At 40.7% G+C, this 143,174-nt stretch overlaps 1 protein-coding gene across 4 annotated transcripts; it reads right to left on the reverse strand.

The window, feature by feature from the left end:
- Positions 1-8,704: 8,704 nt before the first annotated feature.
- On the reverse strand, positions 8,705-86,346 carry jup (junction plakoglobin). 4 transcript variants are annotated; one of them, XM_062983886.1, is made up of 15 exons: positions 86,190-86,346; positions 24,568-24,803; positions 22,707-22,957; positions 21,912-22,150; positions 19,310-19,511; positions 18,343-18,487; positions 16,785-16,888; positions 16,081-16,419; positions 15,187-15,342; positions 14,900-15,019; positions 14,120-14,270; positions 13,457-13,578; positions 11,501-11,540; positions 10,790-10,962; positions 8,705-9,678 (listed from the first exon to the last, which is right to left on the reverse strand). In XM_062983886.1, exons 2-14 carry the CDS (start codon positions 24,794-24,796, stop codon positions 10,814-10,816), a joined length of 2,247 nt encoding a protein of 748 aa, XP_062839956.1. In that variant the 5' UTR covers positions 24,797-24,803; positions 86,190-86,346; the 3' UTR covers positions 8,705-9,678; positions 10,790-10,813. The 4 variants fall into 4 exon arrangements, with proteins under 4 accessions (XP_062839956.1, XP_062839955.1, XP_062839953.1 ...); XM_062983885.1 differs by having other exon boundaries at positions 10,790-10,959; positions 22,707-22,960; XM_062983883.1 differs by having other exon boundaries at positions 22,707-22,960.
- Positions 86,347-143,174: the final 56,828 nt, after the last annotated feature.

Below are 143,174 nucleotides of genomic sequence, written 5' to 3' on the forward strand. Positions count from 1 at the left end.
CCAATCAACGGCACTATAAAATGTGCAATTGATTCAGATCTGAGGATTTTAAAAAATAAACTGTAATTCTCAGAATCCCCCATCCACTAGCTATAATGGGTACCTCCCCCTCCCCACCAGTAACTTTCCCCATCTCTGTTTGATCATGGTTCAACCAAGGGCTTTCAGCAGGTGAGTGAATACCAAGTCTTGCAGCAAGTGGATCTGAAACAAGTACCATAGGCATGATCATGTTTGTAAATTCATTATTGCCTTATTTTCATTTTCCCATTCTTGTTTATTTACGTTTGCTTGGGAGAAATATGGAGAAATACAAGACACCCAAGATGCTTGGCTGAAACCTTCCCTCCCACTCTAAGTCTGACTGAACAAATTGTCCAGCATCTGACATTTCATTTCATGCACATCTTTACAGTCATACCGCCAGAAGCTTGTTGTATGTCAAAGTTGAAATGAAAACTAAACAACTAATATGACAGTGTGATTTTTTTCTGTGGTCTAACAGAATCGCAAGATACATTACCTCTTTCATTTGAGCTTGCAGACATGATTATATTTAAGTTACTCATCCTGAATATAAGGTATACAAATTAAGAACCTAAGCTCACAGTGTTAATTTTCCATAACTGGAAAAGGAACACAGGAGCATTGTCTACTTTTCCTCTGTTCAAGTTACTCAGTCTTGCCAGTCTCTTTCTGTATGCCTTTACACCATGTCCAATCTCCAGTAAATAAGATTCAGTTCACATCAGAAAGCTAGCAGGGCAGAGGGAAAGCAGCTTGATACTGGAAGGAAAGGCATAAAAGGGAGGCAGATTTGCTCCCAAACTCCCTTTGATCTTGGCTCCATCCTTTTGCTATGCTGCAGGGATTAGCAGTTCACAGGCCTACATGAAAAAAGAGCCTTTCTCTAATAGGCCTGAGGAATAATGCACATGGAGAGAGAAAGGGAGAAAATAGGACTCTCCACTTCCAAGCTCAGATTCCTTGGAAATCAAATAATTCAAAATAAAATGCATATAGCACCAGTCACTAAATGGTTTGCTTAGGTTAATGTTTGCTGGATTACCCAATTCCCTTCTATTTACTCTGTGTAATATTCTTCGTATGAAGGAAGCTCAACAGCCAGCAGAGTCTTGTAGGAAAGAGTTTATTCCAAACATTAGGAAGGCTACTGAGGCTTTGGGTGCACAAAAGCTATATATCCCAGCAATCAGTAGTTCTTACATTACAGCTGTAACAACCAGAGAGTGTGGCTTAAAGGCACAGTATACCACATCTCCCCTTCATACATAATAACTACACATCTGACAAGACAAAACAAAATACATTTTATGAAAGTGTTAAAAAAATCATACATCAAAATTACAAAATTCTCTCATTAAAACTTGGCAGCTTCATTACATCACTAGACAGGTAAGAAAATATGTCTTCTATGGGGCCAGAGGTCACTAGTACTTAGCCCACCGTTGAGGATGGTCTTCAGCACCATCCTTCTAAGGAGTGTACCTTACAGGTTCAAACACAGGCCTGCCATGCGATGTCACATACGTTGGCTTTCTATCTGCTATTACATGTGCGTCACTTTTGTTCATAAACATCCCTTTAGAACCATTATATGTTGTATTTCCTTGAATTGTAGTTTCGGGTGTTTGGTTCCGTTGTTTTAATTGACGCCTATTACGCCGATATACGCGACCGTCCTGATTCTTTATTAGATATGACCGAGGCTGTTTACATTTTTCTATCACAACGGCAGGAAGCCATCTTTCTTTGCAATTATTGGATTGCATCCATACCAAATCTCCCTCTCTTAGTGGTTTGAGGGGTCTTGCTGTTCGATCATAAAAATGTTTCTGTCTTTCCTGAGCTCTTTGTAGATCTTGACGCACGTAAATAGGAATCCTAGGACATAATAAGTCAGTTGTTATGGGAAGTTTACTTCTCAGCATTCTGCCCATCAATATTTGTGCAGGTGAATATGATAGTCCTGTCACAGGTGTATTCCGGTACTCCAACAATGCTGCATACAGATCACCCCTTGCCTTTCCTACTTTATGTGTAAGTTGTTTTATAGACTGGATGGCTCGTTCTACCATACCATTAGATTGTGGATACCCCGGACTACTAAAGCATTGTTCAAATCCCCATTCTTTCGCAAATACTTTGAATTCTTGACTCGCAAATGGCATATTATCACTCACCACAATTAATGGAGTTCCATGTCTTGCAAACACAGATTTCATCTTGACAATTACTGTTCTTGCAGTTTTATCAGGTAAACTTACTACTTCTGGGTATTTTGAGAAATAGTCAATTACCAACAGAAAAGAGCGATTGTCCTGTTCAAATATATCCACTCCCACCTTCTGCCATGGCCCTTCTGGGATCTCATGGGGTTTAAGTGGTTCCTTTTGATTATTTGGGGCAAAACAAGCACACACAAAACAACTGCCAACAGCTGACTCAATATCTTTGGACATACCAGGCCAGTACATCAATTGTCTTGCTCTTTCTTTGGTTCTTTGAATCCCTTGATGGGACTCATGCAGCTGTGCAAGAACATTTTGTCTTTGGCTTGCCGGAATGATTATTCTTTCTCCCATGAAAAGAGCCCCATCCCTATACCTTAGGTGATCTTTAACCGGCCAAAAAGATTTTGCTATTGGAGCCACCTTTCTCATGTACTTTGGCCAGCCTTGGTTTAGGTATGTTTGAATCATCCTAAGCTGGGGATCACGTTTTGTTGCTTCTTGTATTAAACCCATTTTATCTGGGTGCATGGCTAATGTATTCACTTCGTATATCACTTTCTCATCTCCTATTGGATTTTCCTGACTTCCAGGGTGATCAACAGTAGCTCTTGACAAGGTATCAGCCAGATACATAAGTTTACCTGGAGTATATACAAAGTTAAGTTGATACTTCTGAAGCTGCAACAACATTCTTTGCAGACGAGCCGGGGCACTGCCTATTGGTTTTTTATAAATTGATTCTAAGGGCTTGTGATCAGTTTGAACTAGAACCATTTTACCAAACACATACTGATGGAACTTTTGTACTGCATATACAACAGCAAGCAATTCTTTCTCTATTTGAGCATAATTTTTCTCTGCAGAACTGAGTGCCCTTGAAGCATAAGACACTGGCTTATTATCCTGTAGGAGACATGCTCCTAAGCCATCTTTTGAAGCATCTGCTTGGATAACAACTGGTTTTGTCACATCAAAATACTGCAGTACAGGTGCATCGCACAACTTTTGCTTGATCGCCTCAAAAGCTTTCTGATGTTCTGGCATCCATTGAAAACTCATATTTTTCTTTAACAGACTTCTCAATGGCGCTGTCAACTCTGCCTCTTTTGGGATGTATTTTGCCAAATACTGTACTGACCCTAGAAATCTAAGCACTCCCTGCCTGTCATTGGGAGGTTTCATTTCTTGAATTGCCTTTACTTTCTCAGTGTCTGGCCTGACTCCCTCTGCAGTCACAATATGGCCCATATATCTAACAGAGTTTACCCTGAACTGGATCTTTTCTTTGTTAAACTTGATGTTTTTGACACGTGCTGTTTCCATTACCTGATGTAAAATCTCATCATGTTGTTTACTTGTCTCAGCTGCTATAATCATATCATCAGCAATCATATATACACCTTTTATATGCCCAAATTTTTCTTGATTTTTCTGTTGAAAAACCTCACTTGAGGATTTAAGCCCAAATGGTAAACGATTAAAACAATACCTTCCCCACGACGTATTGAATGTACATAATCTGGAAGATGCTTTATCTAGTTTTACCTGCCAATAGCCATCTTTCTCATCTATTATTGTGAAGATTTTCTTTCCAGCTAGGTGACTTAAAACTTCCTCAACTGTTGGGATGGTATAATGTTGTCTCCGCACTGCCTTATTTAGATCTCGCGGATCAAGACATATACGCAGAGACCCATTCTTTTTTTCAGTGATAACAAGACTGCTCACCCAATCTGTGGGTCCTACAACTTTTGTTATAACTCCCATATTTTCCATCTGATCAAGGGTATCCTTTAGCCTATCATGTATGGCAAAGGGCACTCTCCTACATCCTTGGATCACGGGAACCACTGTTGGATCAGTGTGAATGTGGTGATGTCCTTGAAACTCACCGAGACCCTGGAATACTTCTGGATATAAGCTGAGCAATTTTTCTTGTGTTAATAACCCCTCTGCCTGTATCAGATCTACCCTATAAATTAAACCCAAATTCTCACAAGCTGGTCTGCCTAATAATGGGGTTGTCGAGCAATCTGTCACATAAAACAACAGATTATAAACTCCTTTTGCTGTTATACAATCAAACTCAACTGCTCCCATTGGTTGTATTTTTGTTCCCCCATATGCAACCAGCACTACTTTACTCTTAGACATTTGTTTTGCACCAGGTATTCTAGAAAATATACTAAATGGTAACACATTTGCTTCAGCTCCAGTATCTAATTTAAACTTAATTATACAGTCTCTTATGGAAATATCAGCATACCATCCTGCTTTGTTTGTTATCTGTGTATCCTTCATTTCTTCATCCAGCTTTCCTATCATTAAATTACTTACATTCAACTCATGAATGTGTTGTCTGGCTTGTATATTCACAGGATTGGTCACCCTTGACCTGCATAACCTGGCATAATGATTTTTCTTGCCACACTTTTGCAGGTCTTTCCAAATGCTGGACATCTCCGAGGTTCATGAGCTGTACCACAATAACCACACTTATTCTGATTTTTCCAATTGTCTCTGTGTCTTGACTCCCTGGTTCCCAGAGCTTGAGTTATAATCTCTTTGTTTTCTCCATGGCTGTCTTGTAATTCAAACACTCCTTCTTCCGATGTTATTGCCATGGTTCTCAGCTGAGCTCTCGTTGTCTCATCAACCCGGCATATCTCCACGGCCTTCTCAAGTGTAAGATCTTGTAACAACTTTTGTTTCAGTTTCTCTTGCTGTAAACTAAAAACAACTTTATCTCTTATCATCTCATTAACTGCCATTCCAAATTCACAGCTGGCTGCTTTCAGTTTTAGCTCAGCAATAAATTGCACATTTGTAACTCCAGGACTCTGCATATGGTTCCAGAAACAAAACCTTTCAAACACAATGTTCTTCCGAGGTAAAAAATAAGTCCTAAACTGTTCCAGAACCTCTGCAATATCTTTCGGGTTCTCCTCGGCAAAAACAAATGTATTATATAAAGAAACTCCTTCCTCTCCCACACAATGTAGCAGGATAGCTATCTGCCGCTTCTTTGACACATTCTCAAGTCCCGCTGCAGCAAGATACAACTGAAAGGCCTGTTCCCACCGTCTCCAGTTCTCAGCCAAATTACCTTGCATAGCAAGGGGAGGAGGAGGACGAAATGACTCCATGTCTAAACACTCCTTTTTCGGGGGACGCTAGCTTCCAGGTTGTAGCACAGGAGAGGTTTGTATCCCACTTCTGACACCATGTAATGTTCTTCGTATGAAGGAAGCTCAACAGCCAGCAGAGTCTTGTAGGAAAGAGTTTATTCCAAACATTAGGAAGGCTACTGAGGCTTTGGGTGCACAAAAGCTATATATCCCAGCAATCAGTAGTTCTTACATTACAGCTGTAACAACCAGAGAGTGTGGCTTAAAGGCACAGTATACCACACTCTGCTTGTAGACTTGCCAAGATTATAATGTTTAAGACTATAATGGATGTGTTTCACTACATGTTGATGAACTTCAACTCTCATGATCCTTTACCCCTGGATTTTCTGGTTGGGGGCTGATGGGAACTCCACTCCCACAACAGTGAGAGCAGTGTTTCTCAAACTCTGCTCCTCCAGATGTTTTGGACTTTGGTTCCCACCATTCCTAACAGCTAGTAAGATGACTGAGATTTCTGGAAGCTGAAGTCCAAAACATCTGGAGGAGCAGAGTTTGAGAAACACTGGGTTAGAGGGTCATATCTTCCCCATTCCTTGGACTAAATGGAATGACTGAATCAGCATGAGTAAATTTTCAAATGTGTCTGTGGTTGAAGATATTTATCTTCAAAACCTTTCACCCCACCATTACATTAGAGAGCTACAGCTTTAAAATAAGTATTACCTTGGTAGGTCACAGAATCAGGTATTCTGCAGGCAACTGATATTGAGTAATTTCCAACAGCAAATAGCATAATTCAGGACAAAGCAAGCCAACGCCTTCCAAATATTTTGGGTCATGACCTTCATAGTCTCCAACCATGTCCCATGTTGGTTTGAGTTAATTATAACTGTAGTCCAAGACATATGGAAGGCACCAGTTTGCAACACACAACCTCCACCTTTTTAATGTGTGTCTTTCCCCAATGGATATATTTGCCTTCTTCATATTCACCATCAGTAGGTTTAAATTTCTCCTAACGAACGCAATTGCTGTGTAAAACATGATACCACTGGTACTAGGAGACAGATTCCCGGGTGTTAGGAGGCAGGGGAAATATCCAGCCCAATTTCAGTGAGTTAAAGAACAAAGTATTGCAGATTTGAGCATGAGTAGCAGCAAAAATGAGATAAGAATATATGACCTACTGACAGACTCCACATGAACATGGAAAGCGCCTTAAATGTATATTTAAATGTATAATTATGTATATTTTAATGGATATTCTTAATTTTATTGTAATTTTTAATCTTGATTGATTTTTAAATTTGATGACAACTGTTTTTAATGTGTATGTTTATATTGTAAGCCGCCCTGAGTCCCCTGATGGGTGAGAAGGGCGGGGTAGAAGTGATGTAATAAATAAATAAATAAATTCAGATTTCAGTTGAGATTATAGAGCTTGGAAAAGTTACTTCCTGAAACTATAACTCCCAGAATGTCCCTTCTGTAGCAGTATAGTTTCTAGCCATTCTGGCTAAGGATTCTTAGAATTGTACTCTAGACCCAAATCCAATTACAAGTTCAGACAAAAGTAAACTCATTGACATGACTGCTGCATGATAAATCAGTCATTCTTTAAATCCCACTAATTCAATAGATCTACTATAGTTGGGACTTTTAGTTGGAATGAGGTCCTCAAGGTACTTTTCCAAAATTGTACCTTTTGGTTAGAGAAGAGGCAAAGAGTTTTGCAAAGTCAATCAGGCAGCCAAACCATGAATTTACAATTACATTATTTAGACTGGTAGAATCCAGCTTTTAAAGCACCGAGTTTAGCCTTTGTTGAAGTTATGGGATGTGGCTTACATAGAGGACAGCTGCAAGAAACTGAACGCACAAGTCAGCTTCATATATAAGGTGGGTAAATAAAAGTAATAATGCCTTTTAAGGCCAGGAAAAATGAAAAAAAGCAAGTGACCTTTATTCAAAATTGGTTTCGGTACGTAATTTCAAGAGCAAAGCCCAGCAACATGCAGTGCACTAGTTAATGTTCAACCAAACTGCTCTAAGAAACAGATTGGTGTAGTCATTCTGTTATTCACACAGTGGTAAAAGAGCCTGCTTCTGTTTCTTCAGTTTATGCTAGGACTTCAAGCTCTTAAGCCTTCTTCTCACTGTTCAGAACTGTCCTGAATGATGGAGATAATGCTTGAGAACAATCTTATATGTGTTTTTCCATAGCTTAGAGACATTATTTTTGGAATGTACTTCCCAGAAGCCCTTGCTAGCATGTTCATGGCAGCTGGAATCCAAAGAGAGAGAAGAAAACCCACCCTTAACTTCTCCAAACTCTAAATTCTTCTCCCAGGCAAGCATGACTGTGTGTAAGCATGACCTTGGCACATTTAAAAGTGAACTCCTGTACTCCATTTCAGACTAGGAATTGCAAAACATGTTTTCTTTTCCCCTTGGGAAGACAGCTTATATGGGCTGATATAAAATATAAAAATTGTGCAGTTTCTTGAGTTTAAATAATCAAGAGACTCATCATGTTTCAGTGGATATGAAGTCCTTTCTCTGCAGGACAAATCCCCCCCCCCCCCCACCCAGGTTAAACACAACTATGTGAGTAGGATTCAAATGAATCCAGAACTACTTCAGATTCTGAAAGCTCCACTCTTATTCACCCACTGGTGTGCTGAGTTATCCAACAGTTCTTTAATCTTCATTTGAATCATCTGATCATATGAAAAATAAATTTATTCAAAAGCAAAACATCGGTGTTTTTCTTTCAGATATTAAAGTGTAAGGAAGCAGACAAAGTTCTTGTTTTTACAGTTTAGCACACACACACAAAAATCTTTTTAAATCTTAAAAATGATCTTTCTCCCTACCCCATTCCTGTCTCAAAGACAGACTGAAGAAATAGAATGCCCTGAACATGCTGTCCTTCTGATTAAAATTCAGCCACACCTAACCAAGCAACTAAATGTTTTACGTAATAGAAAATAATAGTGTTGATCTGGGATTTGGAAGATCCAAAATTCAATTTCTCCAAGTCGTGAAACTCAGCAGGTGACTTTGGGCCAGTTTCTCTAGACTATTTACTTATCTATAAAGTCAAGAGAGAGAGATCCAGGAAAACCTGCAAAGCTAATTTGAAAGTTGTAAGTGTAACTAAGAATAAACCCTAGATTTATATACCGAATTGGATGAAAACTAAATTAGGGTGCGTTCTTCCAATCCTGCCATCTTTTCCTTCAGCAGTTATCCCCGATTGCTGACCCAAAGTCAATGGTAAACATACAAAATAAGTAAGTTCTTGTGCGTTGCAAGTTTGGGTTTAAATTTTTATTTGTTTTTTAGCTTTGGTCTATACAAAAAAAAATCCCTTAGAGAAATAATAATAAAATCTTCTGAAGTACATCTGCAGCTACATTGATCCCTTTTCCAGTGGAAGCCTCAAGCCATCACATTGAGAGAGCCGTTTTAAAAAATGCATTAGGAGGAGCAAGAGTAGGAAGGAAGGAGAGAACACGCCAATCACCAGGAAAGGTTTCGGGGAGGGAAGAGAAAAGAGGGCTTGGATTAAAAAAATGTGCAAGAGGTGGTCAGTAGAAGGAGAGTTTTGCTTCAATGGTTAGTCATTCCTCTTCTTTGGAGGATTTATGAGATTCCTTGACAGGGCCACTAAAATCCACAGACACATCTCTTGAAGGCTATAAAAAAAGTTAATTAAAAGCAGAAAAATGCAAAGCTGCTCATTTCTTGGTAAATTCACACCCTTTGGTTGCTCTTAAAAAAAATCCAACCCCCTCAATGTTGTTGTATTTTTTCACTTCCCGACTGACAAGCATTAGAAGCAAGGCAGTAAGGATTGGTAAAATGAGGAACGGGGAAGTGGTTTTACACCATGCACAGAAAATGTGTATGTGTGTGTTGATTTTTTAAAAAATTCTCTTATGAGGACCCAATGGCAGTTTGACAATGTTGTTCAAAGCTACAAAGAAGTTGTCAGGGAGAGAGACAGAAGAGGGAGAAGTTAGTTGAAGTTGAGACACAGTGCGCTTGGGACAGAAAAGAGTGGACTGCTGTTAGAAAATTATTACAAGGGTGTCAGAAGCCTGGAATAAAGAGTGGGATGGGGTCTTTCCTGTAGTCCCATAGAAGGGAAAATTGGTTTCGTTTTAGAAAATAAAACCTCCTCGCAGGGAAAAGAAGAGCTTGTCATCATCTTTCTCAGGCACTTCTGTCTCTATAGTGTCCCGGATTTAAGCACTGGGCTGCCCTCTTCTGCGTTAAGAAAATGTCTGTGGAGTAAGAAAATAAATGGAGAATGTGTTTAGGATACAAGAAACACAGGTGGTACCCTCAAGAGAGATTTCCCTTTTGGAAACAATAAGATGCTTTAGATCAGATCATACCATTTCTCCCCAAACCAATTCTCATTTATTTGGACTATATTATCTGTTCCCAAATGCTTACCGTCATTTTCAAAGGAACAACAATCTCTCGGCTGACAAGGTATTGCTGTGACTACAAACATTACAATTCTTTTAAGAGCAGATACATGTTTGTTTTAGCCAGGGGGATACAGTTATGCAGTCAGCCTGTATATTTGCCAATGCTAGAATTTCCCTTTCTTTCTTTGTACACACTGGCAAGTTTCTAGACTGTGTGTACAAAGAGTTCATCTTCTCATCTGAAACAACAGTTTCATCAGAAAGTGTAAAAAAAGCACATATTAAAAAGGAATGGGGATCTGTGGAGTAATTAAGAAAATGATGCAGTGTTCATGGGAACTGATGGACAATTGATTTAGCCAAACACAGCAGTTGAAGTTCTTCTTGTGAAAATAAACACACAAAAGCTTTATTTTGTTTACATCAGGAATAAGAGAAGATGGATATAAAACTATTTACTGGTATTACTTTCGCTGCTTTGTGGTAACATCAGCCAGGATTCCAACTTGCTATAGTTTAACAATAGCGGCAGTAAGTTACATTGCTGAAATGAATAAAGTCTGGGTAACTAGGAATGGATCTGGAGTACAAGGACTGTACGTTCTACTTATTTCTGGCACTCAGAACAAATTGCCTGTGCTCAGAATTTCAAGTGTATATTTTCTGCATCAAGCTTTGCCTCGTAGTACATGGGATTACAGCACAAACAAAACGAGATCGCACTATCCTGAAATCTGCTCATCTCTAGTCTAGGCAATAAAAACACACCACCATCACACTAAAAATTAACCTACTTGTGCCTGTTAGCTTTAGTTCCAAATTAATTCTGAATTTTAATAATTCTCTAGAAAAACAGCTGTAGATATCTGTTCTTATTTAGTATGAAAAACGCCTCTTTCATTTTCCTTGTGTTTCAATGAACTGGATAACTCCCAAACATGCTAAAATATGGTCTTACCTCAAGCCCTGCCCAAGGGGCAACTTAGGCAAGCATATGGTCTGTGTATGGTGCCCGGATACCATCACTGTACCCATCAATGGGATAGTCACCATCCAGGTCCACATGCATATCCATTGCGTCCATGGGCATTTCGGCAGAGTACATGCCCCGGTACCCTGGATCCAGTTCTACTGCAACATGAAAGGGGAAAATAATACATAGTTAATGTTAAGTAGAATGGAGGCAAGTAGGGGTAACTACTAACCTAGGGATGGATTCCTGCAGGGGACCACACACAGACTCTAGAAAATTGACTTAGATGTGGTTACTGCAATTTATTCCACCTCGTGCTGTAGAGAAATCATAATACAATAGTCTACAGATTATGATGATAGCAATACTAATATATAAAAATAGCACCTTTTAAAAGCACCTGAAATGTAACTAGAGATGTGAACCCCCTGAAAAATCCAAGAATTAAATCTCTAACCTGAATGATAAAATGAGCTGCCAGTAAAAAATTGAAACACGCATATTTTCCTAAAATGTTTTCAAGGCCATTTCTCTTCTAATCCTGTGTTTCTGGATCTTCCCGTCTTTACATGCCATTTAAAATTGTTTACCTGCTCTGCATATCTTTCTGCAAATATATTCTAGAACAGACAATTTGACTTGTTCTCACTCATTAGAATAACACCTCAAGAGAAAGGTTGGCAGCTTCATACTTACCATCCCCATATGGCTCATGAATTGGTATCATGCTTTGGGCCTGTAGAGAGAAGACAGATGGTTGTTCACACAACATGGTGACAGATGCCTCACTGAGGTCATGAGCTAACCCTACACTTTCTACAAGGGGTCACTACAGAAGGATGCTGTGGAGTCCTTCCAAACTCAGGTTTCCCATGGCAACCTCAGGACAACCATTTTGTGCACTAATGCAATAATGATCCGGTTTTAGACTGCTGGTATCCAGAAAGCAGGGTGACAATGGTCATAAGGCGCCTGAAAGCAAACTCAAATGCTTGAATTTTGGGAATCAATCATCTGTTATTCCTAAAACTGTCTGGTCCTGGCAAACTACCATTTCTATCTATTGAGCTGATGGCATAGGTTTTAAGCCTCTGCTTGATAAAAAATTTAAAAGGTGAAGTTCTGACACTACTTTGAAACATAATTACACCCTTTCCCACTTCCCATTTCACACTTCCCTTTGCTTGTCGTTACCCTTCTTTCATTCCTGAGGGAAAAGACACACCCTAACATAGGCGCCAGTCATGAAATGGAAGATTGCGATTGGACTTTGAAACAACTTTAGGAGATGGTAGAATGCTGAAACAGTTTCTAGGGGAGGAGAATTAGTCACTAGAGGACAATGACATTGGGTTAGGCAAACATCTAACTAGATTGCTTTCGTTTTCAGGCAGTTGGGCACACCCAAGTTCATACTGAGTGCTGGCCAGGTACTGTATACCTTGACTCTATCAAAACAAAGTAAGAAACTCAGATGACATCCCATCACTGTGTTCTTTAGTGAAACACAGTAGCTGGCAGCTGCTAATGTGACTGAGGCCATGATGTTACGGTAGGGGATAGAGGAATGGAAGAGAGGTAACATAGTGTCAACTTTTTAACTGGTGCAATTTTTCTGATCAGATTTCCCTGATCTGCCATGTTCCACAGCTGGCAAACAAGATGGGAAAGGGGCCTCTCCTCCTGAGTGATGCAGTTAGCTACATTTAATTAAAAGCAGAAGTTACTGGAAATTAATCCAACCACATGTACATTGGTTCTCAATGGGAAATGCTGAATAGAGGAAAGTTTACCTAGAACAGAGCTAGGAAATCGCTTTTGAAGCACCCCCGACAGATGGCCGTCCAGCCTCTGCTTAAAAGCCTCCAAAGAAGGAGCCTCCACCACAGCCCGGGGGAGAGAGTTCCACTGTGAGAGCTGTTCGACAGTGGAACTCTCTCCCCCGGGCTGTGGTGGAGGCTCCTTCTTTGGAGGCTTTTAAGCAGAGGCTGGGCGGCCATCTGTCGGGGGTGATTTGAAAGCGATTTCCTGCTTCTTAGCGGGGGGTTGGACTGGATGACCCATGAGGTCTCTTCCAACTCTACTATTCTATGATTCTATGATTCTATGAGCTGAACATAAACAGTGGTCCTCCAGATGTTACAACTCCCAGCAGCCTTAGTCAAATAAGCCAATAGTGACGATAAAAAGAAATTGCAGTCCAACAACACCTGAGCACCCTCAATTCCACTCTTTTGAACACTAGTAGAAAAATCACTTCTTTAAAGGAAGCCACAAGGCAGAACAAAAGCCTTGAGATATGTTTCACACCCTACTCAAGGAAGTTTTCCCCCTACAGATACACAGATGGGGCAATTTTCTATGATAAAAAAGTTTTGAGAAGAGTTTTGGCTAGGCCAGAAGGTTTGAGCTAGGCCAGAAGTTTATCATAATGCCCCTTTCAAATTCTTTCTCTCTCTCTCTCTCCAAGCTCAGTCTTAATCTGGAGTTCAAGAAGACCCAGCTCTGGAGCACCACAACCCCATGTTTGGTTCTTGGGTAAAGCTATCTATAAATTTCATTCCAATTCTAAGTTGAATATTAATTTTCTAAGCACCTGATACAGGCAAAAAGACATAGACTATGAATATGCTCCCATTTCTAGACACTCACAGCTTCCCAAGCAGCAGGGTCATGTTTGAAGAGCGAGTTGGTAAGTTCCACAGAGACGCGTTTCCGATAGTCAGGGTTCTTGTCTTCAGAAATGCGGAATAGAACAGCTGCTGCATATGTAGCTGGAAACAGAGCAAAATACCATTTAGGCAGAGAAAAACCCCTCTCACGTTGTCATCCTCTATACATTGGCAACTGTCCATGTTTTCCACTTTCAGGTATCTGTATAGCATTCAATTGTCTTGGATTCCTAATCTATAAAAGAGCAGAGCCCATAACATTCTGCTCATTATTTCTGATCTCTATTCCTGCAATAATTTTCTGAGCCAGTTTACATCATGGTAAAGCTTTCCTGGGCTGGACCGTTTTAGGGAACTGGGGAGGAGCTGCATGTTTGAATGCTCTCCCCAAAGGAGTATGTGTTTGTATGTGTATGTGTGTGTGTGTGTGTGTGTGTAGAGAGAGGGGGGGGGAGGGAGGGACCCTCTGCATAGATGAAACGAATACAGTATACAAGTCTGACAAAATACACCCAGTATAAGCAATGGTGACAGCTGAAGAGTCAAAGGTTCCCAGTCTCTGTACTATGATAATGTAGTTCGTTGAAACAGTCGAAGACAGTTGCACATGGAATAAGCATTCATATGCATTCACAAGCTTTACCTGTGCCTTCATTTCTGGAGTGTAGAAGTTCCATCAGTGGGGCTGATGCACCTTCTGCGTCAATGGCATCAGCAGCCTCTTTATCCTGGGCCAGTTCACACAGCACACCGGCAGCCACACGCTGGATATTTTCCACTGGTGAATACAGAAGCTGAGATTGGGGAAAAACAAGTAAGGAGGAGAATAAGACAGGAGACATTTCCATTTCATTCCTTTCCCTTGTCTCCCCCCCCCCCCCCCGGGTCTTGTGCCGCCCCATTTCTTCCTCACAGAATGTTTACTCTTAATATTAAGCCTACTGGCAGAGACTACAAAAGCTTGTTCCATGTACTGCTGCTGGTGCTTGATAAATATTACATGACTACAACATGGCAGGACCTATCAAGAATGAACACAAACCAAGACATAGAAGACATAATGTGGACCCGAAACAAGTAAAGTCAGTGGCCATGCTGACTAAGGGATTTTAGGTGCTACAATTCCAACCCCCTTAACTTTTCGAGGCTCTGGCTTTGCTTCCCACTGTGATATCCATCATGCTTATAACTCCTTGCAATAGTGGATGGAAGAGGAGTAACATTTTAAAATCACAATTGTTAAGCTGGGTTGAAGAGGAGATTGATCGGGTTATCAAGCAGACTTCACAGTCAAAAGCAGGTTTTACTCAAGATCTCTCGGCTCCAAGTCCAGTCCTGTACACCCCATTAGCTCCATAAGAACACAAGCACCAGTTTCTAATCACTTTCCCTTCTCAGTCCCCTTCTGTTAGGAGGCTCCTACCTGCACGAAGAGTGGAATGGTGTTTAGGCGGAAGATTTCCATTCGGTTCATGGGGTCACGAGCCAAAATGTGCAGTGCACCCGTACAGCCTTCCACAATCTCTTCCATCTTTACGCCATCCTAAATTAGCAAGAGAGCCATTAGACACTGGATTGGCAGTTTTGCTTGGATCCCACATCTTGTAAGTCATCAAATGTAAAGTTACACCTAGGATGGCTAGTTGTCAAGAGTTCTTAGTAAGCCATTTCTCAAAATAGGGATCATCCAATATTCTCCTGCTCTCTTACCGTGTATGGTTGCTGTGTGCCAGCTGCTGCGTGGCGCTGGGCGTCTTGGTGAGCTTTCACCAACAGTTGGACCAAGCGTGGGATGACAGCGGCTTCCTGCAAGGGGGCGTGGTTGGCAGGACACAGGGCCAGGTTACGAATAAGGCCAATGGTAGCCTATGAGCAAGGAGGAGAAGAAAGGAGCAAGTTGAAAACACTACCTCTAATCCAACCACATGAAGATGGTGGTAGGTTTATTGCCACTTGGTTGCGGCATGGAAATATCAACGGACCAATGTGATCTTTGCACTGAATCAGTGTCAAAATAGAAGAGCTCCCCAGAAACCTCCCCCCATTTGCTCCTGTGCTTTCTTACACTCTTTCAATTAAAAATCCTATTCTGAAATGTCCACCTGCACCTAGGCAATTCCCATCTCTTGTCAGTACCGTTTTTGTAAACATGTTACCACCTTTATTTTATCCAAGATGGGAAACCTTTGGCTTTTCACTGAAATGTAATTCTCATAATCCCATCATGCTGGGTATGTTGAATAAAGGGAATTGTAGGCTGAAATCTCAGGAAAGTCTACTGTTCTACATCCCTCGTCTAAGTAGTTTTTGCAAAATGAATATAAGGTATTTTAATTCACCCCCATGTTATGGGGGCAGAGTTAGGAAGCTATTTTTAAAGAATAAAAAGAGAATGGTTTGCTTAAATCTATTCCGCTTCCCCAGTAATGTGCTGCCTTGTAGCTCATGCAAAGAGCAACAACATGACATTACAACACAGATGCCAAGTATCTATGTCAACTGCCTCCATGGCTGCTATTATCAACACCACACTGCAAACACACACTCTAAATTCCATTAAGCAAGACACATACGTGTCCTGCCATTGCCCTTCTATACCAATACCTTGATCAACGGCCACTGATTGGGCTGATTGAGAAGCTTAACAATTGCAGGGATGCCATAATTGATCCGCACAGAGTTTTGGGCCATCTCAGCCTCAGGGTGCCGGCTGGTGAGGTGCCTTAGAGCGCATACTGCTGGCTCAGTGATGTCTTCTTTGTCTCCTGCCCGGAGTATGGTGTGTATCAGGGCCTCCACCCCATTTGACTGGGTCACTAGAGTTTTGTTCTTGCTGTTGTTGCAGGTCAGGTTGGAAAGGGTGCCAGTGGCACATGTCAGCACATTGATATCATCAGAGCTTAGCTGGTTGACCAGAATCTTCAAGACACCATCAAGACCCTCCTGTAGTGGATGGAATGGGGCTAAGAGTTTATGAGATGTCTGCTAGAATTTACAGAAGTCAAACATATATGGAGGGATGTTATCAGCTGGAGGGCCTTGGAGCAAGTAGTACCCCAGCTAGTCTCCAGGAGTTAATCCAGAAGTAAAGAGGAGGCTAAGTGGAAAATCAACATCAGGATTAGCCTGTCAAATAACTTGGTAGAGGAAACTGAACTTTGCATTACTGCCCATCCCCACACCCACCCACGCTCAATCCCATTTGTACTTCTACCTCAAAACAAATGACTAGCCAGGGTCTGTGATTACACGAGGATACTGCTCATAATTCAAATAAATGGCTTCCAGGAAATAAGAGTATTACTCACCTGCTTTGTAGCTACATCTGAGAGGTTCCTCAGAGTCCAAAGGCAGTTCTGTACAAGCCTAGGACTGGCACTGGTCAGGTGTTTCCCCAAGGCTTGCATACCACCTGCCGGAAAGGGAAACACAAGATAAATGCATAATTTTGGATGACTTGAAGAGAAACAAAGGAAAGAATGCTGAAATGATCCATGCTTACATTCAGCGCAGAACAGCCTTTCACACCATGCTGCCTTCCAGACATGTTGAAGTACTACTCTCACTATCCTCAGCTAGCATGATCTTGGTTGCTGGGGTTGATAGAAGTTGTTTTCCAAAATATCTAGAAAGTGGCAGGCTATGAAAGCTTTGGGTAATAGTGAGCTAATACTACAACCATGTAACTGGAATTGTTTATTTTAGAATTAAGTTCTGGCACTTCTGTCAGAAAAAGGCTGAATGCAGTTGTTACAATAGCCATTGTAGCCACCATCTTGCAAAGCTTGAAGCAATAAAGCAAGTTACTGCATGAGAGATGTAAATTGACAACGCTTAATTAAGATTTTGCATGTTTACACATACTCATAGCATACATTACTATCGTTGGGATTTTTTTTGCATTCTAATGTTTTAAAAAGTGAATATTTAAATCAGGGTGTAAGAATTGCATATGGCCCTCGGATAGGAACCAACATGATTCTTGAGATTCTCACCAACCACCCAAATGTCCTGGTACCTCCCCAATTTTACAGCCACAAAATTTGTCTCTTGGCTGAAAAACACATTTTAAAAGATAAAACCCCTTGTGGGGATATTCTATGCTGTACTGTGAAGCTTCACAGCTTAAAACTGTCAACCACCTACCCAAACAATTATAGAGGAATCTGGAAATGACATAGCATTTCTAGTGGTCAAAATGATGGTTCCAACAATGTAACTATGGCTTTTTGGAGATCTAGAACCAAACAATCCAACAGCGCAGCCTTCAGAAAAGATACACATAGGTATTAGTGACTATTTGGGGGTTGGACTGGATGGCCCATGAGGTCTCTTCCAACTCTACTATTCTATGATTCTATGATTCTATTTGTTGTTGCTGCTATTGTGTGCCTTCAAGTCACTTCTGACCTATATTAACCCTAACTAATAGGATGTCTTAGTCTAGTCTAATCTTATAACCATCAAATACAGGAGATACACACTTTGCTAGTTCTTAGATAAGATACCCCTTGGAGACCCATGTTCATGTTTTGAGGATTTTATGAAAGAGCTAGATATAGCTATTTATTGGAGCTGAAAAAATGGGGGGGGGGGATTACACCTCCCAGAATTCCTCCAGTCAGCACAGCCACTGGCACTGCCATTTATTTACATACTGGTACTCTTTCCTTCATCGACTATACACCCTACAATTGAAAATTCAGGATCTGCTGTTCTGCCTACTGGCAACTAGAAATCAAGAAAGTCCTTGAATATCCTTTGCAAACTTCATGAAAAGAACTGACCTTCCTAAGAAAGCAAAGTAAAATCAAAAGTCACCAGTGTCACACTCCAACCAGGATTTATCACACTGTGGCCACTTACCGGCTTCTACAATCGCTGGTTTATTGCTGGGACAGACAGACAGGACTTTGAGGACACGGCTGGTTGTCCACAGCAGCTTCTCATATGTGTAACTCCGCATGATCTGAACAAGAGCTTGGGGACCCCCATTGGCCAAGATAATGAGCTGAGAAAGCAAATGCACATGACAAATGGTTGGTCCAGATTCTGAGTATCTTGAAAGCCAGTGTGGTATAGTTGTTAAGAGTACTGGATTAAGACTTGGAAAATCCAGGTCCAAATCCTACCGAGTCATGAAATGCACTGAGTGCCCTGGGTCTGTTACTTCCTCACTACACTGTAGTGTCATTGTGGAAATAAATGGGGAGGAGGGCCCATTACCTTTTTTACTTTCACAGGGGATGAATGTTGGGAGCTGCAGTCTAACAGCTTGGGATGTGTGTGTGCGTGCGTGTGTGCATGCGTACAATTCCAGTACATTATACTGAATCTTCCAAGTTGATTCATTTTACACTGCCACATTCACGAACAGAAAACAGTATAAACATTTGATTTTGTAACGGGGTGTGGGGAACGACCTATCCCTTCTTTGCTTTTCCTTTTATGGTCATATAAAATCCCGCCACCTTTATTTTCAAATGTACTGCAGAACACCATCTCTTCTACTTTAAAAAAATTGTAAGGAAGCTAGCTTGGCAAGCCTGCTGAGAAACAGAATTCTCATGGATTCTCAGTGCTATAATAAAGTCATTACTAGAAGGCACTTACTGAAATCAATGGGAAAGTTAGTAATCACTGATTTAGTCCATTGGCTTAAGTGGGCCTATTCTAAGCATGATTAAGTCAGGATCCAACTCAATACTTTCCCATTTCTCTGGACAAATACAACCCTACTTCCTGCATCAACCTTCTCTGATCATATGCTCCTTTGCAGCTTCACAAGAAAAGAAATCTTCTAGGTTTTTAGGGTGACTTCCTTTTCCCTTACTTTGCTTTCCTGGTTCCCATAGGCAAGAAGCTGCAAGCAGTCAGTAGTGATGGCAAGGAACTTTGGGTTATTCTTGGTCAGCAGGGGTACCATCTTCTGCAGCCCATCAGCCAGACGTACAGCCATCTTAGCTCCTTCCTGGTACAGCAACAGGTTGTGAAGGGTGGTAATGGCATAAAACAAGACTGACTCCACAGGGGAACTATGTGTTCAGGCAGTTGGGAGAAAAATGGAGGAAAAGACACAATTTATATTATTTCAAAACAGGTAGCAATTCTCCCCTCCTCATAAAAATAGAAATTACAATATGAAACTACAGCTAAAAAGAATTACATATATTACTATCACCCACTCTGTCTTCCATCCAAGCCCACCTAAATAAAGAGGGTGTAGCCTAGAGGAAATACCTATTTGATGTGTCTTAACTAAGAGATATCCTACAGACACTGGATATAAAAGCTCCCTTATACACAGAAAGTTTGAATTAAGCTTCATTTAGTCCAGTAATCTCTATAATGATAGGATGATAGCAACAACCCCAAGGTGACAGAGAAAATGCCTTCCCAGGTCTAGTAATAAAAAATGCATCTATCTACCCAAGAAGCAAATTTGATTTATATGTCAATTTCTGCCTCACTAAAGTACTCAGATCCCTTATGGAAAGTAAGAGTGCTGCTCCATCTTATTAAGGCATATATAACATGCCACCTCCTGATGATCTGGACCCTAACAATTCCTGTCTAGTTGGGCCTATGGGACTTATATTTCCAAAAGTCAACAGGGCACTGTGTTGTTTAGTTCTAAATTCTAACCTATTTCTCGCTCTGCCCTGCCAGGCACCAGGCTACCCAAAAATCTCAAGCAGAGACCTTAACTAGCCCTGAAAGATGTGCCACAGACTGAGACTGCACCTTTCTGTATGTTCAGGACTTGCCCTTCTTGTTAAGCTATAGTCCCTTCCCTTCAAATTGTTTGTCTATCTCATCCCCCTCCCTCAAAGAGTAAAGCTAAGGCTGCAAGAAGTGACTATTCAGCTTTTTGTTGTTATTGCAATTATGAAGCTTTATTGTGGGGTAGCCACTGACAGTGTCTTTGCATTGAAGGCAGGGGGATTCCAAAGGGGCATGCAAATAGGAAAAGAGGCAATTATTTGGAATTTACAAGACTCGTGAACTGAGTGAAAGTGTCAGGAAATCTGAGCAAGGCTTCGCTGTGGCACGCCCAGACTTGCATTTTCATAAACAAAGCCAATGCCTCCATATTAAGGCGGTTGCTTTTCAGCTCCATTTTGTGCCAGTTGGGTGTAGGCTTGCAGTTGGAAAAGTGCTGCTGCAGCTGAAGTGCTTAACAGGATTTCGATGGTATATGAATAGGTAAAGTTTCCAGGACAGGTGAGGCAACAGCAGTAAGAATGCTGCACTTCTACCTTATGTGTCTGAACAGCCAGGATATCAAAGTGAAAATATTGCCAACTAGCCATCATTAGATATCACCTCCAGCATCCAGGATAAGCCCTGCATTTAATTCTGAGAAGCAGAGAAGGCTAAGGTGCCCTGTGCCCTGGAAGCTATCTGGTATAATCCCAGAGGTATGAGGATTGTGTCTAATATAATGCATGGGTGGGGAAAACAGCATTCTGTATGGATACTGAAACCATGGAATGAGCCTTGGGACAAATTAAACGCTTCAGTCACAACTCATACAACCTGCATGTGATAGTCAGCAGCCTGAATATATGCCCCATGCTTGGTTTAGAAAGCCCCCACAAAGATGAGAGCAATTATAGTGGAGTTCATCTGGGAGGTTGTACAAAGTCCTGTATTTTCCTCTTGTTTAGTCCCTATGCCCAGGGCCAGACGATGTAATTGATGCAGCTGCTCCTGGCCCCTCATTGGCTGAGGGTGGGGAACAGTGCTGAAAATTAAAAGGAATCTCTTGCTGCCTCCAATTCTTCAGCTGCCTCCCACACCTCTCAATGCTTACTCTCTCACTCTCCATGTTTTGAATGTGACTTAAGTAACTGACTAACAAGTGCAAAGGGTTCAGGCTGTTAGCCTCATCCAAGGTGTAGGTCTGACAAAGACTCAGGCATGAAGACTTCTCTGTGGCTGTCTTTGATATGGTGCCAAGTATGTTTTTAACATTCCTTTTTAAACCACCCATTAGAGAGGCTTACTTACATGGCACAAAAGGGTCCACTGTCTCTAGAGCTGTTCTAGGGCCTCATCCACTGTAATCCAGCCTTGCCTACATCTTATAGGCACCAGCTTCAAGAATCCTTGCTAGTTTCATCCAACTGCTGTCTAGAAGGTAATACCTAGCAGCAGTTCTGGGCCATTATTAAGGTTACTTTATGTTAGTGTTATACATAAATACGTATTGCTATACACCATCCTTAAATATGACTTGAAAAGGGTTAGTATAGTAATATTTTAAAGAAAAAGCAAACAAGTAAGAACTAAATTGGGTTTATCTAAAGTGTGGCTGGATAAATGTGAACAGAGGATCAAAACAGTGAAGGAAGAAAAAGTGGAATCTTTCCACCCTGTAGACACAAGAAGAGTTGCAATTAGTTGAGCTACACCAAGGGCTGTAGAGTTACCTGAGCATACGCACAAGTGCTGGGATACCCCCAGACTTAAAGATGGAAAGCAGTCCCTCACGATGGTGAGACAAGTTGTGGAGGATGCTGGTAGTGCAGCGGGCTGTATCTAAGTCACTGGTATTTTGCATTGTGCGGACCACAGCAGCAACTATCTGAGGCGACTGCATCAGAGCACGGCGTGATGCCTCCTTCTTGGACAGCTGGTTTACAATCATAGCAGCTTTGCTGACCACCACCTGGAAGGAATAAAGATTACTAGCAGATGACTAAGATGGCACAGAAGGCACATCCTTTATTAAGCTGCCTCTTTGTATTTTTTTTTTCAATGGCAACTAATATTGCTCTATATTTTGCACTGACTCTGCACAAAGAGCTGCCAAATTCCATGGTCTGTAATGGTCACACAACATAATACAATTCCCCCTACTCTGCATAATTCAATGCCCTTCTGTGAGTCATATGGAAGGGTCAAAAGCTACATAATAAGCTGAATTTTGCTGTCTGGCTACCAATCATCATATTAAGCAGCTCCTCTGGGTTTCCATGCTTGTATGAAATATTGCCCTCTTCTTTCCAAGCATATTTTTACAATCACTTGAGTTAAGCACTTAATCTGGAGGAAAGGAAGACATGTGAAGTTAGAAATACTATCTGTGGCCAAAGCCACATTCTGGAAAGTTCCCTGCAGTTCTATATCATCACAAAATGCATAACTGTACACCTAAGATACTGCTGGGGCTATGTTGCCCTAAAGGATCTAGTTCTTGCAAGAGCCCAAATGCGTCATCTTACCGGATCCTCGTCATTGAGGAGTTTGGTGAGTTCAGGGATGGCACGGGTGGCCAATTCGGCATCATCTTGATAGTTGATGAGGTGCACAATGGCAGACTTGAGCATTTGAGAGGGTTCAGCCAACCGTTGTACATTCGTCTGCTGTCCCTCGACTTGGGTGGTGATGAGGAGGGAGCGGTCCTCCACAGTCTCTGGGTACATGGCAGCACGGATGCGCTGAGCACGGGTCATGGCAAGCTGGGATTCCAACTCTGCTGTAAAGAAGGTGGGCAGGAGAGAATTAACACAGAGGAAATCCCAACCAGGATTTCCATCTGCCATATTGGGAGGTTCATGGAACTGTTTCAGTTCCACAAGGTGCAAAAGACTTAGCATATGAGCAAAGAGATAAGGCAGGAGTTAATTAGCCAGCCCGATTAGGCAGTTGTAACACAAAGCTGCTTAATTAAAAAACATGAAAGAGAGATGGGGAACGGCTCGCAAAAAGGCCTGACACACAGGCACAGATGAACTGGGGGTGGGGTGGCTCAATTATTGCAGCAAACTGTGCCGATGTACTACTGAAAGAATCACAGTAAAAGGAATTTGCTGTTTCTACCAGCCAATTCTTCCCAGAACTCCAAAATCACTGAGTTTTCCCTTGTATCTTTACTTCCACTCAACAGACAAAAGATGATGCTTTCCTGCCCCTTGCTCCTTTCACATAGAATCTGATATCACCTGACAAAATGTGTATTTCCCTGTGGTGAAATCAATCACCTATAATGTTTTCATGCTATCTCTGTCTTCGGACCTATTTCCAAAACCAGCCTGCAAATCAGCTTGTGGATAGTATGTGGGCTCCCCAACTCCTTCCTAGAAACCATGCTGGCAAATTTCAGTAACAAACTGCAACACTGAATTTGAGTGGCAACTCAAGAAAAAAAATCTTTAGAGCATTTCATTTCCATTATATTGTTTACAGATGTTTTCTGATTTTGATGTCAAACCCCGTAATTTATTTCAGTGTTGCTTTGAAGACTCTTTCCAACCCCACTCCAGTTTGACATTCAATTTCAGAGGATTGGGAAGGTGTCTCATGAGGGCAAAATTAGCCCCACATCTACAAAAATTGCCCTGCTTAATAAAATTAGAAAAAGTTGCACATCCTTCACTTTTTTTGAAGGACGGGGATTTTTGTGAAGCTGCCAACAATCCCAAAAGAACAAGACAAGAATAAGAACACAGAGAAAAAAAAGAACTTCTACATCACATATATGAAACTACATATAGGTTTTGTGCTGCCTACTTTCATACCATAATATCCCAAGGCACTCTTTTCACTCCCTAACAGGAAAACCAAAGCTGAGTACTGGCAACTCACTCCACCTTGGTAAGACTGTGGATGAGTATGAATCAAAACACAGTTTCCCCAAATCCTACAAGTGGTATGGTCGCCTCCTGTTTCCTATTCTCCAATATTTAAATGCTGTTAGATCATGTATGGAAGGAGGACATGCTTCCTTTCCACTTCTACTACATTGTGATCAACTAGCTCTTCCTATGAGGCTGAAAAAGTGTGAATTGCCCAAGGTCAGCCAGTGTATTTCCATGATCGAACAGGGATTGGATCCTAATTTCACAATGTCCAAGTCCAACACTGTGACGACTGACTCCTTCTCTGTTACTTCTATGTTATATAGTTCCCAGAGCCATTACTAGATTATCATCACAAGCCATATTGTGTAATGCCAGGAGTTGCAATTCTACATCTGGTAGCCCACACTTTCCAACCTTGTATATCCTGCCTGATTTTTATAGCAGGACAAAGGCACATTATGAGGTTAACAAATGAGTAGCTACTTCCAGGAAAAAAAAATACCTTGAGCCTGAGCTTGAGCCTGGGCCTGCCCCGCTCCAGCCTGACTGTAAGTAGTGGTCTTCTTAATGGTGTACTGCTTGCCGTATAGGTCATCATCATCCATCAAGCACTTGCTGCTGACTGATGGCACCTGGGTGTTCATCCCAGAATGGATGCCCGAATCATAAGTGTAGGTTTGTTGCCATTCTGTCACCTTGATGGGTTGTTCCATCATGTTCACCACCTCCATGGCTGCTCTGCAAGAAGAACAACAGGGTTAGGGAACTGTGCTCAAGATTCATGCTCACAATTAATCCTATCCAGTACGCAGTTCTACATAACGGACAAACCAGAATGCTTAGATAACCTTTTAATATTGTGCTTTGCTACGATGAATTTGCCATTTCCTGTCACCTTCACCTGTTTACAGGGAGTTTCTCCCTTTTAGTAGCTTCCCCTGGACATGGAGAAATTACTCCTTTGGACAAAAGCTCCCTAGAGAAATCTGAGAGTTGTTCAAAAGCTCTGAACTCCCTTAAAACAATAACACACAAATTTCAAATCCCTGCCCAGTAAATGGACTCTTTCCCCCTCCAGTTAATTCAAGCTCTTGGATAACACAGATAATTTGCCAGACTTTCTCTCATGCTAATGTACTGCATGTGGTTGGCATGGATATAAGAATTCCAAAACACTTTGCAAACTGCAACGAATGACAGGAACACAAACACTGAAATACACAGAAAAAGATTTCACAGCTTTTGCAGAGTTCTGGCTAATTATGAAAACTTTGCAGATAATGATCACAGTTTGCTCCACAAATATGGTATAATTCTCTTCCCTTTTTTGACAAGTGATATGTTAATGGTAATCATACCAGGCGTTAAACATTTTCTTAAACTGATCATGGCCCACTTTTACCTTTCATAATTTTGCCTTCCCCCTTATGATAACTAAAGTTTTAATAATCAGTAGGTTTGAATTAGAAGTATATGAAATATATGAAAGATGCATAAGGGGGGGGGGGGTCAAAACATTTTGCCTCCTGTGTCATAAAAACGTTATGAATGAACATATACTATAATAGCAGAAGCTGCTACAGATCATAGCCTGAACCATACTCTACACAAAACTGCCATTTAACATAGTCACCATCACTTTGTACACACTGTGCCATCGTTTAACCCAGGCATCAACACCATTTTGGATAAATCCAGGGTTTTGCTTCATGACTCATGATTTTAGAGCTGTTTTAACGTCATTCAAGTCATTGAATCTGAAACCACATAAGTTGTCTTTCAGGGGTTCAAAAAGGCAACCTACATGATTTCAGATTCAATGACTTGAATGATGTTAAAAAAGCTTTAAAATCATGGGTCACAAAGCAAGACCCTGAATTTTTCCAAAATGGGTTTTGGAAATGATGTCTGGGTTAAACAATGGGGCAAATGTGTACAAATTGATGGTAACTATGTTGAGCAGTAGTTTTGTGTAGAGGATAGTTCAGGCTATGATCTGTAGCAACGCCTGCTGTTATATGTTCATTCATTTTTATGACACAGGAGGCAAAGCTTTTTGCCCCATCCTCATATAACCCCTGTAAAGGAAGTTGGAAGCCATTGGATGTATTTTCTTTCCTTTCTTTGTTCCTTTTCTGTTTTTCCCTATATACCTTTTAATGAGTCTGCAAATTCTCTCTGTCTCTCTATATATTACATACACACATACATAAAAATACCAGAATATTTTGCCTCCTACTCGGTTTGCTTTCCAGGGCAAGGACCCTCCCTCCTTCCTTCCTTCCCTCCCTCCCTCCCTCCCTCCCTCCCTTCCTTCTTTCTTTTTCTTTCTTTCTTTCTCTCTCTCTCTCTCTCTCTCTCTGCTTTTAGTATTCTGAAAAGAGGTATAGATACTGAAAGGGACAACCCCAACCAATGCAAAATAGTTTCTTCCTCTTTATGCTGTAACAGACCAACATGACTACCTCTTTGAAATATACCATATAATGCTCCTTTTACCCTGTTAGATTATTTAACCTCTTCCTTCATCTTCTGATAGCATCATTACAACTTGGGGTGAAACTCTCTTCTTTATACAGATAGAAATCGATGTAATATTACTTCCCCACTCCCTCACATTCCTCTGAAAAAATTATTTTTGATAGGAAAAATAACACCATGCGAAATACAACTGTTGATGCTTCTGTTCTTACTATGACAAAAAAGTATGAAATAAGAAAAAGATCATTACAGGAAAATATGCCATTGTTACACTGTAACTACCAGCCATGTACCATCCATCATTAAAGTGTGAATCATAAGAATGAAAAGAGCAAGGAGAGAGGTATCAGCTGCCCGACCAGGCACTCCTAACTCAGGATCTGGAAAAGAAACAGCTATTATGAACACCAGTGAAAAACTCTTAAATGTGGTTTCATATTAAAGCAGAAAAAAATCTCAAGGCAGCCAAGAAGGGGAAGAACGAGATTTTGAAAGCCAACACAACAAAAGAGGATGTTTGAAAAGGATTTTATTTCTAGGCCATCCTCAGAATGCCTAAAAATAAACACTCACCACTTTCAGCAAGCTTATTTTGGGATACACTGCTATTTGATTTCAAAAGCAATGTGAATTACTGCCACCTGCTAAGGTGGGTGGGCAAGTGAGGATCAAGGGAGAAAAGTATGGAGATATTAAACTGAGATGTTATCAGTCTCCCCTGGTGAGATCAGAAGTCTGGCTTGAGGTCTGCCTGGAAATCTGCTTCAGAATTTTCCTAAGGTTTGAAAAGAAAAAGTGTAGAGAATGCCTATTATGCCCACCAAGCACCAGCTCAGAGAGGATGTCAGCTTTGCCCTCAGCAATGCGGTGGAGCCAGAGCTTATGGGGTCACAGCACTGAGACTAGGGGGCTTGCGACCTCATTTTTCTATCAGCTTAGCTGCAATTCTCACAGTTGGGTTTTCCCAGAAAATATTTAAGAATTGGTTGGTGTTGAATGCATAAAAAGACCCATTAGCGTGGTCCTGAATATACAGTTGAGGCTTATTAGGATCTGTTTGTGGTGGAGTTGAAAATGACTGGACCTGGTTTGTTAACAGGGATCAGCATAGCTGCCTGCACTTTTGGATCCTTCTTGGAACTACCAGGTTTTTCTCTACCTGTATCAGAGAACTGGAAAGAGGCAAATGTAAGGCCAATTGTTTGAAAATGAATGACATGGGAGGAGTACCGAAAATGACTGGCTTGTTTTAACTTGGTTTCCTTGTTTTGCCTCCTAATTTTTGGAGTCTCATAAACACAGCTTTGTGGCCTATAGACCATATGTTGCCGGTGCCAGCAGTAGACACTGGCCAAGATTTTGCAAAAAGACAGCACAACATAATGTAAGAGATACATGGAAATGAAGTAACAACAATGGTGAAAGAAAGGCAGAGCTGACAATGATTCTTTCTGAGAGGGCTACAGACAGTTTGCAACAACATGGGAACAGCTAAAAAAGGAGACCACATTATACAAACCAGTAAAAAGTGAAATGATTTCTGCAACTGGCTGGTTATGCAAGCAAAACTTACCAACAGAATTCAGCTCATTGCCTTCTAAAAGGTGTTTTTTAAAATAAAATAAAAAATCCCTCTTCAAAAAGTCACCCTCTGGGCAAACCCAGCAGTCATGGGGAAAGAGCAATTCTTTTATGGCTTGGTAAGGTTTCAAGAAAAGGAAGCAAAGAGTACCTATTAGGTGTTCAGAACTTTCAATGGCAAACTTCATTTAAAAATTATCTAGATGTGCAGAGTAATGGTGGATTTGTTTATGAATAATGTTCAGAATAGTCAAGAGCAGCACACTGAGAGAATGGGTTTTAAAGGAGTAAATCATATTATTTCATCTATATGCTAATGGGGTGTAAACTAGTGTTGAGTGGCCAAGAAAGAGATCTCATGGTTATGATGGAAAGCTCAATGAAAGTGTTGACCCTGCTAATGAGGAGGGATGCCTCTCAGATATGTCTAAAAAAACTAACTTCTCCAAGCTCTAGATTCTGACGATTAAGGAAGGAGCCTGCCTTTCAAGAGAACATGAGAAAAGTGGACACACCTAAGTAAGAAACAGCAGCAAGTTGCCACATTTTCCTTCCTCAAGGAAGCCAGTCAAACAGGTTTCCCCTTCCAATTGCAGGTAGAACAAAATGTAAAGGAAGTACACATTTCTTTGAAAAATGACTTATTATCCTGGCATTCCCTTTTGCCAGTAGCCAGGGAAGTCAATGTGGTGCAGAGAACAGCAGACTTGGCCACTGTGTTAATCTGACAGTTTTTGCAACTCACTTTTGGATCACTTCCCAGTTTTTGGATCATTACCGAGTTCTTCCATAAATTGCACTAGAAGACAAAACACTGAATTTTAAGATGCAGTGGCATAAATAGCTAAGAGAATGAATATTGCGATCCCAGTTCAAATGCGAGAGTCCCATACAGCCCAAGAGTGTGACTCTTTCAAATGGAAATTAGAAAGGGTTTCTTGAATATGTATCTCCTGACACAGATATTAGGATATATTTATAGGCATCTGATCGCCTTTTGGACTTCAAGAAACTCCATCCAGTATTACCAACAGTAAGGAGTTATTTGAAACACCTGTAACCAAAGATTCCAAAATCTTTCTCAGCATGCTTCTTTTCCAACAATTGAAAATGACAAAAAAAATCCGACATCTGTTTGTAGGTGACCTGTTAGATCTGCTGTTCATTCCCAAAGAGGGAAGGTAAAGGATTTCTAGACCACTCCATGGCTATTCAAAGACGATATATGAGGATGAGTTCAGTCTAACTGCCTATCAGTCTACACAGCAAGCTTTCCAGAAAAACAGAAATAATGGCAACAAACAGAGAACCGGTCCTGGAACATTAAGAAAACAAAAATCCTGCTGAATCCCACATCAGATAGTCTGAGACACACTGGTAGACTGCTTCTTTTAGGCCTAAGACAAGTAGTCTAAATGTGCTAAACTTCTAACACAGTAAATCCAGTTCCAAAATCCGTTTCGCATATTCCCTTTGTGATGCAGTTGGTGCCACACTGAATCTCAAGGGCTCCAAACTACACAGTGAGCTGGGTTGTGCACCCATGAGTTAAGTGGCCTGACGTGGGGTGGGGCTGTTTTCATCAAGTCAGCAAACCTACTAATTTTTTCTTCCAGGTAATTATGCTGACATGGTTAAAAACCACCACACCCAAATATGAAACCTGCTTCTCACATACTTTAGCATGGTGTGGGGTGTGCATCACATCACATAAGCACAAGCACACACACACGTGTGTGTGGAAAACTGGTGCTCCATTAGGACTGGGACAAAACTCTTAGCTTATGCTTTTATTAAAAAAACACAAAGATTTGTGTTGTGTTCCTGCAGGTAATTCTCCCCCTCCTCTTTACTGGCACCATATGGCAGCTAGTTAACCAACTGGATCTGCCCTGTAATGAATGAGCCGCTGGCAAAGAGATATGCAGAAAGCTATACTTCTGGGTGTTCGACTATCTTAAAATGTGCACTGAGCACAAATTAATGCTATTGTAGGAAAGAGTGTTAAGCTTCTAGGCAATTTTGTAAAAAGACAGAGCAAGAGCAAGACAGGAAGAAAGAAAGAAATCTGGACAGTTTACAAACGAAAAGGGAGCTATTATTAAAATATAGATAGATTCTGAGAAAAGACAGTATCTTAAACCAATTCTTTCCATGAATTATATACATCTGCCTGTTTCAGGAACAGACTGTAGAATGTCACAATTTAGCAGACTAAAAAAATCCTTTAAAATTTTTTATCTATTTCATCCATAAGCAGTCTATCCCCCTGCCCACCTACCTGAAATCCAATAACGTAGATTTACTGCCTTTTACCATAAATCAGCCCATTCTTTTTGATGTTTCTCTCCTTTCAAAGGGATTATCAGTACAGCTATTTTTAAAACCTTCCTTTATCCAGCATGCAAAACACAAACAAGAATGCAAGAAGATTCTACAAAATGGGATCAGCAGTGCTACAATACTGTAAAGTATTTCATGAAGACAATTACAACCGACATACCCAGTTTTGGCTCAGCCTTTATAACGCTTTTCATTCCCAAGTATTTTTATGGTTCTTAATAGGAGATCACATTCTTTAAATCAGAGCTATTTAAAGCTTTTATTAAGTCAATTACATTTTTAACATTTTAAACAGGCTATGATGCGAAGATCTTAAAGACAACCATATTGAATGGTCCTAGAATAAATTTACAGAACCTAGGAAAAATTATTCACTGGCCTCTTTACTCATCCATACCTATGGGCATTTGTTCCATACTGGCATACTAAATGGAGAAAAACATCCCAGGTATGGAAAAATTACCAATTATATATGCCAAAAGTCAAGTTTTAGGATGGCTAGATAACTGAACTAAGACATGTAAGAACCAGGCTCAAGTCCCCAGAGAGCCATGAAAAATCTGTGCGTGACCTTGGGTCAGTTACTTTCTCTCAAACGTCCTAACAGAACTGTGGAGAGGAAGGAGGGAGAGAGAGCCATCCTCTCAGGTGAGGAAGGCCAGTATCAAAGACAAATCATTAATTACTCATATACTCCGACTTACAATTTAAGAAACCAGAACTACTTTCCACTGTGATTAAAAGGCATCTTTTGTATTTTTGTCACCAGGTGGTAAAGAAAGAAACATTATCATCAGTAAACTCAAAGAAATTTCAAAAAGAAGAAGAAGAAAAAAAGGAGGGGAGAAGACCACTCATTCCAAATACAACAATAAATGGATTTTTAAACAAAATTGATCCAGTCAGGTAATCACACCTTTACCTCCAGGTGCATACTTTGAATATTAGGTGAGCAAATAAACAGAACTGAAGTGTGTTATGTATTCCCATTATTTTTAGTTTCCATGTGGTATTAACCTGTACTTCAGTGCTGACATATAGGTAAACATTCCACTCTGGCAATCCACATAATACCTCTGATATTGCTGAAGCAAGCTTGGGACAAAGGAAGTTTGCACTACAACACTAGTTTGTCCTGATGATACATCATTGGGATCTGTCAAAAAATCCAGCAACACAAGAGAATTGCAGGCAAAGGAGACATGACTTGCTGCTCTCCTGACTATATGGACTGCTAAAAATAAAGGACAAGTACCTTTTCAAAGTCCAATTATGGGAAGGGGGAGAAGGAACCACAGTGGATTCTTGCTCCTTGCCCAGTCCAAACTATGAGGTGCAGTCAACCTCCATTACAAGGGGTGTGGAGAGTTGATTTCAGAACCATGTTGGAATTACAAGGCTCTTGGCTCTATGCATTCCAAGGGCCAGATTAACCAGTTCAGTGACAGGACCTGGAGGTTGTTCTGGGAAAGGGGGAGAGAGATAACTCCCACAGCTGACTTAAAACTAGGGAGTTTCCTTTTATGGACATGCTGAGACAGCTGAACACCGAGTTTACTTTTGCTCTGCAGAGACACATTCCAGCTTCCTTCCTGCCTTCCTCCTCCTTCTCCCCCGTCTCCTGCAAGGGCAGCTGAATCACAAATCCAGACAGAGAAGAGACAGTACTGCGAGGTGACGGTATTTGATTTGAGACAGATACAAGCACTTCAAAGATTACCCTCCCACATACTGTCAAAGCCAGGTAGCAAAAATCCCTGCTACAAGATTTTATTCCAAAGACCAAACGCAACCTAACTGATAACACCAATCAATTTAAAGAACTACCAGTGACCCTTTTGCTCTATTAGTATGCAAAAACTACAATTGTAGCCTTCTCTTCAGAACCATTTCAACTCCACCTCCTTCCACTTTAGTAAGTCTAAATGTATTTAATACATAATGTTCTCTTTCCCTTTAAAACAATGGTTCTCAACTTGTGGATCCCCAGATACTTTGGCCTTCAACTCCCAGAAATCCTAACAGCTGGTATACTGGCTGGGATTTCTGGGAATTGTAGGCCAACACACCTGGGGACCCACAGGTTGAGAACCACTACTATAAAAGAAGAACAAGTTTCTGGCCTTCAGGACTATCACTATATGGAGATAAGGTCATTCAGGAAAAAAGCCAGTTAGTTCCATAAATTAGATTTGCATTGACTCGGGCAGAGGGTTTAGGGCTCCACAAAGGTCACTGACCCTCAATATTGTAATCAATAATGAAAAACAGTGGGATTAGTTGTGCAAGATATACACAACATGACAAATGTGTTTAGCTAAGGCCACAAGCATAATTTGAATTTTTTAATAACAAAATTCCCTCCACTACATGGAATGTGCAAACTGTGGCCCATAAAATCACCTAATACCGGGCCTCTTCATTGCCTTTATGGATTCCCACTACTATGTATTTTACCCAGTTGATGGGTATTTCCTAAAACAATTCAGATACACTTCAAACTTCCCTCAAGCACTAGATGAAGACTCAGAGCAATGGGTTCAAATCACGGAAAATGAGATTCCACCTGAACATTAGGAAAAATTTCCTGACCATATGAGCTGTTCAACAGTGGAACTCTCTGCCTCGGAGTGTGGTGGAAGCTCCTTCCTCAGAGGCTTTTAAACAGAGGCTGAATGGCCATCTGTCAGGGGTGCTTTGATTATGCTTTTCCTGCACAGCAGGGGGTTGGACTAGATGGCCCATGCGTTGTCTTCCAACTCTATTATTCTATGATTTCATGATTCTATAATCTCCTTTTTCTGTACTGCTTGTTTCCATTCAACACACTCTGAACTCAACAGTTGTATCTAAAGCCAGTCCTAATTCACAGGCTTATCTAGATGGAGGCTGTGCTCCTTCTGGATTCTAAACATTACCCTCACAGCGTCAGGCACTGAACGTAATAGGTATGCTTAACGTACTTTTCCTATTTAGCATCTGTAAGGATCTGTCTGCATATCTGTCATCCAATATGTGAAAAAATCTGCAACAAGATTCCATTTGTCCTTTGTTTCACATTTTAAGTTGCTGCATTGTTATTTGGCCTTTGCTCCAAGGCGGCCAAGGCAGGATACAGGGTGCTCCTCCACATTTTGACTGACATAATTATGAAGTAGGGTAGCTTGAAAATGAGTGACGGTTTTGAAGACACCCATTGAATTTCACATCTGAATGGAAATCTGTTCCTGTATTTAGCCAGTCTTAGTCCAATGCTCTAACCTTCATATCACGCTGATTCACTACATGGCATCGACAGATACCATCTTCTCAAAGGTTACTACAGAAGCAACAGAGAACCTAAAATGCATTGCTGGCATTTACTCTGAGAAAGGACCTCTGCTTTAGACAACCATAAGGAAAGCATGCAAATGGAATTGAGGATATCTTTGGGAATAATGAAAGGAATATAGGTGGGGTGGGAACTGCAGCAAACAGAAGCAGTACTTCAACAAAAACAAAACAAAACAAAACAAAACAGGTGCTTTGAATGTGATTTTCCTGCATCTTAGCAGGGGATTGTACTGGATGGCCCACAAGGTCTCTTCCAACTCTATGATTCTATGAACTCATCTGATTTTTACTACGAAAGGAGGTAGGAATTTATGGGAAGATCTTCTATCTTTTTCTTTCAAAGGTTGGAAAATATTTGGAAGTTTAGTTATCCTAGGAAACAACAGTAGAGTATGTTAAGGAATGGACTCAAGAGGTACAAGTTTTCAGACATGTAACACCTGCAAAATTTAGAACCCATGCTAGCTAGATATGGAAGCAGCTGTTGGCAGTAGCTCCTGCCAACCAAAACTTCATGACTGCCAGCTCAGAGGAATTGCCACCTGGCTGGAGAAGACACATTTGGTGCTCCCAGTGGGTAAAACTGGCACTTTAGTGAAAACAAACCATCATATTACAGAGAACATCTGTGTAGCAATTTCTGTCCCCCCAGCGCGCACACGCATACATTTCTCTCTCTCCCTCCCCCCCCCCACTTTTAAAACTATGAAATCATGGACCAAACAGTAAAAAGATCATTTACTTTTATTATGAACCATCTTAACTCATGCCTGTTGCTCTGATCATATTACTGCTTAAGAACCACGATTTATTAGTTCCATATAAAGTGATGTATTTTAAGTTACAGAAGGTCTTGCAGAACAAATGACTTGGCCAAAAGTCAGTCACAGTCTCTAAACTCTGTTTAAAAGTCAATAAGATATTTTTTAAAAGCAGCATTACTGGAGAAGGACAAAACAGTCAGAGGCTGTTTACTATTTGATTGCTCACTAGTAGATGAGATATATGCTGAGTGACAACGATTTTCCAGACTGGAAAGCACTGTCTACATCAAAATGCAAACAGTTCCCAATGATACAGAATGGGGGAGGCCTGGCTCTTGAAGTCCTCGTGGACAACAAGTTAAACATGAGCCAACAATGTGATGCGGCAGCAAAAACGCCAATGGGATTTTGGCCTGCATAAACAGGAGTATAGTGTCTAGATCCAGGGAAATCATGCTCTATTCCGCCTTGGTCAGACCACACTTAGAATACTGTGTCCAATTCTGGGCACCACAATTGAAAGGAGATGTTGACAAGATGGAAGGTATCCAGAGGAGGGGACTAAAATGATCGAGGGTCTGGAGAACAAGCCCTACGAGGAGTGGCTGAAAGAGCTGGGCATGTTTAGCCTGCAGAAGAGAAGGCTGAGAGGAGACATGACAGCCATGTATCTGTATGTGAGGGGAAGTCATTGTTTTCTGCCTCCCTGGAGACTAGGACGTGGAATAATGGCTTCAAATTACAGGAAAGGGGATTCCACCTGAACATTAGGAAGAACTTCCTCACTGTGAGAGCTGTTCAGCAGTGGATCTCTCTGCCTCGGAGTGTAGTGGAGGCTCCTTCTTTGGAAGCTTTTAAGCAGAGGCTGGATGGCCATCTGTCGGTGCTTTGAATGCGATTTCCTGCTTCTTGGCAGGGAGTTGGACTGGATGGCCCATAAGATCTCTTCCAACTCTATGATTCTATAATTCTGTGACTTTTTTAAAATCTAGATTGTCAGTCTATGTAAATAACACACAGTAATCTCTGTGGGTCATGTGTTGATATCTACAGAATGTTTAAAAATCCTGCTGTACCAAAGCTATCTCTGAGCCATGAGATAAGGAACTGGGCCGGTGGTGGGAAAGGGAAAAATTACTCATTGTGATGCTCAAACAGAATATCCTATTGCTGGGGAGAATCAAAAGGCCTACAGGGCTTCCTTGCTCTCTTTTCAGGCACCACACTGAGCTAAACCAACATAACAACATGTGACTGGAGGCTGCAAGCAATCTATTGTTTTCTCTCCCTGTCTCTTTCTCTCTAGAAGAAGGTAGACATTTCAAGCTGGCCAAACAAAAGCAGCGTATCATGGAAGGGGTGTCAGCAATTTCCATCAACACGCTGACTGAAGCATAAATTGACTGGCAGAATCTGTATGCCTATAAACTGTGCCATCAAACTCAAAAGACAAAGTCACAAAGCAGCTTTAGCAGAATTCTGGTGATCTTGTCTTTTAGAGCTTTTAGGCATGCGAGTTTGTCCATTGTTTATGATTTCGAATATCTGTGGATCAAACATCATATCTAGGATGTTGGACTTTTTATTCACCAAACAGAAGGCCTGTCTTGATGACATACCTACTGCTGTTGTTGTTCTGAAGTAATCTTGTAGGTTATTTTTTGTGGGTTTTAGCTTCTTTTAATGTTTTTGATCATGCTCACTTCAGCCCTGTTACTAGTTCACTTTTCTGCAGTCCCCTTCCCTCCAGCATAACTACAGTATGCTGTTGGGGATAATGGCAGGTACAGTCTAACGCAGGGGTCCTCAAACTTTTGAAGTGGAGGGCCGATTCATGGTCCCTCAGATTGTTGAGGGGCCAAATTATCATTTGAAAAAAAAAACGAACAAATTTCTATGCTCACTGCACATGTCTTATTTGTAGTGCAACCCCCCCCCCCCAAGCAACAATTATTTATTTATTTACTACATTTATACCCCACCCTCTCTCACCCCAAAGGGGACTCAGAGCGGTTTACCAGTTGTATGTACATACAATATATTATATTATTAGCATAGCACAATATTAACACTATATATTACTATATTGTACTATACCATTATACCGTAATATTATTAGTAATATTATATTTAATATATAATATATAATTAATATTATTATATTATACAATATTACTATATTGTATTATTATTATTAGCCACCCTGAGTCCCCTATTGGGTGAGAAGGGCAGGGTAGAAATACTGAAATAAATAAATATTATATTGTATTACATTATAATATTATTATCAATATTATATGTATATACAATATATTATATTATTAACATATCATTTGTTTACAATATTTCATTTACAATATTAGTAAATGAAAGAACAATACAATATTTAAAAATAAAAATAATTTAAACCAACATAGTGTCAACTGATCAGGATTTCAGTGGGAAGTGTGGGCCTGCTTCTGGCCAATGAGATAATCAACTAGGATTATTGTTGTTGTGCCTTCAAGTCATTTCAGACTTTGGGCAAGCCTAAGTCTAAAACTGAGGGTGAGGGCCAGGTAAATGGCCTTGGAGGGCCGCATCCGGCCTCCGGGCCTTAGTTTGGGGACCCCTGGTCTAACGCATCTGGAAAGACTGGACTGGGAAGGACTGAACTAGTTGCTATCTGAACCCTGCAAGCAAATGTATGTCATTAGCACCTGCTCCATTCTATGCATACATTCTTTCCCTAGATTTCAAATTCTCCAATATTTAATAGATGAAAACCGGAACATAGAACCAATTGAAAGAATGGAGAGGGGGGAAAACTGGGACAAATACAGCTGAAGAAGTAGAATGACAGAGAATTTCAGGCAGTCTCTGAGTTACAAACATCCAATTTACATATGACTCCTAGTTACAAATGGGGGTGAGACAACAGGAAGTAAGAGGAAACCGAGCTCTAAGGAGGGAAATTTACTCCTGAAAAAGTTATGATAGGAAAGAAGTGTCTCCACTGAAGCTTTATTACCAATCTTTGTTTGCACAACAACCCAAAATCTTCACAATCCAATTGTCACAGGGACAGAAAGGGAGGTGAAAACTTCTGAACAGGGCACAGAAAGCAAAGCAAAGCTTACGGGGTGCAAAAACTTCCCTATAATATCCAAAACTAAAAAAAAAATTGTCTGGAGTTACACTTAAAACGATGTACCCATTTTGACTTACATACAAATTAAACGTAAGAGAAATACCTACAAAACCTATCTTGCTCATAACCTGGGGACTGCCTGTAATCAGAAATTTCTCTGTTGTACTGGGACAACTGGAGGGTATGGGATTCTGGCTTTCTCTTTTGCCCATTTAATCATAATAGAGCCTGAACCTGCTGTGCCCACCAACATCATTTATTGATATCCCACCTGCCTAAAAAGTATATGTCTGTATATCACTATTTCTATTTCTGTGGTGCTTTTTAATTGTACTGCATCTCACACTCATTTTTTGTCATTTAAGTGCAGTTGTGAGACCCATTTAAACTGTACAAATACCCACCAAGTTTACATCATTTACTCCACTGACCCTACTCATGGAGAGCTACATAAAGGATAACAGCTCCTATATTGACCACAAGGAGCCTGTTCAAAATTTCTGCACACATGAAACAACTTCCAACTTAGCTTAAGAGTTGGAACTTTCTGGTTTTGATTTTAATGAGAGCCACAGTTATCAGGATGGTGGCATTAATGTGCTGTATCAGTTATATGACCATGAAGCTTGCTCACAATATACGCAAATCTGAGCAGGGCTATCTTTGTTTGGTGCTCTTTGGTGTTCTGATTCTATTTCTACACAAAAGAAAATGAAGGAGCAATTTCTTCTCATAGGTTGGGCCCCTCAAAACGTACCACTATAATGAGCTTCTGAAAATGAGGTTGCTGTCAAACAAAAAGGTGTTGTGAAGTCTACAGGTCAAAAGAGTACATTTAAGCATCTCTGGCCGAAAAATGGGGACACACACATAAAGTGTTTTTCAAAGAGGTAAGTTAGCCTCAATTATAACACACCGCCAGCTCCCTTGCATCACCTTAAACCATTTCACAGTGGAGGCTGTTAGAGGGAAGAAACGTCTAGGTATTCAAAGAGGAAGCTTGAAGTTCAATTGGAAACTATATTCTACAAGACTTTTCTTTTTTTAACAAGATAACAATACACAATACATTTCTGATCCCCACCCTGCACTCGCCTGGAAATCTATCCAAATAAAAGATGAATTTCTTTGTTCGCCTGGTGTGTTTACATGTTGCTGGAATGGTCCCCAGATCCTCCTGGCAAGATAGCAGCAAGCTTTTTGATAAGGCAGAGAAAAAGCACGAAGATTCAACAAGTGAATGGAAGCAAAGGGAGAGAAGCAGAGAAGACCAACTTGGCTCCAAGGACCCTTTGACAGTACACAATGATAACATACTGAATCTAACTGCCACGGCAAAAACTTATGGAATCCCATGGAATATAGCACTATAGTTGTGTAGAGTGAAAAGTCTCTGAGGCCAAAAGTTGTAGATACATGCATAGGATGGATAATGCCACAACACTTTCCATTTGTTCATTGCAATAGGAAACAGACAGATTTAAATGTAATTTTTTATGTTCTCTGACAGCCACAAACTGATTTGCAGGCCACATTCTGAACTGTGGGGAGACATGGTCTATCTCTAAATGCTTATGGCTACTCTGTGGTTTAGGCAAAAGCTCTGCGAACTTCATAAAACTTCAGTATTTCACTTCTTTACTAGATTTCAGGATTGACCATAGAACAAGCTACAAGGGCTACCATCATATAGTTCAGTTTTTCAAGGTGCTTTGCACATATTTGCTTTAAAATGTTATCTGTCAGCCTGCACTTGTACCTTGCATAGGTAAGCCATTACTGTTACCCACCTATCACAGATATCTACTTAAGGCTACAAGAATATTAACATTCAGGAGTCTATACTAAGAATGTGGGGCAAATGCAAATCACAGATTGGAATGACTCACTCTGAGCAACTATGTGTGAAAAATCTCCAGTGTGTCTGTGTGGTGCACGCTTGGAGAGCAGAATGAAGTTTTACATTTGTCTTACATTTATTTAATGGATTCTTTGGGGCAGAGAAAGTAGGTGGAGAAAACCATTGGGTGAAAGATGACAGAACATGAAGTAGATGGGAAAGAACAAGACTTCAGGTGATTCGATGACTATAAATGTACATCAGACCTGCTTGGACCAACCCTTCAATTCCCAAACAGGATATCCTATACCTAAAACATCTTAACAGGAAAAGGGGTTCCACAGACTCCTTCATCAAGCTCATTCCATTGTTATTATAACTCTCAGGAAGCTGCTGTTTAACAAATGCAACACAGAACTGGCTGCCTATATAACCCCCGCCCTCCAAAATTCATTAAATGTTGAGCTTTTTTTACTTCACTTTCAAATTTCTGAATAGCTATCAACAATGGTTCTAGGAATTTTATAAAAATTGGCCTGTTCTTCAGACTAAAACTGGCTCCTTGACTACTGTAGTAGTAGTAGTAGTAGTAGTAGTCACATTTAATAATAATAATAATAATAATAATAATAATAATAATAATAATAATTATTATTTTTATTTTATTACCTGCCCCTTATTGTGGTTTGAGGCAGGGCACAACAGTTTCTTTTTCAGGATTGAGACCCACTGGGGAGGACATGAGAGAGAGTCTTCTCAGTCATTGCTCCTAGGCTTTGGAACTATATCCCAAAAAGCTTTCATTTGCCGCTCTCTATTTTTTTTTCTCCACACAGGCAAAGATATTCCTGTTTAAACAGCCCTTCTGTCTTTGTTGGCCAGGTGAAGTGCTATGCATCTAGCTGTGTTACAGTGAGAACAGAAGATACAAATAAAAAAGCAGGATATAAATGAAATATATAACTACAAATATATGCGTAATCTCTTACATCAGTATTCTCCAGAGGACTTATTCATTGGCCACCCCAAGACTGTGAAACGGCCTGCCAGTAGAGCTCCAACAGCTAGATCAGTTGTCGGAATTTTAAAACCACGTGAAGAACTATCTCTTCCGTCAGGTCTACCCAGCCAGTCATTAAGCATAAATTTTAAACCCATGTCATGTGTTTTGGTCTCTGTCCTGTCTGATTAATGTATATTTTACAAACTTTGATCTGTAGCTTATATGGAACTGAATTTCAATGTGTCTTTGTAGAATTTTTATAGTATTCATGTTTTTAACTGTGCTGTGACTCACCTTGAGCCATGGGGAGAGGAGGGTAAGAAACATAATAGTAGTAGTAGTAGTAGTAGTAGTAATTACTACTACTATTATTCTCAACCCTCTCAGAGCAAATTTCCAGCCATTTCCATCCCCTAATTTGTCAGTTATTTTTTATCAGCTCTCACCTTGACCAACACATCCCAATTCTTTTCTGCTTGTCTTGCTTTGCACACACACGCATTTTCGCTCTGTTTTCTGCATTTACTTTCAATGACCGACCATCAACTGACTCTCAATCTCTTTTCATCTCCTACCTCCATTAGTTTTTTTTCTCCTTCCTGCCTCTCCATAGCACTTCCATCAATAGTTTATATGGGGTCTGTCTTGGTGTTTCTGAAGCAACCTGTGATTATATGACGCCTTCATTGTTGACTTCTTTAGAGAAGTCTTGACCAGTCTGTCATGTTGATATTTCCCAGAAAATTGTAGATTCAACAATTATACAACATTCCAAACTCATTTTCACACCCTTAAAATGGAACCTATACATATATGTTGAGATAATCTCTGCAAAATTACTCCATTGTGTTGTGAGCCCTTTTAAACAGACAGGAAACACACTTTTCTTATCTCATATGCTCCAAGCTTGGGGGGGGGGGGGGGTCAGAGTCTCTACAGGAGTTTTATACAGCATTAGAACATCCGTAGAGAGGGCCATGGTACTTGTTTCCTTGCACCTGATGGCAAGACTATCGAACTTCATCCTGCTATCAACATCAAAAAGCAAGCTGTTTGACAGTCTATAAAAAGCTCTGTTCCCTAGCCTCCTGAAAAACATAGCACTTCAACAGTTGTCTGGTCTTTTCTGTTTGCAGCTCTCTCAAAAGAGCAAATAAAGACAAGGAAGAAATCTTTTTAACTGTCTTTGTTTCTCCCAATGACATTCTACACACATACATCCCCTAGAACTTCATTAGTTAAGGCTACAGTATTTTGGTGCAGTTATAAAATAGTTCATTTTTGCTCCTCTCTTCATAGTTATGAAGCACAACTAAGTGTTTAGTAAGGCTTTAAAACATGGATTCTAGGTAGGAAAGGGAAATAAAGATGGGTTTGGGGTGAGGAAAAAGGTTTTCTTTAAAAGGTAGCATAGACAAATAAATGTCTTTTCTACAGAGCCATATTCATTGCCTTTATCAAACTGAAATTACAGGAAAATCACTGTGAGCTTTATAAAACACCACTTTAACCCCTAAAACCAAATGCATTTAGCTCGGAGCAATGGATTAAAATTACAGGAAAAGAGATTCCATCTCAACATTAGGAAAAACTTCCTGACTATAAGAGCTGTTCAACAGTGGAACTCTCTGCCTTGGAGTGTGATGAAGGCTTTTAAACAGAGGCTGGATGGCTATCTGTGCTTTTCCTGCACGGCAGGGAGTTGGACTGGATGCCCCATGTGGTCTTTTCCAACTCTAGGATTCTATGATTCAGTGAAAGTTTCTCCTTGTGCCAAGCTCTTGTCATTCTGTGGCTTCCTTTAGAGAACATCTTGCTGTGCTGTCACTGCATCATATAGGATCTGGAAATCTGAACTAAAAGACTTTACAACAACTATACTTTAGTAAAACTAGTAATTAGCCTAATTAGACACTAAGCATCATCACAACTATGGAAGAAGAAAACACTCAATCTCTTTGGATGCTGTGGCTTTGTGATTTTAATTAATCTGGTTTTCAGATTATATTCTTGGTCAAGGATAGGTAGGATAGCAGAAACCTTTGCCTCACACATATTGTAGTACAGGGCTCATAATCCATTGCCACTAAACAGGTCATGAAAAGTTTACAGGTGCAAAAGCCCCCAAAATATTGATGACTAAAGGTTTTCTACTTCTGGCCTAATAAGGCGGTTGTTGTGCCTAAAGATTGCACATAGTATCCCTCTTCCATCAAGTATGAACCTAATTTTCTTGTTGGTTTCATGGCAGCTAAGTGATCTAAATATCCAAAGGCATCAGAACCTGCCTGATCTTGTAAACTTACTGATGGCTGCCACAGACTCTCCACTCTGGGGAACTGATATAAATTCAGGCATATGTTTATCAAGACAGCTCAGACAAAAAGCCTGAAACTCCAGATCTGGAGTAGGGAAGTATCACACTACTAACTCGTTATTGGAAGACTGTGGGTAGGACGCTTCTTGTAGGCTTGCTAAGGAAGAAGATGGTCTCTCAATGTCATAGGTTATTACTCTTTTCCTTATCTTTCTCTCAATGTCATACCCACCCAATCTAAAGATTGTCAATAAAGAGGAAAGGATGTAACATCTTTCTGTGGATCAAATTTAGGCCATGGGCCCTCTGTACCTGTTCATTATTGTACATTCCCAATCTTTCCATGGAACAGATGCTTTCAAAATATAGCACTTCTATTTTAATTTTGTTTTTTTCAAGTCTGACTTCAGACACAAGGACTCATTAATCTATTTATCATCTAAGGTATTTTAGATAAGGAGAGAACAAGGAGTCACTCCCTCACTTTAACTTGTCGTTAATCTCAAATATCTGAGAATCTAAAAAGAGAGCAGCTCTGACTCCCCAGGATCAGCAACTTTCTAGACTAGATGCAGGGGGAAGTTTATGCACATAAAAACCAAATGGTGAGGTTTTTCTGGGAAAATATCAATTGTCAGACACCTTCTTCAAATACTCATTCTGTTTTAAGACTCACATACAAACAAAAATACTCTCCTGTTTAAAGAATACTCTGATTATAGAAAAACAGCATGTCAGGAAAGCTGCTTTCTTCTACTTTCCTAGCTTGTTTTGTGTACACGTAAGTCACCCCACTTCCATCAAACCCTTTCTGCCACCTATAGCTTGTGTGACGGCGCGAGTGGCGCCATCTATGTGTTGGAACTATAAGTTGCAAGATTTGAATTGTTGTATCATGCCTGATTTTGCCTTTACCCTGTAAATGTAGTTGGATTGGTTATTTATATCTGTCAATCAATGTTGTTTGTACCTGTTATATTGCTCACTTAGCTAAACTATTTGGCTCCACCTCTTCCTGGAGTAGGACTGTGTTTCCTCTTTTCATTCCATCAGCAAGTTCTGTATCGGATGGACGTGAAAGAGAGGCTTGGCTCAAAAAGCCCTTCAAAAGTTACCTCTCAGCACCAGTTCTGAGGTTCTTACCCTTGGGACTCACACTTCATGTTCAGGGCCAACCTGAACAACGTTGAGGAGTCTCAAGCGCCTTCACATCAGTCCTTTGGCAACAGAGGAAGACTCTTGTCTTCAGATATAGGTCATTGGACTGAGGCTGAGTTTGCTCCGGCATTCACAGCCAGAGAAAGAGGGATCTGGACAAGCTTCATGGACTTAAACAACCAAAGACTGTAATGTATATTTTCTTTTACCCCCTTTGTGAAGAATAAACCCAGTTTTTGAGTTAACTACAGTGTTTTGGTCCTTGGGAGTTCCAGTTTCCCTAAAGGAGGGCAAGAAGCAATCCCCTGGGGAAAGATGTCACGTCCATGCCTCTTTCACTAAGAGTTTACAGCCCCAGGCGCGACGGCACAGCTTGCATGCAACAACTTGAAATAACAACATTTAGAAAATATCATCACGATTCTACTCACTGCATAGGCTAATCCTCGCTCTTACATGAAATGGCCCGAGCTTTAAAAAGGTTGTGGATAAGTGATAACTTCCAATATTGAATTCATTGTTTTGATTGTTTTTTTGTTGTTGTTGTTTTGTTTTTTTGCAAACACACTGCGATCAAAGGTTTAAACTGATGGACTTGGTAATAACACTAACTGCAACTTAAACAGAAACATTACATATGAAAATATGCCTATGCTAAGTCCTTGCCTTTTGATCTTGTTTCCTTTATTAAAGCCACTTACGAAGGAGAAAAATGTTCTGGTTTAACATGAAGCGGTCACTGGAACCAGACAAGCTTTAACTTGGCAGTGCTGATGGAAACACACACACACACACACACACACACAAACACCGCTTATCTTTCACTTTTGAGGAAAGAGCATTATGAGTCAAATACACACCAAGTAATGGTTACATATGTTAGGCAGAAATACAGGAGGGCCCACCATTTTCGCAGGGGTTAAGAGGAATAGAATATACAAAAGTAGGAAAACCACAAATTAAAAAAATACCTAAGAGAATACCTCTCTAGGAATTGCTAGGTCATCCAGTGTGACCCTATGATCAATTTCTGTGATAGGATTGCCATAAGTTGGAAACAACTTCAAGTCACAAAACAAAAATAACTCCCCATATCCTAGTACAACACTAAAACCATTACACCATTCGGGCCCTCAACATAGTTTAGCCCTTAGCAAAACATAACTTGCACATGTTTAGGGTATTTCTAAGCACATATATTTATACCATTATTCCAAATAAAATTCAGTAGAATAGAACTCAGGTGTATCCAATAACATAGTAACCTGAGCAAATAAGTGACCAAGGCTGAATCTGTAGTCCAAAAAACATCTGGAGGGCTATGCATTTACAATTTAAGCTTTAGACTTCATAATTCTCCAACGCAGATGCCTCCAAAGCAGTACCAGCTTATTTTTCAAAGCAGTGAATGCAATTTGCTTTCAAAGCCTGACCAGCTCTAATAATATGTGCAGGAAGCCTTCTGTATGGGTTGAGGAAAGAAAGAAAAGAACCTCATATCGCAAGCTCATACACTGCATCATTTTCATAGTTCTCTAGATCAAGATCTGTGTTGTGCTATTCACAGATGCCAACATTCATAAAGGTATTCATCGTGGTTCTCTCATTGTTGTGCAGGCATACCAGTGGTTGTGCAACAAGCCTTGGACTATGATCACAATCATTCAAGTATGCTGTTATGCCAGGACAAGCTCTGAATCCGGATCATATACCTATAACTAAAAACGAAGCTGGACACCTAACAATACTGCTCTTAATTTCCAGAACTTTTGAATGCACCCGGACATACCGTAGTACCACCATTCATAGGGTAGCAGTGTCTTCCACAGTGGTAAGAATCCAGAATGATTTTCATGGTAAAGAGATGCAAAGGAAAGCTCTTTACTATAACCTTTTATACTTAGCCTAACACCAAATGATTTGTCTTCCTTTGTTGTTCTTGTTTTGTTTTTGAAGTGGGAGGAATAATTCATACATTCCCTAGAATGCCTTTTGATAGAAAGAAAGCAGAAAAGGAGCCAAGGTCTTTTTAATTAGGCATGCCTTTGGCTGCTGACAGGCTTTTGAAGAAAGATCTATTAATGGGGGTGGAAGGAAAAAGGAAGAGAGGCCGACCAAGGGCGAGATGGATGGACGGTATCCTTGAAGTGACTGGCTTGACCTTGAAGGAACTGGGGGCAGCGACGGCCAACAGGGAGCTCTGGCGTGGAATGGTCCATGAGGTCACGAAGAGTCGGAAACGACTAAACGACTGAGCAGCAGCAAGGCAGAAGGCAAAAGGAAAAGAGAAAGGCCTAACTTCATTCAAAGAAGTCATAATTCTGTCTCTCCCAAACCTGAGGAGGATTGGTTGATGACATTGTGACTTGGGAGATTTCTTTCATAGGGCTGCTATGTTGAAGTTGACCTGATGGCAGTTAGTGACAAAAATACAGGTGATCAATGGACACCAGTTTGTTTTTTAGCCTCCTACAGGTTTTTGTCTCAGAAGCCCCTATTTGTCTCCCGTATAGTTTACCTTCCAACCATATAGTTTATCCCAATCCATCCATACTTTACCAACCAACCAACCAGTATACAAGAAGAATGAGGACTAAGATTTGGGAGCTCACATTCAAGTCCACAATTAGCCTGGAACTCATGTGCTGTTCTTGAGGCAGACAAGACTTCTCTCTCAATCTCGCCTTCCTCATAGGCCTGTTATGAGTGTAATGGAAGGAAAAGGGCTATACATACTACCTTGAGCTCACGGGAAGAAAGGTGGAATTTAAATATAAGGCATACAGTAGAGTCTCACTTATCCAACACTCCATTATCCAATGTTCTGGATTATCCAACGCATTTTTGTAGCCAATGTTTTCAATACATCGTGATATTTTGGTGCTAAATTCGTAAATACAGTAATTACTACATAGCATTACTGCGTATTGAACTACTTTTTCTGTCAAATTTGTTGTTGAACATGTTTTGGTGCTTAATTTGCAAAATCATAACCTAATTTGATGTGTAATAGGCTTTTCCTTACTCCCTCCTTATTATCCAACATATTCGCTTATCCAACGTTCCATTTATGGCCCATTTATGTTGGATAAGTGAGACTCTACTGTATATAATTAATAAATATATTCTGAAGGGAAGCCCAAAACTTGCAGATGGAAACTTGCCTATATTTTTGGCTCAAAAATAACCATAAAAATAGCAGGTTCATGACCAGTACAAGCAGCCTTGCATTTAAACTAATCTCTGGAGAAACATGGTCATTTCCCCCATGCAGGTCAAAGACAAACCCTTTATCTTCTGCTCAGTCCAGCTTGCCAGATCAAGGTGGCTTTGATCCTGGAGCCTTGAGGCATCACCCTGCAGGAAAAGGCAAATCAGCCCAATGCCAAGAGTCTCCCCCTCCCCTAACGGGCTGCTCTCTTTGAAGGAAGCATAATCAACAAATAAGCCACCATCTGTGCATGGAGATAGGAGGGAGGGGGCATTTAGGGCTTTTATTTCTTTCTTTAAAAAAAATTAATGGCATGCTTCTGAAAGCAACTGACACTTCAGTTTTGAGAGAGACTCCCAGAATCTTCCCAAGGGAAAGGCACAGGATGCCACCACTCTCACAGTAGTGGTGGTGGGGCTGGCATTTTTCATTGCCCCATTTACTGCTTGCTTGGGAAATGAGCAGTAGCTAGCCTCAGCTGTTGCGTGCTCATTTTTATCTGAAGGAAACAAGCTGTAGCATTTTGGCTCAGCATTGGAAGTGTGGGCCAAGAGACAGATAGATGAGAGGAAGCCAAGAAAATATTGGCAAGCGTGCATCTGGGGTCAGATGTGAAGAAAAACATGACCCAATACAGTTCAAAAAGTAGGTTGTTACTAAAAATCACACTTTCCAAGTATCCTGGGAAGTTGGGGTGTCCTCTGCCTGAAAACTGCATGCATACATAAGAATAAAATTTGCTCCTTCAGCATGCCTCGATTCTTTTATTTAACTGTTCTCATGGATACTTTTCCGCAGTTCCTAAACTTACAGTGAAACACAGACACCTCTATAGTTAGGCTACCCTCTCCAGGAGCAGTGTAACCACTTCAGAATACAGCCGTCCATCCACATTTGCAGGTTAAGGATTCCTTGATTTGCTAGTTTTACAGTTGACTATCCACATGGCTCTTCGGCTTAGAAATGGAGATGAGCACCAACCCCCAGAGTCAGACATGACTGGACTTAACGTCAGGGGAAACCTTTACCTTTACCTATCCACATTTGTATTTGTTGCCATGTCTGCTGGTGCCCTATGCCCGGGCATGGGTTAAAATTACTTTTGAAATCAATTTCCATATCAATCTCAGTCTTTTTACAACATCCAACAAGCTGCATATTTTTCTCAGTAGAAAGGAGCCAGAAAGCCAAGAGCTGCTTGTAGATTAACACTTCCATTCATTTTCCTCCTCCACAAAAAAGCAGCAGAAAGAATGAAGTACTTTGACAAGTACAATGATGGAGGAAAGTAAAAGGAGGAGAGGTAGGGTTGAGGGAAATTTGTATGGCAGCACTGGAATCATGCAGATATTAAATCACTCATCTTGTGTGAGCCAAAATGAAACATCTGCACAGTGATAAGCATCCTATTGAAATGTTTTTTTACCCACAAGCAGAAAATAAAAGATGCTTCTGTTTTCAGCATTTTATTGCAAACTGAAAGAAAATGCTATTTTAAATATGAAATATTTTACAGTGATGAAAAAATATTGAAATACAGCAGATGTACAGGAAAAGAAAAAAGCAATATATAAAATGAATTTTAAAAAGAGGATGAGGAAAGTCACACCCCAAACCTAAAAGCTTCCCCCATACATTACAAGTCACTGAAACAAGTCATTGCATTATGCCCAACTCTAGTCTCAACATGGCAAAAACAAGTTCTCATGCTCAGAAACAATTACTACTACTCAAGACTACATAATGCTACACTATTTATTTATTTATTTATTTATTTATTCTTCGAACTTATATGCCGTTACTCCCCTAGGGCTCGGAGCGGCTACACTATGGGCAGTGGGGATCAAGTCAGTCTTTGTTGGACTGCCTATTTTATTTCCAATGCATTTCCCAAATAACAGGTCTCAAGCCCTCACAACTCATGACATCAAATAACACTTTTTGTACTACAAGCATAGTGGACTCACCATTAATTGCAACACTGTCAACCACTAGACAATATACAGCTTTGAAACATCTTTTTGCTTGTCAGAAAGATAATACAATAATTTTATAACAAGGGTAAAATTATTCTAAAGCTGAAGCACATTGGGTTTTTTTTCCTCAGAAAAGCAGCAAGAGAATAATTAACCTGTTTCCAAACTACCATCTTCTCATCGTAATTTCGGCTTCGGCCTTTCCAAAAACATGTTTGCCTTCACAAATATACATGCAGAAACTGACCAGGTGGAAAAGTTAAAAAGGCACGATTAAACAACTCTTCTCTGCTAGTAAACCTGTCATGAAACCTTTTTACTGAAAAACAAAAACAAATCTTTTTTAAAAACCCAAACTGGTCAGTTTTGTTACATCTTTTTCAAGGGAATCGCTTTGCTTGAGACTCAGCTATCTCATGAACACCATTTTGCTTTCAGACCAGCCCATCCACTAAGGTTACTAATGGTTACTCTGGTTGTAGAGTGGGCTCTAGAGAAGATTAGCATCCAAGATATGGGATGCTCAACTCCAATGGTGAGAAGGGTAAAATGTAAGAGAAGTGACTGCCAGGCCACTAGCTAATCCCTCTGGGATAGTAAGAAGTCCTCATTTTTTTGATGAGCTGGATGATTAAACATCCAGCCACAGAACTCTAAACAGTTACTTCTGGCATCCTCAACATAATAAGCAGTGCTATTTGGACTACCACATTTCAAGGAGGGTGCAGGATAATATAAACAGGTAACACATGTGCTTGTGCATAATTACAAGTGTACAGAATCCCATTTCCAATTCTGAGGCTCGCTGCTTGAGAATGGTGTTGCATTTGTTTAAGCAATTGCTATTTCAAGAATGGTTAGTGAACTCTGCATTCAGATGCCACAATGCCAAAGGGTTTTCTCTCTTTCCCCAAGCAAGAAGAAGAAAAAGGACCTTTGGCCATTTTAAACAGCCTTAGAGTAATCAGCCAGACATGCGGGCAAGGCCCTAGTGACAAATTATTAACTCACTACGACAGGCCAAGCACTGACGGGTGTTGCTTCTAATTCCTTGTGAAGCACTTGAACTTTCCAGATGTAATCTGGCTGGAAGTAGAAATTAAGTTAAGACAAAACAGCCATGTGAATGAATCAGCTTGCTTTCATTTTGTTTTTCATCAAACCTCCACACACTTCGTATGAATTGGCAAGTCTACATTCTAGACCTCTGATATCGAAATCTAGTAACGGAGATTCATGCCAATCAGAGTATTTTGGATGCATGAGGCATTTTGCTTCCACAGGTTTCCAAAAGGAAGTGTTGGTGGATGAAATGGAGGGAAAGTGATGTGGAGATGAAGAGTTTCCTCAAGAGAGAATGAGAGCCCTAGATGTTTGTTTTATTACAGCTCAAAAATGGATCACTAACATTTCTATATCATTTTGCCACTCTTATAATATCCTATAAGATAGGTAAACAGTATCACTATTTTACAGAATGGATACAGAGCTGAAAAATTACTAACTGATGCCACTCCATGAGATCATGGGAGAGCTGACATGGGGATCAAGATTTCTTAATAGTAGCCATTATACTACACTACCATTACAAAAGTTAAGATTCTTTAGAGATCCAGTATTACATACCAGACAAGCCCATAGCACAGACACCTTACAAAGCATGCTGCACACGCAACTGAGCTCTAAATGCATCTCCTATTTCATGGCAAAATTATCAAGAGGAAGAAAAAGTAGAAAAGAAAACATCATCAGCCACTTAGAGAACTGCAAAAACACATTGTTTTTTGTTTTTTTTTGCAGGGCAGAAATAGCGAAAAGCACACCGCGATCTAAAAATGTCAAGCTTGCAATTATCATGTTCTTAAGACTTTATTTGTTTTTATTTAATAACACTCCCAATTTTAATCCAGATGGTTATTGTGATTAATTACAGCATTCCAAGCTGAACAAGATGCTCTGCCAGATTTCTCTATTTATGAACAAAGAGGGAAAATTCTTTTATCTAGTTAACACCAACACCCAACATGCATAAAAAGAAAAGATCTCATCCATAAGAATGCAGATGTGTTCTTGTGCACTGCCACAATGCTATGTATCACGTCTCTTATCACGTCTATTAATATCAAGAAACTATGCCCCCTCATTATTCAGCCATCTAAGCTATGTTTGATAGAGACATGCAAAAACCAAACTCATGTGAACATCAAAAAGATTGGACATCTCTACCCTTTTCCCCATCTACTGCAAGTTTTTTATTTGTGCAGACAATGGGAAGAGGGAAGAATTGTGAACAAATGAAAATGAATTAAGAGGTTGCCTGCGGTTATTCCATGGTTGGTGCGTTGCTATGGAAATACTAAATCCATAGGATGTTCAGTTCACCTTCTAAAGTATCTCAACATAAAAGGTTTCTAGCCCTCATTATCACCAAGAAAGCTTGGTGACCACTGTCCGTCCCTTCATTTTCCCCTTTAGCTGAAGAAAGGGAGACGTCCAATTATACAAAGTGAAAGCACTCGAGTCTGCCCACTGTATCCATGGGTTCTGCATCCATGGATTCAACAAACCACAGCTCAAAAATATTCAGAGGGGGAAGCCAATGTGTGTCATTATAGTTTTCTGCCATTTCACAGATCCTCTGGCACTCTGCAGCATTTGTTTGACTCATTTGCTATTATATATGCCATTTCACTACCCAATTGCTTATAATGGGATTGAACATCAATTGATTTTTGGTGGGTGGGTGTCAGTCTAAAAACCAAACCCCAATGATGGCCCAATGTATATGGTTATTTTCCTAAATTAGTTATAGTAAGAACTTCAACAAATCTTCCTCTCTGTTTTATTTATTTATCATTCCCCAGCCCTTTGGACGTAGTGAGATTCACTCTGTTATAATTAAACTGGTATTACATAACATTCAGAGAACCAGGAATTTCTTGGGGAGAGAAAAAAAGAATAACATATTAGGAACCAGAAGTGCATTCAATAAAACTTTAAAGTCCTTTTTAACCTTTATGCCATTCAGTCTTTTGTCCTCCAAGACTGATCACTGGAGCTCTTAGACTAGATGGCTTCAGGATCTGTGACATTAGGGCAGAAAACCCTTTTTAAATTTGATTTCTTGAGCATTGTCTTTGCTAGAGGGACATCTTTTTTATGTAAAATTATTAAGATTTGCTTTATTTCAAATAAGAGTAGTCACACAGGATGCTAATACACACATTCAGGAAACGTTTAATTGTTATCTTCACCACATAATAGGGAGAAGATTACAGCCTTCTCCATATTCCCATGATGACCCAAAATATTTCTGAATCACTGTCTTAGTAGTTACTAAACAGCAAACCAGGGCTTAGCCAGCAAAGAAGAACCAGCCAATATAAGTTTAATTGCCCTGCGTATTCAAACAGGCTTGCTCTTGTCTAATATCGGTCTCCTGCCTTCTCTCTCTCTCTCATTCACTCACTCATCTAAATAGCAGTTAATCTTGTTTTGCACTAATACCAGGAGTAGATACTGCATTCTGTTAAGCTCATAATACACTGTACACACAGATGCACCCACTCCTCCATCTCACAATCTCCACTTGGGAAAAAGAACAGAATGCCAAACAGTATTGCCACAAATTCTCCCCAAGCATTTTGGCAGCTCAAAGGTTCTGAAACAGAGATGATAGCGGTACAACCCCATGTAACTCTGCCAGAAATAGTGATAGTAAGAAGAGATTGAAATACAGGGGAACAAAAGGCATGTTCAAGCAATCCCTACACTGGCTTTTTCATCTGCTTGTACAATTGAATACAAACTTTGCCCTTCCTTTGTTCCCTTCACACCCTAATGGCTTTCTTTTCCCAATTCACCTCTTCCTTCCTTCTCTCACTTTTCATCTGCCTGAATGTCTCTTCCTCTGCATAACTCCAAACCTTATTTTTCTTCTTACTCTTTAGATTCCACTCAAAACACTTGGATAGTGCCAACTCTCCCTCTTCTGTTCTATCCCATCCTGTAAAAGCTCTTTTTTGCAGTCTTCCTATCCTGCTGTAACTGCATTTTCATCATATTTATTAACCTTTTTGTGTCTTTCCCATTTCTTTATTAAGTATAAACTTTTCAAGGCAATAACTGGTTTTTTTGTTTGTTTGTGTTGGTGTTGTAGGCCATATTTCAGAGAAAAGATCTGTGAAAAACCTCTCTTGGCATTCCTTTCCTTTAAAAAAATCCTTAAAATTCATGGGATAGCAAGAAGTTGACAGGCAACTTGAAGGTGCACATACATATACATACTCAATATCAAGCTTTACTAAGTAATAATAAAAAACTTTCCTGGCCACCATAGGGTTCACCATGCTAGCTGCAACCACCATTTTACCAAAGGATTCCTTTCAACCATTCCATAGCAGAAGCCATTTCCCTATATTCTCAAGTTATAATAATAGACACCATTTTGAATTTTGCAAGGTTTTTTTTTAGATCTCAGGCTTTCTTTCCATAGTTTCTCAGGGTATACCTAAGGTAACCCACTCTAGGTGAAGATAGCTATTCCATAATAGCTAAAAACAATGCATTTGGATATATTGCCCCCTCCCCCAAACTCACTATAGAAAAGTGCACCAAGATTCATTTTTATATATCTCAAAGGGGAGTCAGATTCTGGTCATCCAAGTGTGAAGCAACTCCCCCCACAACCTGCAGAAAATATTTTACAGCATGTGTCAAGGCATATGTCTAGGTAGAACCCAGATGTTTTGACTGATGCTTAGCAATAAAGTCTTTAAATCCATGTTTTGCATCAGGCGTGAAGAAGCACAAACCCACCAGGGAGCTAGTTAAATGATGTCCACACGTCTGCATATGATTGCATCTGTATTAAAGAGTTTCAGCTTCTAAAATGCCTCCTCCTGCCCTTTCTGCTGAAAACCATTTAAGAATGAAATGACTGAAGCATTATGAAATGCCTACAGGCATCACAGGATATGCAAGGGAGGGGGAAGAAACACCAATCAAAGATGAGAGATTTAAAACAGATCTCTCAAACCTCTATCTAATTAGAAACATCTTGGCGTCTCCTGGTGTGTTTCCCCCCCAGCAGAGCCATTTTATGAAATACACATTATACCAAGAGACAAGAGAGAGGCAGCTTCTATTTGTCAGATACATCTCAGACACAAGTAAAATTTTATGCTGAGTGAAATAATGAAATTTCAAGACTAAACCACTGATTGTCACCTGAAATTTCCTTGGAAAAACCATAAGGAGAAGCACAGCTGAATAGCACAGATTACAGTTTCTATGTAATACAGAAAAATGTGCTATAGAGATTTGAGTGTTGGACTAGGATTCTGGGAAACCAGGATTCAAATCCCTGGTCAGTTATGGAATCACACTGGGGGAACTTTTAGACAGCAGAAAAATTTGGGTTTTAAATGGAGGACAAAAAAACCCCGGGGACCTGAGAACATGTCCCCACATAGACCTGTCAGTCCGGGGATTTCTTCCCCCATTGTTCTCAGGCTTCCTCTGTATTGGAACAAGATGGAGGGCATATAGGGGATATCCAGCAGAAGTTATGTGCTGGACCATTTATGCACGCATGTGAATAGCTTAATATAAATACAAGCAGATTTGCATGTGCGCATATGAGGTTCAGCACATAAGTCATTTTAAAAAATGAATCAGTGCACATTTAGCACTAGCATCATATAGCCACACACACCTGTTTTAACTTAGGAAATTATGTTTTAGGTGCTGTGTAGATGAGCCCTGGTGATCCTGCAGAAGGAAATGGCAATCCCCCTCTGGACAAATCTTACCAAGAAAACCCCACAATAGTTTCACCTAAAGGTCATCATAACCAGAAATGACTTGAAGGCACAGCACACCAAAACAAAAATAGCAACACATTGTGATTGGATGAGAAATCCATACAAATCAGTGACACACGCAAAAGCCAAAGATAGTATGGACATCCACAGGATAGATTTCACCACACAACAATATAATCTGGTACCTTCAAAACATGGCAGATTTCTACTCAGAATTCAAATATTTTATAAACCCATATATAAGTCAACCTTATGTATACATCAATGGCAGGTTTGGGGATAAAAATTGTGGATTTTGATATAACCACTGGAGAAGTTGAGAGTCAGTCTATGGAGAAAGAAAAGAACCAATACCATTTGGCCGGATAGCCTTGGCCACTGCCACCATTTTCCTATCCAGACATTCAAAAAGGACAGAAGCAGCTCCAGGGAGAGAGAGAAGAGGGGCCAATGCTTCTTTTTAGATTCTTCCGAGATTGACTAGGCACTTATCTTTCACCACTCTACTAAAAAGAAGGGGATAGTTCCTTTTGTGATAAGATTTATAGTACAGTATTCACACTGACCCATGGATGCGTCAATTTTGTCATTTTAGTTGTGACGCTATCATGACAGGCAGAATTGACAGTTCATACCAAGCTGAATATGCTAGATCTTGTCTGATTTTTAAACTAACCATTAGCCCTGGTTACTACTTGGATGCAAATCCACCAGGTAACACCAGTGGTCTCCAAATAGAACTAGGAAAAATTCTACTGCCACACAAAGTTGGCACTGCTTGGACAGATGGATTAGTGGTCTGATTCAGTATTAAGCAGCTTCCAATGATCTGGGAGACTTTTCACAAGTCTGAGGATTAATGAGGGAAGCAAGCCTTCTGGGAAAAAAACACCTTTTTCTGACCTACTGAGTGGAGAACAGACACTTTGCCTTTCCCAAAGATAAAAGTTATATATATCATTTCTGTCTCCAGCTTTTCCCTGGGTCATAATCATTAATGTTAAAAGTGCAATGCTCAAGGTTTATCTCTCCCTTCCCCCAACAATCACATTTTTAAAAGCCCCTTTGTTTCTTATACCCATTCTTCAGGGTGGGAAAGACTATAAATCTAAGGTCTGTAATCTCAAAAACTTGCTTACAATTGGACCTTTATAAAGATAATAAATCCATGACAGTATTTGAAATAAATGGTGAGGACAGAAACTAATAGGAAACTACCCTTAATATTCACAGTCAGGATTCAGTTGGGGTTTTATCCTGTGAGAGAACTGTTATTGTTAATTAAGTGGAGAGAGGGCAACATCCCCTCTAAACCCAGTGTCATCCCAAGTACCTGCTCCAAAGGTCTAAAAAAATCTAAGCTTTTCCAAATTGAACCAAGGGCTGAAACGTGCAGGAGAGATGAATGCTAGTTCTACAAGTTTCAGATGTCCTGTTTACAACTGGGGGAAAATAATTTACTGATTATGCCAATTGATGTTTACAGTTCTAGAAAATGGAGAAGGTTAGGAGAGAAGCTGCCTAACCAAAACATATACTGAAAAACTGCTTACATTTATTTCTACTCTCAAAAAAACCAGCTGTCCATAGTCCACCATCTGTAGAATCATACCATGGCAAGACTGTGTGTGCAGACTTCACAGGAAGATTATTGAGCTGAGGCCGTTATATTTTGAACATATCACAAGATGACAACTCACTGGAAAATATGATAATGCTTGATAAAGTTAAGTAGGAAATGAAGGAGTCAGCTGTTGCCTCCTTAATTGATTGATTGGTTGATTTAATCAAGGCAAATGATGACCACCATTCTGAAGGTTTTTCACTCCCTGGGACGCCAGAAGTCATAACTTGAATTGACAGCAAATAAAACAATAAACCTCACACAAAAGGCCACCCTAGAACTAAACTAAGAGAAAAATGAGTAAGTACTCACAATCTTTCAAATCTCAACTTAGAAGCCACATTGAATTAAACGTGGGAGTTGCTATATAATAATAATAATAATAATAATAATAATAATAATAATAATAATAATAATAATAATAAACTTTATTTATATCCTGCCACCATCTCCCCGCGGGGACTCGGGGCAGCTTACATGGGGCAGAGGCCCAAACAACATATGACAAAATATAGGCAATAGAATACAAATCACACTATAAAAAGATAAAACAGTAATACAATATATCAATTAAAACAAAAATACAGGATAAAAATTGCATTTAAAACACATAAATGGTAAAATCGTAATAAATACAGAATAGATTATTAAAAACCCACTGGGGCTGATTAATTCATGACTGTATCTCCAAAGGCCTGCCGAAACATCCAAGTCTTCAGTTGTTTCCTGAAGGAAGGTAGAGAGGGAGCCAACCTAATCTCCCTGGGGAGGGAGTTCCAGAGTCTGGGAGCCACGGCTGAGAAGGCCCTCTCTCGTCCCCACCAAATGCAGTTGTGAGGAGGGTGGAAATGAGAGAAGGGCCTCCCCGGAAGATCTCAGCGATCGGGTGGGTTCATAGGAGACGACGCAGTCACGAAGATAGGCAGGTCCCGAACCGTTTAGAGATTTATAGGTAATAACCTGCACCTTAAATTGGGCCCGGAATATAATTGGCAGCCAGTGGAGCTGCTTGAATGGGGGGTTGATCGCTCCCTATAAGCAGCTCCAATTAGAAACCTGGCTGCCGACAGTTGTACCAACTGCAATTTCTGGACCGTCTTCAAGGGCAGCCCCACGTAGAGCGCATTACAGTAATCCATTCTTGAGGTAACCAGAGCGTGGACCACCATGGTCAGGTCAGACTTCTAGAGGTACGGTTGCAATTGGCGCACTAGCTTTAGCTATGCAAAGGCCCTCTTGGCCACCACCGACACCTGAGCATCAAGTGACAGCAATGAGTCCAGGAGGACCCCCAAGCTGCGGACCTGCGCCTTCAGGGGGAGTGCGATCCCATCAAGCACAGGTAGCCACCCTATGCCCCGATTGGCCTTACGAATGACCTGGAGGACCTCTGTCTTGTCAGGATTGAGCTTCAGCTTGTTGGCCCTCATCCAACCCATTACAGCGGCCAGGCATTGGTCTAGGATCCGAGGGGCTTCCTTGGAAGTAGGTGGAAAGGAGTAGTGGAGTTGAGTGTCATCTGCGTAGAGATGGCACCAAACTCCAAAACCCCGGATGACCTCGCCCAGCGGTTTCATGTAGATGTTAAAAAGCATGGGGGAAAGAACCTTGTGGGACCCTGTTCTGCCTTCATGCTTAATTAAATGAACTGGAAGGACTCATAGCACGAAGGACAGATTGGAGACTGTAGTTGTGAAACAAAATATTTTATTAATAGACAAAATTGATCTCTTTTCCTCTTGTTGCCACTATGAAGTCTCTTGTGAGGAAAGAAATCTTTGAGTCTATGCAGTTCTGGATAGATATTGCCACAGAGTATAAAGTCTTGTTATGACTGGATTCTTTGTATCTTTGAGATGACTTCAATGCAGTGTTGTTGACATGGCTTTCTCTATTGCTGTAGTCTGTGGCTTTTTAATCTAATTTGAATACAGTTCCAACGTGACGTGAATTTCTGTGATCCTTTTACTTCCTACACTTCCTTCCAGAGCCTCACCAACTGACAAATTCTAACTGACAAAGAATAACTGCCATTTCAGGCTGGCAGGAGCCAAGGCTAAGCTCTGCCCCTTTGGAACCTTAAAGAGACAGGGCAGCAGGTAATGTTTTTCCTCCTCGTGGCAGGACACTCCCCACCTAAAACTTATCAATAAGTTTTACCCCCTTATTAATAACAAATAACTAATACAAACTATCAACTAATCTAAAACAAACTATAACTGTTCTAACTCGTAGATTCATCATCCCTTGGACTTTCTCTGGTGTTTCATCCTTCAGTTCTCCTGCAGTCTCTAGATTGATCTGGACGAAATGGCGGGATGAAGTATGTGGTTGGCCTTTCAAAGTCCCACACTTCGATGTCCTTGTGATCCTCCTTCATGTGGACTAAATCCTCTTCGGTCAAAGCTTACCTTTAATTCTGGAACATGGAAGGCAAACCTGTTCTCTGCGATGATGCAACACCCGTTCAGGCTTCCCTGGACTGGTACAAGCTCTTGTCCCAACTCCAATACTTTCGCTCTCTGCTGGGCACTCCTCCGAAAGCTCCGATGATCCTGGCACTGCTGCTTCATTCCATTTAACTGTTGCTGCAGTTTGGTTACAACTGCTGCTATCTCCTTTAGCTTCTCCTCAGAATATGAAGGCTTTATTTGAAGATTAGCAACCTGCTGTTCTTTGACCAATAGCCTTTTATTAGATAACTGTTTCTGCTCTTTTAGCTGACCATGAGCTTCTTCAAGTTGATACTTTGTCTCCGGAAGTTTTTGAAGTTCTTGCTCATATACAGCAACTTCTCGGGGTTCTTTGGCAAGCTGAGCTCTTAATTGATTGGTGGTAGCCTGTGAGGTCATATATTCTGCTTGCAAATGATTACACATATCTGATCCATCAGGGTGGAAATTTGTATGACTCACTATCATTTGTGATAACGCAGGATCACTTCCAGTGTTCTTGTGGCCATCTATATTATGCTCACTGTCCTTTTGAAGTTGTACTTGGCTATGATTTAGACAATTAAAACTCTCTTTTTGATCAGCCATCCATTCTTCTTTAGTAATCTTTGCTGGTGGGGCAAAAATGTCGACACCAACATTGGTGGGTGGTTGCATTATTGGAGGTATCATTACAGCATCTATAGCTTGCTGTACAGACACTTGAGCTTCTGGATGGTCAAAAGGTATATCTGATTCTACCCTCTGAGTTGAGGAATTGGTTTGAAGTGCAGTCTGCGATGTGGACATATCTTCAATTTCATCTTCTTTTATGACAGACTTTGAAGCACTAGGCTGCTCTGAACTTCTATTATCAGTATGATTGTTTTCTTCATATTCGATAATATATGACTTGCCTGCTGGTTCTGGGGCGCTAACACTGTTTGCATGTGAGAGGAAACCTACAAGAAGTTCCTTCTGTTGATTATTTTCTTTGGACAAAACTATTAGGTTGTCATGATCTGTAGTCCTAACTACTGAAGATTCTGAACTCTCGGTGTTTTGGAAACGTATTTGGATGTGATTCGAACAATCTAACATCTGTGTAGGACGTCCATTTGGCATGAAGCCTGTGCAAAAGGTTCGAGCATGAGAAGGCAACCTTTTGCGGTTTAAACATACTGGACCTAGGATAGTCCAGCCTATCTCTAGTTCTTGAGCTATTGGTGCTCCTGGTCGACCTTTTATTTGCTTTTTAACTGAAAACAAGTCTGGACAGTCTATACCAATAAGCAAAAGAATCTTTGCGCCAGGGTCGAATCTTGGTAACTTATGTGCCATGGATCTTAGGTGTGCATGACTCATAGCTATTTCTCTCGTAGGAATTTGTCTTTCATCTTTAGGTATATTTTGACATTCTACGAACGCTGGTAACCTAAATTGTTTCATGCCATCAATAGTTTGGAGGACGAATCCAGATGCTACTCTCCCCACCATGACCTGATCTCCACCACAAGTAGTCATAACATATTCTACCTCTTTTGATTGAATTTGAAAGATGTTAAAGAATTCAGGTGTTGCTAGGGAGGTGTCACTTTGGGAATCTAAGGCAACATACATGCGTTTAACTTGATCTGGAGAGTTCTCAGGGTAGACATCTACCAAGCAAATAGGATAACATGTTCGTTCTTTTCCTGCTTCTCCACACAAAGCTGTGCAAGTTGATGTTGCTATCTTAATCTCCTTAGGTTGTGGTGTTTCCACAAGAATACATTCTGACTTTTCAAAGTTCTTTCCTTTCTGATGAGGTGTTGTTTCGCGGTGTAGTGCAGAGCAGTGTTTTTCACTAAAGCATTCTTGACATTTCACCTTTCTCCTGCACTCCTTGGCTATGTGGTTTCTAAAAGTACCACATTTAAAACAAAGTCTTTGATCTCTGGCAAAGGTTAAACGCTCTTCATAAGGTTTGCTCCTGAATTCTTTGCAGTTATTCAGATCATGTGCTATTTGGTGTACTGGACATATTACTCCTGCTGATGTCTTTGTGTACTGTTCAACTGATTCGACCTTGGTTTCAGTTTTTCGAACTGTGACTTGTGGTTTGCTTTTGGTTTCTATGAAATGTTTCTTATCCTTTTTATTACTTTGATATAAAAGAGGAAACCCCGTTTGCAAATCATTCTTCTCTCTAGCTGATCTTAAGAGAAACTTCACTAGATGTGTAAATGGTGGGTATTTCCGTTGATGAGTTTCTTTATAAGAGAAAACTTCCTGGCCCCATACCTCCTTCAGTGAGAAAGGCAGTTTATCAATAATCTCTTGTTGTGTTAAATATTGATCTAAACATGCAAGCCCTGGTAAATCTGGATTTCCCTTAGCTGCTTCCAATTCTTCAAGCAAATCTGCATAATCCCATAATTTCTCATATTCCCCTTTTGTAAATGCAGGAAACGATTTAAGCTTTTGCAGAAGCAACGTTTCTATCTGTGCAGATGATCCATAACGTTCATTGAGACGGTCCCACACTCGATTTAAAGCTGTATGTGGGTTATTTATGTTTGCTGCATAAATTCTCTTCACCTGTACAGAAGAAGCAGGTCCCAACCAGGCGATCAATAAATTTAACTCTTCCTCTATAGGCAATTTTAGTTGCTTGAGAGCTGACTGAAATGTATTCTTCCACAACATATAATCCTCTGGCTTATCAGAGAATTTCTGAATGCCTCTGTCTGCTAAGTTCCTTCTTGGGTTTCTGTAGGAGGTGTAATTTAAAATATCAAGTGGGACTGAGGACTGTTGCAAAGTTGGTCCAGAGTTAGTTTGGATCTGTGGGTTTTCTGGAACCCAACTAGCTGCTTTGGGATTGAGACTGAATGCAGTTGTTGGCATTGTGTAGTTTGACTGCATTGAGTCCTGTGTATCTACTGGAAGGCTTTGCTCTAACTTGGTTTGAGATATGTCATGCAATGGAGCTGCTGCTTGACTTGTTACTTCTGTAGATGGCAAATAATGTACTTTGGGTGCAGAAACCTCTGTGATTTCTGGTTGTGATACAAAATAATTATTTGCTACAGCACTTTCTCTTGTTAGCACAGAAGGGGCTGCAATATTGATAATTTGCGTATTTAAATAAGAATCCACTTTTGTGACAGGATCTTCTGTTGTAACATCTGGAGGGGATGTATTTCCTAAGAGGCCTTGCTCTAGGACTGAGGCTTTTACTTGTAACACCTCGGCCTTTGCAACCTGTGCTAACGTTTCTAGAGTAGCTTCTGTTTTTACTTGACGGGCTTTATTTTCTGCCTGCTTGGCAGCAGCTAAGGCATCTAGTTCAGCATTTTCTGCAATAATTTGCTGTCTTTTCTTAAGAAACTCTATTTGTCTTACTGCGGCAGCTGCCTCGGCCCTAGCTTTTATGACCAGACTAAGGGATTGGCCAGAAGAACCACTATGAACAGAAGTCACTCTCGTTCTTTCTGTTCTATGGGATATATGAGATGATCTTGATTTGCCTGCTAATGTACACACAGACCTGTTTGACTTTGTATCTGTGTCTTTACTAAACATGTGTTGCACTTGTTCTTCATCAACAGTTTCCATAAGGGAGGCAGGGTCTTCTTCTGCCTGACCTTCTGATATTTTGTTAGATAAATCATTCATGATGGTATCAAATTCTAGTTCCCTTCTCTCTCTCTCTGACAACATTTCTTCCTTATTTATTAAAGATTCTGAAGTTTTCATATGCTCAAGCAAAGAGATTATATTATCTGAATATGTTATCCATTCACAGTATTGATGTTGTAATCTTTCCTTACAATCTAATATTTCTTTCTGCTGCCTGAAGCGATGGCTTGCTTGACTCGTATCTAAAATTCTCTGCCATGACTTCTGATGTTTAGGTTTCAAGGAATCTAGTTTATCTTGCCAGAAGGACAACATTTTTGAGGTAGGTTTAGATATTCTGCTCTTTTGTGAGGAAGAAGCAGACATCTTTAAGTCTTCTGAAGTTTGTGTCACTTTATATTAGACTGAATTGCTTTTGGACAGAAAAGACTGAATAGCCTATTCTCCGTTACTTTGGAATATAGGTCTTTATTCTCCTGTTGCTATCCGTTACTAATAGCCCCTTAAATAAAGTGATCACTAACTTTTAGGATTCTCAGTCCTTTTACTGAGACTTAAAGCTTTTTAGACTTAAAAATAACTATTGTGGTCCTGAAAGCCACCTTTTCCTCCGAAAGGGCTTCCCTCAGGTTCCTTCAAAATGGCGCTGCCCTCTATGACTGCACGCTCTCTACAGTCAAAATGGCTGCTTAACTCCTTCTCCTTCTGAGGTAGTTTTCACTTCTCCTCAGGAAGGTCAAAAGAAAGAAATCAACTGCTACTTGGGAAGCTTAAAGAAAAGAAATTCACTTTTACTGGGGAAGCTCAAAGGAAAATAAATTCACTTTTATTCAGGAAGCTTGAAGGAAAGAAATTCACTTTTACTTGGGAAGGTCAAAGGAAAGAAATTCACTTTTCCACAGAAATTCACTGTTCTGCCTCCATGCTTAATTAAATGAACTGGAAGGACTCATAGCACGAAGGACAGATTGGAGACTGTAGTTGTGAAACAAAATATTTTATTAATAGACAAAATTGATCTCTTTTCCTCTTGTTGCCACTATGAAGTCTCTTGTGAGGAAAGAAATCTTTGAGTCTATGCAGTTCTGGATAGATATTGCCACAGAGTATAAAGTCTTGTTATGACTGGATTCTTTGTATCTTTGAGATGACTTCAATGCAGTGTTGTTGACATGGCTTTCTCTATTGCTGTAGTCTGTGGCTTTTTAATCTAATTTGAATACAGTTCCAACGTGACGTGAATTTCTGTGATCCTTTTACTTCCTACACTTCCTTCCAGAGCCTCACCAACTGACAAATTCTAACTGACAAAGAATAACTGCCATTTCAGGCTGGCAGGAGCCAAGGCTAAGCTCCGCCCCTTTGGAACCTTAAAGAGACAGGGCAGCAGGTAATGTTTTGCCTCCTCGTGGCAGGACAGACCCCATAGGTCAAAGGTCAGGGGTCCGAGCAGGTGTCCCCCAGCTTCACCATCTGGGATCGGCCCTCCAAGGAGGAGTGGAGCCACTGTAGTACAGTGCCCCCAAGGCCCATTCCCGAGAGCCGCCCCAGAAGGATACCATGGTCGATGGTATCGAAAGCCACTGAGATGTCCAGGAGAACCAACAGAGACACACTCCCCCCTATCGAGCTCTCTGCGGAGGTCATCCACCAAAGCCGTCTCAGTGCCATGACCAGGCCTGAAGCCAGACTGGAATGGGTCAAGATAATCGGTGGCATCCAAGAATCCCTGGAGTTGAAAGGCCACCACTCGCTCCAGAACCTTGCCTAAAAATGGGAGGTTTGAAATTGGTCGGTAGTTAGATAGAATCGAGGAATCAACGGATGCCTTTTTTTAGAATTGGTCTAATAGTTGCCTGTTTCAGGCTAGATAGAAATTGCCTTTGTTCCAATGAGGCATTGATAATCCTCAAAAACCAATTGACCAACCCCCCCCCCCCCCCCCCCGGCAAGCTTTATAAGCCAAGTAGGACAAGGGTCTAGAGCGCATGTGGTTGGTCTCATCGCTCCAAGGATCTTGTCCACGTCATAAGGCCGAACAAGCTGAAACGAATCCATCAAAGTTGATTCAACAGATGCACTAGGTACCTCAATTAGAGCTGTATCAAAATTGGCGTCTAAGTCGGAGTGCAATCGAGCGACTTTATCTGCAAAATGATGCGTGAACTCGCTGCATCGAGCAACCGAGTTGTCAAGGGGCTCCTCCCCCTCATGAGGATGAAGGAGCTCCCGGACAACCTGGAACAACTCTGCTGGTCTATTTGTTGCAGATGCGATGCGGGCAGTCGAGAAAGTTTTTCTGGCTGCCTGCAACGCTATGGAGTAGGTCTTAATGGAGGCTCTAGCCCATGTTCAGTCGGTGACGCTCCGAGTCTTCCGCCACTTGCACTCTAGTCCCCACCTCGCCCACTTCATCAAAGCCAGCTCCTCGGTGAACCAAGGAGCCAACTTGGCTCTGCAGAGCGGGAGGGGGCGTTCAGGGGCGATCGAGTCAAGAGCCCTGGCCATCTCGGTGTTATAGAGATCAACCAGTGTTTCGACAGGATCGTCAGCCAACATGACAGGAAGTTCCCCAAGAGACATCAGGAATCCATCTGAATCCATAAGTCTCCTGGGGTGGACCATCTTAATCGGTCCGCCACCCCTGCAGAGGTTTTGGGTGAAGATAAGTCTAACACTGACCAGACGATGGGAGCCAGAAACTTGAAAGCTGTTTAATGCCAGGTCTGTGAACAGGAAGACATCTTTCATCCAAGACCTCATCTTGGATGAACATGCAGACCTAGCATGTATTATGGAGACCTGGCTGGATGAGATGGGAGGAGTTAATCTCATCCAGCTCTGCCCACCAGGTTACTCCGTACAGCACCAGCCAAGATCTGGAGGGAGGGGAGGCGGGGTCGCAGTGGTCTATAAGGATTCCATCCCCCTGACCAGGTGCCCCGTCCTGCAGTCGACCTTGTCTGAATGTGTCTACCTGAGGGTGGGAGACCGGGACAGTTTAGGGATTCTGTTAGTGTACCGACCACCCCGCTGCACTACAGTCTCCCTACCTGAGCTAGCTGAGGTGGTCTCGGGCCTGGCATTGGAGTCCCAACAGCTAATTGTGCTGGGGGATTTCAATGTCCATGCTGAAACCAGCCTATCGGGGCAGCTCAGGAATTCATGGCTTCCATGGCAACCATGGGGCTGTCCCAAGTGGTAACAGGCCCTACCCACAGTGCGGGACACATACTGGACTTGGTTTTCTGTCGGGGATGGGAGGAAGGTGGCAGTGTGGAGGAGCTCACCATCACTCCGTTGCCATGGACTGACCATCACCTGATCAGGTTTAGACTCACCGCGCCCCCTAACCTCTGCAGGGGTGAAGGACCTGTTAAAATGGTCCGCCCCAGGAGACTTATGGATCCAGAAGGATTCCTGACAGCTCTTAGGGAGTTTCCCGCCTCCTTGGCAGGTGATCCTGTCGATGCTCTAGTCTCTCTCTGAAATGGGGAGACGACTAGGGCAATAGACACGATTGCTCTGGAACGTCCCCTCTCGAGTAACCAAGCTAAACCAGCACCTTGGTTCACTGAGGAGCTAGCAGTGATGAAGCAAAAGAAGAGGGAACTAGAGTGCGTGTGGCGATCAGAGTATAACGAGTCAGACCGAACACAGCTATATGCCTATCTTAGGATATATCCTGCGGCAATAAAGCCGCAAGGAGAGTTTTCCTTGCGGCCAACATTGCGTCCGCAAAGAACCGTCCGACGGCACTGTTCTGTGTTATCAGAGGGTTGTTAACTCCCACCAATCAAGGTGGGAGCCTTAATAACTCGGTAGCCCGCTGTGAAGCATTTGCTTGGTTCTTTGCAGACAAAGTCGCTCTGATCCGCTCAGACTTTGACACCATATTAACGGCAGTCTCTGAGGATGTAACGAGAGCACCTGTTTGTCCAGTTTGGATGGATTCATTTCAATTGGTTGAGCTTGAGGATGTGGACAAGATCCTTGGAGAGGTGAGACTGACCACATGCATCTTGGACCCCTGCCCATCCTGGCTGGTGAGAGAAGCCAGAGGGGGATTGGCCGAGTGGGTGAAGGTGGTGGTGAATGCCTCCCTTCGGGAGGGCAAGTTTCCAGAGAGCCTAAAAATGGCTGTGATCAAGCCACTGTTGAAGAAGCCATCACTGGACCCCACTCAATTGGAGAACTTTCAGCCTATTTCCAATCTCCCCTATTTGGGCAAGGTCTTGGAACATGTGGTTGCCTCGGAGCTCCAGGGATTCTTGGATGACACTGATTTTCTGGATCCGGCAGAGTCTGGCTTTAGGCCGGGGCATGGTACCGAGACAACCTTGGTCGCCTTAGTTGATGATCTTCGCCGGGAACTGGACAGGGGGAGTATGTCCCTGCTGGTTCTGCTGGACCTCTCAGCGGCCTTCGATACCGTCAATCACGGTATCCTTCTGGGACGCCTTGCAGGGATGGGTCTTGAAGGTACTGTTTTGCAGTGGGTCTACTCATTCCTGGAGGGTCAGTCCCAGATGGTGTCATTGGGGGACGCCTGCTCGGCCCCACAACTGTTGACTTGTGGGGTCCCACAGGATTCTGTACTGTCCCCCATGTTGTTTAATATTTACATGAAGCCACTGGGAGAGATCATCTGGAGTTTCAGGGTGCGGTGTCATCTGTATGCAGATGATGTCCAACTCTGTCACTCCTTCCCACCTGTCACTAAGGAGGCTGTCCAGGTCGTGCTTGGCCGCTGTGTCAGACTGGATGAGGGCCAACAAATTGAAACTGAATCCAGACAAGACAGAGGTCCTCCTGGTCAGTCGGAAGGCCGAACAGGGTATAGGGTTACAGCCTGTGCTGGATGGGGTCACACCCCCCCGAAGGCCCAGGTTCGCAGTCTGGGGATGATCCTAGATTCATCGTTGAGCCTGGAGCCCCAGGTCTCGGCGGTGGCTAGGGGAGCCTTTGCACAGTTAAAACTCGTGCGCCAGCTGCACCCGTACCTTGGGAAGCCGGACTTGGCCACGGTGGTCCACGCTCTTGTTACATCCCATCTAGACTACTGCAATGCAGTCTATGTGGGGCTGCCTTTGAAGACTGTTCGGAAGCTTCAATTAGTCAAACGGGAGGCAGCCAGGTTAATAACCGGAGCGGCGTACAGGGAGCAAACTACTCCTCTGTTACGCCAACTCCACTAGCTGCCGATCAGCTACCGAGCACAATTCAAAGTGCTGGCTTTAACCTATAAAGCTCTAAACGGTTCCGGCCCAGCTTATCTGTTTGATCATGTCTCTCGCTACAACCCACCTCAAAATTTAAGATCTTCAGGTGAGGCCCTGCTCTTGCTCCCACCAGCCTCACAGGTGTGGCTGGCGGGGACAAGAGACAGGGCCTTCTCAGTGATGGCTCCCCGCCTATGGAACGCCCTCCCAAGCTTAGGGAGGCAGGCAGGCTCCCTCCCTCTTATCCTTTCGTAGGAAAGTTAACACCTGGTTGTGGGACCAGGCTTTCGAACAACACTAGCATAAGTATTATAATGTGTGCTGGAACTCAATTTGATAGACTCGTATTTTTAGATCTGATTGCACCTATCTGTTATTTAGTATTGTATTTTATGAATGTTGCTGTAATTAATTAGTTAACTATTTTAATTGATTTGTATTGTATTTTATATTTTTATATACGTGTGTTTTATTGTACGCTGCTCGGAGTCCCCTTTTGGGTGAGAAGGGCGAGATACAAATGTAACAAATAAATAAAATAAATAAATAGAATGACATTGTAATTCAAGGCTGTGTAGCACTGAACTGGCTCGAGCGCTTAAGACAGTGGTTTTCAACCTGGAATCCCCAGGTGTTTTTAGCCTACAACTCCCAGAAACCACAGCCAGTTTACCAGCTGTTAGGATTTCTGGGAGTTGAAGGCCAAAATATCTGTGGACCCACAGGTTGAGAACCACTGCCTTAAGTAGTTACCTGTTTTGCTGGACTTTATCTCATTACATTTTATATGTTTTGAGTTTTAAATTGAACCTAAATTGTTCCTGTTGTTCCTTTCTCTTCCTTCCTTTTTTATGGAATAAGGTCTTGCCAGCAATTAATTTAGATTTTCATTAGCATTTTATTCCATTTCCCAAATTTGGTAATTCTGCATTGGGAGGATAAATAAACTCTGCACAACTGAGCAACTTACATTTATAATGGTTTGGGTTAAACTAGTAACTTTTCCAAAGAAGAATGCATTATGTAAGCCCAATGGAACATGTTAAGACTTCTGTGTTGTATACAATAGCAGTACTATTCAGAAAAAAGATCATTTTTAATAAATCATATTTCACAATAACTCAAAATTCTTTATTTCTAGTGTTAGTTAACCTAGAAGCTTGAACACTGAACAGCAATGTAAAACCAGATAATCTTGCATGACCACATGTACATTCCAATACAAATGGCCCAGTGTACAGATCAGCGTCCAATTACTGAATGTAACGAACAGAAATTTCTACCAGTGTAGCGATCAAGAGTTACCCTTTAAGTAAACTCCACTTATGTTGAATATAACCTATGAACATGTCCAAATGGTGTTGAACTACAACTGCCATCATTCATAGGCAGCACAACGTATGACCAGGAATGATGGGATTTGAAGTTCAACATCTAGAGGGCCTCAATTTCCCATTCTCTCTATATGAATGACAGATGCATGCAGAAAAAAAATTGAGTCCTGGTCTGGTAAGACTCAAATGATCATCTAGTTCAGGAGAAGAGTTTTTAAGATGAGTTTTTTTTCCATCTGACTTTGAACTCCTTTCCAAGAACAAAGCATAGTCCAGGCACTAACACTGCACCATATGTCCAAAACTGAAGTCTTTGTTTGCATCAGCATGGGTCCAGCTAGATGTCTCAGTTAACCTCAACCTTATGCAAGTGGCTTGCGCTACCTCATCAGCAAGGAAGGAGAAAGAGGTGTTCTAGCCGTCAAAATAAGTGCAGCTGACAGGTTCCGATCACTTCCGCAACCTGAGTGCCGTACGTGTGCCTCAATGCAGAGACAGCCTGACAGTTCAGAGAATGCTGCTCGCTGTGTGAGGCCACTGAAAGAGCATCAAGTTTTACAGGACTGTTGCACATTACCTCAAGCATGAATGTGAACTGAAGGGCTAAGAAAACTTGCAGCAGAGAGCAACTCACTACATGGTACTGTAGATCTTAGACAGAAGATATAAAACAAGCAGCTGAGTCCTCTCAACTGGACATAGTTTAATTTTGAAACAAGTCACGTGACCTCCATGGTCCCATGACTTTTGGCAAAGATGCTCACCTTCTGCAACCAAAAATACTGAAGCCAAAAATATGCCAACGGGAAACTGTTCTCTAATTCAGTACTGTTATTACTTATTGACATTTCTATTGACTTAAATGTCACCAGTATTTCTAGAAGAAAGTGTGATATACAATTTAGAAAACAGATGGAAAGGAAAAAATCAGCATTCGAGCACAGTACAAGCAAAAAACTCTACCAACATACAAATTAGTAATTTTTGTAGTCATCACATTAACTATACCTATGCTAAATATAACTGGTGAACAACTAACCAGAGACAAGACAATGACCTGGTCACCAGCATGCATTTGAATACAACCAATCTGTGTATTTCATATGCTGAGCCTGAAGATACTACATAAGAGTGTGCTCATAAGTCTTGGAAGCAAGCTGAGAGACACAGGTAAGACATGGCTGCATTAGACAGAGAAATGTTGTGGAAAGGCAATCCAGAGGGCATGGTGGCATGAAGAAACAGCACACTCAATCTCAGTCTATTCTGTTCTCAAAGTTCTTAAATAGAGGCTAGAACGAGTGTGGTATAATGGTTTGAAGGTTAATTAGGATTCCTGAGACCAGGGTTTGAATCCCTGTTCAGCCATAAAAAAAAAACCCATTGGGTGACCTGGGAAAACCCCATATTAGGTTTACCTTCCAGTTGTTATAAATTTGAAACAACTTGAAGGTATCAGTTGTTTTTTCTCTCTCTACAACCATGAGGATTGAGTGCACTACTTTTAAAAAGATGCTTTCAACAAAAAGGAAAAAATAAAGCAAAACACCATTTGCTTCTTAATAACACACATTTTTTCCAGGATTAAACACAAAACTTTTTCTCCTCAGGATAAAACATGAAGGAACTTGACCACAACTGACAGCAAAATAAAAAAACGAGCCCTACACCTGAGAAGACGCCACACTGGTTACAAATAGAACTTCACACACACAGCTACACGTACACCTGCAGATATCTGTGCAGTTACTGGAAGGCTGCTTATTTGATTTTCCAAACCCAGGGGCTGGTAAGAGAGAAGATTGTACTGAACATCCTTAATGACAGTTGTTCTTGGAGCAGATAGGCAGGTTTCCTAAGGCCTCCAGTTGTTAACAAAAACCATCTGAAAAAGGAGAAATATCACTTGTTCCCTTTGGGCTGTTTCATAGACAGAGAAAGACAGCAAAGACATATCTCTGGAGAAAGATCTGAACAGATCTGGTACTGCTAAATGCCTTAGTGGGAACTCTGTAACTATCACACTGAGTCTGTGAAAGCTGGCTGGCTGGCTGGCAGGATGGGTTATTTGAACTGGACCATTAAAGAAAGCCAGGATGGGCTAATGGTCTGAGTGCTGGACTGAGATTCCATGAGATGCAAATCCTTTTCAGCCTGTTGGGTGACTATAAACAAGTCACTCTCTCTCCTAGGAAAATGGCAGTTTTGTTCTCTGAACAAAACCTGCCGCAAAAACCCTATGACAGGGTTGTCTTACATCATAATTGAACCAAAGGAACATAATCCAGCACACACAGCGCTCAAGATATACAGAATCTAGTTGCCCAGAGAAGGTGGCCATACATTTCAGTAGCTGACACAGCACACTAGCATCACAAGGAGATGCCTTTCTGTCAACTCAAAAGGAAGGCACCTACCTGTACCTCCAAAACAGAAATAGACTATTTATACAATGCTGCAACTGAACTTCTTCCCACAATTTCTATAAAAATACAGTAACCTCACAGTAGAAGCAGGGTGCAAACACAGCTAGCCCAACTCTGCCCACCAGTCATGGCGTACAAAGCACCTGCCCATCCGTCATTATGAAAGTGTATATATCAAATTAAAATAGTGTGTAGGTATTGCTATGATGCATACTCAGCTTATTGACCAAGGGAACTCTCAATTTACCAGCTCTGAACTGGGAATGAGGAGGATAAGATATGAAACTTTCTTACACATTAAAAGCACCAGAAGGAACACAAATGTATCAGAGCTAGTCATGTTTGAGAAATTACTTAAGTAAGAGTCTCACTTTCAGCCATAAATGGGCAGAAGTCTGTTTTGCCTCATGAGAATTTTTCATACTTTTAATTTCTTGGACTTGTAATTGGTAGCAACTTCAGAATTCATCATTTAATGAACTAACATGCAGGGCTCCACTAAACTTTATTCCTCAGCTTCCCTTATGATGCTTACTAGGTATCCATTCTACAGCCCAGAATACCCCTCCATTAGGATTCATGAAACATTCCACAATCCACAATAGAGGAAGTTTAACCTAATACTGACACAAAGACAGCATTACAATGACCTCATATTATGATGGGAAAATGAGTAAAAGGGATGAGACATCACACACATCTCTAATCCTTTTATCATCTATCTAATATATTACTAAAAACAATGATTGAGCTAATATGCAAGTTGCTACAAAGCCCCTGATGGCGCAGCGGGTTAAACTGCCTGAGCTGTTGAACTTGCTGATCAAAAGGTCGGTGGTTTGAATCTGGGGAACGAGGTGAACTCCTGCTGTTAGCCTGAGCTTCTGCCAACCTAGCCCTTCGAAAACATGCAAATGTGAGTAGATCAATGGGTACCGCTCTGGCAGCGTTCCATGCGTCATGCCAGCCACATGACCTAGGAGATGTCTACGGACAACACTGAACATCAGGGGAAAACCTTTACCTTTACCTACAAAGCAATAACTTCTAGTGGGTGCTCTGTCAAAGCCTCATCATATTAAACTTAAAATAAATGTTACTATCAAAAAGAGATAAACCTCAGAATGCTATGAAAAATAAATCAAATCAAAGAGGATGATCTGAATAGCTGAAGTCCAATCTTCATATTCCAACTCTAATGTTTCTGACAGAATTTAGAAGCTAACAGTCTGCTTCTTCACAACTTCCATTTCATGAAACGAATACAAGAACAGTAGAGATAAAAGTTTCTTGTTACACTCCCACAGCCTTAGGGACATAATGTGCTATACATCTAAATACATTAGTCTATTATTAGGATTGATGAACACAAACACACCAGCCTCTTAAATGTACTCGTATTCTTTTCATCAATAGTCTATAATCACAGACACACCCAACTATGGATAGTTGAGACAATAGACCATACAAACCAACTGTTCAGAAATGCCATAACAAGAAATCTAGTGTAAGATTTTCATAATACCCATATGATTGCTGAGTTTCAAAACCATTTTCTTGGGGGGAGGTATAAAAGGCCATTTCCATAATTAAGGGAATTTGCCCCTATAATAAAAATATATTCCACTCTGACCCTTTGCTTGTTAGGAAATCAACTCCTTATTAAATCCACTAAATCTAAACCCAGAGCAAAAAGTATTACTACATTCCCCAGAAAACTAAATGCAGCCAAGTTAATTTAAGCTAAATTTGCAAGAAAATGGATTTTTCATGACATTGTCTGGAAACTTTCCAGTTTGAGGAATTACAGGGTCCACATTTTCAAAGACAGCTTAATTGAGTCTTCTGTGCTTTTTACAGCCTACTTTGATAAACATCAGCAAAGAACGAGGTGGGCTGAAAGCTTTCACTGCATCTATTGTTAGACCTGTCTATTCATTTATGAACCATACTTATTAATATCTGTTTTAAAAAAGGATAGCTATTCTTCCCCCACCTTTGGAAAACGAAGTTTAGAGTTGATGCAATGGCTATAAATGCTCTACAAGCATCTCTCAATTTCAGGATTGTATTAAGGTTTGCCAAACAAAGTGATTTGTGTGTCAATTTGGGGAAAAGGCTTAACTTCACTCAATAGCCTCTCCATAGGGATACCTAGCAATTAAACTAAGCTAAATACATGAGACTAACAAAGCATTAACCTTTACAGAGATGTCAGCCTAATGTCAAGGATAAGTTTATGTCTCTCCCAATCAGTTATTTCGATTCTACACAAGCAGCTATTGAATCCAAGTAGTAAAAACTTTGAGGCCATAACCTGTGGGGTTTTAAACTAGCTCAGATTCTGTAGTACTTCCATACATATATCAATTCTTTATTAACCTATCTGATTCTAATGCAACACAGAAAACTTTCTGAAGCACAGGATCGCATCACAACTTAAGAAAGGAGCAATATGCAGGGTTGTGACTAGCAACTCAAAGAAAGAGGAGAGAAAATGTGTGCATGGTTTTGCTGAATAAAATAGTTCTAAGGTACCCTGACAGCAACCATATTGCTAGCTATCAGCAAAAAAAACCGAGTGAAAAGAATCAGACATTCTGTTCATGAATTTTGAAATACTTATTAGCATTGACACATGTAATACTTCTCTATATAAAGTTGCTACACATCAGTCTGCAAATCTAAGTGACCCACTTTCAAATGCTCAGTCTGCTAAGGATTATCCCAGCCATTTTTAAAGATATCAAAGTGTTATTTCTTTTAAGCTATGCTGGTAACATTGGAGGTTTTTTTCATTCTACTCATAGTACGTATTTGGGTTATAGGTTTCAGAATAAACATGTATGAGTCACAAAACTTTTGGGGCAACAGGTTCTACTGCCACAATCCAAATGTAAAAGATAATATTCAACTTCTGGCAAGCCCTCCTAACTACTTCATAGCATCAGTAATTATTTTAGGAAAGGGCACATGCTTGAAACGCTAGTGCTCATAGAGCAGATCTGCTATAGTATGCACACTTTTTAGTCCTCCTTTGTGACCTGATCTTCCTGCAACTACTACAGTATGGTTGCCGAGTCCTTTCTATCTCTTAATATAGCATAGTAAATTATAACCTGCCACATATACATAGTTTAGTGAGGCCTATCCTCTCAATTCCAATCTAACCATAATCAATATGAATACCTCTTTCTAAAACTCACTCAAGATGGTGCTTATACTTAAAGTATAGATTATTCATATTATGTTCCCTGTTATCTATGTTTACCAGTGATGCTTCAGGCTCAACATTTACTGTCCTGATAGACTATTCTGACATACAATCTTAATCACTATCAATTCAAAGCTGAGAGGTGAAACAATCAGAGCAGATCCTTAGCATCTTCTACATTTTTAAGAAGAACATTTGTTAAGAGTGTAATAAAGAATTTGTTTCCATCACAAACAAAACAAGCATGACTAGTTCTGATACAACCACACCTAAAGAAACAAAGCCTTCACAGTCACACCTATATAGAGGCTTTGCTTTTCTGATTTCATCCCAGCACTTTGCTCATTTTAAAAGCTTACATGGTGGCTCTTTGAATAGCTTTCTCAGGAAACCTCGAAACTTAGTTGTATTGAATGTAGTTGCAGTGGAAATACGTAACAACTAATCTGATTCTGCATATACATAGCATCTGAGGATTTCAGATATGACAGGCTCATGGGAATAAAGTCATATGGTTGCCTTGCCATAGGCAAAAAGCACAATTCAATTAACACCACCAAGTCTAAACAGTTTGGAGAACTTTCAGGTAGCATAATAAAACAGGGACACAGAAACATGTACACCTGCTGTCAGCATCAGGAGTGGTGAAACTAACATGTTCTTAAAGTATAAAAATGCTAGTCAAATACAGCAAATTGAAAGAACACTGAATATAATCTCTATGTGGGTGTTTGTTGTTGCTTTTGCATATAGTCAATAGAAAGAATAAAATATGAAAAACTACTAGGATTCAAAAGAGTCGGAAATTGTCCGGGACCAACACAACATTTTTAAAGATCTAGTACTAACTGAAGACTTCTAAAAGGGGAATGGCTCACCACCCAGTTGTTCTTGGTTTCTGTTAATGGATCCTAGTTCTGCAGCTAGTAAAAGTAGTTATATTCACACATTTTACTTTCACCCTCATTCTCTAGCAAAACCCTAAAACCAAGAGGAAAATCAGTACAGGGATGAGGGCCATATAAGAAATATGTTTAAACTGATGGGAATGGGGAAAACAAGACTCCCAGAGAGAGAAAGAGGAAATCACCCGCTCTAGGACACCATACACAACATTCAGTGGGAAGGCAGTATATAAGCGAGAAGAACTTGCAGAAACTTTTGGTGTCTGATAAAGAGACAGCACTTTTTGGGGAAATTAAGTGCTAGTCAAAATTCTTCCATACTGGTTGGGCCTGATCTTGGGAGTTCAATTTAAGACCTGCTTGGCTCTTGGAGAAAGGCACATTGTAGTACTTGCATATACATGCCTGCACACATTTTATTATACTGATCAGTTCCATCCAGATTGAATCTCTCTCTTTTTTTTCAGGCACCTTCTTAAGAGCAGCTTCTCTTTTCCCAGGCAACTCCCTGGTCTTATCCTTTCATCTGTGCTGCAAGCCTGATTAATTAAGCGAATCATTTGGCTAATGCAATTAGAACACCCTTTGCCTCACCCTGTGCCAGGATTAAAAGGCAACCGCAAAGAAAGGAATTCCCAACTCAAATCTAGCAAGCTCCTTTTAGGCTAAGAACAGTTAAAAATTATTACAAGAAATACTTGTGGGGGGGGGGGGGGGAATAGATCCTAACCTGGTACATATTGAGACAAACATTAGGGAAGTGTTGAACTGCCGGAGAACAATTGGAGATACACATTGTTAGAGCCCAAGAACAGGGTTTTGGTTGGCTTAAAAATACATTTATTCTCATAGAAATCAGAACTCAAGAACAGTATTGATCTCCACCCAAATTTCCCACAGAGTGAAGCACAAAGGAGGACAGACCAAGTCTAGAGAAACAGTCAAAATTATTATTAACACAGTGTGCAAAGCAAAGCCTCAAATTTGGAAACCTGAGATATGTACCTTTCACAGAGAATTGCTAGGTCTTATAGTTGTGCAGAAAACATGCTGTAAGTAAGTACCCTTTCCTTGGAAAGATGGATCATTTCATAGTGAATATAATTGTTCAGGTATAATTTCAGGCCATCAAAAGCACAAGGGAGAAATCTTTAGAGGCATCTCTGTGTGCTATATAACTTTCTTCTGTGGCTATCACATAACTCAGGGGTCCCCAAACTTTTTAAACAGGGGGCCAGTTCACGGTCCCTCAGACCGTTGCAGGGCCGGACTATAGTTGAAAAAAAAAACTATAAACAAATTCCTATGCACACTGCACATCTCTCATTTTGAAGTAAAAAAAAACCCCAAATAGGAACAAATACAGCCTCAATGTTACCCTGTTTCCCCGAAAATAAGACATCCCCAAAAAATAAGACCTAGCAGAGGTTTTGCTGAATTGCTAAATATAAGGCCTCCCCTAAAAGTAAGACCTAGCAAAGTTTTTGTTTGGAAGCATGCCCAGCTCCCACCAAACAAAACACCAGAGCATGCAGGATTGGTAAATGTACGTACCAGTTGTACAAGAAATAATGGTAGTAACAAGAAATTCTTGACGGGAGTCACAGTTTGTCTGGTTTGGTTATGTTGGTTTGGATGACAACTACTGTACAGTATATAATAAATGTTCATTATTTTGTTCAACAATAAATGGGAATTCTTCTTCATGGAAAAATAAGACATCCCCTGAAAATAAGACCTAGCACATCTTTGGGAGCAAAAAATAATATAAGACACTGTCTTATTTTCGGGGAAACACGGTAATCATAATCATAATAAAAATAAAAAAGAGTTGGAAGAGACCCTTTGGGCCATTTAGTCCAACCCCCTTCTACCTTTGTGCACCAAAAGCACAAGCAAAACACCCCTGACAGATGGCCACCCAGCCCCAATGTTAATAATAATAATAATAATAATAATAATAATAATAATAATAATAATACATCACACAGTCCTAAACACTTGGGAAGTGTTCAACTTGTGATTTTGTGATACAAAATCCAGCATATATATCTCATTTGCTGTGTTATACTGTGTCTTTGTGTCAATAATAATAATAATAATAAAGAAGGTTGGAAGAGATCCTTTGGGCCATTTAGTCTAACCCCCTTCTGCCTTTGTGCACCAAAAGCACTGGCAAAGCACCCCATAATAATTATTAATTAAGTAATAATTAAAATATCATTCTAAACAAGCAAAGCTTTGGAAGGCATGCACTAGGTGAGGGAGGAGGTTGGAAAGGTGTGCGCCTCTCCCTCCTGCCGCACACGCCTTCCTCGGTGGAGGAAGAGGGAGCTGCCGCTGCCGCAGGGGCCAGATAAATGGCTTCGATGGGCCGCATGTGGCCCCTGGGTCTTAGTTTGGGTACCCCTGACATAACTGAGCAGTGCTTTTCTGATAGAGGACCAGATAATATTATCTTAAACAACCACCAGTCTAAGGACCACTACTCTTGAATAGCACTGATAGAGTACTTAAAGCAGTGGTTCCCAACCTATGGTCCATGGATCAGCAATGGTCCCCAAGAAATAAAATATGGTCCGTGGCCTCACTGTTACTACACCATTGCAACGAGGGTAACTGGTCTCGCAAAACCCTCTTATAGTGCCAAGGTAATAGGGAGACGCTGACTACCCACGAAAGGCCAGACAACAAGCCTTCTGACTGCTGCTTCTGATCCTCCTCCCTCCCCGAGTGGAGCCGTTCCATGTTGCGCCTGGAAGCAGGGGTGCCTTGGTGTCTTTATTTTTAGGCCTGTTCCTGGGGTTATTTGGGGTGCTGATTCAGAAAATTGGAGTGGATAGACCACATCAGCTCTAGATTATTAAATATGGTTTTGTGTGCGAGAGTAGATGGAGACTACTGGATGGCAGATGTTCTGTATCAGAACTAGAGCTGATGTGATCTATCCAATGCAATTTTCTCAATCAGCACCCCAAATAACCAAATCGAATCTAAAGTTGACCAAAATCTGATACGTAACTCTTTTGGTACTAATGTTGGAGAGCTGTTCTTGGTCAAAGTGGTCCCTGGTCAAAAAAAGGCTAGGAACCGTTGACTTAAAGGCTTGCAAATGTCAAGTGACATAATAATAAACTTTATTTATATCCCGCTCCATCTCTCCTAAGGGACTCGGGGAGGCTTACAAGGTAGTATCAGTGCAAACAACACACATAAAATATACGATGGAATTTAAGCTAAATCAATACAAAATAAACAACAAGGAAAATAAAAATGAAACATACATGTATAATTTAACATAAAACACCTCAAGTTAAAATAAAATAAATTATTAAACAAACAATGAATAATACTTAAAACCATACTATACAAACCAAACAAAATCATACGCAAGTGTTAAGGTGAACTGCCAACCTAGCAGTTCGAAAACATGCCAATGTGAGTAGATCAACAGGTATCGCTCCGGCGGGAAGGTAACGGCACTCCATGCAGTCATGCTGGCCACATGACCTTGGAGGTGTCTATGGACAATGCCGGCTCTTCGGCTTAGAAATGGAGATGAGCACCAACCCCCAGAGTCAGACATGACTGGACTTAACATCAGGGGAAACCTTTACTTTTACCTTTTTATGTCTGCATGTCCTTGTTTTGGTCATTGTAGAGATTCTAATTCTCATCCACTCTCCCCGTCAACCAAAACTTCTTCAGGGTTCACCATTATGCAGCAAGTTGTTCTGAATGGCCATTGTCTGGCTAATGAAGAATGCAGACGATCAAAAGAGTGTTTAGATATTTCGTAGTGAATCTCAGTTGAAGAGGCCATCAGTCTGCAGATGCTACTCCAATCCTCTGATTTTTTATGAAGGAAGCAATGTAGGATCTTGGCCAGTATGGGCCACATAAGGACAAACACTCTAAACAATGGATTACACTACTGAGACCATGATTTCTCTAAAGAATAACCCGAAAACAAAGGTGAGAGATCTAAATCCTGAGTCCTACATCGGATATTCATAGGACAGCAACAACTTCAGATTTCCAATTACCTCAGCTGTGTATATCGTAGGCCCCTTCTACACAATCATATCCCAGGATCTGATCCAAGATTATCTGCTTATTCCAGATTATATGGCAGTAGAGACTCATGTAATCTAGTTCAAAGCAGATAATCTGGGATCAGACCCTAGAATATAAAGACAGTATAGAAGGGGTCTTAGCCTCACCAAAGCAACAAAGATTCTAAGAGTACCTAGGTAAAGGTAAAAATTTACCCCTGACATTAAGTCTATTCATGTCCGACTCTGGGGGTTGGTGCTCATCTCCATTTCTAAGCCAAAGAGCCGGTGTTGTCCATAGACACCTTCAAGGTCATGTGGCCAGCATGACTGTATGGAGTGCTGTTATTTTCCTGCTGGAGCAGTACCTATTGATCTACTCACATTTGCATGTTTTTGAACTGCTAGATTGGCAGAAGCTGGGGCTAACAGGAAGAGCTCATCCCACTCCCCAGATTCAAATTGCTGACCTTTCGGTCAACAAGTTCAGCAGCTCAGCTGTGCCACCAGGAAAGACCTACAAAATTTGCAAACATAAAAAGGAAAAACTCGAGACAAATCCGCCAACTAGCCAACATTTCTTGGAGATATAACATTTCCATTTTTTCACATAGAACATAAGATCCTTTTCTATTGCACAGTTCCTAGTCTTTGCACATCTGCAAACAGTATGCAAATATCCTTGACTACATTGTTAAATAGGGCTGGTTATTTCAAGGTCATACAGAAGTCCTACCACAGAACCACCAAGATGAAATCTTAAGTCTAAAGTGCCCACTTCCTTTTCTCTAATCACAAAAGTGCATTTCTTGCTTTTATACACACAAAGTGTGTGTTTCCATTATGTAATACAATTTCCAAGGGCTAAGAGGGTGGAACTAAAGACACAGGACAGACATAAAAAACATATACAGTCAATGGCTTCTTGATTTCCAGTTTCCCTTTCCCAAAACACCTCTCGTTCTTGCGAAACACATCAAGATTCCCATATGACTCACTCAATACACAAAGAAGCAAAATGCCTGGCATTCTGAGTCTCTTAAGGTGTAATAATAGAGCTGCGTCAGAAGGCAAACATGTCAAGACACTTATGCTTCAAGCAATAACACAAGCAATAGATGCATATGCCAAGCTGAATGTGCTGTGATCCATCATTCCATTAGCTAGGGAAACTTTTAAAAAAAAAAAAAGCATCCAAAAATGGGTTAGCATGGGAATAATCAGATTTGAGGAAGGCTACACCTCCTTCTGTAACCAATAGCAATGTGCATCTATAGGAAAGCTCTTTCTTTACAAAGAGACAAATGTTTTGCCCTTCTTGTTTGAGAGAAAGAAGTACAGGATAATTGAACAGCAGCAATACCCAACAGAATCAGATTGCCAGAAAAAAAATTCCAAGAGCTGGATAAAACAAATATTGCAGAACTTTTCAGATAATCCAGGTATCAACTCAGTATCAAGTTACAACGACTAATGCAATTTGAAGATCACTGACCATTTCATGTCTCTTTTAACTGTCTTCCCAGCTTTTGGCAGCATCTGATTCTAGCAGTTTTGAATGTTCATTTATTTTAAGCGTCTTTCTTAGTATAGTTTCCCCTTTCAACAACAGGCTGCCCCACAAGATGTCTCTTGAGATGTGTTCCAGCCAGGGGAATCCTGTTACAATTGTAAAACAGAGCTCATCCTTCTAGTCCTTGACTAGCTATTTATATTCACATTAATGCAGAAACATTTTGTGCTCTGCAATTAACTATTCTGATTAGAACATATTTAGAGAGATTTTAAGAGACTCTTCAAAGGACACATATTTTTGGCAAACAAAAACTTTCTAGAAGTGGCTACCAGTTATATTTTGTTATACTGAAAGACAAAGGTTTTTTTATTGTACACTGATATTTGATGAAATGGAAAATCTTTTGTATGAGAAAGACACACACACACATTCCTAGCATGGCTACATATCCTCACCAGTAACAGGGTAACTACCAGTACTTTGTGTCCTATAACCCCATTGGTTATGTTGAGCCAAGAAACAAAAAAGTATATGAAGAAAAACAGAGCTTTTTTGGCTAAACTTCTACAAGTGTTTCCATAGAAAACACAAAAATAAATCCAGCTCCCCAAAAGATGCCTGAAATCTCCATGGCAATAATCAAAACTCTTTCAATTGTTTGCATTTTAAAAAGTTGAGATGTACCTTGCCTCTTTCTTTAATGTAGGTCTATTAAAATGGCTGAAGTATGATGAATAATTTGCCTCTGGTTTAACATAGATCAAAGGGTGTGTCTGCAAGAGACAAACTAGATTATGAAATTCCAAAATGCAAAAACTCCATGTTGAAACACGAGAGCCAGACTTCAGAAATATTTTTTAATATTCACAAAGGATTTTTCAAGTCACAAAAGAGACATTTAGCGCCAAACACACTTTTTACAATGGACAAAGGCAGGGCTCAAATACAATACTTTCTTCTGTAAATGTTGGGAGACGGGAGAGTGTTATTCAATTGTCACAGATGGAAGAGGGATGAAGTATATTAGTTATATCTTTCAGCCTACTGAAAAATACAGAAAGCCACAAGGTAAGGAAGAGATGCCTATATCCCTCTTTTCCTTCAGATTCAAGACTGAAGTTGTCTTTCCCTAGAATTGGTAAACCAGAATCTCTGTTTTTACAGGATCTGGGCTTCCCCTGACCTATAATCTTCTTGGCTAAATAATACTATTCCACATTATTCTGGGGTCACAAAGTATGTCAATTGCAAGGGCAGAAACCTTCTGACAGAAACCAGAACAGCACCAAACCAAAAATCTGGATACTGAAGTTGCCGTCCAACCAACATCTGTCTCCTTCTTCTGTTCCCTCCTCTCAATAAATCAGGATACTCTCATTTAATGAAATATGAGCCCCCATCCCTTTCCCACTTATTGATCTCACCTATGATCTATTCGGGTTTGCCCTTATATACTTTCCCCCGCAACAATTATTTGCCTGGCATACTTCCTCCTCATCTCTTGCTGCTACTACATGCCTCCAGCTGGAATAAGAGATCCTCTCTAGGAGCTTATTTCTCTGCACTTCAAGAACCCACTTAACCCCAGTCTAAAACCAAAAGGCTTCAGTTTCAAGGTCTTGTCCAATTTCCTGCTTTCTGTCTCACTGTTTTTGCCCTTCTGCTCCCTTTTGGGCACCTTGTCCCCTATTTGCCAAGGGCAAATCTTTACCATGCTAATCATTGCTGCTGCTCCCTTCCTACCATCTTAATAAACCCTTGCCCCTCCCTATAGCCTCCTTCAGACCCCCTTGAATGCAGACCCTTCTGTTCATCATCCCAATTGACCCTGACAAAGGAAACCCCCCAAACTGCAAGGTCTTGAGACCTTGGGTTAAAGGGCAAGGAGCTATTAGCCCTTTAAGCCAATGGGGGATTTCCAATTTTTTCCTGTAGGAAATGCCCCTTCACTTCCCCCAGACCTATTGACTACTCTTGGACTTCAACCACACATTGCTCAAGTCTGCAGTCCTCAATAAGCAACTACATAGCACTAGGCTGAGAGAATTTCTCCCCCACCCCCACTCCTGAATGTCTGTTGATATATCTGTTTTTTAATCTCACTGTTTTCCCCCCTCCCATCCTAATTTATGAGGTAAAATGGCATTTCTTTAGGATGCATGTCCTTTCCTTTTAAGACCTCACGGTCACACTACTCTTTCCACCCTTTTGTTCAGACCTCTCTACACTCTGTGTGATTGAGAAAATGTAGTATTTAGATATTTTTTCCTTTTGTTTGAACCTTAGAAGTAATGGAGTTAGAGAGAAGCTTAGACCCAATCGATTCTATACAAACAGTTGCGTGAGAACTAAGAACAATAGGTTTTCAGACTGCGAAAATATGGTTTGATGTAATTATGGTCCAAAAACCAAAAGGATTTATATCATATAAGATGTTAAAGAATGGCAGCTGGTGATCCAGCAACTCAACAATAAAGTAATGTTAAGCTGGTTGTAGAAATACCCACAGAGGATCCTACAAGACTACAGGCAAAGAGGAAACTGATATTAACTTAGAATCTCTGACTCTCTTATCTGTCTTACTCAAACAGATGCCAGAGAGTCCTTAAATATAAATACAGTAGAGTCTCACTTATCCAAGCCTCGCTTATCCAAGCTTCTGGATTATCCAAGCCATTTTTGTAGTCAATGTTTTCAATATATCATGATATTTTGGTGCTAAATTCATAAATACAGTAATTACAACATAACATTACTGCGTATTGAACTACTATTTCTGTCAAATTTGTTGTATAACATGATGTTTTGGTGCTTAATTTGTAAAATCATAACCTATTTTAATGTTTAATAGGCTTTTCCTTCATCTCTCCTTATTATCCAAGATATTCGCTTATCCAAGCTTCTGCCGGCCCGTTTAGCTTGGATAAGTGAGACTCTACTGTATGTTAGAAATGTTAACAAACACTCAGCAGCTTGAAAATATAATAGAAGTCCCAATATTACTGTATGCATCAAACATTTACATTGTATGCTTATTTTAATAAAAATAAAAACCAAAAAAGTAATGGAATTAAGAGAGCAGCTTAGACCCAATCTTTTTTATCAAGAAATCACAGAATCATAGAGCTGGAAAGAGACCACATCTCCCTGAAGGGACTCGGAGCAGCTCACAGAAGTACTGTACTCCAAGTGCTGCATATAAACAACAATACACATGTATCAATACAATGTTATAAGTATAAGCCTTCGACAACACTTTAAATCAGCGTTTCTCAATCTGGGGAGAGGGACACAATCCTGGGGGGATTGTGAGAGGGGTGTCAGAGGGGTGTCAGAGGGGTCGCCAAAGACCTTCAGAAAACACATATGGTCCTAGGAACCCCTTTGGCAGAGAAGGCTGGAAGTAGATCAACTACAACTCCAAAACCCAAGGTCAGTGCCCACCAAACCCTTACAGTATTTTCTGTTGGTCATAGAAGTTCTGTGTGCCGGGTTTGGTTCAATTCCATCGATGGTGGAGTTCGAAATGCTCTTTGATTGTAGGTGAACTATAAATCCCAACAACTATAACTCCCAGATGTCAAGGTCTATTTTCCCCAAACTCCACCATTGTTCACATTTGGACATATCGAGTAGTCATACCAAGTTTGGTCCAGATCCATAATTTTTTCAGTCCTCTCTGGATGTAGGTGATCTACAACTCCAAAACTCAAGGTCATTGCCCACCAAACCCTTCCAGTATTTTCTGTCGGTCATGGGAGTTCTGTGTGCCAAGTTTGGTACAATTCCATCGTTGGTGGAGTTCTGAATGCTCTTTGATTGTAGTTGAACTATAAATCCCAGCAACTACAAAATCAATCCCCTCCCCACCCCACCAGTATTCATATTTGGGTGTATTGGGTATTTGTGCCAAATTTGGTCCAGTGAATGAAAATACATCGTACATATAAGATATTTAAATGACGATTCATGACAGTAGCAAAATGACAGTTATGAAGTAGCAACGAAAATAATTTTATGGTTGGGGTCCTGGGTCACCACAACATGAGGAACTGTATTAAGGGGTCACGACATTAGGAAGGTTGAGAACCACTGCTTTAACCAAACCTTCTGAAACTTTAAAGACTGAACTCTGCATCTTTGCCTCCTTGGCTCAAAAATTATTTTACAGCCACAACACACCTCCTGCTTACTGTGAGCTAACCGCTCAGCTAAGTATCCTAACCTTGTATTTTCAATACTAAATACTATTTTGGAGATTTCCCTAACATTAACCCACTTCCCGTTGATAGTTGAATTCTTTCCTTTCCTTCTCCCACCACGCCCAATTCGCCCCCAAGAGAAATTCCTATTGTATTAGGGTCTCCATATCCTGAGGCATAGCAAGGAGAAAAGAGTTTGGGGTTATGGGGCTATACGTAGCCCGGATACCTTTACCCTAAATCAGGCATGGGCAAACTTGGGCCCTCCAGGTGTTTGGGACTTCAACTCCCACAATTCCTAACAGCCTACCGGCTGTTAGGAATTGTGGGAGTTGAAGTCCCAAACACCTGGAGGGCCCAAGTTTGCCCATGCCTGGCCTAAATGCATTGAGCGGCAGTTTCCGGTCCCTAGGTGTTACTTTGTTGCTCTGGGACAGTCTTGGCCACTTCCTGAAAGAGGGAATGAGCTCCCCTCATGAAGCTATTTGTTCCCTCACGCCTTCTCCATAGGAAAGCCTCCTCGAAAAACCCCACAACCCCCTCCTTCGAGGGGGCTGTCTCCCCCCTCCCTGTGGAGACCCTCCTTCCAGCCCCCGCTTCGCACCCACCTGCCGGCTCCGTCGCCACCGCCCTGCTCGCCTCTCGCTCCGCTCGAACAATGGGGGCGAGCAGAGACCTTCCCTGACTGAGCCCAGCCCAGCCCCGGTCCCCATGGACACAAGCCACGCCCCTCGGAGCTCTGATTGGCCGCCTCGCCCGCGAGGGCGGGTCGCGAGAGCGTTCCCCCGCCGTCTCGCCCAACTTCGCCTCGCCCGGCTGTGCTGTTTACAGCCCGGGTCTTCTGATTGGAGGGGGTCGAGGAGGTGGAGCCGGCGCGAGGCTCGGAACGACGGTTGGGAAGCTGGAATGCCTGGCAGGTGTGGGCGGGGCCAAGGCCGAGAGGGGGCGTGGCTTCGTCCCCGTCGGGCGAGGCGGGAGATTTTTGAAGGAGATTTGAGGTGTGAGAAGAGGACGCGCATGGTGAGGGTCCCTCAGCCGAAAGGATTGGGACAAGTAGTCATGTGTGTGACAGAGAAATATATGTAAAGGTAAAAGATTTTCCCCTGACATTAAATCTACGGTAGTCGTGTCCGACTCTGGTGCTCCTCTCAGTTTCTAAGCTGAAGAGCCGGCATTGTCCGTAGACACCTGTAAGGTCATGTGACTGCATGGAGCGCCTAGATCAGGGGTCCTCAAACTTTTAAAGCAAAGGGCAGGTCCACAATCCTTCAGAGTGTGGAGGGGCCGAATTATCATTTGGAAAAAAAAACCCGAACAAATTCCTATGCACACTGCACATGTCTTATTTGTAGTGCAAAACAACAACAACAATGAAAGTACAATACAATATTTAAAAATGAAAACAATTGTAACCAACATAAACCTATCAGGATTTCAATGGGAAGTGTGGGCCTGCTTCAGGCCAATGAGATAGTCAAGTGAATTAGGATTGTTGTTGTTGTTGTGTGCCTTCAAGTCATTTCAGACTTTGGGTGAGCCTAAGTCTAAAATTATTTATTTATTCATTTACTACATTTATTTATTACATTTATATCCCGCCCTTCTCACCCCGAAGGGGACTCAGAGCAGCTGTATGCACATACAATATATTGTATTATTAGCATAGCACAATATTAGCATTATATATTACTATATTGAACTATACCACTATACTGTAATAGTATATGTAATATATATAATATAATTAATATTATATGGTATTATTAGTATTATATTGTATAACATTATATTAAATTCAATATTATATGTATATACAATATATTATATTATTTAAAATGATATAAAATATTATATTATAAAACTGAGGGCGGGGGCCAGGTAAATGACCTTGGAGGGCCGCATCCGGCCCCTGGGCCTTAGTTTGGGGACCCCTGGCCTACCCTGTTTCCCCTAAAATAAGACATCCCCAGAAAATAAGACCTAGTAGAGGTTTTGCTGAATTGCTAAATATAAGGCCTCCCCCGAAAGTAAGACCTAGCAAAGTTGTTGTTTGGAAGCATGCCCGCCAAACAGAACACCAGAGCATGCAGGATCGGTAAATATACATACCATGGAGTGTTGTACATGGAAATATTGGTAGTAACAAGAAATTCTTGATAGGATTCACAGTTTGTCTGGTTATGCTGGTTTGTGATGACAACTACTGTACAGTATATAATAAATGTTCATTTTTTTGTTTAACAATAAATGTGAATTCTTCTTCATGGAAAAATAAGATATCCCCTGAAAATAAGACCTAGTGCATCTTTGGGAGCAAAAATTAATATAAGACACTGTTTTATTTTCGGGGAAACACGGTAGATAGATACAACATACAGTAGAGCAGGGGTCCCCAAACTAAGGCCTGGGGGCCGGATGCGGCCCTCCAAGGTCATTTGCCTGGCCCCCACAATATAATATATTGTATATACATATAATATTGATAATAATCTTATGTTATACAATATAATACTAATAGTAATGCCATATAATAATATTAATTATATGTTATATATTACATATTATATAATAGTATAGTGGTATAGTTCAGTATAGTAATATATAATGCTAATATTGTGTTATGCTAATAATATAATATATTGTATGTACATACAGCTGCTCTGAGTCCCCTTCGGGGTGAGAAGGGTGGGATATAAATGTAGTAAATAAATGCAGTAAATAAATAATTAATTTTAGACTTAGTCTCGGCCAAAGTCTGACATGACTTGAAGGCACACAACAACAACAACAACAACAACAACCCTAATTAACTTGACTATCTCATTGGCCAGTAGCAGGTCCACACTTTCCATTGAAATCCTAATAGGTTTATGTTGGTTAAAATTGTTTTCATTTTTAAATATTGTATTGTTCTTTCGTTGTTGTTGTTGTTGCACTACAAATAAGACATGTGCATTATGCATAGGAATTTGTTTGTATTTTTTTCAAATGATAATTTGGCCCCTCAACAGTCTGAAGGATTGTGGAGTGGCCCTCTGCTTAAAAAGTTTGGGGACCCCTGCAGTAGAGTCTCACTTATCCAAGCTAAACGGGCCGGCAGAAGCTTGGATAAGCGAATATCTTGGATAATAAGGAGGGATTAAGGAAAAGCCTATTAAACATCAAATTAGGTTATGAGTTTACAAATTAAGCACCAAAACATCATGTTATGAAACAAATTTGACAGAAAAAGCAGTTCAATACACAGTAATGGTATGTTGTAATTACTGTATTTACGAATTTAGCACCAAAATATCACGATATATTGAAAACTACAAAATTGGCTTGGATAATCCAGAGGCTTGGATAAGCGAGGCTTGGATAAGTGAGACTCTACTGTACATACATATGTATACATATGAGTCCCCTTCGGGGTGAGAAGGGCGGGATATAAATGTCGCTAATAAATAAAATAATAAATATGTGTTTGTATACATAAGCACACATATTGGATTGCTGTGAGTTTTCCGGGCTGTGTGCCCATGTTCCAGAAGCATTCTTTCCTGACGTTTCGCCCACATCTGTGGCAAGTATCCTCAATGGTTGTGAGGTCTGTTGGAAACTAGGCAAGTGGGGTTTACTTATCTGGAATGATGTCCAGGGTGGAAGAAAAAACTCTTGTCCATTTGAGACAAGTGTGAATGTTGCAACTGGCCATCTTGATTAGCATTGAATAGCCTTGCAGCTTCAGATTGTTTATGAATTTGAAAAACAAAAGGAAACAAATAACCAACTGCATACAAATTATATATATACAACCACACATATTGTTTCTTGTTGGAATAGTGTTTTTCAGTATATATGAACACAACATATGATTTTGAAATACTCAAAAACAGCTCAGTAAATTATCAAAGGCTTAAAACACTTAATCTTCAGTGTTATTAAGCAGTCAAAACAGAAAAAACGCCAAAAACATGAACTGGTGTATAATCCGGATTAACCAGAGATATAATCTGGATTTAACATAAAGTATTTGAACTCAGCCCAAAAGCTCAAAACGGGCTTAAAAAGGCAAAACAAACAAAGGTAAACAGCTACGAAGCCCCAAAAACTTCCCCAAAACCCAGGAGTACAACAGCGATTCCAAACTGAAGCAAAAACCCAAACCGGGCTAAAAGCTCTTTGCTGTAAGCGGCAAAAGCAAGCAAAACTGGAAAACGCTGAGGAGTTAGTGGCAAGCCGCTGCAGAGACGACAGCCAAGCCAGGAGTTAAAGGAGCATAGCGTTGTATCGAAGTCAAGCCGGTCCGAAGTCGAGACAAGGAAACAGCGTCAAGGTCGGGAACGAAGCCAGCAGTCAGCAACAGTAGACAGTCACGGAGATGAGAACGATGCCAAGCCGAGTTTGGGAGCGAAGAGATAAGCCAAGTTGAGTTTTAGTCCAAGGTCCAAAGGGTGAAGTCGTCACAAGAAGGTCCACGTCACGGAATGGCACAAAAAGCCAAGACAACAAAGGCGAACAGCAGCTAATGCAAAATAGTAATAACAGTGCAGTCCAGGAAAACCCACACAATTCCAGCCCTCCGTTGAAGAATAACCCGGATCAAACTTACATCTGTTGCAAAGTCCCAATCCAGTCTTCAGAATCACGTACAGGAAACCCAATGGCGCCCAGCAACACCTTGCCACACACAAAGAATAGTGGCCAAACATCCCCAATTTATTTAGTTTTCCTTGGGCGTCCAAACTTCCAACGCCCTAGGATCAGGTGTCCCAAGTTTCTCATCAGAATCCGAGCTCCAAACAGCCAAGGCCCTAGGATCAGGCGTTCCAAACATCAGAATCAAGATCATCCTACCCACGCCCAACTCTATCCACACCTGTGGAACTACCCTCATTCCTCCAGGCAGACCATGTGGGATCTGCTTCTGAAGATACCCAAGCCTCTCCAGCATCTACAGCATCCATGGACCCAGATTCCTCCCCAAGATCCTCCGGTTCCCGTGCCCAATCTATGCCAACTTCCTCCATCACCACCGGTTCCTCAGCATCCATTTCCACCTCAAGATCCCCTCCCAAGTCCCCACATGAATCCTCCTCAGAAGACTCTTCATCAATCTCCCTGATTCTCTTCCTGTGTAAATCTTCCAGCGAGCCCTCCTCGCGAGGTTCTTCCTTCCTCTCCTGATCCCACCATTATCACTCACAGCCTCAGAAGACCCATTCACAACAGTGTGTGTGCATACACACACACACAGAGGCACACATATCGTGTTTCCCCGAATTAAGACAGTGTCTTATATTAATTTTTGCTCCTAAAGATGCTCTAGGTCTTATTTTCGGGGGATGTCTTATTTTTCCGTGAAGAAGAATTCACATTTATTGCTGAACAAAAAATTGAAAATTCATTATATACTCTATAGTAGTTGTCATCACAAACCAGCATAACCAGACAAACTGTGAATCCTATAAAGAATTTCTTGTTACTACCATTATTTCCATGTACAACACTCTATGGTATGTACATTTACCGATCCTGCATGCTCTGGTGTTCTGTTCGGCGGGCATGCTTTCAAACACAAACTTTGCTAGGTCTTACTTTTGGGAGAGGCCTTATATTTAGCAAAACCGCTACTAGGTCTTATTTTCTGGGGATGTCTTATTTTAGGGGAAACGGTACATATTGTAATACAGTAGTGTTATTCAATAAAAAATATATATATATATATATATATATATATATATATATATATTACACACACATACATTGTATATGAATTTGAAAAACAATGGAAATGTACCAACTGCATTCAAATTACACTACACTTGATCTTAGCCCAAAATCCGAGAAGCAAACATATTGTTTATTGTTGTATGGTTATTTACATCCTGCCTTTTCTCTCCACTGAGGAGTTTCTCATGTTCTGTCTCTGGCATTTAGAGTTTAAAAGAGTTAGAAAAGAGATGATGAAAAATACTTTTGTTCCGAAATAGCAGATAGCCACAGCAAGTCAGAATAATCAAATTCTGTTTAGTCTTTCAAAACTTCCTGCGCATGTATTCCTTTAGGATATGCCCCACTTTTTCGGCAAAGTATGCCAGGTGGAAATTCTAGGTGCTGTATTCCAAAAGGATGCATTTTTCATGGTAGCCTTCTAGCATTAAAACAGCTCCCCAAATTTCCATGTGATCAAAATTCTCAGCCCAGCTTCTAAATGAAATTTCCCCTTCATGCTCTCTTTTTAGCCACTAAAGTCTCATGGCGCTTGAAAGACCAACACATTTTATGTGCCATAAGTTTTCATGCCTCCCACTTCATCAGATGATTGAATTAATGGCTCAGTGGGTAGATTATTAAATATATGTTGAGGTGGGCAACCGAGCAGGTGGACAGGGGAGGCAACCAGTGGGATAGAAAGGAATTAAAAAGCAGAAGTACATTAGCAAATAATAGGGATGAAAAATAGCTATTAACAAGCAGCAGTTAGCATTATGAATTTTAAATATATTATGAGCAGTGATCATTTATACCTTAAAAGTTGCCGTTAACAAACAGTATTTAAGTGGTAACACAGAAACCATTTCTTTGATGAGCAGATTAACACATGCAGGGAGATAAAAATCCCAAGTCTCTAATCAAACCGGAGGTGATAGAGGTGAACTTCATGATGAATTCTTGTTCTTTTGGAATCTGCCTTTGAGGGGTCTTTTTGTACTTTGATGTTATTTGAAGTTCTTTTGTTTAAGGATAGCCACCTTAATATCAGTGGCAAATGTAATGGTACCCTGAGGTTTTCTCCCACTGGGTTGTGAATATTATTTTGAATTATATATAATAATTGTTTCTGATGTCTGCTTGTGTCCGTTTATTCCAGACTGTACAATATAAAATGGAACAAGGAATATTGGTAATAAAAATTGGAATATATCACACTGAAGGAAGACCATGGCTAGAATCCCTCACGTTTGCAAGTGACATTGTTAGGTCCCCAGCAGAATAGCCAGAGTCATATAGATTGTAACTTTGTCTTTGAAGGATGACCTCTGACCTATCTATCCAATTTATCCCAATAATTATTTCTTTTCATTCTTTCCTTCCTTCATGTATTGCTCCCAATGCTTTGTTTCCCAGTTCTTTAAAAATCTTTTTTGTTTCTCACAATGCTGCAATTTCAAAATGAATCTTGCTTCATATCTCTTTCTCATGTCTCCCTGTTTTTTTTTTTTTAAAAAAAATTCTGTTTATTGGTTTATTTATTTCAAAATCGTATATTCTACCTAGCTTCTAAGATAAACTCTTCTAACAGAGGAGGAATGAGAGAGCATTAAACTATCAAATTAGCATAACAAATCCACAACAATTACTAGTCCCTTGCCCCTCAGATATTACCTTCCTACAATCTATGCCTAAAACCCTCCAGTTACATTCTTTTCCCAGTTTCCTCTTAATCTCCTATGACCCCAATCTACTTTTCCATCTCTCATGTTGTATGCCTTCAAGTCATTTCCAATTTATGACAACTATAAAGCGGTCTTATCACAGGCAAGATTTATTTAGCTTTTCATTTATTTAGGGTTTCACTTTGCCCTCCTCTGAGGTTGAGAGAGCATGACTTCTCCAAGTCATCCAGTGGGTTTCCATGGCTGAGCAGGGATTCAAACCCTGGTCTCTCTTATGAATGTCAAATGCTCTCACCTTTGTTGCTTCTCCAAATTATACTTTCTGTTTCTTTTGCATAACTATCAGCCAGTTTCTATTTCTCTTTTAGAGCAAAGGTTTTTAACGTGTGGCAACAGTCCAGCCTCAGATGGTCTTAGATTATACAGATTGTCTTTCCTCATTGTGTTCTGGTCAATTTTTGGAACTGAAAATGCTTTATATGACAGCTAAAACTCTGGATGAGAGGAATGATACTGCGTTGGTGCTTCTTGCCAGACCTCTCAGCTGGATCTGTTGCTATTGATCATATGATCCTTCTAGACCACATTTGGAAATGAGATTGGATTCATGCTATATTACATTGGTTCTCATTCTTCCTAGGGAATGTGTTCCGTACGGCATTCTTGGGATACTGTTGAGAGATTCCTTAATGTGTCTCAAGATATCACTTTATCTACCAGGCTATTTACTGAATTAAAGTTTTAATATTTTAAACCAAAGGTCTTCCTTTAACCTTGGCATACATTTGGGCATCCAATTAATTTCAAATATTTTATTACTACGTATATATTTCCATTGTGGTCATACTGTGGTCATACTGTGACCCATCATAAGTCAGTCTGCAACTCAATAATGAATCTGTCCTAACCCATCATTTGAAAAAAAAATATTTATAGAAAATCACTGGGGAAGATAATCCATAAGATTGGAGTCATAACTCATCCTCTGGAGCCAGGCGATTCAGATATGGAGGAGTTGGATGTCCAGCTTTGCACATCTTCAGATTACAGTGGTCTTTCTGAATCTGGTTGAGTGAAGGCTGAGAATCTCTATGAACCAAAGCATCTCTATTCGTATGTAATTTGTTCTTGGTGACTTATTTATTTCAAGTGCTCCAGGAACAGTTTCTACTTCACTTTTTAAAACTAGAGGTTGATCTTCATGTGGGTCTTCTTCCAATGCAACATGAAAAACAAAACAATACCCACAGATTGGAAGCACTAATTACATCCCATTCCCCACAAAAAGGACACAATGAATGGCAATAATCAGTTAATTTTCTATGCAAACACAGTAATGCTCAAACTTCTACATAAATTCTATATTTATTTCGCACTTTCGCACTATATATGCATTGAGAAATGCCAAATGTTCATACTTGGTTCTGGAAAGGACAAGGCAGTAGGGATCATTTTGCAAACATATGATGGATAACAGAATATAACAAATAATTTAAAACCAAAATAAGCTTGTACTATAGACTATAGCAGAGCCTTTGACCTATTTAACTTGCATGCCAAATATATCATATAAAAATCAGAATTGGATTCAAGTATATTTCAGGAGCGAAGTCAAGATATAGAAGATGGCTCAAACCAGTATATCAGATCAGTGGGTTATTCAGTCTGTAATACAAGGAAACAACAAGACATGGCACTGAAAGACAGATATATTTCCTCACAAGTACCAAGATAGGAGGAAAAAACAGTCTATTGTTTAGAAATATGTAGAGCATTTCAGTCAAATGGGAGCAATAGGGGAAGTTCCAGAGGATCAGTGGTTCCATTGAGCCTACTCAGTATTTTCTTTGCTGTTCAAAATCAAACAGAAAGTGTGGTTGAAGGCTTTCATGGCTGGAATCACTGGGTTGTTGTGCATTTTCTGGGCTGTATTCCCATGTTCCAGATGCATTCTCTCCTGATGTTTTGCCCACATCAGTGGCAGGCATCCTCACCTCACAACCTCTGAGGATGCCTGCCATAGATGTTGGTGAAACGTCAGGGGAGAATACTTCTGGAACATGGCCATACAGCCTGGAAAATGCACAACAACCCTAACAGAAAGTATTGTTATGTTTTGAATCTCAGAAATATCTCACTGTGAGAGCTGTTCGGCAGTGGAACTCTCTCCCCCAGACTGTGGTGGAGGCTCCTTCTTTGGAGGCTTTTAAGCAGAGGCTGGATGGCCATCTGTCGGGGGTGCTTTGAATGAGATTTTCCTGCTTCTTGCAGGGGGTTAGTCAGTTTCAAATTGAAAGAACTAGCTAAAAGCTGACAAATTACACTATTTTTACTTAAGATTCAGGTGTGTACAATGTACAAGTTTGGATAAAAAAATATGACAACTGGAACTCATATTTTGAATAAAATATTTGACACCATAGATGAGTCGGTTAGACGTACTGTTTTTGAACCCTAGTCTCCAGAGGTGTAGTCTAATGCTGACATCACTGTACTATGCTGGCTCACCTACTTAGATGCTACACAATAATAATAGTTACTGTTAATTACTCACTTGATTATGCTGCATATACAAAGCTATAAATGCTACCAACAGTGATAGCAGGGCATCTCCAAAAATCTTTTCTTGTTAAAAGGGAACAAGAGAGAAACTGTGTAATGGAGAGTGACAAAAGACAGAATTGAAAACAAGATTGCCCTTCCCGCTTCCTTTTCCTTTCCTTCGTTTCCCTTTTTCAATTCATCTGATTCCGAAGCCACAAGGGGAAATGGAAGAAAAATTATTTCCCCCAACAATAGATGATGATAAAAGACCTCCCATTAGAAAGCAATGAGGGAAAATGGTACCTGACCTGGGGGACGGAAAGGAGCACGAGCTGGTTCGAAGAACATCTTGAAGTACAACAACTTGCTACTATTTCTTGGAGGAAAACTGATTAATGAACCCCCAGCTGCTGCTCAGCAGCCTTTATTGTGGACAAATATTGCCTCTCTCTCCGTCTGCAATTCCTTCTTCAGTCACAATTTGTCTGGCTCTTGTTGACCATATAACATGGTGATTTTCAAATGTCTGTGGAGTGATGGCTATTAAGTTGTTTGGAATGTCTAGAAAGTCAGAGTAAAAATAGGCCAGTGGGTATTACAGTGTGTAAAAAAGCATTTATCAAATATAGTTGAGGAAACTCTTTCTCTGAATACACCTTATGCTGGCCCTATGAATTTAATAGAATTTTCTTTGTCAAGGAGTACTTGAAGGTGGGGGTTTTTTTAGTTCCTTCCTTTGAAATATAGCCCATGGTACCTGATATTTATTTGCAATGTCCCAGAGAACACAAAGTAAAGTTGACCCTACTTAGTTTGCAAGATCAGATAGGATCCAGTTTCGTATTTAGGCCTTCTAGGAAGAGTCTACATAGGCAATAAAAAGCCCAAATTTCACTTCTGGCTGTTCTAACATTTGCCAACCTCCTGTGTATAACACAGTTTCTTTAGGGTTTAACTGACCTTTTCCCATGTTGGGCAAAGTTTGCTGGAAATTCCACAGTATCCTACAGCTTCAGGGCAGTCTGGACAGTGGGATCGTGTCCAATTCAGACTGATCTGTTGAACAGACAGGATACCAGCACCCATTTGATGCCAGAAATTTGAGGTTTTTCAAGGACCTGCGGATACCGTGGGATGCCTGGCAGATTTCGCTAACCATAAATGTTTCGAATCAGGAATCTCACCAGACTGAAGGCAAATGACAAAAGCGTTTATTCAGTATGCACAGAAAGGACACTTGTACAGTAATGGGTGCTCAAAGGGTACAAGCATATGGAAAAAGTGGGCATTTTTATATATAAGAGTTTTCATGCATTAACATTGCTACGGTTTGAAATTCCCTCCCATCTCCCTGATTGGCCAGCGCCAAAAAGCTGGCTGGCATTTCCCAGGCCTCTGATTGGCCAGGAGGTGAGTCTTAGCTGGTGTGCACCTTGATTGGTGGATGCAGCAATGATGTGGCCGGGGATCTCCTCCCAGCTGGGCAGGGAAGCCCTGAAGCTTCCAATGACCCAAGGGAGGTGGTCTCTGGGGCAGAGAGGTTTCCAGGGGCTGTGCCAACCCTGGGTGTGTAGCAATGGAATGGTGAAAACAGAGAGGGTCCGGAAAGATGAATGATAGCATTATACAGATACCGGCTCCTGGATGCAAAGTCAATGAACGCTGTATTCTCAGACATCTTCCCATGCCGGGAAGACAAAGAAAAGGTCCCAGAAATGTCTACTGATGATGGGAATGCAATCAAAGTTTCTTCCTAAGCCGTTGTCCAGCAGATAAGGATGATGATGATGATGATAATAATAATTATTATTATAGCTGAGATCCCAAAAGGGGAAGTTTTGGATGGCAGGCAGATGGCCTCCTCCTGGCATGTAGGAAGATTCTTCGTCCAACCTTAAACCAAATCTAGGAACCACCATGTTGAGCAGCACTGCTGCTGATGAAGAGAGGCCCGTGGAAGTACATCTTGGGATCCTGCAGAAGTGTGAAACTTTTGCCCTTTCTGATAAAGTTGGATTTTAGCTTCTAAAAACCCCATCTAGTACTGGCAATAGTGAGAGACTGGGAGTTATTGCAGTAATAAAAGTTTCCCAGCCCTGCTGAATGGACACAGGCACTTTCTGGATCACTATTCCCAATGTACCAATGCATAATTTTGTTATGGCGCAGGCTGGAGAGCAAGCCAGCTGCAACCAGCTGCAATGAATCACTCTGACCAGGAGGTCATGAGTTCGAGGCCCGCTCGGAGCCTATGTTTGTCTTGTCTTTGTTCTATGTTAAAAGGCATTGAATGTTTGCCTATATGTGTAATGTGATCTGCCCTGAGTCCCCTTCGGGGTGAGAAGGGCGGAATATAAATGCTGTAAAAAATAATCAATAAATAAAATTGTGACCCATCTCTGGTTCCCACGTGGAATGTGGAAAGAGTATCTGGAATGGTTGCCACTGCACCACTCCCAGCCATCCACAGAGCTCCGTCAGAAGTCCTAACACTTGCGAGAGCCCAGTTCTCACATCAGCAGAACCACTCCCATGAACAGAAAGAAGGTTAGATTTTCATAGACCCAGTTTACATGTACTGTATTAATATACCTACAAGGCTAACTGCATATCTGCTTTTTGAACCTTCTAATGTTCACACACACTGCTTAGAACGGTTACTATGACTGAATTGTTATGAAATGTCACATCACATGGTTTCATACGCATTGATTGTGTTATTACATTTAGTGAAATATGGGAATTACAAACTGCAATGAATATTAGTACACAATATTACTAAAGATTCTGGTTCAGGAGGGAGTCCATGGGGGTGACAGCAGAAGTTTCTTCACCGGGTGAGGCTAACCCTAGTGACACCACTATAGTTGAAAAACAACAAAAAAAATCTGTGCATCCAAAGGAGTTGTTTTCTTTTTTTTTTTGGTCAGATTTGGCAACATTTAATTTTTGCAAGCAGACACTCTAAATATCAAGTCCCTTCAGGTTAACTTTCATCAGCTTTAGCTGCAGAACTTCGTACCTAGGAACATCCTTCCCATTAAACTTTATTTGTTTATTTCTATGCATTTACAAATTTAAAAGCCTTACCTTTGGTATAGCGCCAACAAGCAATAGAAACCAACTACGGTAGTTTAAGTAAATTAAGTTACAAATTAAGTTGGGAATTTTCCAGCAAAAAAGAACCACTTAATTGCATTTAATTTAGATTTAATTACCTTTATCTTTTAACTAAAATGAGTTCCTTCACTTAGAAATTCAGCCTTAACTGAAAAGATATATTTTATTTTAATTATTGGCTATAGTTGTTTGTTTGCCAGATGAATAAGTCTTATACATGTTACTTTGTAATTCTATAAATTATATTTTTATAATGTTACACACACAGCATCCTGAAATTGAAGAATGGCTTGTATGCTTTAAAATTAAAATATAAATAACATTTCTTGAAATTCGAAATTGTTTTTCTATCAAAAGGAAAGCTTGTTTGTGAGATGAGGAGATTGAAGTGGTCTCTTGAGAGCCAGGGTATAGTGGTTTGAATGTTAGACTAGAACTACCGAAATCCAGTAGTCAAATTCCTACTGAGGCAAGGAAACCCTTTGAGTGGCCTTGAGCATGTCTCACTCTCTTTGCCTTAAAAGACAGCAATGGCATGCTTCTTCTGCATATGCATTACCAAGACAACCTGATGATAGGGTTTCCATATCTGGAAGGTGACTACAAGGCACATCATAACAATAATACATTGTCTCATATTTGTGGATAGCCTTTCTCTGAAGAGCTGAAAATACAGTCTTTGACCTAACTTCAATTTATAGACTGAAAGGCTGTAGTATTCTCTTCCAAGAATAGAGCTGATGTGGTTATTGACTTGAAGCAAAACTTCATTTAAATACCTTTAGTTCTTAACTTTCTTGATAGATAAGGCAAGAGTAATAAGGCTGCCTTGCTAAATTTAGAAAGATCATTTCAACGGTATCTCACTTTTAGGTAGAAGGTGCTAACGGAAATTCAAATACTTTTTTTATTTAGCATAATGACATGTTTTTTCAATACTATCTCCCACTGTTGTCCCCATTTAGCAGATGTTTGTCTACAGAGGTTCTCAATGAGGCTAAGGCAAGAGTCAAACATTTACAGTGTTACCCATTGCTTGACTATATAGGAACTCAGTAAATACTGGTTATATATCATTAAATGAATGATCCCTGTGTGGATGGGGTATATGAGTTAGATTTCCTATATTCCATTGCATCATGTGTGGTCAGATTCCATGCTGCAAATTCACGTCCTTAGTACATTCCAGGTTTTAGCCTAGGGATGTCAGAGTTTCATATGAATGAGTTAACTGAAAATTGCAGAGGAATTATTTCTGCCCCGGAATCTTTACAAATATGAAAAACATATATGTAATCTAATCCATATTGTTTTACTTCTAATTCTATTGGAACTGCACAAGGAGATCTTGCAGGTCTCAGTGGTGGCCATTATCATTATCATTACTATTATCATCATTATTTCCTATTTTTCCTCTATTTGAGACTCAAGGCAGCTTACAATCATTAAAACAAACATACCTGTATATATTCATGTGTAAGCCAACTTCATGTACCAGTCGAAGGCAGATTTTGGGATCAAAACTATAGATTTTGATATGACCCATGGATAAGTTGAGTTTCATTCCACAAATTGCAGGAAATACCAATGCCATCTCAGGGGCCACCCATCACTGGCCATTGCCACTGCCATTTTCACACAGGCATTCAAACACATCAGAGGTGGCACCGTGGAAGAAAGAGTAGAATGGGCAGACAATAATAATAATAATAATAATAATAATAATAATAATAATAATAATAATAATACTTTAATTGTACACCACCCTATCTCCCTGAGGGGGCTCAGGGAAGTTTCCAACAAAAGTAACAAAATGGCAAACATTCAATGCCGAAAACAGACAATAATAAATCACATCAACGGAGTGGATAAAGCAATCTCAAAATAAACTTATAAAACTAAATAAAAATAATACATAATTGAACTTAAATAAACATAATATAACCCATCACATACAATTTCCACAGGCTGAAGTAGGTGTCCAATATCTAGGCGAGGATATATATATAAAAGTGTGCTAGTTTTCCTCCTCTCCATATGCTAAGGTGCATAAAAGAGTTTTTAAAAGCTCTTTAAAGGAGAAGAGGGTGGGGCTTCCTTTAGGTCTCCAGAGATGATCTCCCACCTTTCACCATTCTACTCAAATAAAAGGATGATTCCTTTCTGGATGAGAGATAAGATGCAGTACTTAACATTGACCCATAGATAAGTCGACTCAAGATTTCTGAATTGATTTTTTCCCTAAAATTTATACATGATATAGACAATAGTTGGGGGCTTTTGGCATAGTATAAAAAGAAAAGCAATTAAACTATCAAAAATCAAATGAGTTCAAAAAAGAAGGGATTAAAAAATAACAAATAAAAATCCAGCATATTATACAGGCCCATTTCCTTTCTAAATTAGCTCCCAAAGACCTGTCAAGATTAAAACATCTTCAGCTATCTGTGAAAAGGTGGGACAAGGTGCCAGTCTAGTTGGTAGGACAAGAGAGATCCAGAACCTGGGAGCAGCCACAAAGAAAGTCCTTGCCTCTGCTCTCACTAGGGGCACCTCCCCAGAAGATCTCAAAACATGGGTTGTACAGAGGAATATAATCACTCAATAAACCTGAGTGTATAGAGATTCAAAGGTCATAACTAGTGCTAAGAATTGTGCCCAGAAATGGATTGACAGCCGTCGGAGCTGTTGCAGTGAGGGATTTGTTTCTGTATGTCTATTTTATCTATAATTTAGCCTGGATCCAACTAATGTATCCAAATCAATACTTTCCTACCTCTATGTTGTGGCGGCGGCTGCTGTCCTTTAACATCTTAAATTTTGAATGCAACTACATCTTTTGAAATATTTTAAAGGAAAATAATATAATTGTCCCCCCCCCCATAGCAATTAGCACACATATACATAGTCAAATACTAGTATTTATATATTTGAAAGTAAATTAAAGTTAGGAGAATTTGGGTGACAATTACTTTACTCCATTATGTCAGGTAAATGTAGCAATTCTTGTAAGCCAGTGTATGCAATTTGTGACTTTCCAGGTATTCAGGGAATGTAATTCCCATCATTTCTGAAAATCATAACCAGTGCCAAAGAATTATGGAAAATGCAGTCCAACAACTGGAGGGCTGTAAACCATTAGCTCCCTTCTTAGCATTTTAAAATTCTAACTCTTTAAACAAAACACATAAATGCAAATAAATCCCTAAGGCTTGTGTTACCCAACCAGTAATTTTGTCTATCAATTGCTTTGCTTACCAAATACTGTACAATAACAAAAAGTATTAATTTTCATGTTGGTTTCCTTACAAAAAAAATTGCCTATAGGCTTCAATCTCCCTTAGGCTTTCATGACAAAGTGGACGTGATTGTCCTATAATTAATATAAAGTTAAAATTAACATGATGCACTTGCAAAACATGATTCCATCCATGTGGACTGTGTAATTTCACAAGCATAACATTTGACAATAATGCTTGGGGTGTCCCATGTCTGTTGTATAACACATGTACCTTATTCAGTATAATGTCTTGGAGTCTTTGTATGTGTATGTCCAAATTTCCCAATTGAACAGAATTCTGTGTCAAGTGGGATATTACAAAATTACTAGTGTGCTGCTTAAGGAAGCTGATCAAATCAAGATTTTATTATTATTATTATTATTTGGAACAAACAAAAGGATCTGTCTGAACCATAACTCCCCAGGATATAGATCTGAAACCTGTTTTTTTCAATGGTAGGACATAGCCGGAGACATGTGAAGTAACAGTAATGAAAATCAACTATATCATCTGTAATTAGGTGTAAGGCATGTGTGGTCCTCTTTTGGACTACAACTCTCAGCATTCCTTACCAGGGATTATTTCTGGCTAATGATAGCCAGAGTACAACAATATGTGGAGGACTGCACAAGCCACATCCTTGTATTTAATAACGTACATAAGTACAGTCATCTACCAAACATTTAGGATTCATAAAAGGTTGTGCAGCAGAGCAAAGACATGATTCTAAAGCAAGAACATGCTCTAGCATTTCTTATTTTGAAATTTCATGACACTAGTTGAGAAACACTCATTAAAACCATTACCTAGACACTCCAATCTTCTGGTGTAGCCTCCAACTGTCCTGATTTGACAGGGACAGTCCAAATTAGCCCTCTGTCATTCCACTTTTTTTTGAAGTGGTACAGTAACACTAGAGATACCCAAAGTAGCCAGCTTCCGGTCAAAGGAAATTTAGAATAATGCCAAGTTTTTAACTTTGTGATTTTTCTATACATTATAACTATATTCCCAGTTCGCTTCTGACACAATAAATAAATCCCACTTTTTCAACTGCTTTCAAAATACCTGTTTTTTTATCTCATCCACATTCCCATTTTGTCCCAACTCATCTCAATTTCTGCAATTGAGTTCAAAGTGCAAAAATTGTTTGCATTTGGCTAATTAAACAGGAGGGAAAAGGAAAGGAAGGAATGGAATATCATCTTTTCCAGTAGGTTCAGGCAAAAGCAAAGTGCTACAACTTCTCCTATGCTGTGTGTTCTTCCTTTTGCCATCTTATCCACAATCTGATGTTGCTTGGTCACACATGTCCAGGTTTTCATCATCAGTATGTTTTTGCCACCACCCAACGCAATCATATTTTGTGAAATGGGATTCAGTTATTTCAGAGCTTTGAATGTAGTTGTTGTGGATTGGATTAAGTAGCTGCATAATTTCTGCCATCACTATTTCCGCACAGAACTAAACTCTTTCTGATATTCCTATATTGATTAATCAGTATGATGACGACTGATTAAGAGGAGTTGAATTTCTTCTTTTGTCCAGTTTTGGTGTGACATCTTTTGTCTAGCTTGTGATGTTACATCTATGTGGGGAAGGCAGACAGAAGAGCAGAAACCGTCTCCCCCATCCCCCAAACCCCTTGCTTCCAGGCTTTGGCCAAATAATGACATTATCTGCCAATGCACTTAGTCTCTGGTGCCGAGACTGCCTCTGGGAGCTGGACTCTAATTATAACTGCATTTCCTAACAGGCTTCGGTCCGTATCCCCATTAAAAATATCAATGCACAGCAGCATTTGCGCAACACAAGGCTTGCCTGTCCTTTCCTCTGCGGAGTTCAATGGAAGTGGCTAATCCATGGTGGGGAAATAGGCGAAGGCTGGTCTACATCTAAGGCCTTTGAAGATAAAGCTTCAAGCAGTCTGAAATTCAAAGAAGCATCAGGCTCAGGCGAGGTCAGCTCATCCCTGCGGAATGCCTTATGAGCTGCAGGGCTATCAAGTGTCTCTTGGTGTGACTGAATAGGAATATTTTCCTACCGTGCATCGGGTCTAAACGTTAGCCTAATATAGGGTCAAGAAAATATTTATTTCCTTTCTTAAGAAAAAGACAGCTGTTCTGGTTGCTTGGGGCTTTATCATGCATCTTTTCTTTGCATTCAAATCCTACTGGTTTGATTCCATATTGTTTTCCTCCACTACTTTGATGGAGAAAATGGGGTAATGTTTCTGCCCGTTTTTTTAGATTTTGAATATATCTCAGTTTAATTACCTGCTGAAATGATTTGAAGTATTTCCTTATTGTAGGGCTGAATACCTGCCATTTAAAATAAGGGTCAACACTTCTTTTCACAAAGGGCATCCAAGGACAAAAACACCTTGAAATGTGGAGCGTAATGAGGAACATCAAACTTCCTATAAACTGGGACGTGCAGCAAGACTTTATGCAAAGCCGTAGATCTGTCTGAGATGGAAGGTCATGTTGGAAAGAATGGGGGCTTTGGCACGGATTCAGGAAATGGGCTATTTTCTTTAGCATTTTGTAAAACTATGAAAAAAGCTGAATCTGATATGTATCTCTTTAAAACTGTTTACAGAGAATATTATGGTTTTAAAATGCTTTTCAGCATTTGATGAAGAGGCTGCCATTGATTTGTGCCATGCATTTGTATATTTCATCTCCTGTGTTTTTTGCAATTTTCTATTCGGCGATATTTTTCCTGACCTGTTGGATGGGTTTGCAACAGCCTGTAGCAATTTAAGCAAATAATTAAATTTACTGGCCTCTCTTACGGAGCTAGGGATGTTTATTTATAGGACAGGAATGTCCTGAAATAAGCAACTTTTCCTAAGGGCTAAATTACATGATATTAAGTATATGGCATGCAGCTTTTTCTTTTCCTTCCTCCCTCTCTTCCTTCTTTTCAGCTCTGAGTAAATAGGTAGGGCTCAGATCTCTGTGGATACACAGATTTAAATATCCCCCAGATGTTTATTTTCCTAAATTTACACATACATAAACATACACACAGAGAGAGTTTAAAGGTGGGCAGCCTTAAGGGTACCAAAGATAATTTAGACAATCAAGTGATGGGGAGGGAAGATTTAAAACATCCATTATAATTTTGTAGCATTCCAGATGTTGATGAACAGGAACTCCCAGGGTCCCTCAATATTAGCTGACTAGGGCCATGAGGTGTTGCAGTCCAACAACATCTGGAAAACAATATCATTACCACTCATAGCAGTTATTTACACATGCCAGAAATTGTGGGATACTTGGGATCAGTGTTGCTGAAATCTGCACAGCCATCCATCTAGCCAGCTCAGGGACTGAATGGTGTCTGCATGACCCAGTGCTGACAAAACTGGTTCAGCACTGCTGAATTGCCACTCTTATCGTTCCCCATTGATCTGGCCTTAGCAGTGACCACCAGATACAAAACTAGTGATGATCATCACTGTTGTGCACCTGTAGCGACACAAAATGGTATGTATCCATTATCTATGCTTATGTGTCTATAGTGGAACAATGGCTTAGTGTGAAAGGTCCCTGATATAAGGGTCGTTTTGCCTTGAGAGAAGACTATCCTATTCCATTTTCTATCTTGTCTTGACTTTTCTGTGGCAACACAATGGACAATGCAGACACTATGCTCATAAGGCTGCCAGCATAGCAACAGCCTACAGGAAGGAAAGAGATGCGTCAAGCCATAGTCCCTCTCCTCAGCACTAAAAGCTTCGATTGTTTGGCTGCATTAACAGGAAGATGGGAAACCACAAAACCCATTAGCTTCATGGAAAAAACTCATAAATCATGTATGGAAAGACATATCTTGAGACGTCAGTTCTCCATGATGGTCATAAAGTTACTTGCCTCAGTATTCCAACCATCATTCCAGGCAACTCTCCACATTCACTGATATTAGTAGCACAAGACCTCTGTGAAAGCGTGGGAAACAGAATAATCTCCTTTTTTGAAAACCTCTCTAGGAATAATCAGATCCTCCAATGCAACTCTACAGTTAGCTTTTGCTGGAGGTTGTCCACAGAATCCCCTTGGAGGACTGACAAATGCCGAAAGAAGTGTTCTCTCAGGAATCTCTAGATCTTCCAATGGGACTTTATTGCTATGTTTCAGTGGAGGTTGACTATAGGAATCTAAAGACTTCTAGGGAGAATATAATAATGAAATCCACAAGAGGTAAACCTACAAATAGGGAGGGCCATCGTCATCATCATCACCATCACCATTGCTTTAAATCCAGGATGAATCCAAAGCAGCTCATAACTTTAAAGGCAACACAGCTAACATACAATAGGTAAATGCAAAAATATATATACATGATGTAAATATAAAAACAGAATGAAACTAGTATAATTATTCAAATAATTCAGATAAAACCAATTTAAAATAAAAATTTAAAGGCAGTTAAAAACAGTTCTGCCTAAAGCAATGCAGTACCCCTTTGCCCATTCTTTAAACTTTTCTGTGTTAAGAGCTAATTGGAATAAAAAGGCTCTAGCCTGCCACTAGAAGAAAAGGGAAAAGCCATTCTGGCCTCCCTGGAAAAGGGATTCCAAAGTCTGGGGCAGCCACTTCTCTCTCACATCTTCACCAAATCTGCTTGCAATGTTGCTGGGTCTGATCTTCTGGTGATCTCAGATCCAGCCTCATAAAGAGAGACAAACTCCTCCAAATAGCCTAGATCTATCTCATGACTTTCCATCACTGCATGCCATGTCTTAAATCACTCAGTTTTTTTTTCTCATGTGCCTTTCAGTTTTCTCAGGACCAATGTTTTCCAGAATGGTCTCTTGTGGTGGGACATACTGCTATCTTACCTTTCAAAGAGGGAGTATTGGAAATCTTTGGCGTACATGCTGCGGACATCTTTTGCCATCTTGCTCCTCTGCTGAATGTGGCTGTGTATATTCTTTTCAGGGCAAAGCACAGCACATTTTGTGCTCTGAGGAAGGGATGAAATGGCTCACCCCAGAGGTGAACCTGTAATAGCTATCTTGGAAATCATACAGAGAGAAAGGTGAAATAGAAAATGTAATTTAATTCTTAAAATGTAATTAATAAAAGCAATAACTGGATCTTATTTTAACATTAGGGCTTGAAGAGGACTAAAGACAGCAATCTAGCTTAGAGGCAAAGCTCTTAAAGACATCCCCCGCCGCCGCCCCCCAAAAGTAATTTGCTCCCATTATGCATTATTATGTTTAGAGAATGATTTGTGCTTCATTAAAATGTTTTAAAATAAAACTTCACAAGGCTTGCTGATTTTTGTAGCTTTTTTCAAGAAAGTCAGAATGGCTTAAACCTTGGAAAACTCTTGGCAAAGTGTATTTTAGAATGCCTTTTAAAAGTAACCTTTAGAATTATTTTTAAAACTTTACTCTTCACACTATGAGTAAGAACCGTGCATCCCTCCATAAAGTAATTGGACTACAATTTCTAGCATTCTTCCACATTGACTGTAGAAAGTTGCAGTTCAACAATATTAGGAGAGTTGCTTGGTTGCCGCCCCTGCTTTACATCGATAACATTGCTTCACTCCCAGTCCTTATTTTAGTTTTGAAATGTAACTTTGTTATGATGTTAGAAAAGATCATTCATGATGGATACCAGTACTTTCAGACTCTGCTGAATAGATGCAAAACCAATCATCATCATCTTTATTTGTATACCGTCCTATCTCTCCGAAGGGACTCAAAGTCGTTTCCAATATATAAGGCAAAACTTTCAATTGCCAGAAAGAAAAAGGTATAAGCAATAGATACATTCAACAGTATAATAAACCTTAAAAACTTCTAAAAACTTAAACAACCAAAATATCATCATAAAATACCAAAAAGCTGTTAAAACACACTCAAAGTAAAAAATAAATATTAAAAAACCCATTTCATTGTAGCTCCATCAGTAAAAGCTTCAACAAAGCAATGGCCAGGAGCACGCAGCATTTGCTACCTAAGACAGCAGCTTAACACTGCTTCGTGGTAGTAAGCCTGGCCCTGGTACTTGTGGACCTTTTCAGGCACCAAATTGCTTTTGTGGTGACCAACAAAGCTGATTCAAGTGGGAAATGAGATGTTTGCTGTATTGATTCCAATCGTGTGATGCTAACTCCAAATATTTCCTTATGACCCACTTTCCTTACTCAGAGCTCAAGGCAGCATGTGTACATGGGGCTCCCAGACTTTCCACTGTTCATTAAGCAGCCGACTCAGACTGGCTTAGCTTCACCAAGATGTTTCCGTCATGTGTTCCTTAAGACCAGATGCAGCTAGTGAAGAACGACAACAGTGGTTGTTCAAAGCCAGCTATTACTAAATACCTCCTTATGTATTTTGCATCCCTACAATTACTGGAGAGGACAGGACAATTATAACACTTTGATTCCATTTTATCTGACAGTACTGTATCCTGTGGAATTCCAGGATTTGTAGTTTGGAGAGGCACTAGAGCAGTGCGGGAAAGCGTCCAGAGGAGGGCAACTAAAATGATCAAGGTTCTGGAGAACAAGCCCTATGAGGAGCGGCTTAAAGAGCTGGGCATGTTTAGCCTGCAGAAAAGAAGGCTGAGGGGAGACATGATAGCCATGTATAAATATGTGAGGGGAAGTCATAGGGAGGAGGGAGCAAGCTTGTTTTCTGCTGCCCTGCAGACTAGGACGCGGAACAACGGCTTCAAACTACAGGAAAGGAGATTCCACCTGAACATCAGGAAGAACTTCCTCACTATGAGAGCTGTTTGGCAGTGGAACTCTCTCCCCCGGACTGTGGTGGAGGCTCCTTCTTTGGAGGCTTTTAAGCAGAGATTGGATGGCCATCTGTCGGGGATGCTTTGAATGTGATTTCCTGCTTCTTGGCAGGGGGTAGGACTGGATGGCCCATGAGGTCTCTTCCAACTCTACTATTCTATGATTCTATGGTTCTTAACCTCAGGTGTTTTGGCCTACAACTCCTAGAAATCCCAGCCAGTTTACCAGATTTCTGAGAGTTGAAGATGAAGGCCACAACATCTGGGGACCCACTCTGGATGAGAATTTTAAATATCTCGTGGCTTCCACAGGATTCAATCATGGCCATTAAAGTGTGTTCAAAGTTCTATAACTGCTTAATGTGAAACAGACCAAAGTCTTTATGCCTTTTGTTGGAAGTGATGTGTGGCCATAACCATGTAGCTACCAAAACTGGGGCAAAATGAGAGACTTACCCCTGTCCACATTTAAAAAATCCTGCCTCTTCATGAAATATTCCTTCAGCCCCCATATATCTAGCATTGTAGAGTGAGACACTGCCATTGTACATACCTAGACCTCTTACATTTTCTCGGTTCATATTCCCTTATTAACTTTGCCTGCCCTTTTTTGGGTGCATAAATTGCATTTCTAACTCCTCCGCTGAAGTTTTATGTTGCTGCAATACGAGACATTTCAGGACTAAAGACAAAATTAATTGGGTGTCAGAATTCCTATTTGGTGGGTTGATGCCCTGATTTTGGCAAAAAAAAAAACAACCCAAAATTTATTCCTGTTTGCTTTCGTGATAAAAATGACATCTAGCAAAGGTACTGAACCTACTTTGGGATGGGGGACTTCCTTGAATAGAGTGCTAAAAATTCAGACCAACCCCAATCACCACCTCACAGGCATCAGACCTACCAGCTGCTAATGCAGCAGACTTAGCAAGCGCTTGGCTCCCCGGACACAGTCTTCCCTGGGAGTGCAGTAATTACAGTAATTATGTCTAAATCTGTATCTACGCCTACAAAGAGACATGTGCACGATTTAGGCAAATCTCTGCCCACTTTTGTCCTTCTCTGTTGGCGAAGCATTTCCTCTTTCTGCCAATGTGCAATTGAGTATTCTAAACTTAGACACTGTATTATATAGCAAAGAGCATGGCTTACGATAATCAAACTACAGTGACTATGGATTTCATATTTGTCTTTTTTTAAAAAATGCCCTGGGAGGGGGGCCTTCTTGGCTACAAGACAGCATTGAAAGAAACCAGTCTTCTGTATTCTGGAAGCCTCTAGTTTTATTGGAGCTACAATATCCATCATCCTCAATCAACATAGCCAATGGATATGCCTCCCAAGGGTGATGAGAATGAAAGTCTAACATTTCTGGAGGCTACATGGTCACAGAAAGCCACATTAGTCCATTCACCTGTTGTTTTCATTAATGGGTTCAACTCACTATGTTTCCATGCAATAAATCAATCCACTGGCTATTTCATTTCTGCTGAAACTGATGTTTCACTCTCAAGGGGAAAGCTGTATGTAAATATTGACCCATCAGTGTTTGAATGGAACTGAATATAACAGTTCAAAATGAAATCGAAAGGTATTCAACTGTAATTTTAGCCACATTGAGCAGGGCTGGTGGTACCATTAGACAAAATGAGGCAATTTCCTCAAGTGATAGATGTTGAGAGGGTTAGCAAAATGTTGGACAGCACACAAACACCTGCTGCCTGCAGATGCAGCACAGGATATAGTACTGGAAGAAGATTCAATTTCCAATCCAGTTGGCTTTGTACATAGGATGGGAAGCTTCTTTGGCTCAGGTAGTAAAATGCCTTGGCTTCACTAGACTCAAAGAATAAGGTGGAATTCATTTCAGACTAAACCTTAATGACAGGGGCAGGGAAAGTGAAGCCTGTGGACCCCCTTCCCGTGATATGCAGTTATAGTACTTTGATTCCATGTTAACTATCCTGGCTCCATTTTACCAAATCTTGTGATTTGTAGTTTAATGGGGCTGTAGAGTTGCCTGGCTGAGAATGCTGACAAAATTACCAATACCAGAAATGTGTTGAGTAGAGTCATAGCAATTTGAAGTGGTGTCAAAGAATTGTAATTGTGTAATGTGAAAGCAACCACATGCAGAATTTAAAAGCAAAACAGGAAAAATTATCACACATAAAACAACTTAGAATACCACTGGGAACAGCAGACCTCTGTATCTGTGGGACTGATATTCACAAGTTCATTGACCCATGTCCAACAAAATATGTTTTTTTAGGCATTTTCTAGGTCCTCCAGCATGATATTATGGTTTTGAGACAGAAGTCCTTCGTTTCAATAGAATCGGCTATTATGTGCAGTTTCACAAAGTCCAGAAATGTATCCTTCGTGAATACGGAGGTCATACTCTTCTTCAAAACAATACCAACTGTCCCCCAAACCTACAATTCAAGTACAAATGGTGGAATTAAAAACTGCAAAGTGAATTGAAAAGAATTAAAAACTGGAAGTGACTTTTCTGAGTCTCATTTTTGGTCAGTTTTGGCCAAAAAAATGTTTTAGCACAGCATGATACTCTGGAAGGGAAACCCCAGAAAAAATTGATACAGCTTTTTCTATTTTCTCTACTACAGATGAAATGGGAAACTAACCATTCTACATGAATTAGATTTAATTTTCTTAAGCTCCCCTGAGAGCAAACCCAGTTGAACCCAATGGAGATCACTTCTGAATAAAAAATGCACTCCAGTTGACACTCCATACTCCATATTTTGCCATCCATGGCTTGAAAACATTTTTTTTTAAATCCAAAGGGCAAACTTTGATTTTGTCATGTTATATAATAACACCATTTTATGATGTCATTGTATATAATGGGACTTGAGCATCCACGGATTTTGGCATCCACAAGCAGGAGTGAGAGTGGTTGGATTCTGGCATCAAATTCAGGTAGACACCAGGAGCCCAAACTGAATAGTCTATATTTCTAGAATAGTAAAAAGGTTATATCCGGAGAGCTATAATAACAAACAGTAGGGAAATCTCCTGAATTCCACTCCTGGTTTTGCTGTTTGACTGCTAGATGCTGCCTTCCCCTTTACTATGCAGAGGAGACTGTTTTGCTTTGTTGCTTAAAGCAGTTTCTGCTTTGGTTGATTTCCTTTCTGAGTTTCAGACTGCAATTAGATAGTGAATATGCATTTGCCCCTTTCCTTTCTGTATTAAAACGATCAAATATTCACAGAATGATTTTAAAAAGTGCAAAAGTGATTTGAGAAAGCTGTTGAATAAAACTGCTTGTCGTCATTATTGGGAGAGAATAAAATCCGTGAACTGGTTTAAACCTCATTCTGGATCTGCAGACATGACGCACACCAGCAGAGCAAAATATGTTTGGAGGAAAAGTGTACACATCACCAAAAATCAAGCGTTTAAGTCTGAAATATGGGAACAATATTAACCACCCTGTGCGTTGGAAATGTGGATTTAGACTACAACTTGCAGAATACACCAAATGTCTACCAAATTGGGGAAACCCATGGTGAACATAATGGCAAAACGAAGGCCTCTTCTACACTGCCCTATATCCCTGGGTCTGATCCCAGATTATCTGCTTTGAACGGGATTATATAAGTATCCACTACATTTTTTTTCATGTGAGGAACGACTTGAGAAACTGCAAGTTGTTTCTGGTGTGAGAGAATTGGCAGTCTGCAAGGATGTTGCCCAGGGGACGCCTGGGTGTTTTTGATGTTTTACCATCCTTGTGAGAGGCTTCTCTCATGTCCTCGCATGGAGCTGGAGCTGATGGAGGGAGCTCATCCATGCTCTCCCTGGGTTGGATTCAAACCAACAACCAGGTTCCAGGATTTTCTATGAAATCATCTGCATAGCAAAACCACTTTCTTCAATTCTGCTTTGAAACTGTTTAAAATGGTCACTGTAGATGGGGCCATTGTGAAAGCTCCCTTCTCCCTTCTGCCCTCACTCAAGGGCCTCCGCTGCCAGTCCTCAAGGGCAACGGCACTCAACTAAAGGTTAAAAGCACAGGGTATATATGTCACATTTGTGGATCCGGAGCCAGAGGCAACAACGCTGATCTCATCGCAGTTGGGGGAAAATGTTAATCCCGAACAAACGATCAGCGTCAATATTTCAAACAATGCATTAGGCGCAGTCAATTTTGGTTAAAGCTGAGCCCGGTTTATGTATAATTCAGCAACCTGGACCAACTATAGCAGTCAAAGCGGAATTGGGGGGAAGGGGTTGGTGCTCAGTAGCCTTATTGTTTATTAATAGGAGTGCTTTATGGAGCAGGGGGGATGGTAAGGGTACATATATTTAATCTAAAGATTACAGTTTCCACGGATACCACTTTGTTGACCCTACTCTATGCAGTATTGCACCAGAGAGAGGATGTGCTCCTCTTGGCCCCCAAGGAAGGCCCAGCTTGTGAGCAAAAACATGTTGCCCTCAGATAAAGATGCTGCTTTGAAGGCTGTCTCTTTGCAAAGGAAATTGCCGCATTTCCTTCAAGAGGCAGACATGGTTGCTTGCTACTCCTAGGAGACTTGATTTGATGAGAACGGGTGAGGAGGAAGGAGCATGGAAAATCTCAGTGTGTGATATAGCAAAGTCTTAGCAAAGGAAATGGAATGGGGGTCAGAAGGACTTCCATGTTCAGTGAAGTGAATTGAAACCTGTGGGTTACAGGAAGAACAAGAAATTTAGATTAGGGACAGGCTAAAATTGGTTGCGTTTCTTCTTTTGATACAGAAAGATCCACTTTGCACCTCCTGAGATTGCTAATGGAGAAGAACACATCTTTCTTTGCTAATCCATGTAGCAAGGAGACTTGCTTCAATGGTATAGAAAGAAGAGAACATACATGAAGCCATATGTATGCTTGCAAAGAGAATGTGGCTAAAATGTGAACTATTTCAAACAATGTCCACAAGCATGCTTTCATCCATGGAAAATTGTATCCAATAAATGTATCCAATGGGAAACAGGTAAAATAGATACTCTTTTTTAAAACAATACATACAAAATATGCAAACGTTTCTACACTGGCAAACGTTTGTATGTTACTTTGGCACATTAACTGGAGAATAAATAACTCAAAACAAACAAATTGGCAGGTAAGCAAACAAAGAAATTTTATATTGTGTTATCGAAGGCTTTCATGGCCGGAATCATTGGGTTGCTGTATGGTCATGTTACAGAAGCATTCTCTCCTGATGTTTCACCCACATCTATGGCAGGCATCCTCAGAGCTTGTGAGGTCTGTTGGAAACTTGGCAAGTGGGGTTTATATATCTGTGGAATGTCCAGGGTGGGAGAAAGAACTCTTGTCTATTTGAGGCAAGTGTGGGTGTTGCAATTGGTCACCTTGATTAGCGTTGAAAGGCCTTGTAGCTTCAAAGCCTGGCTACTTCCTGCTTGGGGGAATCCTATTTAACTGATACACTTAGAACAAAGCTTTCTAAATAGTCCACTTCATAGACATGCATCATTTTGTGACACAGTAATACAGTTTTACTAGCAAAACAGAGGTGAAACTAGTCCCTTACAGGAGATACGGATATATACACAAATTGTAATAATGAAATGTGTGGGGAGACAACATATCTCTTGAAAATCTTGCATTTATATTTTCATGTTTGTGTAGCCAATGGCATCTACACACTGCAGCTGTCATGGCACACAGTTCGGAAAGCTTTGACCTAGGGTCAAATGAGTTAAGGCAATTTATATTATGGATTCAAATGTCATTTCTGATCTATTTTTTAAAAATTAATTTAATTTTGGAATCACGTTTTTTGTAACAACCTGAAAAAGAAAATATCAAAAGCTCAGGTTTATGCATATTTATTTGCTATTTTCTCTTATTTTTAAGGGTGTCTTATTCCTGGGATGTCCTACAGTCACGTAAGATACTGTCTCCCATCAGGCTTGAATTACCAGTCAGTGGAGGGATTGCCAGAGTGGAGGGCATGCCATCTTGTCCCTTGCTTCTGGCAGCAAAACTTCCTGGGCCACCCGTGAATAGTGTAACTGCAATTGCTGCATAAATATGTTCATTCTGAACATGAGTGGTGGCTTTTAAAAAACAACAACCCTGAATTGTTGTTAGCAGTCTAGTTGAAGAACTATCTTTAAAACGCCTTTGTTTCCGAATCAAATTACAGGTTGCACACAGAGGTGTTCTATGTTTTTTTTTCCATAAAGGAATGTAAAAAAGGCTATGAGTACAAAGCTAAAACAATATGGGCAGCGGAAAAACAATCTAGGGATGCGTTGTAGAATCAATACTGTTTAACATCACTAACTGCCATGGCTCAGTGCTAGGGAATCCTGGAAGTTGTAGTTTTACAAGATCTTTAGCCTTCTCTGCCAAAGAGTACTGATACTTCACTAAACTACAGATCCCGGGATTCCATAGCATTGAACCATGGCTGATAAAGTGGTGTCAAACTGTATTAATTCTACAGTGTAGATAATTGGTTCTCAACCTTCCTAATGCCGCGACCCCTTAATATAGTTCCTCATGTTGTGGTGACCCCCAACCATAACATTATTTTTGTTACTACTTCATAACTGTAATTTTGCTACTGTTATGAATTGTAATGTAAATATCTGATGTGCAGGATGTATTTTCATTCACTGGACCAAATTTGGCATAAATACCCAAAACACCCAAATTTGAATATTGGTGGGGTGGGATGGGGGTTGATTTTTTCATTTAGAAGTTGTAGTTGCTGGGATTTATATTTCACCTACAATCAAAGAGGATGGTTGAGAACCAATGGCCTAGACAGTATCAGGTTCAAGGAGAGCTATTTTCCCTTTTTATTTTTCCCACTCAAATCACTTCACATTTGATTTTCTGTATATTTTTATCTTTATGTTTTTAATTATAGTTTAATTGTCATTAACTACCCATGTACTTTAAAAGTATTTTTGTTTTTTAACGTATGTAATTCAAAGCCAGTATGTTGTAATGGTTTCAACAGTGGGTGATGACTGGAGATCAGGGTTCAAGTCCCTGCTCAGCCATGGAAAACCACTGGGTAAACTTGGGGGTGAATTACGCTCTCTCAGCCTCAGAGGAAGGCAATAGCAAACTCTCTGAATAAATCTTGCCAAGAAAATTGTGCAGTAGGTTCACCTAAGGTCTGCTCTAATTTAGAAGCGTCTTGAAGGCACAATATAACATTATAGGCAATTTCTGTTTTCAATCATTGCAAGCCACCTTGGGTCCCTTGGCAAGAAAAAAGTAGTATATACATTGAATAAATAAATAAATACCAGTAAATAAATGCTTTTAAAGATGAGCCAATTTATAATATTATTTAGCATGCCTATGATGGTGTTGTCTATAATCTACCTTACAATGCGGAGGCAATTTTCTACATGAGGAAAAGCTGATGGGTATGTATTACGCATATCAAGCATATTTACATATGTTTGCTTATTTTGCATGTCACCAATTCTGTGCAGGCTAGTCACAGGAAAAACAAAGAATGGTGCAGCGTTCTGACACAAAATTGCTTGGACTATAGACACATTGTACTGTGGGCCCTTGGTATTTGCTGGGGTTGAGTTCTGGGACCCCCATGGATACGAAAATCCCTGGATGCCCAAGAGCCATTATATACAATGTCATAATAAATTGTGTCCCTTGTATAACAAGGCAAAGTCAAAGTTGTTTTGTTTTTGTTTTTTATTTTAAAAATAATTTTAAGCCATGGATGATTGAATCAATGAATATAGACTCCATGGACACAGTGGATTGACTGCATACACTTAGATAAGTGGCTTCAGTAGCTGAGATTCCAGTGTTGGGCTTCTGTTTGGGTAGCTGGGAAGGTTGGGGGAGAATGGGAGGCAGGAATGGCCTTGTAAAGAAATGTTACACTGAGCTTCTCAGGACTCCACACTAACAAGCATTACACTTGAATTGGCAGGAGCATGACATCCGTACATTTCTTGTTATATAGACCTGAAAGCAAAAAGATTCCTATTATTTCTCACAAGTTACATAGCAACTATGCTTGATCTAGCAATTCAAGTGGGAAAACAAGAGTTACTGTGTGCTTATCATGGAAGGGGGTTGCATGAATCAGCTGCTATAGAGGTATTCTGTGCAACCCCTCTGCATCTTCAGGCCACATTGTTATTATTTCTTTGCCTATCCATATACACTATTAACTTCTATTATTTTAACATCATTCTTACTATCTACTTGCACTTCCACTGAATGGCATGTATACAGGCAGACCCTAAGTTACGAACAAGATTGGTTCTGTAGGTTTCTTCTTAAGATGAATTTGTATGTAAGTTGGAATGGGTACATTTTTAAATGCAATTCTAGCCATACACACACACACCATGGATAGCTTAGGGAAGAATTAACACACTTGTGTTTGTGTAGCTGTCTGTGCCCTTGTTCAGAAGATTTCACCTTGCTTTCTGTCCTTATGATAATTGGATTTTGAAATATTTATCTTGTAGTGGAAACAAGGATTGGTGATAGAGCTTCAGTGGAGACACCTTTTTCCCATGATAACTCTTTCAGGAGTGAATTTCCATTCCTGGAGGTAGATTTCTGTCAGTTCCTGCTGTCTCAAACCCCGTCTTAACTATGGGGTCTTCTACACAGGGCAGAAATCCGGGAGGAAGCGGGTTAAAATAACCCGCTTCCCCCCAGGTTTCTGTACCCACCCTTCCTACAACCCTGGGCTTTCCCTTGGGGGGTGCGGGATGGCATCCAGCCACCCCCAGCACCCCATTTCTTCCCCCCAAATTTAAAATCTTTTTAATGTTTCCAATTCATGGATGCAGAAGCTATGGATATGGAAGAACTACTGTATATCTATCGAGTGTGTGTGTGTGTGTGTGTGTGTGTGTGTGTGTATATATGTGTGTGTGTATATATATATATATATATATATATATATATATATATATATATACACACATACATACATACATACATACATACAGAATTCTTTTTGTGTTAGGAGTGACTTGAGAAACTGCAGTCTGCAAGGATGTTGCCCAGCAGACATCCAGATGTTTTTACATCCTTGTGGGAGGCTTCTCTCATGTCCCCGCATGGGGAGCTGGAGCTGACAGAGGGAGCTCATCTGCACTCTCCCCAGGTTGGAATAATAATATGTTGAAGGTGTGTATACACATATTCTGGAGCAGCCTGTATTTATCTCTACCTTTTTCCATACCAGTACCCATTCCTCCCTCACCTTTGCTTATGTTTTAACAAAAACCAAGGCTTCTGTCCTCTGATACAGTCTCAGTTTGAGGGCTTATCTGGAAGGGCCCTTAGTCATGCCCCATTTTTAGAGATGTTTATATAGGGGGGAAATGCATCTTAGAAGTGAAGAAATGCAATATATGGTGATATATTTTTACTTATGGGGGGAAATTGCAAAAGATATCCAGAATGACAATTTTGATGGTGTGTATATATATTTATTGTGGGATATCCTGTATTTATCTCCCTCTTTTCCCTTGCTAGTTCTATCCTTTGAATCTGTCTTATAAAATTCTTTCTCCACTCCTTCCCCACATTCTGCTCGGTGTGTGTTGTGCGATCAATGTGCTTTAGCTTCCAGAGGGCTTGCATTTCCAAATCTAAGGATCTCATCACACTAGAGCAGTGGTTCTCAACCTGTGGGTTCCCAGATGTTTTGGCCTACAACTCCCAGAAATCCCAGCCAGTTTACCAGCTGTTAGGATTTCTGGGAGTTGAAGGCCAATATATCTAGGGACTGCACTAGAGCATAGATCCACTTTAAATCAAGTTTATGCCTCCTGCAGAAGTCTGGGGCTTGTAGTTTAGGGCAGGGCTTTTAAACTGCTCATCCACACAGGTCTTGGACCTCACCAAACTACAAACCACAGAATTCTGCAAGAGTCAGAACACAGATATAAAGTGGATCCATGCTCTAGTGTGATGAGGCTCTAAGGGGGGAAGGGTGTTGGGAGAAATCAACTGCAATAACTGAGGAGCCGTCTCATTAAAGCGTGGCGCAAACAGGCAGGGAGCGAGAGGCGGCAGCTGCCGGGGATGCACCGTGTGTCTCCGGAGATGAAAAGCGCAGCCTTCTTCTGAACATTGCTTCTTTTTCTTGCCTTGGGTTTTGCGCACAGCTACAAAGTGCTTTGAAGCTTCAAGGCACAGGCGAAGGGGGTTTCGTGAATTGGTGAGGGAATAAGGTGGCAAAGGAATGGGAAGAAGATGTGCTCCTCCAGTGCCTGTTTTATAGAGACATTCGAAGTAATCGCATCTCACTGTTGCTATATAAACACCTAGGGTGTTCAGGACAATTTTACACCACCCTGTTGCTTTCAGATATCAACTCTGATCCAACTCATAATGCTGCCTAGTTCGGTGTGGAGGCGCTTAAAATTAGCCAAGTCATGACTGGTATCACAAGTTAGCATTTAACTTATCAGAAAATTGTAACTATAGATATCAGGACAATAAATTAAGAACAACACTCAAAAATAGGGAATTCCAGACAAGAAACAATCAGGGCCAGCTAATCACTTCCCAACATAGGATTCTCCCAATCAGGAAGCAGCCAAACTTTGAAGCTGCGAGGTATTCAATGCTAATCAAGTACAACATTCACACATGCCTGTAACAGACAAGAGGTCTTTCTCCAACCCTAGACCTTCCACAGATATATAAACCCCACTTGCCTAATTTCCAGCAGACCTCACAACCTCTGAGGATGCCTGCCATAGATGTGGATGAAACGTCAGGAGAGAATGCTTATGAGACATGGCCATACAACCTGAAAAACTCATGGCCATGAAAGCTTTCAATAACATATTATTGTATCTTTTTAAAATACCTATGTATCTTAGCTTTTTAGCCTAGATTTTAATGATTTTTAATGTATTATGTTTTTATGAGACTGTACCTCATTCACCTTATGCTGGTCTATGACAGTAGTAATTAAAGATAAGATTAGAGGAAAGAGGAGGAGGGAGGAGGGAAGCAGCAGCAGCAGTGTCTTGATAATTGGGTCAGGCAACGTTACAGCGAACGGCCCCCAAATCTGATCAAGAGAATTCAGGCACTGCGAGGAATGTCTCTCTTTCCCTCCCCTTTTCCCTTTTGGTGAGATGACAAGGCGAGCACATCTGAAAACCCTGCCAGTTATTTTCTATTTTCCTCTCCCACATTACTCCACCTGATTGCACTCTGCTCCTAGGCCCGGTCCGCACTGACTATTGAATGCACTACTTCTAAGTCCCAACCCCAAATGTGGTCCCCTTAGCTCAGTGTTGAGCATCACAAAACAATTGGCAACAGGAAAAGGTTTCTAAAGGCCACCCATTCACACAAACCTGTTTACAGCAGACTCTGCAGGAAATGTTTCAGCTGTTTTCCACCAAAAGGAACATCAGGCTGTTTAGCAAGCTCTGCAAATGCGGATTTTATCACACTGGTCAACACACATTTTTGTGCTTTAAATATTAGCCCTGTTTCTGGTTATGTTTGACCTGCTGATTCCAAAATATGGCACCAATTTTCCTCTGACACTGTGGTTCTCAACCTGTGAGTCCCCAGGTATTTTGGCCTACAACTCTCAGAAATCCCAGCCAGTTAACGAGCTGTTAGGATTGGTAAACTCCAAAAAAAACACAGATATCTATCAAATACCAAATAGCGAAAGGGAGGAAACAAAGCATTATTGGGTATTGTACCTTGTGTATCATTGTTTAGAAATTTATTTTCAGATTAAATTGACTCATATTTTTATTTTATTAACAGGATTGGTAAACTGGCTGGGATTGTGTGGGAATCACAGATGCCTTAAAGGGCCAGACTTAAAAGTGTCTTCAAAACAGGGTTTATTGAAACAAAAGGAAAAGTACACAGGGATACTTAAATGCAGTTCCACTAGTCAAAAACTCAAAAAAAACAAACCAGACCTGGTTCAAAAGGGTAAACAGAAATGTAATCCAGATCAAGTGGATTCAAAAAGCAACAAGTCAAACAAAGTGCTCTAAGGCAAAACAAAAGGCACAGTACACAAATGGTTAACAGAGGGAGTTGCAAGAAGAAAAGCGTAGTCAGCCGAAGTCCAAGGTCGAAGCATGAGGAATCCAAAGCAGCGTTGCTCCAATGTCTGCAGCCAAACCGGTTCAGGTCCAAACTGCAGATCCAAACATGAAACAGGCAGCAGCAAGACTACAAGAAACTTTCCCAATACCCAGCACACGAACTCACATCACCACCTTGCCTTCTGCAAAGACCCCTCATCCCTGAATCCACTTTTATCTACAAACCATCATCAGAGGATGAACTGATCACCTCCCCATCACCATCTCCCACAGCTGCTCCCAGCTCTTCACATGAATTCCTTTGACTCTCCCTCCAATTCCTCCATCTCCTGTCAAGACTTAGATCCCCCAAGAATCAGTTGGATCCCCTGATTGCCAGTCTTCACTCCCAGAGAACCCCATAAATGTATCACTAGTTGTTGGTGCCTCACAAATAGCTTGCACTTCTCTTATCTTAGTCCAATCCATGGTGTCTCCTTCTTCTCCTTCACTCATTGTCCCATCATCCCCAAAGAATCCCTCAAACGATTCCTCATCTGTAGGTGCTGTAAGTATGTCCTGGATCCTCTTTCTCTGCTGCTCTTCATCAGATTCCTGCTCCCGAGTAACCCTTTTTTCCCTTCTGGCACCCATACTACTATTTGTAACGTTACTCACAGGCTCTACTACAACAGATTGGGAGTTGAAGGGCAAAACATCTGGGTACCCACAGGTTGAGAACCACTGCTCTATCAGCTGTAGATTTTGAAATACAGAACATACGGCATCTACCAGTTGCCATCCACTTGCCCACAGAAAACCATGATAATAACCTTATGTAAGAAACTAGAGCTGATGCAGTCTATCCAATGCCATTTTCTGAAACAGAGCCCCAAATAACCCCAAGAACAGGCCTAAAAGATACCAAGTTTTTTTTGTTGGATTGTGATCAGTGAATATTTGATTTTTATACCTGATATATATGTCTATATACTTAAGGTCATATAAAAATTTATCAGGTGAAAACGGGTCGCAAATGGAAAAGGTTTAAGAAGCCCTGATTTAATGCAGTTGGAAGCTAGCTTCAATTGGTGGTGGCTAGACATACAACAAAAGCGTGTAAAAGAAAGCCTTTAATCCATATCAGTGCTCTGTGATTCGTAAAATCACCATCTGGCCCCAAACCAATTCACGGATTTCCTATGTAACCATCTGCACAGAGAAGCCACTTTCTTCAATACTGGTTTGAAATCAGTGTAGATGGGGGCTAAGTTGTTTTCTATTGTATAAGGGGTGGAGCTAAGAATCTCAGTTACAAATCATAAGAAAGAAATTATCTTTTGTTTCATGAAGTTGTGTGCACTGGTCTCCCAGACAACTACGCAACATTGATTCCTTTGTTATTTTATTTCAGGTTATCTTGATCAGAAACAATTGGTAAAATAGATATTAAGGCATCGGAAAAGTTGCTACACTGGATTTGTAATGCATAATCCATACCAGGGGTCCTCAAACTTTTAAAGCAAAGGGCCGATCCACAATCCTCCAGACTGTGGAGGGGCCGAATTATCATTTGAAAAAAAAATGAACAAATTCCTGTACACACTGCACATGTCTTATTTGTAGTGAAAAAACCCCAACAAAAATGAAATGAAAAAAATAACAATGAAAGACCAATACAATATTTAAAAATGAAAATAATTTTAACCAACATAAACCTATCAGGATTTCAATGGGAAGTGTGGGCCTGCTTCTGGCCAATGAGATAGTCGAGTTAATTAGGATTGTGTTGTTGTTGTGTGCCTTCAAGTCATTTCAGACTTTGGGTGAGCCTAAGTCTAAAATTATTTATTTATTAATTTACTACATTTATTTATTACATTTATATCCTGCACTTCTCACCCCGAAGGGGACTCAGAGCAACTGAGCACAATATTAGCATTATATATTTCTATATTGAACTATACCACTATACTGTAATATTATATGTAATATCATCATCATCATCATTTAATTACTTATTAATCGCCCTCCATCCACGATGCTCTAGGCGATTTACAAGATAAAATTGTAAAGGATAAAAATACATACATAAAAATATTAATAAAATTAACATAGATTAAAAGCTCTAGTAAAGAGCCAGGTCTTGAGTGCTAGGGTAAAAGGCCCTAACTCACGCATATATAACATACTAGCTGTGCCCGGCCACGCGTTGCTGTGGCGAAGTCTGGTGGTATGGGAAATAAAGTATTGAGGAATTGGTGGTAGTTAAGGTAAAGGGTAAAGGTTTTCCCCAGACATTAAGTCCAGTCGTGTCTTACTCTGGAGGTTGGTGCTCATCTCCATTTCTAAGCCGAAGAGCCGGCGTTGTCTGTAGACTCCTTCAAGGTCATGTGGGATGACTACATGGAGCGGCGTTACCTTCCCGCCGGAGCAGTACCTATTGATCCACTCACATTTGCATGTTTTCAAACTTCTGGGTTGGCAGAAGCTGGAGCTAACAGTGGGGGCTCTCTCCGCTCCCCCAATTCAAACCTGTGGCCTTTCAGTCCAGAAGTTCAGCAGTTCAGCGCTTTAACACGCTGCGCCATCAGGGGATATTATTTCCTAAAGGTTGTGAATATACAATATTTCTGATTGGTTTTTTTTGTTTGTTGGAGGCAAGTATGAATGCTGCAATTAGGAAAAATGATTAGGATGTAATGGCCTTGCAGCTTTAAAGCCTGGCTGTTTCCTCCCTGAGTGAATTTTTTGTTGGGAGGTGTTAGCTGGCCCTGATTGTTTCCTGTCTGGAATTCCCTTGTTTTCAGAGTGGTGTTGTTTGCGATATTTTATGTGCTTCTAATGTCTGTGGCCCTAAGAAAACAGAGGATTTGCCAGTCTTTGATGATGGGAATCCTTTGTTGGGAGGTGTTAGCTGGCCCTGATTGTTTCCTGTCTGGAATTCCCTTGTTTTCAGAGTGGTGTTGTTTGCAATATTTTATGTGCTTCTACTGTCTGTGGCCCTGAGAAAACAGGATTTGCCAGACTTTGATGATGGGAATACTTTGTTGGGAGGTGTTAGCTGGCCCTGATTGTTTCCTGTGTGGAATTCCCCTGTTTATTTACTGTCCTGTTTTTAGAGTTTATATTGTTCTGCATTATTCTATCCTAGTAATTATTTCATATTAAAGAAGAATCTCACTTATCCAACATTCGCTTATACAATGTTCTGGATTGTCCAATGCAGTCTGCCTTTTCATAATCAATGTTTTTGTAGTCAGTGTTTTAAATTCATTGTGATATTTTAGTGGTAAATTTGTAAATGCAGTACAGTAGAGTCTCACTTATCCAACATAAACGGGCCGGCAGAACGTTGGATAAGTGAATATGTTGGATAATGAGGAATTAAGGATAACCCTATTAAACATCAAATTAAGTTATGATTTTACAAATTAAGCACCAAAACATCATGTTAGACAACAAATTTGTCAGAAAAAGTAGTTCAGTACACAGTAATGCTATATAGTAATTACTGTATTTATGAATTTAGCACCAAAATATCACGATATATTGAAAGCATTGACTACAAAAATGCGTTGGATAATCCAGAACGTTGGATAAGCGAGTGTTGGATAAGTGAGACTCTACTGTAAATACTACATAGCATTACTGCGCATGGAACTACTTTTTCTGTCAAATTTGTTGTATAATATGATGTTTTGGTGCTTAATTTGTATAACGATTACCTAATTTGATGTTTAATTGGCTTTTCCTGAATCCCTTCTTATTATCCAACATATTCACTTATCCTGCTGGCCTGTTTACGTTGGATAAGTGAGACTCTACTGTATATTTCTAATCTTATATTATCTGCTCAGAACTGGATTATATGAGGCCCCTTCTTCACAGCTGTATAAAATGCACACTGAAGTGGATTATATGGCAGTGTGGAGTCAAGATAATCCAGTGCAAAGCAGATAATATAAGATTAGAAATGGGTTATATAGCTGTGTGGAAGGGCCTTGAGTCTACACTGCCATATAATCCAGTGCAAATTAGATAATCTGTGGAAGAAGCCTAAGTGAGGCCTAAATCTGCCTGTCCCCTAACTGAAACCTGGCTGTCCCTTGGTTGCTAGGCAACCAAGTGGGCAGAGATTAGCCCTCTAAACTGCCAGCAATTGGATAAAAAAAATTATTGCTCTCCCTCTAATTAGGACTTTATTTTTCTTTTCTTTTTGTTGTATCAACCTTGAGGCGTGGATGATGGGTTGTGTTGTCAAATTTTGAGGTTGGGGGGCCTGTACTTTTGTTGTTTTGTGAATTGCCGTGATGCCATCACTCTTTTATATATATAGATAATGGGGGGCCCTGATGGCACAGTGTGTTAAAGCACTGAGCTGCTGAACTTGTGGACCAAAAGGTCCCAGGTTAAATCCCTGAAGTGGAATGAGCACCCACTGTTAGCCCCAGCTCCTGCCAACCTAGCAGTTCGAAAACATGCAAATGTGAGTAGATCAATAGGTACTGCTCCGGTGGGAAGGTAACAGCACTCCATGCAGTTATGCCGGCCACATGACCTTGGAGGTGTCTACGGACGACGCCGGCTCTTCGGCTTAGAAATGGAGATGAGCACCAACTCCCAGAGTCAGACATGACTGGACTTAATGTCAGGGGAAACCTTTTTATAACATATAATTAATATTATTATATGGTATTATTATTAGTATTATATTGTATAGCATTATAATATTATTATCAATATTATATGTATATACAATATATTATATTATTTAAAATAATATAAAAATATTATATTATAAAACTGACGGCGGGGGCCAGGTAAATGACCTTGGAGGGCCGCATCCGGCCCCCGGGCCTTAGTTTGGGGACCCCTGATCCATACCATGAGCTACCATACGTTTAGTTCCAGGATAGACACACACACAACCCACGCCCCAGTAGATACCAAAACCCATGGATACTAAAGTCCCATTGTATACAATACGGTAGTAATAGTGTCCCTTCTATAAAATGACACAGACAAAGTTGGCTGTTGGAATTTTTAAAAAACTATTTTCAACCCAGAATCTGCCAACTGCAAATCATAAAATCATAATTAGACGAGATCTTGTGCACCATCCAGTCCAACCCTTTCAAGAAGCAGAGAAATCACATTTAGAGTACCCCCGACAGATGGCCATCCAGCCTCTGCTTAAAAGCCTCCAAAGAAGGAGCCTCCACCACACTCTGGAGCAGAGAGTAACATTGCCGAACAGCTCTCACATTTAGGAAGTTCTTCCTCATGTCCTGGTGGAATCTCCTTTCCTGTAGTTTGAAGCCATTGTTCCGCATCCTAGTCTCCAGGGCAGCAGAAAACAAGCTTGCTCCCTCCTCCCTATGACTTCCCCTCACATACAGATACATGGCCATCATGTCTCCTCTCAGCCTTCTCTTCTGCAGGCTAAACATGCTCAGCTCTTTAAGCTGCTCCTCATAGGGCTTGTTCTCCTGATCCTTGATAATTTTAGTAGCTTTTCTCTGGACACATTCTCTGGACAGCATATCAACATCTGCCTTCAACTGCGGTGCCCAGAATTGGACACAGTATTCCAGGTGTGGTCTGACAAAGGCAGAATAGAGGGGTAGCATGACTTCCCTGGATCTAGATGCTATACCCCTATTTATGCAGGCCAAAATCTCATTGATTTTTTTTGTCACCGCATCACATTGTTGGCTCATGTTTAACTTGTTGTCCACGAGGGCTCCAAGATCTTTTTCACACATACTGCTGTCGAGCCAGGCGTCCCCCATTCTGTATCTTTGCATTTCATTTTTTCTGCCTAAATGGAGTATCTTGCATTTGTCCCTGTTGAACTTCATTTTGTTAGTTCCGGCTCATCTCTCTAGTCTGTTAAGATCATTTTGAATTCTGCTCCTGTCTTCTGGAGTGATAGCTATCCCTCCCAATTTGATGTCATCTGCAAACTTGATGATCGTGCCTTCTAACCCTTCATCTAAGTCATTAATAAAGATGTTGAACAGAACCGGGTCCAGGACGGAACTCTATGGCACTCCACTAATGACTTCTTTCTAGGATGAAGAGGAAGCATTGGTGAGCACCCTTTGGGTTCATTTGCTTAGCCAATTACAGATCCACCTAACCATAGTTTTGCCTAGCCCACATTTGACTCGTTTGTTTGCCAGAAGGTCGTGGGGGACTTTGTCGAAGGCCTTACTGAAATCCAGATACTTTACATCCACGGCATTCCCTACACCTACCCAGCTTGTAACTCTGTCAAAAAAGAGATTCGATTAGTCTGGCATGACTTGTTTTTGATAAATCTGTGTTGACGATTAGCAATGACCGCATCCCTTTCTAAATGTTCGCAGACCACTTCCTTAATGATCTTTTCCAGAATCTTGCCTGGTATCGACGTGAGGCTGACCGGACGGTAATTCTTTGGGTCGTTCTTTTTCCCCTTCTTGAAGATAGGGACCACATTCGCCCTCCTCCAATCTGCTGGGACTTCTCCCGTTCTCCAAGAAGATGATTGCCAGTGGTTCTGAAATAACTTCCACTAGTTCCTTCAATACTCTTCGATGTAGTTGAAAGTTGGGAATAATTTTCTAGTCTAGAATGGAAACAGTCATTATAATTTTTAAGCAAAATAAAAATGTACTGAAAGACTTTGACCACCCAGAGCTGATCTTAGGCAACATATTTTAAGTGGCAGAGAATGCAATGAAATGTTGAAGAATAGGGATGTGTACCCTGCTTTGGAAATTGTATCAAAGGACAGAGCCCCTTTGAGTCCCCTTTGGGGAGATAAAGCGATATATAATAATAATAATAATAATAATAATAATAATAATAATAATAATAATAATAATAATGTACTACATCAATGCTTCCTAATCTATCTGATAAACAGGACAAGTATTTTTATTTTCCAAATATGACAGGAATCATATTTGTCTCCATTGGCTATAATATTGTTCCTAATTTGATGGAAACTCCAGGGATTGGCAGCTCGTGGCCACTGATCTGGGAATCATCAATTTAAATAGCAATATGCTTTATGATCAGCCTTGTGCTCCTTAAGCCATTGTGCTGCCCTTGGCTACAGGAGAAGTCACTGTCCTCTATCAGGGTTGAAATAAGATTTAACTGAAGATTTACTCAACTTCTGTATTGGCAGATGGCTGCTACTTGGTCCGTTTCCTCAGGCAGCAGCATATCTTGGGTTGTATACATAAATTGCTTTTCCACCACTGTTGTACAGGTTTTGCGGGTTTCTAAAATGACAGGAAAACCTGTCAAGCCTGTGCACCCAGAGGCAAAAGTAGAACAAGTATGCACACTGCAAGCAATGGCAATCACTCTCTGGCTGCCTTTGAATCGCCTGAAAGATATTGTTATCTCAACATCGCTGTGAAGGAATTTTTTAAAAACCTGCCAAGACTGAGGAAATGAAGGTGAGAAAGACAGAAGAGTGAGAGTGTATCAATTTTAACCAATCTGCCTTAACAGGAACATGATTTGAAGACCAAATCATGTATCCGAGGACCCTGATCCACAGTGGATCTGGAAATTAGAAATTGGAAATGTTCGTTTTTTTTAAAGTACATTTTTCCAAATCTCCAATCAACATGTTGAGTCTTTTCAGTGACTATATCTGTTAGAAATTCTGAGAGTTCCATTCCAAAAAAAAAAAATGAACAATTTTGAGACTCCTATGGAATCCTAGGATATCCAGTTGAGGAAAATATATTTTGAATTCTCTGCCAGGTAGGTCTAGTGCCCCATCCAGTTTCAAACCCCATGATTCTATACGGTGAAGATGTGTCAGTTAAAATTAAGATAATTATTCTATCTACCATGAGAAAAGTCTATATCTGAATGGGGTCTTCGCCCCGGTGGCGAAGTGCGTTAAAGCACTGAGCCGGAGACCGAAAGGTCCCAGGTTCAAACCCCGGGAGCGCGGGTGCACCCGCTGTTAGCTCCAGCTCCTGCCAACCTAGCAGTTCGAAAACATGCCAATGTGAGTAGATCAATAGGTACCGCTCTGGTGGGAAGGTAACGGCGCTCCATGCAGTCATGCCGGCCACATGACCTTGGAGGTGTCTACGAACAACGCCGGTTCTTCAGCTTAGAAATGGAGATGAGCACCAACCCCCAGAGTCAGACATGACTGGACTTAACGTCAGGGGAAACCTTTACCTTTACCTATGTGAATCAAAGGTAAGAAAACAAAATGAATGAAGAGAACTGCTGCAGCCTCCTCTAGCTTCTGTGTTCTTCTTCATTCACAGATTTTGCTAAACAGTGTAATGTTGCTTGGCCATACCTGTCCCAGTTTTCATCTGTGGACTATTGGAAGATACACACTCTGCTTAAATGCAGTGCTGGCTATTAAACATTTTTTTTGTGTCAGGAGCAACTTGAGAAACTGTAAGTCACTTTTGATATGAGAGAATTGGCTGTCTGCAAGGATGTTGCCCAGGAGATCCACAAATGTTTGATGTTTTACCATCCTTGTGGGAGGTTTCTCTCATGTCCTTGCATGGAGCTGGAGCTGACAGAGGGAGCTCATCCACACTCTCCCTGGGTTGGGTTCAAACTGGCAACCTTCAGGTCAGCAACCCAACTTTCAAGTCAGCAGTCCTGCTGGCACAAGGGTTTAATCCATTGTGCCACCGTTAATTAAATGATTAAAGACCCCATGTGTCTGCCTCTTAAGAACAGTCTGAAAGTTGTCTATCAAGTCTTTCCAGTGGGCTGTGCATGACTTCCCTTAACTTTGGTGTCTTTTTCTTCTGTAGGTTCAGGAAAACTGTTTGGAGGGGTGGCAGTTCATGTAGGCAAGCGGAAGGAAGGAGGACGCCCCAGCAGTAAAGTTTAGGAGAGCCAGCTCAACCAGGAGGAGGTGTGGCACCATGGCAGAGAGAGGCTATCAGTGAAACACAGATGGTGGAACATGTTGTGCTGTTTCTGTGCCAAAGGTGCCAGCAGCCCCAAGGCAAGGCGTTGCTAGGCATGTTTTTGCATTCTTGGTGAGCTGGTACCTCTGCAAAAGCAAGTGAAGTCTTTCCCAAGCTTGTTGGTGCCCACACCCTGACCCAGCCTCACTGCAGCCTCCGCCTCCTTTGCTGAACTTGGCATATTTCATTGAATGCAGGCTTCGGGCAGTGAAACCAGGAGGCTGAGTCAGTTGCGTTCCCCCTCTAGGCATGGAGCAGGGAGGGGCAGGAGACTCTCCGGGGCTGAGGCAGCATTGGGCAGGATATATTATTAACAGTGCCAGTTTTAAGCAGACATGCTAGAGCCCAGAGCGACAGCTCACTACAACTCACATTCATGATCATTTTCACTCTCGAGCCCAAAACGTGTGAGCTTATTTATGCAAAAGACAATGATTCTGAGCACATGCATTGGGCCCTCTGCTCATTGCTGTAGACATTTAGCACATCAAACTTACATAGGGCCAGGTAAGGCTTTCTGCTTAGAAGGTTACAAATACCTAAGAAGCCATTCTCGTGACTCCCAGCATTAATATTTCAAGAGATGGATTGCTTCGGCAAAACAAACTTGCCAGAGCCTCCATTTCTATCCTCCTTTCTCTTGTTGCTGTTATTTTAATAGCAGCAAGACCAGCAATTGGAGAAAGAAGAAAGGGAAAAAATCATTTCTCCAAACACAATTCAAGGCATCTTTCAGCAATGAAAAGATTCAAAATTGTGGCTCCAAACTTTTGCCACATGCTTATGATCACCACTCCCTCTGTATTGTGGCATTTTGTTTCTCCAAGTTTCTAGTGCTCTTGTCAGTTTGTTTGGAAACAAACCACAATTTTAATACAATTCCAAAGCAGTTTACAAATACATGCTTCCTCTTCATCCTGGAAAGACGTGACAAGTGGAGTGCCGCAGGGTTCTGTCTTGGGCTCGGTTCTGTTCAACATCTCTATTAATGACTTAGATGAAGAGTTAGAAGGCATGATCATCAAGTTTGCAAAATCGGGAGGGATAGTCAATACTCCAGAAGACAGGGCGGAAACAAACAAAATGAACTTCAATATTTATAATTAATTTTAACCAACAGAAACTTATGTGTATGTCAATGGGAAGTGTGGGCCTGCTTTTGGCTGATGAAATAGTCAAGTTAATTAGGATTGTTGTTGTTAATGTGCCTTCAAGTCATTTCAGACTTAGGACAACTCTAAGTTTAGGGTGGGGGCTGGGTTAATAACCTTGGAAGGCCACATTCATCCCATGGGCCTTCGTTTGAGGGTCCCTGTACTACCATAATCATGCTAGCTATGGGATACTGGGAGCTGTAGGCAAAAAACAAAACAACAAAAAACAACAAGCGCACAATCTGTCAAAAGTCTATACTTTGTTTGTCTCTGCCAGAGGTATGTAGCAAGAACAGTAGTGCAGTCAAGGGTGGATCTTGGGGCTAAAGTCTGGGGTTTCATATCCTCCAACATTTCATAGATGGAAACTTAAAAAGGTGCCGCCAAGCAGCATCAGAGTGTGTCCAAGCTAGCAAAAGCTGTTCATGAGGAAGAACTTTCTCTTGGAGGACAGAGCCAAACGGGACACAAATCCTGTCCTACATCCCCTAAAACTGGTCTGCTGCTATCTCTATGTCAGTCCTAAAGAAAGGTTCCACGGACAATCCAATCAGCTTCCATTCATAAAACAGAGGACTATATGTATGTCACTCTCTCCTTTGTCTTAAACAAGGAAATATTGGGTCAATCCTGGTTGCATGACAGGAAAGAATCAATAGCACTTCTCATACATACAGTGTTTTCTCTCTCCCTGCCTTCTCTGGTGCCACGGCCTACACAAAGCAACCAGAGACAAATATCCACTAACAATGTGGTACTGGTGTTGTCTAAAGATAATCTGAAATTCAACAGTTGCCCTAACTATAGCATTCTTGTCAGCAGGAGAAGGAAAAAGGTAGAGATTAGTAGTGACCTTCACTGTGGACAAGGCGTAGAGACGTTCATGTCAAGATCTTCCATCAGGGTTGTGCAGATTCACACAATGATTTGCTATGTGACCTTTGTGTTGAATGGCAACGTTGTACAATCAGATTTATTCAGCTTTCAAAGTCAGTAGGGACAGACAGATACACATGGGATGAAGACTTTTGTTGTTGTGTGCCTTCAACTCATTTCCAACTTGTGACACCCCTAAGAAAAACCTATCATAGGGATTCTTTGGGAAGATTTGTTCAGAAGATTTCTAATTTTTTCAGGTTGAATGGGACTTTCCCAAGCTCTCCAAGGGTTTCCATAGTAAATCATGGATTGGAGCCCTGATCTTCAAAGTCGTAGTGCATTGTACAAACAACTATAACCACACTGGGTGTCTGGGAACACGTAGCCAGCCACATATATAATGACAAATGCATATCATTATATGACAGTCCCTCATTCATTATGTATATGTAAATACAGGTGTTCCAAAATCCGGGGGTGGGGGGGAATCCAAAACCTGCAAACTTGAACTGAATGGACTTTGTGAGCTGGACAAAAATGTTGAACTACCTTCATAGGGAAACTTAAGACAATTTTTTCATGTCAGGAGTGACTTGAGAAACTGCAGGTTGCTTCTGATATGAGAGAATTGGTTGTCTGCAAGGACTTTGCCCAAGGGACACCCAGATGTTTTTACCATCCTTGTGGGAGGCTTCTCTCATGTCCCCGCATGGAGCTGGAGCTGATAGAGGGAGCTCATCCATGCTCTCCCTGGGTTGGATTCGAACTGGCAACCTTCAGGTCAGCAACCCAACCTTCAAGTAATCAGTCTCTCCAGCACAAAGGTTTAACCCACTGTACCATCGGGGTCTACTTAAGACACTAACAGGAATGCAGTTTTGCCCTTCAATCTCTTGAGCCAATCCTGCAACAAAGCAAACATAATGTCGGGTGGACAGATGGAGAAAATCCTACCATTATAAGATCATTCCCATTGTATCATTAGACACACATCCTATGCAAGCATATGGCCATCAACACCCAGTTTGGACCAGCTTCCATGAAGACTCTTAATAGAATCAGAGTTAAAAGAGGGGCTTGGAAGTTATGTAATCCAACCCCTTGTCCAATATAAGATCTGCAGGGCAGGATGCAATTCCGGCATCCTTCGCAAGTTGTCTCTCCAGCTTTTGCTTTTTTTTTTTTCATCCAGTTGGTGAAATGGCCTTGATGCATTTTGCACTGGATTCAGAATAAGCCACTGATTAACTGAGACGTGAAACAATACATTGTAGTTTGGAGAACTCAGTGTTCCAGTCAGATATGTCTAGTTCCCAGAGGTTGGAATGTTTTCAAAATAATTTATTTCTGTTACTTGTTGTAGTCTTATTATAAAGCCATTAGTTGTCATTACTCATGACCTTATATCAAATGTAATTCATTGTGTGCCTCATTGTTTTCTTGTTACTTTTCATTAGTTTTTAAGGGCACTTAAGGATTGAAATAAGGAAGAAGGCTTCTATTCTTTTAATCGTTGCATAGAAATATGAAATTTTAGCAGTAGTTTGTTGTCATGCAAACAAAACCTGAGGAATGTATCTTTTTTATACAACAAAGGAAAAGGATCCCTGCCCCTTATATTACTTGATAACCCATTTTTCAAGCATAAAGTTTGAAAAAAATAATGGCAAAAATGGATGACAAATGATTCCCCCAGGCATGAAGCAGCTAGGCTTTGAAGGTGAAAGGCCATTCAGTGCTATTCAAGGTGACCAATTGCAACAATCACACTTGTCTCAGGCAGGCAAGAGTTCTTTCTCCCATTCTGGACACTTCACAGATATATAAACTCCACTTGCCTAGTTTCCATTCCAACAGACCTCACAACTTCTGAGGATGCCTGCCATAGAGGTGGGCAAAATGTCAGGAGAGAATGCTTCCGGAACATGGCCATAAAGGGTTGTTGTATGTTTTCTGGGCTGTATGGCCATGTTCCAGAAGTATTCTCTCCTGACGTTTCACCCACATCTATGGCAGGCATCCTCAGAGGTTGTGAGGTATGGAGAAACTAAGCAAGGAAGGTTTATATATAACTGTGGAAAGTCCAGGGTGAGAGAAGAACTCTTGTCAGTTAGAGGCCAGTGTGAATAAAGTAGTTAATCACCTTAATTAGCATTGAATAGCTTTATTTCCTGGCATCTTCCTGCATAGGGGCATCCTTTGTTCAGAGTCGTTAGGTGCCCCTGGTTGATTCATGTCTGGAACTCCTCTGTTTTCAGAGTTTCTTATTTACTGTTCTAATTTTTGAGTTTTTTAAATACTGGTACTGAAGACTAACTCAACCAGAGAAATCAGCCATAGCAGAGCACTAGATGAACCAACCTGGACACAGTATATTATTTGAGAACATAGAAATGCTTGACCACCCCAACAACTATCATGTCAGACTACACAGAGAAGCCATTGAAATTCACAAGCATGTGGACAACTTCAACAGAAAGGAGGAAACCATGAAAATGAACAAAATCTGGCTACCATTATGAAGCTATTCAATGCTAATTAAGGTGATTAACTACAACATTCACACTGGCCTCCAACTGACAAGAGCTCTTCTCTCACCCTGGACTTTCCACAGATATATATGAACCTTCCTTGCTTAGTTTCTCCATACCTCACAACCTCTGAGGATGCCTGCCATAGATGTAGGTGAAAGGTCAAGAGAGAATACTTCTGGAACATGGCCATACAACAACCCTGTGATCCCTGTCATGAAAGCCTTCGACAACACATGGCCATAAAGCCAGAAAACTGACAGCAACCCAGTGATTCTGGCCATGAAAGCCTTCAACAACACATGCTTGACAAACTTCCCTGCCAAAGTAATTTCCAAAATGAACCAGGAAACATTACTTTGTTAAAGCTCCCTATCAGGGATGTATATGTGTATAACTTGTCAGAGGGAACTGCATTAGTCATTGCTTGTTATTTCCAAGGTCTCCTCCCTTTAGAATCATACATTCATAGAATCATAGAGTTGGGAGAGACCACAAGGACCATCCACTCCAACCCCTTGCCATGCAGTAACACAAAATCAAAGCACCTCTTTGATGGCCCTCCAGCTTCTGCTTAAAAACCTCTAGAGCAGTGGTTCCCAATCTGGGTTCCCAGATGTTTTGGCCTTCAACTCCCAGAAATCCTAACAGCTGGTAAACTGGCTGGGATTTCTGGGAGTTGTAGGCTAAAACACCTGGGGACCCACAGGTTGAGAACCACTGCTCTAGAGACTCCTTCGTATTTGTAATATGAGGGGAAGATGATGAAGATAAGGGCGAAGAAGAAAGAAGGAAGAGCAAGAGGGGAAAGAGGAGGAGGAGCAGTAACCATTCCATGCTTACATAGCAACTTTTGGGTGAGCCCTGGCACTAAGAACAAAGGATGCTGTTATCGCTGTTGTTATCTCTGATGTGCTGAGCGGTGAGCAATAAATGCATAACAAGCTGCAGTTATATTCAATAATGAATGAAAGGCAGTCTTTACATCTTAGAGGTGCTCACTATAATATTCCTCACACATTTAGTAGTTCTAATGCTAGCAGCTATTGTGATGCGACATCCTTTGTATAACATAAATCACTAGAGGCCTAAAGGACTAAAGTGTGGTTATTGTACTTTGGACATATCATCGGACAGCATGAGTCACCAGAAAAAGTGACAATACCTGGTAAAATGGAAGACAAAAGGAAAATGGGAGGCTGCATCAGAGATTCAATAAAAAATGCCACAGTTCTGTGTTTGAAAGACATCAGAAGGTGTTTAGATGACTCCAGTCTCTTGGATGTCTCTCATTTACAGAGTCTCTATACGTAAAAGCTGACCCAATGGTGAGTAATCGGTCTGGTTTCAGCAAAACATAAGACACATTTAACAGAAGAAAAAATGTGATCAACAAGTTTTAGCTGTAATAGTCAGCAGAGTATTTGAGACAGAGGTCTTTGTTCAGCAGTGACAATGACATCATATTTCCACCGCGCCCTCTGTTTCCCTGTTCTCTCTGAGCTCAGCTGCAATTCCCACAGAAGCTGAAAAGGAAATGCATTTTCCTAGCTACAATACATTGCTGTGAACTGTCTTTTCTAATGCAAGGAATAATGGGATGGGGCTTGATAGTGAATGAATAATTAAGGCCCACTGGCTTTATGAAAGAGCTGCTTTTGATGGAGACAATACAAAAACAAAACAGCTGGACTAATATGGATATATAGTGCTGCCTGCAGTTTTGGACATCCCTTGAGGGCATGGCTATGGGAACAATGCTCATGAACAGAAATCAATCACTGTAACATGAATAATAGTTAAATGGAATCGCCAAATACAGAGGCTGTGCATTTTTGAATGTCAAACACTGGGTTTAACGAGCAAAGAATGGGCTCTCTCTTAATCCTGACTACTTCCCTGAAGCATCTGGTGGTTAGTAGGTTGCTGGGAGTTTTCCGGGCTGTATAGCCATGCTCCAGAAGCATTCTCTCCTGACGTTTCACTCACATTTATGGCAGCCATCCTCAGAGGTTGTGAGGTCTTTTGGAAACTAGACAAGTGAGGTTTATGTATCTGTGGAATGTCCACAGTGAGAAAAAGAACTCTTGTCTGTTTGAGGCAGGTGTGAATGTTGCAATTGGTCACCTTGATTAGCACTGAATGGCCTTGCAGCTTCAAAGCCTGGCTGTTTGCTGCCTGGGGGAATCCTTTGTTGGGAGGTGTTAGCTGGCCCTGATGGTGTCCTGTCTGGAATTCCCCTGTTTTCTGAGTGTTGTTCTTTATTTACTGTCTTGATTTTAGAGTTTTTTTTTTAATACTGGCAGCCAGATTTTGTTCATTTTCATGGTTTCCTCCTTTCTGTTGAAATTGTCCACATGCTTGTAGATTTCAATGGCTTATCTGTGTAGTCTGACATGGTGGTTGTTAAGATAGACCTGCATTTCTGTGTTCTCAAATAATGTGTTGTGTCCAGGTTGGTTCATCAGGTGCTCTGGTATGGCTGACTTCTCTGGTTGAGTTAATCTGCAGTGCCTTTCATGTTCCTTGATTCATGTTTGGACAATGCTGTGTTTAGTGGTCCCTATGTAGATTTGTCCACAGCTGCATGATATAAGGTAGACTCCTGCAGAGGATCCCTCTTGTCCTTTGCTGAATATAGCTTTTGTTGGATTTTCTTAGAGGATCTGTAGATAGTTTGTAGGTTATGTTTCTTCATCAGCTTCCCTATGCGGTCAGTGGTTCCCTTGATGTATGGTAAGAACATTTTTCCTCTGGGTGGATCTTTGTCTTTACTCACATGGCAGCTCTTCTGATGTCTGTGGTGGCGTATCCATTGGCCTGTAGAGCCCAGTTTAGGTGGTTCAGGACATTCAACAGATATATAAACCTCACTTGCCTAGTTTGCAACAGACCTCACAACTTCTGAGGATACTTACCATAGATGTGGGCAAAACATCAGGAGAGACTTCTTCTGGAAGATGGCCATACAGCCCAGAAAACTCACAGCAACCCATTGATTCCGGCCATGAAACAACATGTCTGGTTAGTGTTTTGGAAACTGGATCTTGGTCTGATCCAGGATTTGGAAACGTTTTCAACAACTTCCAGAATCCCTCAGAAAACATAGTAAATGGTTATGCTAGCTGTGGGGGGATTCTGGGAGATATTTTTTAACATAAAAATTTCAAGTTATGGACACATGCATCATAGCACTTCTGGTTTTCTTCTGGCACAATTAGACACATTGTTTTAATGAATCCAAAAGCAACATAGCTGCCACTCCTAGTTCTGCAACCATCATCACTAATCTGTATCTCCCATTAACATGGAAGAGGTGATGTGTGTATGTGCACAAATCCACTTCTGTTTTGTCTCTTGGGCTGCAACTACAAAAAAGCTTTTAAATGATCTTAAGGGGAAACTAATCGGCATTACGCAAGCTTGAGTGTGTGCCCTGAGGCAACAAGGCTCTGTCTGATGGGAAGACCTTTCCCCTTTCTCCACTGTAAATAACTGAAGGAAAGGATCTATGCCTTCAATATTCTCCAGGAAGAATGCTCACGATGCCAAGAAAAGCATGTTTGTTTTTGAAAACATTGAAGCAGCAGCATCCTCTCCGTGCAGGAAAGAGACACAAACAAACAACGGCAAAGGCAAAAAGAAGGAAAAACAAAGTCAGCCCTCCTCCTCAGGAAACACTTGTCAAAATATATATATTTATATATAGTGAAATCTAGTGTGTAGAGATACAATATTATTGGGTCACCAAAAATCCAGACATTTACTGATTTCCCAACAGAGAAAAAATGCCTCATTGTAAACCATCATTGCTACAGTAAGTCCCTGTCTGCAACTAAAAACAACAAGAGGAGCAAATTTGATATAGTACCAAATTGCAGTTGAATGAGATCTGTTGAAGGCAAGCTGGCCTTTCATCTGAAACAGGGAACTTAAAATCAGATGTTAGGAAATGTTGCCCTCCAGCAGTTGTTGGATTCCAATTCTCATCCATTCCAGCTAGCCGGCCAGTAGCCAGAAAGGATGGAAGATCCGCCAGACCACAGTTTTCCTTTGGACTCAAAACAGTGAACTAGGAAAAAACTCTATAAACATTAGTGGATTTCTCTCTCTCTTTCATCCATGGCTAATCATAGCCCCTTTCTCCATTTGAAAACAGAAAGCTTTGAAAGGTGTTTGCTCTTGGCTAAACCTGAGAAGCCTCCTAAAAGTGAAGTTTAAACTTCCTTAGCTGTATTCTCTGTGTCTCTCTCTATTGAGATATGGGTGGGAAAATGATGCTTCTGCCACTACACATAGCTATGTACACAGTGATATATAGCTTTGTCTGTCACCGACACCAAACATGACCCTTGGTATATCCTCCATAGCCATACTTTCTGCATTCATGGATTCAAACAACCACAGCTCAACATTGAGAAAGAAATAATCCAAAAAGCAAATCTTGATTTTCCCTGCACAATGAGCACCATGCGGATGTATAGGCATATCCTAACGTAGCCTCCTGCCATTTCACAGCTCCCCAGACTCTTTCTGGCGTTATTTTGAGTATATGGGATAGCACTGTATATAATAGGACTTAAGCATTCATGGATTTTGGTATCCATGGGGGACATGGAACCAAAATCTAGTGGATAGTGAGGGTCTATTGTACACACTCTCCTCAATAATCCCTCCACCCGCAAGGAAAGGTTGTCACAGCAACAGAATCTGATCTGCTGGACCAGAATGTTCTCTTCTTGGCCAATTGCTAGACCTGGAGCATGCAAAACCCAAAGCAGAGAGAGGGCAGAAACAGCAGCTGCATATTTCTTGCTGATAGAAAGTCTGCTCACCCACACACCCAAGCACGACAATGACAGGCTGAATTTCCAATGGGGTTAAGCTGGTGCCTTTCATCTTCTCCCCAGTCACCTTTTGGCCACACAGCAGTCATTGCTCCCCACTCAGCAGATAGGACAGTGGACAGGAGGAAGGATGGGGTACCTGATTCCCCAAGACACAAAGGACATGTTCAGATCACTCAGAGAAAATTTAGAAAATATAGTAGGGTCAACTTTACTGTTGGTCATGGCCAAAAAGACTTAAAGTTTTTTGGGGAAAGCTCAGTGGCATCTAGCCCTAAATGCTGGGATTTTTGTGAATACAAGGTAATAATCATAATATTAAACAAGATGACAACCTCGTTTACTTTTGCATCCCATTGTTGTTATGCACCTTCAAATTACTTTTGACTTTGAATGGCCGTAAGGCAAATCTATCCTGAGGTTTTCAGTGGCTGAGAGTGTTTAACTCACCCAAGGTCACCCAATGGGTTTCTGTGGGCAAGCGGGGGGAAAAACCTTGATTTTCAGAGTTGTGATCTGCTCAAATCATTACAACATATTGGCTTTTACCCTAAATAAGCATGACTTTAATTCAATCTGAGCTAGATTTGTGACCCTCAAGATATATTTGGAAGACAGCTTCCATGATCCTCGATTACTGATTCTGCTTGGTAGGAGATGAAATCAAACAATTTCTGGAGTTGCTACCCAATTTATATGCTGACATAGTTATGACAGCCATGCCACCCCAAAAGTTGTATAGTTTCCATCATCCTCAACTGTCATGGCCATTGGTCTGTCTAGCTAACTGGCCTACACCAGTCTTTCCCAATCCAATCTTGGTTAAGCAGTTTTGGGATGATGTGTGTTGCAGTGCAAGAAATCTGAAGATCACACCCCAGGTTGAGGAAGGCTGAACTAGAGCAGGGTTAGGGAATGAGGGGCCCTCCAGAGATTGTTAGGCTGCAAATCTTTGATTGTGCTTTTTCTGCAAGGTAGGGGGTTGGACTAGACAGCCCATGCGGTCTCTTCCAACTCTATGATTCTATGAAATCCAATCCATGCCAGGCAACCTTGCCAATGCTCAAGGATGATGTGCGTTGCAGTCACTTCTTTCGAGACTACAGGTATACCTAGAACTGTAGAATTAGTTCAGTTTGATACCACTTTAACTGCCATGGCTCAGTGCTATGGAATCATGTGAGTTGTAGTTTTCCAAGGTCTTCAGGCTTCTCTGCCAAAGAGTGCAGTTGCCTCACCAAACTACAAATCCCAGCATTCCATAGCAATGAACCATGGCAATTAAAGTGTTGTCAAACTAAGTTCATTCTACAACAGTGGTTTTAAGCCTGTGGGTCCCCAGATGTTTTGGCTTTCAACTTCCAGAAATCCCAACAGCTGGTAAACTGGCTAGGATTTCTGGGAGTTGTAGGCCAAAACACCTGGGGACCCATAGGTTGAGAACCACTATTCTACGGTGTAGATGCACCCAGAGGATGATGTGAAAGATGGGGGAAACATGGTTTAAAGGTCTAAAAGACAGCCTAAGTTTAGAGCGTGAAGTGGTGTTTGGAGTTGAAGTGCTGTCATATTGCATTAATTCTACAGGTTAGACCAGGCATGGGCAAACTAAGGCCCAGGGGACATATGTGGCCCCCTGGGTGCTTACCACAGGCCCTCCTCATTTTCCCTGTCCTCTTGGCATAAGGACGCAGCGGCCTGCTGCGTCCTTATGCCAAAAAGCACTTTGGAGCACTCTCAGCCATCACTTCTCTCACCCTTCTCCCTGCATAATGCCTAGAGGACAGCCCGAGGATCGGAGAAGGAGGATCGGTGGGGGCAGCCGCCATGTGTCTTGCCTTTCTTCCAGCATAAGGATGGGGTGAGCAGCCCCATCCTTATGCCGGGAGGACAACCTGAGGATGACCCCGGACCTATTCCTTGTCCCGCATTCTCCTTGGCCCACCCCCTTCCGGGCCCACCTCGCCCAGCATGTGCCCAGCCACCTTTCCTCCTGGCCCAGTCCTTCCAGTCAGTCCTGCAATGTGGCCCCAAAACAAAAAAGTTTGCCCATGCCTGGGTTAGACACACACTACAACTCTGCAGATTCTCTAGACAGTTGACCTGCTACTGGCAAGGAATTCTTGGACCTATAGTCCAAAAGTTTTAGTTGGGAGGGCTAAACACTTCATATCCTCGAGCTTCCTCCTTTTTTTTTGGATGACACAAGCAGCAACCAGGCGTAGGATCCAGTTTTTCAAAGCCTCTCCCCTCCGCCCCTTCATGCCTTACTCAGGTAGTTCTTGTTCCCACTGGGAGGACATCAGCTAGGAAGTGTGGGAGGTGAGAAGCTGAAAGGGTTTCATGATTAACCCAAGGTGAGGTCATGGGCTCTTGGGAGAGGCTAGGATGTTGCAGGATGTAATGAGAGCGATGGAGTGGTTGGCACACCTGAGTCTGTGGAATGTTCATAAGGCTGTTGCCAGGGAGTGGTGCACGGTTGCTAGGTGGAGGGGAAAGCAGGTAGAGCCCAGGTGTCATGTGACAGGGAGGGAACAGAACCAAAGAGCTCCAGGGAAGAGCTGTCTGGGTGGGACCTCTGGGAGAAACTGGAAGGAGAATGGGGTGGGGAAAGGAGGATGTGGCTTGTAACATCAAGATCGCTTGTGGACGAATGTGGGAGGGAAGCCCTCTTCACATTTTATCCCTCCCAGTCACTTGTCAATGTATGGCACTCCTACATGACATTTCATGCACTTTCATTAAGGAAAAATATATTCAGTGGAAATGTGCTCCTTTCCTGCTCTGAAATATAGCCTATAGCACTTGATAATCCCTGGAGGGCTTCCACTGAGGACTAACCAAGTTTAGGGTCTCCACAGTGAAACCTGGAGTGGGCTTCTGTGCCTTTAATGAATGCATAGAAGAGGACATTTCATAGGGTTTCCTTAAGGAAATAATATTCAATGGAAATGTGCTCTCGTCTTCCTCTGAAATATAGCCTATAGCACCTGGTATTCCCTGGAGGGCTCCTTTCTAAGGACTAACCATGCTTAAGGTTGCTAGAGTGAAATCTTCACAAACAGCAGGGTGAAAAGCTAGCTTCTGAAACTGATATTAGAGTTTAAATAAATTCATAATGGTCTTCATGGAAGTTACGGGCCAGAGGATAGTCACAGATTTGAAAGGTTACCCACGAAAAATATGGTACAGTAGGCATTCAGTCAACTGGCATCCATGAGGATTGGTAGATACCAGATAAATGTAATATCTGGTTGCTTGAGTTACTATTAAAAATAGATCCAAATAATACTACACCCCATACTATATCAGAATAAATTCTGTGTTGATTTGATAGTTATACTGAAATACAGTAATTAACGGTGCTCCGTGCAGTCATGTCGGCTACATGACCTTAGAAGTGTCTATGGACAATGCCTGCTCTTTGGCTTAGAAATGGAGATGAGCACCAACCCCCAGAATTGGACACGACTAGACTTAATGTCAGGGGAAAACTTTTACCTTTACAACAGTAATAAAAAATAAAGCAAAGACAAATGTAATGTAACACTGTTTTATTATCTTACTGTATTATAAAAACATTTTTAAAATTTATTTGATTTTTCTCCTAGTTGCTTGCAAGTTCCAGTTGCTTGAGTTCCAGGTAATTATAATAAACATTTCCGACAGTCAAAAATCTATTGCTGAAGGTGACCACCCCATACTACCTAATGGTAGAGCCAAACCTTTCATGGTGTGTTACTTAGTTTCTTTACAGTTCCTAATCTCCAGTGTAAACACAGTTTTTTCCTCTGATGATGAAATGGAAATTTGTGCTGACACACACCACTTGATGAAAATAACTGCTTGGTGTTCATATCCTCTATGTATGAATAGTATGAATGATGTGTAGTACCATTATTTATTTATGTGCATGCTAAAAACTATGCAGATCTTTTCACTGAGACCCTAAAATAATCTAAAGATGTTCATCAAGAAAAGGCACCTATCATAATTCCTATAAGGAGGCAATGCACCTGGGCCCTGTTCCACACCTTG

Source organism: Anolis carolinensis, chromosome 6 (genome assembly GCF_035594765.1).
Source record: "Anolis carolinensis isolate JA03-04 chromosome 6, rAnoCar3.1.pri, whole genome shotgun sequence".
In the NCBI taxonomy this organism is placed as follows: Eukaryota; Metazoa; Chordata; class Lepidosauria; order Squamata; family Dactyloidae; genus Anolis; species Anolis carolinensis.

Coding starts and splice junctions, on each gene's coding strand:
- jup (XM_062983883.1), bottom strand. CDS start 24,796: ATGGAGGTGGTGAACATGATGGAACAACCCATCAAGGTGACAGAATGG. Junction 22,151..22,706: donor TCCTCAATGACGAGGATCCG/GTAAGATGACGC, acceptor TATTCCTTCCAG/GTGGTGGTCAGCAAAGCTGC. Junction 16,889..18,342: donor ACCAGCGATTGTAGAAGCCG/GTAAGTGGCCAC, acceptor CCTTTCCGGCAG/GTGGTATGCAAGCCTTGGGG.